At 39.3% G+C, this 108009-nt stretch overlaps 5 protein-coding genes across 10 annotated transcripts; 2 read left to right on the plus strand and 3 right to left on the minus strand.

The window, feature by feature from the left end:
* Positions 1-2553: 2553 nt before the first annotated feature.
* On the plus strand, positions 2554-8289 carry LOC129733062 (uncharacterized). Of its 2 annotated transcripts, XR_008729413.1 has the most exons (3): positions 2554-2780; positions 3385-3623; positions 7712-8289. XR_008729413.1 is itself a non-coding variant. In XM_055694618.1 (2 exons), exons 1-2 carry the CDS (start codon positions 4290-4292, stop codon positions 7765-7767), a joined length of 528 nt encoding a protein of 175 aa, XP_055550593.1. In that variant the 5' UTR covers positions 3733-4289; the 3' UTR covers positions 7768-8289. The 2 variants fall into 2 exon arrangements, 1 of the variants encoding a protein (XP_055550593.1); XM_055694618.1 differs by lacking the exons at positions 2554-2780; positions 3385-3623 and adding an exon at positions 3733-4761.
* Positions 8290-32945: 24656 nt separating this feature from the next.
* On the minus strand, positions 32946-35441 carry LOC129728886 (uncharacterized). Its single transcript, XM_055687358.1, has one exon. The coding sequence runs from the start codon at positions 35439-35441 to the stop codon at positions 32946-32948; it is 2496 nt and encodes an 831-aa protein (XP_055543333.1).
* Positions 35442-41464: 6023 nt separating this feature from the next.
* LOC129733061 (transmembrane emp24 domain-containing protein eca) lies at positions 41465-52419 on the minus strand. 2 transcript variants are annotated; one of them, XM_055694617.1, is made up of 4 exons: positions 52134-52419; positions 51945-52076; positions 51655-51890; positions 41465-41623 (listed from the first exon to the last, which is right to left on the minus strand). In XM_055694617.1, exons 1-4 carry the CDS (start codon positions 52264-52266, stop codon positions 41480-41482), a joined length of 645 nt encoding a protein of 214 aa, XP_055550592.1. In that variant the 5' UTR covers positions 52267-52419; the 3' UTR covers positions 41465-41479. The 2 variants fall into 2 exon arrangements, with proteins under 2 accessions (XP_055550592.1, XP_055550591.1); XM_055694616.1 differs by lacking the exon at positions 41465-41623 and adding an exon at positions 46149-46338.
* On the plus strand, positions 43362-45797 carry LOC129733057 (histone-lysine N-trimethyltransferase SMYD5). The gene is made up of 3 exons (XM_055694611.1): positions 43362-43488; positions 43539-43915; positions 43976-45797. Exons 1-3 carry the CDS (start codon positions 43453-43455, stop codon positions 44736-44738), a joined length of 1176 nt encoding a protein of 391 aa, XP_055550586.1. The 5' UTR covers positions 43362-43452; the 3' UTR covers positions 44739-45797.
* A 10727-nt stretch (positions 52420-63146) lies between the features above and the next one.
* LOC129733051 (uncharacterized) lies at positions 63147-104494 on the minus strand. Of its 4 annotated transcripts, XM_055694602.1 has the most exons (3): positions 101751-104494; positions 101627-101691; positions 101234-101574 (listed from the first exon to the last, which is right to left on the minus strand). In XM_055694602.1, exon 1 carries the CDS (start codon positions 104477-104479, stop codon positions 102062-102064), a length of 2418 nt encoding a protein of 805 aa, XP_055550577.1. In that variant the 5' UTR covers positions 104480-104494; the 3' UTR covers positions 101234-101574; positions 101627-101691; positions 101751-102061. The 4 variants fall into 4 exon arrangements, with proteins under 4 accessions (XP_055550576.1, XP_055550577.1, XP_055550574.1 ...); XM_055694601.1 differs by lacking the exon at positions 101234-101574 and adding an exon at positions 63147-63284 and having other exon boundaries at positions 101627-104494; XM_055694599.1 differs by having other exon boundaries at positions 101234-101691.
* Positions 104495-108009: the final 3515 nt, after the last annotated feature.

Genomic DNA, 108009 nt, shown 5'->3' on the forward strand with positions numbered 1-108009 from the left:
GATGGTCGAAGGTAGTTCATCGTCAGTGAATGCTGTTGCGTTCCCCAAGCGAACATCGTCGAAGTGGCATTCATCTTCGGATAGTAGCAAAAACCGAGATCTACCCAAGACAAATTCACAACGGTCCTGGGCTAGGAGCGGTCGGCCAAAAGCGAAATCAACCGTATGCAGTGCCAAAACTGCGTCAGGGGAACCGCTCAAACTTGTTGCGGAATTGGAGTGCAGTATCACCCTCAACGGCATCACGCGAGAGGGTAAGTGCTTCGTTGCATCTCCTAATGTTCATCTTGACATTCTAGGCATAGACTGGATGGATTTGTTCGGATTGTGGTATCATCCGATCGTGTCGTTCTGTAACCAGGTCGCTGCGCAATCAGATCAACGTGTGGCGACCCTTCAAGGTCAGTTTCCCGAAGTCTTTACAAATGAGTGTAACTGGCCCGCCTTTCTGCACCCCGATGCTAAGTGGGTGGCTTAAGCGCCACTCTCCTAAGAGAGACCACCCACCACGATGATTGCCCAGCGTGAGACCCTTAGGGGAGGGTTCCTTTTTATCCCTATACTAGGGAGGGGGAAACAGTTGGCCGACTCTAACACCTATCGCGGTACTCCGTCAGAAAAACCACGTCAGATGACCTTGCGCACACATTAAACCCCGTGCCTTCAAGCAACGGTTAAAATACTCGCTAGACAAACCGGGAGAGTTGTTATCATCACGGGCAAGGCCCTATACTTTAACCCGTCTGCCCACCGGTAAGAATCGAGAGAGATCGTGGCTGATTTCAGGGTCAGCCTCCCCAGTATAAAATCTACACAAAAATATACTACAGGACAACGTCACGCGGACCGCATGAAAACCTCTCCCAAGACACTAAGGGAAATAGCGCAAAAGATTACCAATGAGTCACAAGTGCGGTGGTACAAGTTACATGGGGTTTATTGATCACTTTTCAATCTTAGCATCAAACATTCGATTTCATCTTTCTTTTCGCTAGGCCTAGTCTATCGTTCCCTTTCCTTTCCCATTTAAACTTCTAACTTATCTTCCTACTGTGCGATCTAAAACATCTTTCATTTCCGATCCGAATCTATCGATCAATTCTCTAGGGTCGCGGCCCTCACCTCCGGTCACATGCGCATGGACTATCTATAGGTATGTACTCACTCAGTGCTGCCTACCACTCTCGGTGGATTTTACCTTCGTTGGTCGTTCAATTGTCTCATAGGGCCAACATGGGGTCCCCCACGTTGCTTATCGGCTCTGCACTGCTGCTGCTGGTGGATCAGTTAATCCCTTTCTCTCCCTCTCTCGATGCTGCTTCTAGCGCACTGCGCGCGCCTGCTGTTGGCGTTGGATGCTGTGCTGCACTCGGGCTGGATTAGCTTATCCTTCTCGTCTGGATGCTCTCTCGTTAGGGCGCACAATTGAGGTCGCGTCCCTCTTCCGGCCTTGTAGATCGCCGGGCGGATTCTTCAGTCCTGGCGGTGGCTCTATAGTGGTTGCTATTCCGAACTGGTAGTTAGTGGTGCGGTCTCGGCAAACCTTTCAAATAAAGAATAGGCCACACGTGGCACTGTGAAGCGACCGCTTCTTTTCGGTGAGAATTTGTGGCTTACCTCTAAATCGCACAGGTGCATAAACTATCGCACGCACTAGCTACCCTAGCTGAATGGGAACAGCTTATCTATCTAGGGAAAGGAAATTTAGCGATCTTGTTCGAGATTCACATGCGGTTATCACCTTACACTTATTCCTCGTACACGCGGAACTAATTAAAAGTTACTCCTACCTCCTCCACTAGCCAGACTAAAGTGAAGTATAGGAGCCTAAGAGTCCTCAGATAAACCGTCCTTCGGTAACTTCGTTACCGGAAACTGCTTCGCGAATATCTAATCGCGCTGAAAGCACGAAGGTCAAAATTAGGCGAAGATCATCTTCTTCCCGCGATCAGTTATCATCTATCCCAACTGTCCCAGCCCAAAAGATTCTCTCTCCCTGCATCCCGTCGCATCAGCAGCATCGGTGGAGAAAGGCAATTGGCGCACTTGAGCACCGGGGATCTCATTTTTTCAAATATTATGCCAATTACTATTCTGACTGTGGCCTTGCTTGCGGTGATTGAATCAAACGTTTTATTTGGAAAACCGTTTAAATATTTAAAGTGAAACTTTATTCGAAGCATGCAAATATTTAGTAACTAATATTTTCAAACAATAATTATTATAAATTCTCTGTACATCATTCCCTGCTAAAAGTACGAAAATTTGATTGGCGTTGCGACAAAGTTGCAACAGAACCCAATCAAATTTTCGTAGGCCAAAATAAACTATTTTTGAAAATAAACTTCAAGATTCGGGGTCATATATGTTCATCGCCAACTAAATAGTTGGCTTCATCTCTGTTGACAGTGCTATGTCTGTCGACAAAGCCTGCTACTGACTCTCATCGACATACGTCTCCAGTCTCCAGCAAATCTACATTCATTTTCCCAAAATAGTTATTAGTATGGCACACGCCCTTTTCGAAAGCTTCCATGGTAACGTTTGTACGTCGGAAGTTTATAGCACCGTCTAAACGTAACTTCGGTTACGTTAGACGTGAACGATATAAAGAATAAACTGTCAGCTAGTCTGACATTCGAACGTTGATTCTTGAACTGTGAAGACTGTTTCTTTTTGATAGTGCTAAAGTGATCCGAACGATACCTTCTAATTTGCTACTGGACTTGGGACGCTTTCTTCACTTAGGAGTTTCCTGGCATTTTACTGGCGATAGTTAGGTGAGTCCGCTTAGCGCCTGGGGTTTAGAAAAACCCCTATTTACACAGGCCAATTGGTCAGTCTGACGGACAGTTAGTTCGTCAAATCTCTCTTAATTATTGAGAGATTAGTTATAAAAACTGGCGACGATGTTAAAACTTTCGAAGGTAAAGTTGTTTGCTGACTTTCAGCAGAAATTTATTTCAATTTGCGTGCTAGGCTAAGTGTTTAAACAGAAGAAAAACTAAAATCAAATTAAGTGCAGTGAAAAATCTGACGGCCTTAATTGCCGTAGTGAGTGATTTTTTTATCTTCGTTAACGGCCTTAATTGCCGTTGGTAAAGCATTTCGTTCGTAGATAATCGCTATTGATAGCCATTGTAAAAATTTAACACGCGGTTAAATTTGCTGGGGCCATTTTGTTTTCTCTTTGTTCGTTTTTCGCTGTAAAACATCGAATAGGGTAAAAGCGGCATTTGTGTGCCACCTATTCAAGTTTCGTAACAAATGGAAATTTTTGTTTCGCATTAAATAAAAGAAATACTTTCATATTTAAATTGAGTTTCAGCGAAATGATTTTCTTTTGATTTTTTGCTAATTTTTTTTTAACCTTTGGTGATATAGGAGCATCCATTGTTGAGACCGGACAAAAGGGAACAAATTTCGGAACAAAAGGACAGTGGATAAAGGATTTAAAGGACACCGGAGATAACCACAAAGAATTCAAAGGATTTATTTTGCCATTACTGTGGCAATAGGAGGGCTAACAAAGGACAAAGTATTGAAAGGACTTATAGAGTCTAGGCGACAAAGGTCGACCTATAAAAGGAAATAAATTTCAATTAAAGCCCAGGACCGATTCGGTATGTCGATCTGTTTTCCAAATTTAAATTATATTTGTGATATATATTATATATATATATTTTTGTATATACATACTTATATTTAAAATATATTTCTTGGGGAACATCCTGGGACTAATTTCGGTTTTTCTCTCCTTTTCGTTTAATTTAAATAAAATATAGAACGGCATGGCTCAAATGAGCATGGCCTCTTTAATAGAACCCTACAGGAAGGGAACATCATTCTCTGACTGGGTTGATCGTCTGGAATATTGTTTTCTAGCTAACGATATAAACGAAGAGAGTAGAAAAGCTCATTTTATAACACTTAGTGGTCCTTTTGTGTACGCCGAATTAAAATTGTTGTTTCCACTTGGTAATTTAAATACCATTCTCTATGGGGATATGATTAAAAAGCTTAAATCGAGATTTGATAAAACGCCTTCCGGGTTGGTGCAACGTGTGAGATTTTCCCAAAGGGTACAGCACCCAGATGAAACTTTGGAAGATTATGTATTGGCTATTAAACTCCAAGCAGAGTTCTGTTCCTTTGGAACTTTCAAAGACCAGGCTATTAGGGACAGGATTATTTCCGGTATTGGCGACATTCATTTACAACAAAAATTATTAAACGAGGACGTATAATTAAGCGCGGAGGCAACTGAAAAGATTATTATCACTTGGGAGATGGCGAATTCTAATGCCAAATCGTTGGGTATCGGTAAAGATACCAGAATATCTTCGTTTGCTGATACTAACTTGAACAGTCCTACAGTGCAAAAGATTTTCAAAACTTATGAGGCAGCAAATGGGTCCAATCAATCCCCTAGTTACCCTAGAGGGCCAGTGAGGTCAAGGTTAGGTTACAAGCCATATTTTAGGGATGAGCAAAATAAAGACAGAAAATATAACAACATTAAACCAGCCGAATGGCGTAAGGGGCAGTTGGCTCAAAAACATAAGATGCAAAATATAATTTGTGACTTTTGCGGCGTTACGGATCACATCAAAAAGAAGTGTTTTAAGCTGAAAAATATTATGCGAGGCTCAGTAAAGTTCGTGGACGATTGGGAAAAGCCAGGCCCGAGTCAGAGTAAAAATATTGAGGAGATCTTCAGCCAGCTAAGGACAAATGATTCGGACAGCGATGACGACAAAGGTGATCTAACATGCATGCTAGTTTGTAATATTAATAAAGTTAACAGCCCCTGTTTAGTAAAAGTCTTTATAGAGGGAAAACCCATTCAAATGGAAATCGATTGTGGGTCATCGGTGACTGTCATGAGTAAAGACTCATACAGTTCATATTTTAAAATGCCTCTGAGGATTTCAGAAAAGAAATTAGCGGTCGTCAATGGGGGCAAATTGAAAATCGTGGGAGAGACAAATGTTTTAATTACATATGGTAATAAACAAGCTACTATAACCTTAGTTGTATTAGATAGTAAACACAATTTTATTACACTTCTGGGGCGTGATGGTTTGGATTTGTTTTTCAGTAATTAGAGAAATTTTTTCACAGGTTCGTTACAAATAAACAATATAAACGAGAGACAAAGTACTGAAGTGGTACAAGAAATTAAGCATAAATTTGCTACTGTTTTTATTAAAGATTTCTCTTCACCAATAAAAAATTTTGAAGCAGATTTGGTATTGAAAAATGACACACCTATATTTAAAAAGGCATACAATGTACCTTATCGGTTGAGGGAAAAAGTCTTAACTTATTTAGATAAACTGGAAGCAGAAAAGGTTATAAGTCCAATCAAAACCAGTGAGTGGGCGTCTCCTATCGTAATCGTTATGAAGAAAAATAACGATATTAGATTGGTAATAGACTGCAAAGTCTCTATTAATAAGAGTCTTATTCCAAACACTTATCCTTTACCTGTTGCTCAGGATTTATTTGCCGGATTGGCAGGATGCAGTGTTTTTTGTGCACTGGATCTTGAGGGAGCTTATACACAATTGTCTTTGTCTGAAAAATCTAGGAAATTTGTGGTAATAAATACAATCAAAGGATTGTATACATATAATAGATTACCACAGGGAGCTTCTTCAAGTGCATCCATTTTCCAACAGGTAATGGATCAAGTTTACATGGGATTGAAAATGTTTCCTGTTATTTAGACGATGTCCTTGTAGCAGGAAAAAATTTGCAGGATTGTTCAGAAAATTTGGAGATTGTTTTATCAAGACTATTAGAAGCAACTATAAAAGTAAACTGGGAGAAATGCAAATTTTTCGTTTCTGAGCTACCTTACTTGGGGCACATTTTAAGCAAAGACGGGTTACTACCTTGTCCTAATAAAATAAAGACAGTAAGAGAAGCGAAGGCGCCTACAAATGTAACAGAACTGAAATCATTTCTGGGACTTATAAATTATTACCACAAGTTTATACCTCATTTATCCTCAAAGCTATGTCATTTATATAATCTTCTTAGAAACGATACAGAATATTTTTGGAATACAAACTGTGAAAAAGCCTTTAAGGAAAGCAAAGCCTCCTTGCTAAATAGTCAAATATTAGAATTTTATGATCCAAAAAAGCAGATAGTAATTGTATCCGATGCGTCAGGCTATGGCCTTGGAGGGGTAATGGCGCATATTATAGATGGAGTAGAAAAACCCGTATGCTTCACATCTTTCTCTTTGAACACAGCACAGAAAAATTACCCTATCCTTCATTTAGAAGCATTGGCTCTAGTTTCTACAATTAAAAAGTTTCATAAATATCTTTATGGTCAAAAATTCCAAGTATACACAGATCATAAACCATTAGTGGGAATTTTTGGTAGTGAGGGAAAGAATGCAATTTTTGTTACCAGACTGCAGCGATACTTGTTGGAAATGTCCATTTATGATTTTGACATCAAGTACAGACCATCTTCCCAAATGGGAAACGCTGACTTTTGTTCACGTTTTCCCTTAGCGGAAGCGGTGCCTAAAAATTTAGATGAAGAATTGATCAGGAGTATAAATTTCAGTAGGGAGCTTCCTATTGACTCAGTGCAAATAGCCAAAATGACTAGAGACGATGAATTCCTAATGGAAATTATTAAATATATTAAAGATGGTTGGCCAAGGAAAATAGACAAACGCTTCGTCAACGTTTTTTCTAATCAGCAAGATTTAGAATTAATTGACGAGTGCTTATTGTATAAAAATAGGGTTGTTATACCACAACTCATGCAAAGTGGAATACTCAATTTATTACATGCCAACCATATTGGGATGGTAAAGATGAAACAGCTGGCTAGGCGCACTGTATTTTGGTATGGAATCAATTCAGATATAGAGAGACACGTTACAAACTGTGATATTTGCAGTAGTATGGCAATGAAGCCAAATCCAAACATAGAATCCAAATGGACCCCTACTATAAAACCTTTTAGTAGGATACATATTGATTTTTTTTATTTTGAGCAACGTACATATCTACTGATAGTAGATAGCTTTTCCAAATGGATTGAGGTTGAAGATATGAATAATGGTACAGAATCAAAAACAGTTTTAAGAAAATTAGTTGCTTTTTTCGCTAGATTTGGTTTACCAGATGTTCTGGTATCTGACGGAGGACCCCCTTTTAACTCTTATAATTTTGTTAATTTTTTGGAAAGGCAAGGGATCAAAGTGCTCAAAAGCCCGCCATACAACCCGTCAAGTAACGGGCAGGCGGAGAGGTTGGTAAGAACGGTGAAGGAAGTTTTGAAAAAGTTCTTAATGGAGCCTTCAACGGAAGAGTTAAATTGGGAGAACCAAATAAATTTATTTCTATTTACTTATAGAAACACTTGTTTGACAAACGACGGTGGCTTTCCGTCTGAAAAAATTTTCAATTACTCTCCAAAAACCTTGCTTGATTTAATTAATCCCAAAAAACATTATAAACGACAGTTGTCGTCACCTTCCCCTCCACAAGATGAGAAATTATCAAGCCCTACTAATGTAGGAAACAAACCAACTAATGTAGGTCTAAAACGTACTAACGAAATTGATGAACTGATGGAGGGTGATGTGGTGTGGTATAAAAACCACAACCCTCGTAATCATATGCGTTGGCTTAAAGCTAATTTCTTGAAACGATTTTCTAAAAATACCTTTCAGATATTGATTGGAAACGTGCCGGTTATGGCCCATCGAGGACAAATAAGAGTGGTTGACAGGAAACCAGAGGGACCGAAATTGATTCCGCTCTGGAATCCGTTCGAAGGGACGAAAAGCTCGAGACGACAAGATAGCATGGAAGGAGAAGAGGACTGTAGAGGTTTTCCGGAGAACAATTTGCCTAATCGAGGCAGAAAGAGAAAGCTTCCGATGGAATCATCGGAGATCGTACTTAGGCGTTCGAATAGAGTGAAAAGAGTAAAAAGAGATGAAAAATATGTTTATACTTAGTTTTAAACTTTTCGAATTTGGACTTCAAGCAAGTCAATAATAAACCTTGTAAATATCGAGTAATTATATTGTATAAACCATTTTGTTAATTAGGTTTTAAGAAAACAACTATTTAAAAGGGAAGTGCTATGGCATACGCCCTTTTCGAAAGCTTCCATGGTAACGTTTGTTACGTCGGAAGTTTATAGCACCGTCTAAACGTAACTTCGGTTACGTTAGACGTGAACGATATAAAGAATAAACTGTCAGCTAGTCTGACATTCGAACGTTGATTCTTGAACTGTGAAGACTGTTTCTTTTTGATAGTGCTAAAGTGATCCGAACGATACCTTCTAATTTGCTACTGGACTTGGGACGCTTTCTTCACTTAGGAGTTTCCTGGCATTTTACTGGCGATAGTTAGGTGAGTCCGCTCAGCGCCTGGGGTTTAGAAAAACCCCTATTTACACAGGCCAATTGGTCAGTCTGACGAACAGTTAGTTCGTCAAATCTCTCAAAATTATTGAGAGATTAGTTATAAAAATTAGTACCTAATGTCTATTCTCTCATCATTAATACCAAAGTAAACCAAAAAAACAAACCAAAGAAATCTGTGAATTCGATAAAGTTGCTAACTGAAAAACCGCGTTGCGTTTCCATTCATTCATCCCGCTCATTCAATCCTCATTCAAGCTTCTTTACAAAACCGCCGCTTCAACTTGAAGACGTCGACAATCTTCAAGCAAGCGCCTAAATTAACCTGGGATTTGTCTTCTACACCAGGGCGAACCGATAGCGAAGACAACATTCACGAAAATCGTTCATCTACATGAACCGTAAACCAGTGAGTCGGGTTGCTGCTCCTATTCTCGCTCGGAGCGAGGCCGCAGGAAAGAACCCTCTCTCACGAAAAACTACTGTTTCTAGTCAATGCTCACTGCCACAAAAGTATTGCGATTTATGTTTACAGCAACCCGGTGGCATCGGCCTAGTTTCCTGAAGCTGCCGTGAAAGACAGTGACGCTAGTCTCATCTATGTTTTTGAAGGTTTGTTCACACAGCAGTGTAAGCATGACGAACGAAGCATAATATATGTTGTACAGAGTTATGCGCTCGAATCAATTCAATCATTTAAAAAAAAGGTCAGCTTAGCTTTGTAAATGTGCAAAAGTAGCGTTGATGTTTTATCTCATTTACACATACGTTGAGATGTTACTCATCAAATCATCGTGCGATGTCAGCTGCCTGCAAGAAACACCGCCGTTCGAAATCGGCAAGAATAAACGTTGTGTACATTCTATAATAATGCAACGCGTTCATTTTTTGTTTCATCAAGCAAAGCACTCGACGTTATGTGCAATAAATACATCACCCGAAAACAACACATAAACACACTGCCGCTGAACACCGATACTGTATGCACGTATGAACACTGCTTTTTTTCGTGTTTCGATGAATCAGCTGTCAAATTGCATGTAAAATTGATCCAGTGATCCAGCTAATGCTGGCTTCACCTCTGTTGTACGTAAACGTCAGTGCTGCCACCGGGTTGGTTTACAGTGACCTAGAAACGAAAATGTCTCTTGAAGGAATTTTAAAACCTCGGGATCTAACCGAAACAAAATTCCTAAAGAAAATACTGCTGCAAAATTTAGAACCTTTCACGCATCTCTCGTACATGCTGACGCATCAGAATCCATCTACGGATGAACTTAATTGCGTTCGCCTCTCAATCACACATTTTCGCTCTTCAGTTTCGCCACATGAAATGTCAAAACAACGTAGATACTGTGCAGTTAGTGAAATTAGCTCGACACGCGCGACGGAGCGGAAATCTACAAAAACTACTCGGATTTATCGGAAAATCGGCCCAAATCAAGGAAAGTGGTAAATTAAGTATCGTTCCAAATCAGATGTAAAGTGTTTCTTATTTCAGCTTCGGGCGATCTCTGTAGGTGCGCCTTTAGTGGAGCCACGAATGCGGGCGCCGTTTTTAGGTTAACACCGGAGTAAAATTGGACGACATGCAGGAATTGGTAGATAGGTAGAGGAAAACAGCCGTAACAGGAGAAAAAAAGCTATTGGACAGGAATGATAATTTACAACTAAAGGCAATAAAGTGGCAAATGAACTGATTTTAATGAATTTACTACATGATAGGAAAATGAAAAAAAGAAAAACTACCAACCTATATGAAATCAACAGGAGAAACTACTAAGCTAAAAGAGATCAAAAGGAGAAATACTATACTACAAGAAATTAAATGAAAAAGCTACTAAACTAAGAAAAAGCAGAAGGAAAAACTACTATACTAAGGAAAATCGAGGGAAAAACTACTTAAATATAGAAGAGCAAAAAGGACACTATTAAAGCTAAATGTAGAGCAATGCTACCGCATCGTGGAAATCGACGAAAAGGCTTGGAAATCTTATTTGCCTATCGACTATTACTAGAATACGCTACAATGAATGACCGACTCATCACACAGGTAAACAAACAGCAATTAATTATCCATTGTTTCTTACAGCTATACGGTGTGAAACTATTTACAACTATTTACAACTTATTAATATCTACATCATGCAAATATTCCTTTAGAGGAAAGGAAGTATGCTGCTGTTTTTAATGTTTATTTTATTCACGCAATTATTCCCTCGGAAGGAGGAAAGTATGCTTCAACCGTCGTGGGATGTTGGTGAGAAATTTTAGTTTTAGGAAGTAACACTATAATACAAATACTAATACTAGTAGTAAGGGTTAGGGACGTAGGCCCTTGACACACTAATACCTACTATATACAAATTATTTACAAAGTCCGTTGCGAGCGGACAGACTATCGCAGTCGTCTCCGGTTTCATATGGTGATGTTGGTCAGTTTGATCTTTGTGTGGCAAAACGTTCGTAGTTCGTCCACTTAACCGTCACTTCAGTGAAGCTTATTCATAGCTGGCTGAACCGTGATAAAATTTACGCTCAAACTTGGTACCCTCAGTGCAGGCTAAACCGAAGTGTTGCTTGCACGAGTCCGTCAATAATGGCTTTTAGATGCTTATGACCCTTGCGGTGTTTTTTTCTTCATCGTAATCTGTGGTCACTCCTTTCGGAGGTTCATAGCTTAAAAAACCATAAATATTTCCACTCAATTGCTTAGAGAATGCATCTTTTTCAGCCTATTGGCAAAATAGACACCAAACCTTTTCCCTGACAAATCTTCCAATTCATAAGTGTTAGAACCCAAAACTTTCCGCACTATCGCTGGCTCGTACTTCGGTGCTAACTTCCTACAGAACCCTTTCTCCTTGTCTGAAAGATCGAAGGTTTGTTTCAGCACCCTCTCTTCCACCGTATAGGTAACACATTGCGCATTTGAACGAAGGTTATATGTTTTTGCGTGGCGTTGGTACGCAGACGTAACTTTCGCTTTTAATTCCTGGAAAAGTTTTTGCCTCCTCGCCACGGTCGCGCCTTCACCTTCCTCACCCGGTTCGTAATTGTCACGAATCTTGCTGTACTCGCTCCCATCCGAGATCTTGTTGCGGCCGAATACAACGAAGTAGGGATTGTATTTTGTCGAGTCGTGAACTGCGTTTCGTATTGCATCGGCAATTTCTTGTTCATTGTCTGCCCAATGGCTATGGTCCTTTTTTATGGTGGCTCGAATGGCGGTCGTTATCACTCGATTTATCCTTTCGGTGTTGTTGACCTGAGGGTGGTATGCAGGTGTCAACCAATGCGAGACATGGTATGTTTCCAGCAGATTTTTGAACGCTTTCGAGACGAATTGGGAACCGTTGTCCGATAGTATGATTTCCGGTACTCCAAATAGCCGGAAAATCATACTCTCAACGAAGTCGACGAGTGAGTTGGCCTTTGTTTCCCTGAACGGTTGTACCAAGACAAATTTGCTGAACACGTCGGTTGTTACCAAAAGGCAGGTGTTACGGTTGCGCCCGGAAGGTGGTAATGGGCCAACATAGTCCAAGGTGACAAACTGCCACGGATATTGGACTGGCTTTTGTGCCCCCATCGGTGGGGTAACGTTTTGATTTCCAGCCTTACTTGTCTGACATTTTAAACATTCGCGACAAAATTTCTTAACGTTTGCGTTCATTTTCGGCCATGTGTAATTGAGTTTAACCGCTGCTAATGTTTTCTCAAACCCGAAATGGGCTTTATCGTGTTCTAAGGCGATAATTATGTTTCGCTGATCTTGAGGCGGAATGTACTTCCAAGCGAATCTCGGGTCACTTTGCTTGCTGGTTTGTTTGACGTACTGGTACACTTTCTCGTCTATTATTCGAAACTCGCTGTACTTTCCTGGGTCGTTTCTAATTTTCTCCATTAATTCCTCATACGCCTGGTCTGGCTGTGTTACCGTTATTGTTTCAACATCGATCGAACGTGACAAACAGTCTGCCAACACGTTATTCTTCCCTTTTCTATATTCGAGGTCGAAATCGTACGCCTGAATTCTCAGTGCCCACCTGAGCAGCTTTGCGTTTCCCGTTTCGGTTCCTACATTGAATAGCCAAAGCAGACTTCTGGCATCCGTTATTACGCGAAATTTGGTCCCTTCCACATAATGCCTAAAATGGTGAATCGCTGACAGGACACCGAGACACTCTTTCTCGACGGTTGAATAACGACGTTGTGTTCTGTTGAGCTTCTTACTGAAGTAGCTAATTACTCGCTTTTCTCCTTCCTGGTCCTGCAACAGAGCTGCCCCGATTGCACGGTCTGAAGCATCTGATTCGATGATAAACATCTTGCTGAAGTCAGGATTTCTCAAAATCGGTGCCGATGTTAGGACCGATTTCAACTCGTTTAGTCCGTTTTCCGCTTCTTTCGTCCAGGTGAATTTTTTGTGTTGCTTTGACAGTAAGTCAGAGATGGGTGCTGTTATCCTACTATATTCTTTGATGAATCGCTGATAGAACCCAGCTAATCCCATCAACCTTCTCATGTCCTGTTGCGTTTTTGGCCGCGCGTAGTCCAGAATCGGCTGGATCCGAGAGCTGTCGATCGCCACCCCGTTTTCATTGAGCAGATAACCCAAGTAAATTACCTGTTTTCGGCAAAACCTTGACTTATCAAGGGAGATGGTCAGTCCTGCTTTCCGAAGTCTTTCCGACACTATTTTAAATAGCTCAAGGTGTTCATTAAAACTATTAGTTGCAATGACTATGTCGTCAAGATAAACAAAGACTCTTGGCTCTAGGTCCGACCCGATCGCTTTTGCCATCAATCGCGACATGGTAAACGGTGCATTCATTAGGCCGAAAGGGAGCACCTTAAATCGGAAAACCCCCTCCGCTGTACGAAATGCTGTGAAATTTCGACTTTCCACTTTCAATGGTATTTGAGAATAGGCGTCTTTGAGGTCAATAACTGAGAAATATTTGGCTCTCCCCAAACGCCGGAATATGTCCTGCATGTTCCGCATTGGGTACGTGTCCTTCACTGTAAGTTTGTTAATTTTCCTCGAATCCAAGCACACTCGTACCTTACCGTTTTTCTTGAGCATTGGCACCAAGGGGTTTGTCCATTCCGAAAAACACTCTTCGATGGCGTCCAGTTGCTTAAACCGTTCTACCTCTGCATTTATGGCTTCTTGAATGTACGGAGAGCATTTATACATTGGCGGGTTTCGAGGTACAGCTCCTTCCTTCAGGCTGATCTCGTGTTCTATCAAATGTGTTCTTCCTAACTTGCCTGCCGACGTCAATTCGAAAGCTTTAATCACCTCTGTCAGATCGTTCCGCTGTTCGGTCGTTAAGATGTGTTCCGTTTCTATTGCTGCGGGGTCCGGGATAGAATCTATTGGGCCTTCATATACTGGAATGTCCAGCGTCTCATCTTCCTCTTCCTCATTTACATCCGCAATACAATCTGCTGGCTCGATCGTGAAACATATTTGTTGGTTGGTTTTCGGGTTTACTGTTTCCAGGAGCTCCGGGCCTTGTCCTAAATCGATCATCGGTTTAATTTTAAAAGCCTCCCAGAAATCTGCTCCGAGAATGAGTTCTCTTGAAATCTCCGGAACGACAATGGTTGGTATTACTTTTGTAACATTTTTATATGTGAACGGTATATTTAGACAACCGATGCACTCGTAGTTCGTGCCATCCGCAGTGGACACACGCACCGAGGCTGGTTGAATTTTTAGCCTATACTTTTCTACGACGTCTAGGGAATTTAGGATACTGATCCCTGCGCCAGAGTCTAACAATGCTTCGAACTGCGAGTCGAAAATTTTTACCTTTATGTGTGGGCATTTGCTTACCCGCACATTAATGTGGTGAATTTGTAAAAGCGGATCGTAATCGGAATTCTGGTGGACTAGTTTGGGAACATTTTGGACAACTGGGATGTTCGCATTCCCGGACGTGCATCCTCTTACTCGTTTCCCTGCCTCTCCTGGCTTGCCATGTTTCTAGCCGAACCGGTACAGCGTTCACATGTTCGGATTGTCCTCCCCAAGCTTCCACAACTATAGCAGAATATCAGTCTGGGCTTGCTGCATTGCCGCCAGCCATGCCCATCTTCCTGACAGTTCCAGCATTTAGTCGGTCTAGCATTATTATCGTGTGTTTCGTGATTGCGCGGTCTTTCTCTTTGATGGCGTAAACCGGACCCTTGATTAGGTGCTGGGTACGTTCGATTCGGTCGGTTTGATACCGCGTTTATCGATGTTACCTGTTCGCTGCTATCGTCGCTGTCTTCCGCTTCCAGCTGGTTTACTTTTACTTGACGCCGAAAGTTTGTCTCAGTCGAAAACTGTTGTAGTTGTGGGTCGGCCGCATCAATTCGATAGTTGAGACTTGTGAGGTGCTGTAAGTCTTGTACCTCCACGATTGATATCTTGGACCTATAGTGCTGGCGCATATTGTCCCATATTACTTCAAATTTTCGACGTTGCGAAAGCGGTCGGGAAAGCATCCGATTAAGTTTTTCGATGGGTACAGGTTTACAACAAAACAGTTCTACTCCATCAATGAGTACGAACAATCCGTAACCTGTGCACAGCAATCGGGGCCGCCACAAAAGACAATCAGCAAGAATGTCGCAGTGGCATTTCAGTACCCAGTGCCCTTCAGGCATACAGAGAAAAAAAATAATAGACAGCGGCGTCCGATTTTGTGCTGGAGCGATTTCCAAACATTTATCTTCATCCCATAGCAATGTATGTTGTTGGCCAATGAGCAATTCTGTCTCGTTTGAATCATCTACGACCTCTATATCAACCATGGTATTCATCCGCCGGGATGTTCCAGGTTGCTGCGGTGCTGATCCGATAGCCGTCAGATTTTCCTCATCCAGTACAATACCATACTGCCGGTAGAGCGGAGTAGGCAAGAGGTATTTCAGCCAAGCTTTCACAGCTGCCTTCTTCACGTATCCACTCAGATAGTTCGATTTGTGAATCATGTGTTTCTTTAGATTCACGTTGAAGGCGCAATCATCATCTAGTTGCCGTGGGAGCTTGCTCACCATCTGAGCAACATCGACTGGCACATTAATAATCTGCCCAATTATCGTCAGGCTACCTGTTATACGAACCATTATTTTATACGAACCATTATTTATTTTCGGAATAACTTTAATGCATTAAACAAACCTGCTGTGTGACGCAACCGACGAAGTTGCATAAAGTTGATCCGTGGCGATATTAATCTCACAGTCAGTGGATCTAATGCCGGTAAGCTCGACGGGTATTTTGGGTAGGTAAAACCGTTTGATTTTGACAACGTTGGGATTACGCCTCGTTTTAGACTTTGTCGACATGTGTTGCAGGCTAAAAACCCTTCAACTGAGCCAAAACCGTTGGTGGCCACCAGCATATTCGTTCCGGCACTATTTGTGGGCTTTAAGTCGTTTAAGAACCAAAGCCTATCGCACACATCACAAGGGTGACCAAACTCGTTTCCGAGGAATCGTTTATCAAACTCTCGTGTGGCTCGCTCGAAACGGGGCTGTACTTGAGACGGTGGTTGCGAGGGAATTGCTACATAAAAATATTATCCACAGGTAAATTGAATTTTTAAGAAAATAATCTAACACTCACTCTGATGCAATGGCTCAGGAAACGAAGTGTCTACAGGCAAAAAGCTTATGGATTGCACGGGTACAACATTAGCGGTGGAAGTTTCTTGAGTAAAACATGGTGAACGAATGGTTTCGCGATAATTGTCAAACAAATTGTGTACTGGTGACGCAGCATTGACCGTTGGTAGATCATGAAACTGCGTGACCGGAATACAATTATCAACAAGCCCAACGCGGACATTTTGCACATGGCTTAGCCCATCATGATGTGAATGCACTGCAGGAAAATCTATAATACACAATTCACACGAATATACAATTTTGACACTTAAACATTATGCCAAATACTGTTAAGTTTGTTTCCACAAAAATCCGTTCAAAAATTTACAAAAAAAAAAATCAGAATTGTGAGTAGAAATGCTTTTGCTGCTAGAACCAAAATTTCGTGATTAAGGTAGTTAAAATTAAAACACGGTTGAAACTACTGCAACGTGCTCATAATATGTACACAATAGACACAGAAAGTTGAATGACGATTGATAATTTTGAAATCGAGTTTTCTTTTATTCTTTTAAGTTTGAACGAAACTTTCAAAGATAACTTTCCAACGCGCTTTCCTCAAAATTATAATTTTTGAGTTGTGGGTTATTATCAGTAAAGTTTATGAACAATGGATGGCATAATACACTTTATAGTAACTCTATAATTTAGTTAGGCCTCTGTCATAGTAGACGCGAAAAGCGGCGCGAACCGATTCGCCCGGCCGTACCCGATCAGTCAAAAATATCAGGATTATAACAAATCTTGATATATTGTAACGCACTTTTCGCATCAACTTGTGTTCTAAGCTTGGTCTCGTTAATAGTTAAAATATCAAAATTTCTATCAAAATCATTTACTGATTATAACAAATTATAGCAAGTTTTGTAGATTTTCGGCAGAAAAAGATCAGAATTAGTTAGAATGTACAATATTTTCTTGATTGAATAACAAGTTTTGTTTTAAATATGCTTTAGAAAAACACACTTTTGAACATTCAAGTGTATGGTAACAGAATTTGATATAATTTTGTACTTTTTACCATTCTGGCATATCAAAAATATTACAGGCTTTGTTATTTCTATCAAGTTCAGATATGTTTGTGTTATCCGTTTGTTATAATCGTTTGATCGGGTAGGCCAATGTACAGCCGTAAGTAGAGCTCTACATTACTGCCTTACTGTGAATAAGAGGTACAAAAACCGAGTATAATATAGATATTATCAAATTTATATGCTTGAAAACATGTTATAACAGCGACAAGTATATGCAGTTGTGAAAACTTGCTGACCTCATTATAAACTGAATTGAATTTCCTACCTCGAGTCGAAGGTCCTTCTCCAGCGTCCCAATCAGTTAAAAGCGTATTACCTCTAACCCCTAGCATGTCGTCTTGATCTCGTTCTTGCCCAGCAATCGTTCTTCGTACCTTCGGAGAAATCGTCTTCTGCCGATCCTTCGCACGCTTCCGAGAATTGCGCTTATAGATCATGTTCATGTGTCGAGACATTGCGAAGATTCTCAATATGTTCGTTTTAGCACTAGACGAAACTGCTAGCAAATTACTATAGCTGTAAACCTTTATAACAAAAATCCGTATCGTCCGTATGTCACTGGTGCGGTTTTGGAATCAAAATGATGGGGTGAAATGTTGGAACGGTACGTTTTATACCAAGGCTTCGTCAGATAAATTAAAAGAGGGATGGGCTACGCAAATTATGGAATGGAAGAGACAAATGTTTCTTGAAAGCTGCGCCGGCCGCTGTCATAATATTAACACCAACACAAACATGCATTTTTGCAAGGTTTTTTCCGCTAGCAGCATCATTTGGTCAAACAGAAAATTCAATTTGCCGCTTCTGTAACAAAATTTAGAGGCACCAAAAGGTGCCAGTTACCGATTATAGTTTCCTGGTTAGTCCGTCCAGAATTCCAGCCATTTAAGTGTTTTGCAGTAGCCATTTATTACTAAAGCCACCAGCATTACGGGTGAAACCGGCACGAGATGACCGGTACTATATTGTATTTCCTCCTTTCAGCTGCTATCACCTAGCGTCCGCATGTCACTGGTGCGGTTTTGGAATCAGAATGATGGGGCGCCGGCCGCTGTCGTAAAATTAACACCAACAAAAAGATGCATATTTGCAAGGTTTTTTCCGCTAGCAGCAGCATTTTGTAATAAAACAGAAAATTCAATTAGCCGCTTCTGTAACAAAATTTCGAGGCACCAAAAGGGGCCAGGTGCCGAATATATCCATGTTTTTGGTCAGTCCGTTTAGAATTCTTTCAAGATAGCGTCCGTATGTAGCCGGTACGGTTTAGTAATGAAACTGATGGGGTGAAATGTTCGAACGGTACGTTTTATACCAAGGCTTCGTCAGATAAATTAAAAGAGGGATGGGCTACGCAAATTATGAAATGGAAGAGACAAATGTTTCTTGAAAGCTGCGCCGGCCGCTGTCATAATATTAACACCAACACAAACATGCATTTTTGCAAGGTTTTTTCCGCTAGCAGCATCATTTGGTAAAACAGAAAATTCAATTTGCCGCTTCTGTAACAAAATTTAGAGGCACCAAAAGGTGCCAGTTACCGATTATAGTTTCCTGGTTAGTCCGTCCAGAATTCCAGCCATTTAAGTGTTTTGCAGTAGCCATTTATTACTAAAGCCACCAGCATTACGGGCGAAACCGGCACGAGATGACCGGTACTATATTGTATTTCCTCCTTTCAGCTGCTATCACCTAGCGTCCGCATGTCACTGGTGCGGTTTTGGAATCAGAATGATGGGGCGCCGGCCGCTGTCGTAAAATTAACACCAACAAAAAGATGCATATTTGCAAGGTTTTTTCCGCTAGCAGCAGCATTTTGTAATAAAACAGAAAATTCAATTAGCCGCTTCTGTAACAAAATTTCGAGGCACCAAAAGGGGCCAGGTGCCGAATATATCCATGTTTTTGGTCAGTCCGTTGAGAATTCTTTCAAGATAGCGTCCGTATGTAGCCGGTACGGTTTAGTAATGAAACTGATGGGGTGAAATGTTCGAACGGTACGTTTTATACCAAGGCTTCGTCAGATAAATTAAAAGAGGGATGGGCTACGCAAATTATGAAATGGAAGAGACAAATGTTTCTTGAAAGCTGCGCCGGCCGCTGTCACAATATTAACACCAACACAAACATGCATTTTTGCAAGGTTTTTTCCGCTAGCAGCATCATTTGGTAAAACAGAAAATTCAATTTGCCGCTTCTGTAACAAAATTTAGAGGCACCAAAAGGTGCCAGTTACCGATTATAGTTTCCTGGTTAGTCCGTCCAGAATTCCAGCCATTTAAGTGTTTTGCAGTAGCCATTTATTACTAAAGCCACCAGCATTACGGGCGAAACCGGCACGAGATGACCGGTACTATATTGTATTTCCTCCTTTCAGCTGCTATCACCTAGCGTCCGCATGTCACTGGTGCGGTTTTGGAATCAGAATGATGGGGCGCCGGCCGCTGTCGTAAAATTAACACCAACAAAAAGATGCATATTTGCAAGGTTTTTTCCGCTAGCAGCAGCATTTTGTAATAAAACAGAAAATTCAATTAGCCGCTTCTGTAACAAAATTTCGAGGCACCAAAAGGGGCCAGGTGCCGAATATATCCATGTTTTTGGTCAGTCCGTTTAGAATTCTTTCAAGATAGCGTCCGTATGTAGCCGGTACGGTTTAGTAATGAAACTGATGGGGTGAAATGTTCGAACGGTACGTTTTATACCAAGGCTTCGTCAGATAAATTAAAAGAGGGATGGGCTACGCAAATTATGAAATGGAAGAGACAAATGTTTCTTGAAAGCTGCGCCGGCCGCTGTCATAATATTAACACCAACACAAACATGCATTTTTGCAAGGTTTTTTCCGCTAGCAGCATCATTTGGTAAAACAGAAAATTCAATTTGCCGCTTCTGTAACAAAATTTAGAGGCACCAAAAGGTGCCAGTTACCGATTATAGTTTCCTGGTTAGTCCGTCCAGAATTCCAGCCATTTAAGTGTTTTGCAGTAGCCATTTACTACTAAAGCCACCAGCATTACGGGTGAAACCGGCACGAGATGACCGGTACTATATTGTATTTCCTCCTTTCAGCTGCTATCACCTAGCGTCCGCATGTCACTGGTGCGGTTTTGGAATCAGAATGATGGGGCGCCGGCCGCTGTCGTAAAATTAACACCAACAAAAAGATGCATATTTGCAAGGTTTTTTCCGCTAGCAGCAGCATTTTGTAATAAAACAGAAAATTCAATTAGCCGCTTCTGTAACAAAATTTCGAGGCACCAAAAGGGGCCAGGTGCCGAATATATCCATGTTTTTGGTCAGTCCGTTTAGAATTCTTTCAAGATAGCGTCCGTATGTAGCCGGTACGGTTTAGTAATGAAACTGATGGGGTGAAATGTTCGAACGGTACGTTTTATACCAAGGCTTCGTCAGATAAATTAAAAGAGGGATGGGCTACGCAAATTATGAAATGGAAGAGACAAATGTTTCTTGAAAGCTGCGCCGGCCGCTGTCACAATATTAACACCAACACAAACATGCATTTTTGCAAGGTTTTTTCCGCTAGCAGCATCATTTGGTAAAACAGAAAATTCAATTTGCCGCTTCTGTAACAAAATTTAGAGGCACCAAAAGGTGCCAGTTACCGATTATAGTTTCCTGGTTAGTCCGTCCAGAATTCCAGCCATTTAAGTGTTTTGCAGTAGCCATTTATTACTAAAGCCACCAGCATTACGGGCGAAACCGGCACGAGATGACCGGTACTATATTGTATTTCCTCCTTTCAGCTGCTATCACCTAGCGTCCGCATGTCACTGGTGCGGTTTTGGAATCAGAATGATGGGGCGCCGGCCGCTGTCGTAAAATTAACACCAACAAAAAGATGCATATTTGCAAGGTTTTTTCCGCTAGCAGCAGCATTTTGTAATAAAACAGAAAATTCAATTAGCCGCTTCTGTAACAAAATTTCGAGGCACCAAAAGGGGCCAGGTGCCGAATATATCCATGTTTTTGGTCAGTCCGTTTAGAATTCTTTCAAGATAGCGTCCGTATGTAGCCGGTACGGTTTAGTAATGAAACTGATGGGGTGAAATGTTCGAACGGTACGTTTTATACCAAGGCTTCGTCAGATAAATTAAAAGAGGGATGGGCTACGCAAATTATGAAATGGAAGAGACAAATGTTTCTTGAAAGCTGCGCCGGCCGCTGTCACAATATTAACACCAACACAAACATGCATTTTTGCAAGGTTTTTTCCGCTAGCAGCATCATTTGGTAAAACAGAAAATTCAATTTGCCGCTTCTGTAACAAAATTTAGAGGCACCAAAAGGTGCCAGTTACCGATTATAGTTTCCTGGTTAGTCCGTCCAGAATTCCAGCCATTTAAGTGTTTTGCAGTAGCCATTTACTACTAAAGCCACCAGCATTACGGGTGAAACCGGCACGAGATGACCGGTACTATATTGTATTTCCTCCTTTCAGCTGCTATCACCTAGCGTCCGCATGTCACTGGTGCGGTTTTGGAATCAGAATGATGGGGCGCCGGCCGCTGTCGTAAAATTAACGCCAACAAAAAGATGCATATTTGCAAGGTTTTTTCCGCTAGCAGCAGCATAAACATCGGAAACAGAAAGTGACAACAACAATAACAACAAAGTCAGATCGATTGTATCCGTTAGTGTCGACTGTGCTTGGGAAGAGAGGTAGTGATTGGCTGCGCGGTATGATTTAGACAATCGATATTAATTACCAATTTTTCAATAGTGTATCTCAAACAATAGTTTGTTTTTGTTACATAAATTTAACCGTAAAAGAATTTCTGATCGATTGATGCCAAAACCTCGAAAACCTGATTATAGATGACTGCAAAATAAGCGCTCAAAACCTGACCACTTTTCTCTGGTTTTCCCTGGTTGAATTACTAGATTTTTAAATTCAGGGGCCTAACTTCGATATAGACGTTAGTCAACGTCAAAAAAAAAAAAAAAGTTTTTCGATCTCCGTGACAAAAGCGATAAACGATTCTCCTCTCTGCTGTTTCCGCTTCTGTATTTTTGATCTTATTCCTTGGTCCTTATTTGGGTTTCCAAAACGGTACGTGATATTTGTTTCAAAGGCTTCCCACGTATTCAATTCATCAACGTCCGTGAAGAACCAATCGGAAGCCGCTCCTTCAAGCAGCATGTGGATATCTCTCAGTAGCGTATTTTTCGAAATTCCTTCGCGCTCTGCTAGCTTCTTGGCCTTGTACAAGAAATTTTACACTGTCATACATCTGGCTTCCCCTGTGAATCGTAGTTTCCATTTTTCGACTCTACCGAACGTATCTCGTTGTCCGGAACTGTGTGTTTGATGTCTTGATTGATGTAGTATTCTATCGAAGTTAAACCCTCCGGAACTGCTGCATTCGCCTTCGTCGGCCCATCGATCCGAATCGTTGCTCGATAGAAATCTTTGAGATCGCCTAGGTGGCCAGTTTAGACTTTCTTCTTCACTGGTATCCGTGTCTTGGGTTTTGTGCAAGGTTCAGGGGAGGCAAGGTGCGTCTGTTAACTTGCCCCATTCTGGTGGTACATGTTTCCGTTTCGCGTTCTCTGCACGAATATTGTTTTCAGTCATAGCCTTGGTTGCATCCAGTCTCCTACTCAGTTCCACTAACGTCCTCTGTATATTTTCCCATTCGCGCTTTGAAATCGTCACAACTGGCTCCGACGTTACCGATTGTTGCTTAGGGACTGCTCCTTTCGACTCGTTTCGCGACGATTGCGTCTTGTTGGGCTCTAAATTCGGTATGAGTGGTTCAACCGTGAAAGGTGTGGGTGGCGCACTGTGGGAAGTGATGGGTTTAGGAAAGCTGAATCCTTGTTCTTGGGTACCCCCTTCGGCTCCCTGAATAATGTTATTTATGTGTTCCTTGTACGGGGAGAGCGGTGGCCCAAACTGAAAGTCTACCATCACCTTTTCTATTCTACGCGTTAATTCACTTCTGACCCTTTTTTCGTCTTTACTTTTGAAGTAGAATACTTCTCTCAGGAAGTTCGGCTACATAGGGATGTGAAATGAAAATCTAAAATCGAAAAAAGTGAAAAATATGTCCAATTTCAAATGCTAATAAATCGGTTAGTATTCGATGGATTTCCTTCGTTCTTGAAGCAATAGATTGCAAAATCTTCTAAGATTCTTCCCAAAATAAGATAATTGTAATTTTATTATTCACACTATTGTACTATTGAAAATAGTCAAGCCTTGTCAAAACGAAAAATTCGACCTCTGATTCGATTTCCTTCGTTCTTGAAGCAATAGATTGCAAAATCTTCTAAGATTCTTCCCAAAATAAGATAATTGTAATTTTATTATTCACACTATTGTACTATTGAAAATAGTCAAGCCTTGTCAAAACGAAAAATTCGACCTCTGATTCGTCGTTATATGCTTGCTTCCCAAGCACGGTCGACAGGATCATATACCTTGCAATTGAAAACATGCTATTTTGCTTATATAAGAGCCTGTTTCAGCCGGAACCGCTCATAATAGTTCTAGACAGCGACAACAGCAGTCGTCCTTTCTTAGCAGCAGCACTAGCCCTGTGGTTGGTCACCACGTCTCAGGAGCAGCGTGGTTTATCTCAGCGTGTGTCACCAGACAGCCATTATTCCCCCTGTGTTGGGGCAGCATGATGATTGCCATCAGCAAATCCAATTTCGGAAATCAAAATGCCTTTTTTAAGGCAAATAAACAAGTCATTGAAAGTTAATAATTTTTGTCAACGCAAGCAAGCATTCTGTGTTGCATCCTAGCAATTCAAATTTGTCGCACCCGTCTTATTTACTGAATGTGAAATAGCTTCCACAGTGCATGTTGTCCGTGTATCTTAATTCCCCCAATGTTAGGGCAGCTTAAAGGTTGTAATTAGCAACCGATTTTGAACCGCAACATGCTTTTTTCAAGGCAAATAAAAAATAATTGAAGGTTAATAATTTTCTGGCATCAACACAAGCAGACATTCTGTGCGGGATGCAATCAAATTCTGTTGTATTTGTCTAATTTTTAATTTCACTTTATTTAGTAAATCCCCCACTGTAGGGGCAGCGCAAAGGCTGCGATCAGCATAACCGACATTGAATAATTAACTGCCCTGTTAGTACGCATTAACAAAAGCAGTTAGTTCGACTATGCAGAGCTAATATGAAGTCGATTCAATCAATCAGCATAAACACAATTTCATCGTCTCCCAGCTGCCAAGCTGCAACATGATGCAACACGCAACAGCGAGCAAACGAAATCGCTTGATGTTACAAACCGCAATAAGATACGGGTTAAAACCGTTGCGTGCGTGAGAGCACCATCGGTGTTTATTCGCTGGATACACTATCTACTGTCTACTGAACGCAATAATCTGCTTACATGCGACACGGGGACGGGAACATTCTCTTCAACCAAGCTGCACAACACGACACAAAACATGTTATTTTGTTGCTTCAATGAGAGTGCTATCGGTCCGGCTCGACAAGAATTCATTTTTGTGCATCCGTGCTACGAAACTGAGGAAAAACTTTAGAAACTGAAAAAAGAGGTGGAGCTTATCAAATGATCGCTCTGAGCCGGAATGAAGTCACACATATTTTTCAAGTTATATCATTCCACCACGTACGTAAAATAATTCATTCCTATTTTCATCCCTATATAAGAGCCTGTTTTAGTCGAAGTCGCTCATAATAGTTCTGAACAGCGACGACAGCAGTTCTCCCTTAGCAGCAGCGGGAGCGAGCAGTGGGTACCATCGATAGCAGATAGCGGCCACAACTGTGGCATGGCTGCGGATAAGCGTAGCAGTTTCAGCGGATCTCACCATCGATAGCAGCAGGGCCAGCAGAAGCAGGTACAGCGGGTACCAATGGCGGCCACAACTGTGGCATGGCTACGGATAGCGTTGCAGTTGCTCAGCAGTTGGGCCAGCGTAAAGCGGCCACAACTGTGGCATGGCTATGCATAGCGTAGCTGTTGCAGCGGGTATATCATCATCGATAGTAGCAGGGTCAGCTGATGCAACGACACTCCGTTCACTAAAATGTTGTTTCAGTGTGGTAGCGGGAAGCATCAGCAGCAGGCTTGCATACAGTGAATACATCAGCCAGCAACTTTCTGTAAGGCCTCTGCCATAGTAGACGCGAAAAGCGGCGCGAACCGATTCGCTCGGCCGTAGGTTAATGTACAGCTCTACTGATGGCTGTACATTAACCTACAGCCGAGCGAATCGGTTCGCGTCGCTTTTCGCGTCTATTATGGCAGAGGCCTAATGGGAAAGTTGTATCATTTTGTTCAGAAGAATATTATTGTCGGTAATATTACAGAGATGCGATTGCGTAAATCCGATTTTGAATTGAACAATTGTTCTTTTAAGAACAAATAAAACACTTATTTGAAGAGTTAATAGCTTTTGGTACCAATAGCAGTATAGTGACAGCCTCAGCGGTAGATGCAGATGCAGCCGCTACTTCCCTGAGGCCGATGTAAAGGTAAATGGGAGCAGCACGGCGAAACAGTTCGGGTTATGCTTAGACGCGCGTCATTTTTCGTTCTTGATATTCCCCACATGAAACGACGCGCTTTTGTATGATAGCGGTGGTATTAGCGGTAGATGCATTTGCCAACACTTCCTCCAGTAAAGCCGTGTCTAGTTTTCAATATGAAAACACCTTTCTCATTGTGTTGACCGTGCGCCTTAGTCCTCACTATCGAGGTAACACAGAGATGTAAGATAAACACTACATCCTATGATAAATTGAACAATTGTCCTTATAAGGACAACAAATGAATTAATGAAGATTTAATTTTGAATTAGAATACTTCTCTCAGGAAGTTCGGCTACATAGGGTGTGAAATGAAAATCTAAAACTGAAAAAATTGAGAAAAATTTCAAATGCTAATAAACCGGTTAGTTTTCGATGGATTTCCTTCGTTTTTGCAGCAATTGATTAGAAAATCTTCTAAGATTCCTACCAAATGCATGAAATTGCAATTTTATCATTAGAACTATTGTACTATTGAAAACTCTTAAGCCTTGTCAAAACACAAAATTCGACCTCTGATTGGTCGTTATACCGCGCTTTCCCAAGCACGGTCGGCAGAGTTATGGACCTTGTAAATTGGGAATGCATCATTTGGCCTATATAAGAGCTTCATCAGATAATAAACACACATTTCATCGGATATTAAATTGAACAACTGAAATTTGAAGAACACAAATGATTATTTGAAGAGTTAATATTTTCTCGTTTTGCGCTATAATCCAAAGTTAGTTATCTTCATCTACATGCATACTCTGATTATTATTACGTGTTTGCGTCGCTTAGTGTTTGGCTACGGTCATGCAGAACGCAAATAACGGCGCGATGCGATTCGGCAAGACGAAATCTGTTGAAATGTATAGCTCTACTTCGCCTTAAAAAGAGCTGTACATTTCACCACGGTAAGGCGAATCGCATCGCGCCGGCATCCGCGTTCTGCATAACCGTAGCCTTTGTTCCGTTCCCGTTTAATGATGTCGTATTAAATGTGCATATTACAATTCGGCAGCACCTCAACTTCTCATTTGCACAAAGTTCAAAAATATTCAATGAACTTCATTCAAAATATCAGACAAAAAGAAATTACAATACTGCTAAGGAACGGTCAACGTTTATTTACTAGAAAAAATGACTGACACGCAAGCAGCCGGGTTATCTTTCTCGTAAAAGTATTCTACTTCAACCTTGCGGTCGTGGCTTTGCATACAACCTTCTTGTGATTTTTTTTGCTATACACCTTTTTACGCGATACACACTTAATTCATCTCAGCAAACTTCCCAACAGCTGATCGAGCTCGGCGAACTTTTTAACAAATATCAGCAATATATTTCGACGAACATTCAGCAAATAAATCGATTTACCTAAGCGGGGGCCTAGTGTGGTTGGTAACGTCTCCGCCAACCACGCTCGACGCCTGGGTTCGAATCCCACCGCCGACATAGGTGTCGATGGTTGTGAGGTGGCGTGATCCACTCACAACCAACCCAACTGGTCTAGATTCAATCCTAGCCGACACCGGGAGATTTTCTGAGGCGAAAAATCTCTGGGATCACGCCTTCCATCGCATGAGGAAGTAAAGCCGTTGGCGCCGGTCCGTTAATAAACGGGTCGTGAGTTAGGGTCCTGGGTGTGGAGTCGCCTTCCTGGGCGTCGGTGATTGGCCACAACAGTGGCGGAACTAGACCGACGGAAAATAAGCGAGAATAAAAAAAAAAATCGATTTACCGTGAACCAGCAAGTATTGACATCTCGCCGGCCGAAGTTCATGAAAATTCTACCGAAAACTTGTTCGCTGAATTTATCAGCTGTTGAGTTCTCGGCAATAAAATCTAAGTGTGTACCAGTAATGTAACACTCTCGATTCATATTTGGCCTCTACTTTCTTCGCTAATGCTTTCTCTAAATTACTTATTCTCCCTTCAATATGCGATGCTTCGTCCATAATATTGAGAGCAGTACGATAGTTTCGACCTTCATTTTTATCTTCTCTAAACAGATTTCTTAGAAGTCTTTGTTTACTGGCCATATCTAGATTACATACATCTTCCGGATGATTACGAATCATCAGTTCGTAATCCACCTCTTCTTGATTCAGATCCTCGGCATGTGGGAAAAGCCGATTCATTTTGAATACCATAGACTTTACTTTTAGAGGCAAAATTGATATGACGAATACTCTCAAATACTAAACGCAACCGGCCAAGAATGTTTGAATTAGAAACCAAATAAATAACAAAAACGAAGTATATGCCAGATGATTTGAATCTTATTCTACCAGCATATCAAAAAACTGAAAATTATGTTCATATGTATCAAGTATATTTAGGATTATATATATATATATATATATATATATATATATATATATATATATATATATATATATATATATATATATATATATATATATATATATATATATATATATGTATATATATATATATATAAATAACAAATCGAAATAAATAAATAAATAACACATTGATCAACATAAATATATAACAATTTAGATATAAATAAATAAATAACAAATAACTGATCATGCAATAACGTTTATAACGTTTAGAATATTTATTTACAAAAAGAAAAACTAACAATGAAGAGGAAAAAATTCCAAAAATTCCCCTGGGAAACAAACGAAGTATATGGCTAATCTAACATATATTTAGTTTAAATTTTGAAAAGGAAAAAAAAATATACATAACATTAAATTGTGCTCATGCACAAAGCAAACAAACAAAAATCCGAAAAAGCCTTGTTTTGTTGGGCGCCAAATGTAACTGGCCCGCCTTTCTGCACCCCGATGCTAAGTGGGTGGCTTAAGCGCCACTCTCCTAAGAGAGACCACCAACCACGATGATTGCCCAGCGTGAGACCCTTAGGGGAGGGTTCCTTTTTATCCCTATACTAGGGGAGGGAAACAGTTGGCCGACTCTAACACCTATCGCGGTACTCCGTCAGAAAAACCACGTCAGATGACCTTGCGCATACAATAAACCCCGTGCCTTCAAGCAACGGTTAAAATACTCGCTAGACAAACCGGGAGAGTTGTTATCATCACGGGCAAGGCCCTATACTTTAACCCGTCTGCCCACCGGTAAGAATCGGGAGAGATCGTGGCTGATTTCAGGGTCAGCCTCCCCAGTATAAAATCTACACAAAAATATACTACAGGACAACGTCACGCGGACCGCATGGAAACCTCTTCCAAGACACTAAGGGAAATAGCGCAAAAGATTACCAATGAGTCACAAGTCCGGTGGTACAAGTTACATGGGGTTTATTGATCACTTTTCAATCTTAGCGTCAAACATTCGATTACATCTTTCTCTTCACTAGGCCTAGTCTATCGTTCCCTTTCCTTTCCCACTTAAACTTCTAACTTATCTTCCTACTGTGCGATCTAAAACATCTTTCATTTCCGATCCGAATCTATCGATCAATTCTCTAGGGTCGCGGCCCTCACCTCCGGTCACATGCGCATGGACTATCTATAGGTATGTACTCACTCAGTGCTGCCTACCACTCTCGGTGGATTTTACCTTCCGCTTCGTTGGTCGTTCAATTGTCTCATAGGGCCAACATGGGGTCCCCCACGATGCTTATCGGCTCTGCACTGCTGCTGCTGGTGGATCAGTTAATCCCTTTCTCTCCCTCTCTCGATGCTGCTTCTAGCGCGCTGCGCGCGCCTGCTGTTGGCGTTGGATGCTGTGCTGCACTCGGGCTGGATTAGCTTATCCTTCTCGTCTGGATGCTCTCTCGTTAGGGCGCACAATTAAGGTCGCGTTCCTCTTCCGGCCTTGTAGATCGCCAGGCGGATTCTTCAGTCCTGGCGGTGGCTCTATAGTGGTTGCTATTCCGAACTGGTAGTTAGTGGTGCGGTCTCGGCAAACCTTTCAAATAAAGAATAGGCCACACGTGGCACTGTGAAGCGAACGCTTCTTTTCGGTGAGAATTTGTGGCTTACCTCTGAATCGCACAGGTGCATAAACTATCGCACGCACTAGCTACCCTAGCTGAATGGGAACAGCTTATCTATCAAGGGAAAGGAAATTTAGTGATCTTGTTCGAGATTCACATGCGGTTATCACCGTACACTTTTTCCTCGTACACGCGGAACTAATTAAAAGTAACTCCTACCTCCTCCACTAGCCAGACTAAAGTGAAGTATAGGAGCTTAAGAGTCCTCAGATAAACCGTCCTTCGGTAACTTCGTTACCGGAACCTGCTTCGCGAATATCTAATCACGCTGAAAGCACGAAGGTCAAAATTAGGCAAAGACCATCTTCTTCCCGCGATCAGTTATCATCTATCCCAACTGTCCCAGCCCAAAAGATAGAGAGGAAAAGATTCTCTCTCCCACTGCAAAGGTCGATAGACTTTCTCGGCTGGGTCAATCATCCCGTCGCAACAGCAGCATCGGTGGAGAAAGGCAATTAGCGCACTTGAGCACCGGGGATCTCATTTTTCAAATATTATGCCAATTTCTATTCTGACTGTGGCCTTGCTTGCGGTGATTGAATCAAACGTTTTATTTGGTAAATCGTTTTTAAATATTTAAAGTGAAACTTTATTCGAAGCATGCAAATATTTAGTAACTAATATTTTCAAACAATAATTATTATAAATTCTCTGTACATGTACTCGCTACATGAGATGGGACTATGCAACAAAACTCCCGTCAAGCTGGTTCTCAAGAGTAGTCCCAAGCCGGTATTCAGAAAAGCGGCCGGTAGCTTACGCTATGGAGCGTCTTGTGGAAGACGAGCTGTTTCGCCTGCAAACCCTTGGCATCCTGAGGAAGGTGGATTTCAGCGACTGGGCGGCACCGATCGTCGCAGTACGGAAGCCAAATGGAGCAGTCCGTATATGTGCCGACTTCTCGACAGCCAACAGGTCTCAACAGCGTCCTTGAGCCGAACCAGTATCCATTACCACTGCCCGAGGATATTTTCGCGAAGATGGCCAACTGCCGGATTTTTAGTCACATTGACTTATCCGACGCGTACCTACAGGTAGAGGTGGATCCAGTCAGCCAACCGCTGCTCACCATAAACACACATAAAGGCCTCTTCCAATTCACGCGCCTGTCACCCGGCATCAAGTCAGCCCCGGGCGCGTTCCAACAATTGACATTTTGGTTGGTGGTCGCAATGAAGAAGAGCATCGACGCAATCTGCAGCTAACCCTCGCACGGCTCAAAGAGTACGGGTTCACTGTGCGGATTGAAAAATGTAGTTTTGGCATGCAGCAGGTCAAATATCTAGGACAAATCCTGGATGGTAAAGGAATTAGGCCAGACCCCGACAAGATCGCTCCGATCGTCAGTATGCCGCCACCACATGATGTTTCTACGCTTCACTCCTACTTGGGGGCCGTGAATTATTACGGCAAATACGTCAACGAAATGCGTACGCTACGACATCCGATGGACCAGTTGCTGAAAGCTGGGGCAAAATTTGAATGGACACCAGCTTGCCAAGCTTCATTTAATCGATTTCGAGAAATACTCCAGTCGCCGTTATTGCTTACCCACTACAACCCAAAGCTGGGTATCATCGTGTTTGCGGAAGCGTCTGCATTTGGGCTGGGAGCTCGAATCGCACATCAACTTCCTGACGGGACGGTCAAAGCCATTTGTCACTTGTCTCGGAGTCTGACATCAGCCGAAGCCAACTACAGTCAGATCGAAAAGGAAGGTTTGTCGCTAGTGTTCGCCGTTACCCGCTTTCATCGGATGTTGTTCGGTCGGAAGTTCATCCTCGAAACCGACCACAAACCGCTGCTTGCTATTTTTGGGTCCAAAAAGGGGATTCCCACATATACGGCAAATCGTTTGCAAAGATGGGCATTGACACTGCTCCCCTACGAGTTCGATATTCGATACATTTCAACGGAAAGTTTTGGTCATGCAGATATTTTATCCCGATTGATTAACCGACACGTCCGTCCAGAGGAAGATATTGTAATTGCCAACCTTGAAATGGAGGCTTCGATCAGAAGCGTAATCAACGAAAGTCTCGAAGTATTTCCGCTATCATTCAAAATGGTTCAAGCGGAAACCAGAGCCGATGACACACTACAACAAGTCATTCGGTTTTTCAAGGCACATTGGCCTTCAAGGAAAAAGGATCTGTGCAATTCGCAAGTAGAACAATTTTACCTGCGTACATTGTTTTATTTTGCCGTTTTCGTGCGAATAATTAAATAGCGTTTCAAATATTGATTATAGCCATGTTTGTTCGGAGAAGTTTCAAGATATTCAAAAATACATCTTTAGATGAAGGAAGATGAGTGATCAATCCACCTAGAAGTGAGATAGAAAATTTACTCTTTTATCAGATTGAGATAGACGAATGGTGTTGTCCTTTCTACTCTCGGTAAAAGGACTGTATCGAATGTGTCTCGGTTTCAAGGATGTGTTCATCAGACGAAATCAAAAACGCGTGTTTCCAACTCGAACAAAAACTTCACTATGAATCTTGAACATATGATAATGTGTGTAAGGGCAAAAAAGTATTATCCGTAGGTTGTCTCGATGCTGGAGCGTGTTGTCAGTATGAACATCTTCCCGGGCGTTGAAATTGGAAATTTCAAAACATCAGCTACATAGAATCCTCGTCGTTTTCGGTGTCAAGCGGCAACAGACAAACCTTTTTAACAGCTCTTTTAGTGAAACCAGTACGCAAACTCACTACGCGTGTGAGCCCATCCTTGCCGGGAAGCAATTCGGTTATTCGGGCTAGAGCCCATCTTAATGGTGGTACGTTCTCGTCGACAATAACTACCATCGCTCCAATTTTGAACTTGGTTACTTTGAAATCTCGCTGGCGTTTTTGTAGTTCGTGTAAATAGTCGCTCATCCAAATCTTCCAAAACTTCTGTTTCATATCTTGTATGAATTGCAAACGAGATAACTTGCTTTGAGGAATCTTGGCATAGGACGGCTCCGGTATAGCTTGAAATTCCCGGCCAATTATAAAATGGGCTGGAGTGATCGCTGTCAAATCGTTCGGGTCATCTGAAGCAGGAGTGATAGGACGGGAGTTCAATATTGCCTCTATTTGAGTAAGAATGGTAGACAGCCCTTCGAACGTTAATCGATGTTCAGCGAGAATTAACTTCAAATGCGATTTTACCGATTTAACTCCCGCCTCCCAAATACCACCAAAATGCGGGCTGCGTGGTGGAATGAATGGCCATTCAATTTCTCTCGGTGCACAGTATTCGTTTACAACGCGTTTATGTTCCTCGGTGCGAAAAAGTTCGGCTAAACGAGTCATCTGGTTGTTTGCACCTTCGAAATTGGTCGCATTATCTGAATACAACCTCCCATATGTACAAGTCCGCGACGACTAATAAATCGTTGGAGTGCAGCCATAAAGGAATCCGTAGTTAGGTCCGAAACCGCCTCAAGGTGTATGGCTCGCGTCGCCATGCACACAAATACGCAAACGTATCCCTTGGTGGTCGACGTGTTTCTTGGAAGTACGCTTGCTCGAAGGTTGAAAGGTCCTGCAAAGTCCAATCCAGTATGTGAAAAAACTGGAGAAGGCTGGACACGGTAGTCTGGAAGCTCTCCCATAAGTTGTGTCCCTTTCTTCGGTCTCATTCGGAAGCATTGTATGCATAGATGAACCACCTTGCGGATGACGTTCTTCGCCTTCAATGGCCAATACTGCTGTCGGACGACTCCGAGCAGGTTTCGTTGACCGAGGTGCATATTGCTACGATGTAAGTGTCGTATCAACACCAAAGTAAATGGGTGTTTTTCGGGTAGTAATGCTGGATGTCGATGCTCGTATGGAACAGCCGCGTTCTTCAATCGTCCTCCGACGCGTAATATTCCATCATTAGCGTCGATGAATGGATTTAAATTTTGGAACGTTGATTTGCATTCTCTTTCATCTTTCAACAGTTGTATCTCATTTGGGAAGGCTTCTCCTTGAACCAATCGGACAATAAGAATTCCAGCTCGATTTATCTCCGACACAGTGGGTAATCCCTTTGTCAAGTGCTTCCGGCCACTTTCAATGTAATCAAAAAACCGAACCACATATGCCATTGATTGCTGGATAATGGTAAACCGGCTGATTCTGTCAAATATTGACAGTCTAGGCTGTCCTGGTGTAGTCACAAGAGTTGTGTTTCGTAATTCTGGTAATTCATCTTGTGAAATCGGTCCAAGTTGTTCGAAATATGGTTGCACGATATGAAATCTAGATGGCCCATGCAACCAGAAATCGCTGTTCACAAGATCCAATGGTGACATGCCGCGTGAAATCATATCTGCGGGATTCTCTGCAGAAGGTATGTATTGCCAACAAAAATTATCCGTCAATTTCTGGATCTGCCCGACTCGATTTCCAACAAACACAGTTAATGATTCCGGAGTTTTTTGCAGCCAACATAGCACAATCTGCGAGTCCGACCACAACATGACCGAACTGAAAACGGTATCCACAGCTGCCAACACCTTTACAGTGAGTTGCGATAGTAACAGAGCTGCTAATAATTCTGCCTTGGGAGTGATAATTTCCTTCCGATTGTTCCTTTTTCTCGGAAGGATCCGTGATTTGCTACACACTAATTTCATGACTACTGTCCCATCTCTCTGTATCGTTCGAGTGTACAAACTGGCACCATATGCCAAGTCTGATGCATCCGCGAAGCCGTAGAGTTCGTAATTCGATGCATCGTCGGCATGAATCCACCTCGCAATTTTCATTTTGTTCAAGTGTTGTAGTTGGTCACGGTAACCTATCCATAACCTTCCAAGTTCAGGTGGAACTGGTTGATCCAACTCCAAGTTTAGAGCCCAAAGCTCTCGCATAATCAATTTTGCTGCAGTGAGTATGGGTCCCACAAATCCCAATGGGTCGAATATTTTGGCAATTTGGCTGAGAATCATTCGCTTGGTGGGTACAGTGTCTGATTTGGGATAGACCGGGACAATGAATGTAAAAATATCTTCTTTTGGGTTCCAGGAAATTCCCAAAGTCTTCATTATCGCATTGACTGTGGGATCAGTTATGTCCACACAGCCTTCTCGTTGCCTTTCAGGAATGGTAGCCAGTAGACTGTCCGAGTTTGGACAGAATTTATGCACTTCGGAGCCTCCTCGTTCTAGTAATGCAATGATTTGATCTTTGAGTTCCGTGGCCTCGGTTAACGTATTAGCACCTGTGAGTACGTCATCAATATAGAATGATTTCCTGACCGCCTTGGCTGCGAGTGGAAATGTTTGCTCCTCGTCTTCGGCAAGCTGACAGAGCGCCATCGTTGCCAAAAACGGTGATGATGTTATGCCATATGTGACTGTTTGTAATTCATACTCGCGAAGTGGCATACTTCGATTTTCTCGCCAGAATATTTTCTGATATCTAACGTCGTCTTTGTGCATTTTCACTTGCCGATAGAATTTGGGGACATCGGCAGTGAACGCGAATTTGTGCGAAGAGAAGTTGAGCAAAATCGATATGAGATCATTCTGTATCGTTGGACCTGTCATCTGGGTCTGATTGATGCTAATTCCCGTATCGGTTGCTGCTGAACCGTCGTACACAACGCGGAGTTGAGTGGTTGTGCTGGTTGGTTTCAAAACGTAGTGATGGGGCAGAAAGTATTCAAGTTTGGGATTTTCGGGCGGTGCTGATTTAGCCAATGACATATGACCCAGCTTTTCGTATTCCATTAGGAATGAAGTATACTGAGCCTTCACTGCCGGAGTTTTTTCTAAACGCTTCTCTAGAGCAAGAAATCGCTTCTCTGCCATAATTCTGGATTCGCCCAACTGTTCTTTCAGTTCATTAAATGGCAGACGGACTACGTACCTGCCGCTCTCGGTACGACGATACGTTTCACGAAAATTTTCTATGCAAAATGCATCCGAAGGAGCATTCATCTGATTAGAATCACAAACCGATTCGAGTCGCCAGAAATTTCGTACTATATCATTGAGATTTTCTTCAGTCGTAACAAAAAACGAGGATATCCTTTTTGAAAACTTGTTGGATCAGGCCGCTCAACACCCAGCCGAACTGGGTATTCTGAAGAATTGCATGAGTATTGGGAATTTTAATGCGATCTGACTTTAGCATTTCAAAGAATACTTCGGCTCCCAGAAGCATATCAATTCGATCAGGGATGCTGTAGTGCGGGTCGGCTAGTTCAATACCCTCCGGTAGTGCGAGATTGGTACAATCCACCTTTTCAAAGGTAGTTGCCCTGTGATCCTGGGCACAATGAAAAACTCCAAACACGTCGTGAAATCACTCACTCGGGATTTGATTTTTGTATGGACCTTAAATCTGACCTTCATATGGATATCATTCAAACCAGTAATTGAAACGTTAGCGGGTTCCTTATTCAAACAGAGTAACGTTGCGAATTGTTCCGATATGAAATTTGAATGGGAACCAGAATCCAAAAGTACTCGACAAGGATATACGTCGCCCTTGCCGTAAACAAGGATACATGAATGCTTTGATGAGCAATCTGTCGTACGATGCCCCTTTTGCAAACAGTTGAAACATGCCCCGTTCCGTCGAAGTGTATCGTAACGTTCGGAAAGGTTCGCCTTTTTAAATGATTCACATTTCCACAGCGCATGATTAGCAGCGCAATGTGGACAGGTTTCAGCCGAAGTGACTAAAGAACTCACACGAACCTTAGGTTCTACGAATTTTCCTAACTGAATTCTTGTTGCAGGCTTGAGCGTTGTTTTAGTGAGCGGATGAATCTTTTCAAGTACTCGACATCTTTCGCGTAAGAAGTCTAATGTCGAATCAAAGCTCGGCAATGAATCCGAGCCTTGTTTGAGTACCCATGCCTTACGGGTTTCGTTGTCTAACTTAATCGCTATACGGTTGACCAGCATTCTTTCTCCTAGTCCGGTAACTGGTAAACCTAAATTTTTCAGTGCGTCCACATTTTTTGTACATGCATCTACCAGCCTGCGCATATCGGTTGCATTCTCGTTGACGAGTTTTGGTAAATCGAACAACGAATCAATATGCTTATCTATAATAAGCCGACGATCTTCAAAAAACTGAGCCAGTATAGCCCAAGCCGCGTCGTAATCATTGTTATTAATGATTTCCTGATCGATGATTCCCGCAGCCTTTCCCGTCAATGAATTCCGAAGATGAAAGAGCTTTATAGCAGGCGATTCTGAGCGCGCCATTATCGTCGTAAACATCGACTTAAACGCGTACCAGTTTTCATACGAGCCATCGAACGACGGCAGTGGTACCTTCAATGGTGGCAGCTGGGACACGTTCACATTTGATGGGGCAGGTGATTCAATCGACGGCTCTTCCGTTTTTAAGGAAGTCTCTGACAATTTAGTAAGGACAATATACAACTCACCGTAAAGCGTCTCGAATTCGATACAAGATGATTCTAACCAAGTGAATTCTTCATCGCCGACATCGAGGCCATGAGCCCGTTGTTGATAAACGTTGTAATCGGCATTCACACCCTCGACAATCTTCAACTGCAGTTGTAAAAACTGCTTGCACTGCAGACTTTGGTTAGGATCATCGTTGTCAGTTTCCATCGCAGACTTTACTCGCTCCAACTTTCTGCTCAGAGCACTCAGCTGGTTTTGTATCACTCTAAATTCAGCAGCCATCTTTTTCTTCGCGTCTTTATCCTTTCTATTTTTCTTCTGTTCACTAATTGTAACTTGTGCAACACTCGGATTGCCTTCATTCACTGGTGTGACACCTTCGACAGAATCGTCGACCGTGTTTTTATTTTTCCCACTTCTCGTTGAGATTGGCGTACGTGCTATGCTCATCGTATCAAATTAATATTGTAGCTCAATTCAAAACAAATTCATTCTACGCCAAAGAAAACTAACACATCGGCATTTTGCGAAAAACACTATGCCTTCTTCAATCTTCACAATGGGTAGCCATTTTGTATTCAACGCAGTAGAACATGAGCAAACACGCTATGCATTTCATCACCGCTCAAATCTCAAATATTTTCGTCATATATTCAATCACGGAAAGTTAAAATCACGGTATTACTTCATTTATTAGCGAATATGCAACTAGTGCATTCAACGATTGGAAACACTTGACTCAAACGGCAGCCGTAACGCTCACTTATATATCGGCTAGTAAAGTCTGCACTGCACATCAATTGTATTTCTCATTCACTTTTTCGCAATATTTAACTGTTTTCGGAACAGTTGATCGAAAACCGAAACAGATCCGGCTCGAAGGACCAAAAATGTCCTTTCTACTCTCGGTAAAAGGACTGTATCGAATGTGTCTCGGTTTCAAGGATGTGTTCATCAGACGAAATCAAAAACGCGTGTTTCCAACTCGAACAAAAACTTTACTATGAATCTTGAACATATGATAATGTGTTAATCAGTTTCATACGATAAAATAACTGATAATCAGTTTCATACGATAAAATAACTATCTTCAGACTTTCAATTTAAGGTACAAACTTTGGTATGTAAGAGTATGTAAGCAGCCTTTTCGATTGATTTATAGAATATAGATCTATAGATCATTGCACGATGACGTCACAGAACATGAAGAAGAAAGAGATTGGACAGTTACCTCGGGTTTGTTTACATAGTAAAATTTCCGGCTCGAATTAACATGCGGAAGTGTCTTGTTAAAAATTGCGTTTTCAAGAATAAACCAAAAGATCACAGTAATGAGTTCGCAAGGGCGGAGAGTTTTTCCATCTTTTTCGTACTTGTATCATTCATTTTCACTCCTCACATAAAAAGGGATTGAAACACCTTGTAAACAAACCCGTGGGAAGTGTCAGAAAAGTGAGGTTATTTTCGTATGCAATGATCTATAAAATTAAATAACACCGAGACGAAAAAAAAAGAAATATTTTCGCTACAGCACTACTCTGCAATTCGCTGGTGAGCCCAGTGACGCGAAGATTTCCAGCGATGTCATTTTGTATGATTATTTCTCGCACAGTATACAGTTTTAATGTTCTTTGAATCAATTGACATAGTTTTGCGACTAGAATACATTCAAAACTATTAGAAAATATTACAGTGGCACATTTCGGGACATTTTATGTCGAATCAATTGTTGTTGTTGTTGAATTCGCTGGAAAATCCTTGTCAGACGAGTGACTCGTCGCTTCCGATTTTTCTCTGCATGCACAATATCGTTGATCAAAGTTTGTGTGCAAGTTATAACGTTTGTAACTTGCACTCAAATAAATGTTGAAAAATAACACTTTATTATTATTATTATTTATTTCGCTTGCCTTTCGACGACACTCTCGCTGTCACCTAACTTGTTTATTGCTAAATTAAGCATTTATGCTGTCAGAAAACCAATGAAATGAACAAAACGGTTTGAGCTTTTTTTTCTTCCCCTTCCAATATTCAAGATTTTTGAAGGGGGGTGACATAAAATGAAAATAAAATTTGTAACGGCATTTTACTGTGCGAGAAATAATCATACAAAATGACATCGCTAGAAATCTTCGCGTCGCTGGACTCACCAGCGAATTCCAGAGTAGTACTGCAGCGACAATAATAAACACGAACTGCGCGATCGAGCGTCAGTTTTATTCCTCCTATCAATCGAATCGGTCTTGTTCCTGAAAAGAAAAGAAAAGGAGGAAATTATTAGTAGTTACTGCAAAGTGGCAAAGTCTAGGCGTTCTTCAAATACTAGGTCGTTTTGGGATTTCGCTGGATTATCCCGTGGATCTTCCCCTAGTTCCCTTGTACGGGTTGCGCTAGAAAAATAAATTTAACGCTGCCATCCCTGCTTAAACCATTCTGACAACGAGATACGCCCACCTTTTTTCGCCTTGTTTTTAGTTTTTCGTCAGTTGCGCCCCTTTAGATGCGCCTTTACTTTGAAAACAATGTTGATCCCCCCTTTACTGTCGCCTTACCATTGGTTTCGAAAAGACTCACACAATTCATAGCAAGAATCCTTTCTTTTGTATAAATCGATAAAACCATTTAAATCAAGTTTTTAGTAAAGGGCGACAAAACCGAGGGAATGCCTTTTCCTATCCCTCGCTGTACATTTGACAGAGTAAAACATCGAAGGTACGAAAACGTCAAACCTGATACGAAAACGTCAAACCTGATACAAAAACGTCAATATCGATCGAATTGTTTTCATTATTTTGCTGTTTCGGTTGGGGCTTAGCTCTTGCGCTTCTCAAGTAGACACCGTGGACCTGGTTATTATCCAAAAAGGTGATAAAACTCTTTATAAAAAACTCTTTATAACTTATATATGAGCTTTCCGTTCGAAAATAAAGGAGCGACGAGATTTTTGTATCTCTAGCAAGCACAAGCAAGAAAACAGGAAAGAGCAAAAACATCAGATTTGACGTTTCTATGTTGTGCTCGATGTTATAACCCATAGCACATTCCCTCGGACAAAACAGTTTACCCAGAACAAACGATACTTTGGAACTAGGCCCTTTACACTGTTTTGAAACAACGGGCTAACTTGCGAAATGTTTCGTAAAGGGCGGATCACCATTGTATTCAAAATAAAGGCGCATTTAAAGAGGCGCAACTGAAGCAAAAATAAAAACAAGGCGAAAAAAAAGGTGGGCGCATCTCGTTGTCAGAATGCTTTAAGGCGAAATAGAGGTGGGCGAATCTCGTTGTCAGAATGATTTAAGGCTCATTTGAAAAGGGTTAGAAGAATAGCGCAGATTTTAGCAATAAATGCACAAATATAATGTAGTTCATTGAGCAGACAGTATATGAAGTAGAGAGAACGAAAATTAAGCGAACTGGAAATATGATACAGATTTGGAAAAATATACCGCATCCCGACGGGATAATGTAGTATTGGGTTGTTTAGCTATTCACGGATTTCCGATTTTTATATATCATCTGAAAGAGTGTAATTTTCTGAGCAAAACGTGATTTTTCAAACTTTATATAATTATTCTTCAATTTTTAAATGAAGAATAAAAATTCGCTCTAAATCGCTACAATGACAGTTGGTATATGGGCGAACCACATACATAAGACATACGTAACACTCAGGAAGAAATCTTCCAAAAAAGTTGGTACAAAATGAACTACTCGAAAGTACCAACCTCTGTAAAAACCTCTGTTTGAGTAGTTTATGGAGGTTGTGTACCTGCGCAGCCCTGCATTCGTCTCGTTCCCACTCGAAAAATGCAGCATTGATTTTGTAAACAACTTTTTGACAGTTTCGTAAGGGATTTTGTTTAGGGGTCGAGTAGAGCCGCTATGAATAAAATTCATTCCGTTCATTTTCGGCGAGCAGTTCATACTGGTGATGGTACCGGGTGATGTGGGGCAAAGAGTACCAAAAAAAAATCGCCAGTGTTACGTATGTCTAAGTATGTGGGTGAACTGTCATTGTAGCGATTTCGAGCAGTTTTAAATCGTGATTTAAAAAACGAAGAACAACGATAAAATTTTTTCTCAAATCACGTTTTACTTAGAAAATGCAGGGGTGGCATTGCGCATTTCGTTTCGAGTGATTTTTGTTCGTTTTGACCACATTTGACATTACCGATTTCGATTCGAGCTCGAAACGAGTAGATGGCGTATTATTGCAGTTGATCTTCAATTAGTACAATTAGTTGCCAAAACCAAGTAAGTTGTGTAAGACAATACCGAAAGATCTGTGATTTTAGTTATTTGTTCACTTTTAATTATTTAAGTAAACTAGAAATATGATGTAACATTGTTTTGATAAAAAAATATTTTTATTCAAATATTATTAAAAATTTTACCTATTGAAAATAAAAAAAAATCAAAAATCGACGCTCGCCGCACCAAATTTGTCAGGGTGAAAATCAATTAACCTTCATGTCAGTTGCGCTCATAGTTTCAAAGCCGAAGATCTTCCGGGTGTGTCCATTAACAAGGCGGTGTAAACTATTTACGTAGCATGCAACAGATGCTCGGAAGTAGAGGCAAATCATGTGATGGTTTGATGCCTAAAATATTTACAAATTTTGTTATTATATACTTACGAAAAATTTGTACTATGCGATCATCTTTTAGCTGAAGTTGTTGGAGAAAGCCCTCCATTTTTTCGTTTAGAAAAAATCGAACGAATAGAAAAAATTTGACAGCTTTATAGTTGGTCCAGTAGTTTTTTACCAATATTCGGTAAAAGTTTAATTTACCGAACAGTTCAGTAGAAAATATAGCAGGATTCAGTAAAATCATTTGCTTAATACAGAAAATATGTAAAGTTATATCAATTTTACTAACTACTCTGTATTTTCTCAAACTTACCGATCGAAATTGTAATAATAATTACCGAACATTTATTATCTGATTAAGTGTGAACAAAATAAACATTGAAAGCAAAGGGTGTATTCCAATACAATAACGTAAACACGGCGTATAGTAAATGGCGATACTGCCCAACAAACAATTTTGTTGATATACAGCTTGTTAAGCTACTATCACACGGATTTCGGTTAATCTATGGCCTAATAAGCAGTTGAACAACAAAATTGTTTGTTGGGTGTCGAGCAAATGAAAATAAGGCGCATAGTAAAGGGCGATACTGCCGAGCAAATCAAAATAAGGCGCATAGTAAAGGGCGATACTATCGAGCAGATCTAAATAAGGCGCAAAGTAAAGGGCGATACTTTCGAGCAGATCGAAAAGTTGCATAGTAAAGGGCGAAACTATAAATTCTCGAATATACAATGTGAAGCGACTGAAATTCAAGATTTAGGTTTACCATGTACAAAGCTAGAACAATTTTGCTTTTATTAGAGTATTTGGATGACAAATATCTTGTTCCACCGTTATTTAGGATTTGAATTGGTGATTGAAAACTTTGTTTGTCTTTTTTGAGTTTTGTAGTCATTGTAAGATTTCCCCTAAGTAACATATATTTTACTGGGTGTGCGAATCTGGTGAAGCTCACCACTGACATGATAAGAAGTACCATGATATTTTTCCGTGTCGATATGCTTTAGTTCACCCAACGGCCTACAGATGGCAAGTTCATAGTGTTGCCTTGAGATTATATGCAGCGAATTCTAACTTGGATATAGAGCTTTCTACGACAGATCTCACCAATACAGGCTTAGTCGTGTATCCTTATAAAATTGATCTGATTTCAACCAAAAAACCAGCTGATATTAAATTTCGAAAAAGACTTCACTTATGAATCCTAATTCATTAGTGTTACCTGTTTTAACATACTTTGTTTTAGTGGAAAAATAGGAAATAAAACTAAAAATCGGCTTACAACTTGAATAAAAGTTCGGGACAGAAAAAAAATTTTTGTTACCACCTGCGGTTGATTATTTGCAACTAAAAATAAAACTTGTATTAGTGAAATCGACAGTATTACTAGCGCAGGTCTATTGTTACTGCAGCATTACTCTGCAATTCGCTGGTGAGTCCAGCGATGCGAAGATTTCCAGCGGTGTCATTTTGTATGATTATTTCTCCCACAGTACACAATGCAGTTTTAATGTTCTTTGATTAAATTGACATAGTCTTGCGACTAGAAAACAATCAAAACTATTTGAAAATATTACAGTGGCATATTTCGGTACATTTTATGTTGAATTTAAGACTACATTATATTAATATACTACGAAATTCGCTGGAAAATCCTTGTCAGACGAGCGACTCGTCGCTTCCGATTTTTCTCTGCATGCACAATATCTATGTTTCTTTAGTCTATGCAATTACTCAATTCTAAAGAAAAATGACTAAGTGTGTACGATAGACATCTTTTTGAAACACATGGAGAGAGATTTCCGCATAAACACAAGACGTCCAAAATCACAACATGCCGGCATTTGAAATTCGAATCACTGAAAAAAAGGTATGACGAAAAATAGCTTAATAATATAAGTTAACTAATCCCTGTCACAGGGTAAAAGTCTTTTCGCTTCAAGCCAAATAAAGGCAGGCTCCGTTATATTTGAAGAGGCTCCTCTGATATCATCCCAATTTTCTTGGAATGCAGTTTATGGTTATTTAGCATGCGAATTTTGTTTGCGACCACTTGAAACAGCAGAATCTAATGTTCGACGCTTAACCAACGATTACACGATCAGTCTACCGCATCTTGAATGTTGCCAGATTCAAGAAGAACTGAGCAAACATGTAAAATGTCCGAATTGTTTCGAGATGTATTGTAGTGAAGAATGCTTACAAAGTGCATTGGATAATTATCATAAAGTTTTATGCTTGGGTGCCAATCGGAATGACACCAATCACCCTAATAATGCGCTGGTAGAGTTTTGGAAGTATTTATCAATTTACAATAGTATACACTATAAGGTGATGATAATCTTTTCTTTTTGCAGGAAAACGCACTATCCACCAGAAACATCAAGTATAATGCTAGTGATTAAAATCATCGGAATGTTTAAACAGACTAATGATGCGCAAAGGTTACGATCACAATTCAGCCAATTTCTCAGCCAAACAGAAAATCAGGACTTAATGATTTTTCATAAGATGCTGGGTGAAAACTTTTCGCAACAGATTGAGCAACTATACGAACTGATTTGTGATGCATTCGACCCTTCCTCTGACGAGCGCCTTCAATGGTTGACCTTATCCGGTTTCAAATCGTTATTGGCACTAATAGGAACCAACGGTCAAGGGATTGGAACAAGCTCATTTGCTGACTGGGTGCGAAATGTATCAGATTTAGCATTGACAGAAGAACAGCGTGAATCTTTGGATGAGCTAATAGATCGTCTTTATAGTAAACTGGACGAGGTAGCAGGAAGCTTTTTGAATAATGAGGGATCCGCCTTGTACAGTACACAGAGTAAAATTAATCATAGTTGCGTACCAAACGCTGAATGCCGTTTTCCTTATTCCAATCATCATTTACAACTAACGGCCATCTGTAATATAGAGCCAGGTCAGGAAATCTGTATATCTTATTTAGATGAATGCGCTCTCGAAAGATCACGACACTCGCGACAAAAAATACTTAGCGAAAATTATCTATTTCACTGTCAGTGCGAAAAATGTGAAAATCAAATTAACGATAGCGACGAAACATCCGAAGATGAAGATGATATTGAAGAAGAACGAATGGATGACTCGGATTAAGGCCAATTTACATGAATATAAACTATGATAACTTGTTAAAAATATTTCACAGTTTCATTTCGAATGATACAAATTGGCAACACCACGATTTGTTAGCTTGCTCGAAAAATATCTCTAGCCCTGCAGTTGTCCTGTAGACTAATAGCGAATTTCTTTATGTATTCTACTGTGTGCGGGCAAAACTGCCGAGGAATAATGAAACGTCATCGCCATTTAAGAAGCAAGTAAGAAAGAGATGCCAGATAACTGTACGAACTTAGCACGTGCGGTGGTGGGTTGACGCTGACAAATTTTACAGTGCGCTTCGGGCAGCACGGCAGGTCAAAACTGGGTCAAAATCGACCGAATAAAGACGGGTTTTGACAGCAGTTAGTGCGCTTCCAGGTCAAAACGAGGTGAGCTGGTGGAATAAAGAAATTCGCCATAAAACAGTTGGCTGCGAAGTCTGTGTATAAATAAACAGAAGGTCGATTTCCGAATCGGGATGTAGCACCAAGAATATGGATAAAGTTGAGGATTTACACAACAAAAGACTGTTCGTCTCTGTCCAAGGTTGTGCTATGTTAGAAAAAAATAAGAACTTTTCTATGTTTTCGAATTTTTCCCTGCCAGTAAGGTAGGTAGGATTCAGTTCTGCTTACTGTCGCGAATTCATGTGTACACATACTTTAAAATTACGTTTGACGCTCAGTAAGAGCACCCCAGTTCTAGATCGGGTTTCATCTATCAAAAGTCTAACTGCCAAAACATTTACTTACGGAAATTAACAAAAAAAAAAAACTCATTTCTTATCGGCCTTACCAACAACCTCGACCGCAAACAAGAATAAAATCATCTATCTAACATTATGTTCATCTATAAATAACTCATTGTGTTTCATATACCTACATTGACAACATCGTAGACTACACAAAACATAACTAATGCAGCATGCGAAACACTATGAAGTAAACGTTACTCAATTTGTGACCTATTTCTAAAAAAATGACAAAAGATTCGTTGAAATGTGGCAGAACCAATTAATTAAACTTAATATAAATATATAAGAATTATTCCCTATTTTTCGAGTCACTAACTCCATCCTGCATCAGAAAGAAAGAATGCGTGTTAATACGAATATCACCAAGATAGCAATTGGCTCATTCATCAAACAAGTGTTAAGCCTATATTTGAAACACAACGTTAGTCAATGAGCTAGCGGATAGCATCGATCCGCTACGAGTCTGACAGAAACGTAGCTAAAAGTGGATACGGAATCCAACTTCATCTGATAAGATTGCTCCGAAAGAACTGGCAAATGCTCTTCGCATTTTCAAAAGGTCTAAGGACACGGTCGAACGCTCGAATTGATTTGCACGAAAAAGGGAATGCAAATCTACGGTGCATTTATTAAATTCGGATACGAAAAACTATGCTTTTAGGAAGGAGACTTTATTAACTCAAATGACTATTAAACTAATTTTTTCGCCTCAAAAAAGCTTTTTAGATGCTTCATTTGCCACAACCCCATAATGACCAGAACAAGAGTTTGTGCCAATGACCACCATAAAACGCGCTGGTTCGTGCTGTCACTTGTCTGCCTGAAGCGTTCTTCACGATACTAAAATAAAAAAAAAAAACAATTAGAGTAGTGGTAAAGAAACAACAATAGAAAAATATTTTTTGAAGGATGAAACAAAGATTCAAACTGGCTGATGATGCGAAATCAAACATAGAAATGCCTAGCTGTATGTTTGGGCAAGGTTTCTGATTTGCAAATTGAAATGTCATTCTCTATATAAGGCACATCGCCTCATTTGTTAGACAGCCAATTTCCACATCGGAAACAAAAAAAAAACATGAAAGAAACGGAATAAACAATTTGGGTATTGGAAATAGGCAATTTTCCCATTAAATTTTACTGCAAAATAAAATCGAATCGAAACTAACAAATGTTCCAATAAACTTCAAACGCTAATAACAGCATAACCACATGATAGATAACAATAACCAATATGTTGTTGAATAGATAACATGTTGGACAATTTCGTCATACGCTAGTTACGCTAGCAATCGATGATTGCTAGGATTTTTAGCCGAAACTTGTTGATGATTCTGTTTAACATATCCTGCAATGTTTTTCTATTAGCGAGCCTATGTAAGGCACATGTAAACAAAACGAGTGTTGTTGAATATATTAAAAAAATTAAGGGAAGGCTGAGAGCAAATGATTTTCGTATTTCTTATGGGTCCCATAACAACTGTGTAACTTTTCAGATTGGTGAAACGCCCGATTTTTAAAGTTTCCATACGATTTTATATGGAAAATCCACTTTTTCAATACTTATTCTCTAGAGATGTCCAGTTGGCTGTTCAAAATATATCAATACATGATATTTGTAGGAAATTTTCCTGGGAAAAACTCTTCTGAAGACCGTAAGGCGCTGCGATGCTTGTAGAAACAGCTATTCAACCCAAACTGATTGAATAGACATTCAATGAATATCTGACAAACAGCTCACCATTGAAATTTTCCAGCAACACTGCTACAGCATGCTGCTCTGCTATTGCAAACTTGCTTAAGAATGAGAAATAATTTCGCGTGGAATTAATTTTAGAAGTGTGATTATTGCTCATAGTATCTTCGGGGAAGCCTCCAAGATAAATTTAAGCGATATCATTTCTTATCACATGGTTGAATTTGCATTAGCAGCATGCTGCAGCAGTATTGCTAGTAAAACTCAATGGTGAGCCGTTTGTCAGATTTTCATTCAGTCTGGGGTGAATATCTTTTTTCACAAGCCAAGTAGCGCCTTGCGGTCTTCAGAAGAGTTTTTCCCAGGAAAATTTCCTATAAATATCATGTATTAATATATTTTTAGGAGCCAACTGGACATCTCTATTCCTCTAAGTTTTGAAAAAGTGGTTTTTCCCATATAAAATCGTATGGAAGCTTTAAAAATCGGGCGTTTCACCGATCGATCTGAAAAATTACACAGTTGTTGTAGGACCCATGAGAAACACGAAAAGTGCATGTGAGCAAAAAAAAAACACCATCGTCTTTTTCCCATATAACCGTGTCCCAGTCTACTGTGGCATACGATGGTGTTCAAATTAATTAACACGTCAACGTAATTCGAAATTCAAAAAAAAAGTAGGAGGTTGTATCCAAGACACGACCGCATAAATAACGTAGAACTACGTACACTATTAACAAATGCATTTAGTGTTTCATTACCCTAGTAACACAACTGTTTTGATCAAAGTTTTATAGCGCTTTTTTGGCAGTATTGAGCGTTATAAAACTTTGATATAACCAATATTTTTTCTTGGGTAATGAGTTATAATGTCTACTAATGAAGAATTGTGAATTTCGTGAACCGGATTCAGCAGTTAGCAGACCGTGCAGTGTTAAAAACCATACACAGCACACACACAAATCATACCATATCATAGACACACACACATCATACCATATACACCACATACACACATCATACCATATCATACACACATACACACATGATACCATATCATACACACACAGCAAGCAAGCGACCAATCAGAGGACGTTATTTTTATTTCAACAAGGCTTCACAATTTTCAATAGTGCAATAGTTCGTAGATTCAAACAACATTTTTCTGCATTTGGGCAGATGGGTGTATAATTTTCCAACCGATTGCTGCAAGAATGAAGTAAATCGGTTGAAAACCAACCGACCTATAAGCATTTGAAAAGGGACAAATTTCGTCCCAGTTTTTCAGTTTGCATCCCTGTGTGGTATGCTAAAGTAAAACGTAGTTCTACGTCAAAAAAACGGCAGATATATTCTACATTAGCAGGAATACCCAATTCAAAACAGTGTTAGGCTCCACTTAAGGCATTAAGAAGGGCTTTGTACGCAAGGGATTGTACGCTATGCTCTTCAGCAGTCCACATAAGAACTGATGATGGCTATGAGTAGTAAGCGAAATACAGTGTGGAAAATTCGTTTAAACGCAGCATCATATTTTATTCTTCCGATAATTTGACGAACAATAGTAAAACTAAGACATTAGAATATGTTAGCTAACACAAATCATAGTTAATTGCAGTACTGATTTTAATTTCAAATTAACATTCGGCGCTGTTAGAGACAAAAACAGGTTTCAAGGGGGGGAAATTCGTTTAAACGCACACCATTAAGAATCATCAACAGGCTCACCTGCAATATCGAAAACCTTGATGATCTGTCAGCTTAGTATTGTAGTAGTGTTAGTACGCGGAGCTCAAGTTGATACTGGCTTTTTTGTTGATCTGAGGTTACGAAATGGCGAATAAACCTTACTTGAGTGAGTCAGAGCAAAAAGTTGCTATGAAACTTAAAAAAACTGGCATGAGTAACCGTGAAATTGCGAGGAGAGTAAATAGATCCGAAACAGTGATTCGAAATTTGCTCCAAAAAGGTGATAAATACGGTGTTAAGAAAAAAACTAAGGGGAATACCAAAATAAGTAATCGTGATAGAAACCGCATTTTGGAGCTGGCTGGCACTGGAAAGTTCAACTCGTCGGATATTAAGAAGGAACTTGGACTCCCGATTACCAATAAACGAATTGCACAGATACTGCGTGGATCTGGACATTTTAGGTATACAAAAAAGGTCAAGAATCCGAATCTAACGCAACGTCATATTCAGATGAGACTGGATTTTGCCAAAAGGTATATGACATGGCGAAATGAATGGGATACTGTGATATTTTCAGATGGAAAGAAATTCAATCTAGATGGCCCTGACTGTTGCGAGTACTATTGGCATGATTTAAGAAAGGAAACCGAGGTTAAACTGAGCCGAAACTTTGGAGGCGGAACACTCATGGTTTGGGGTGGTTTTTTCGCTTCACGGAAAGACTCCGATTTGTACCATTTCTACCAGGATGAACTCGGAAATGTATGTGGAACTGCTGGATGACGTTCTGATTCCATTTATCGAGGATTATATGCCAACAAACTGCATTTTTCAGCAAGATAATGCGGCAATTCATGTCAGCAAAAGAAGTATGGAATGGTTTGCGGAGCGGGAAATCAGGGTTTTGGACTGGCCAGCACGTAGCCCGGACTTAAACCCGATAGAGAACCTCTGGGGAATCCTCGCTCGACGTGTATACCGAGGTGGAAAGCAGTACGGAACAGTTAAGGAATTAGAAACCGCTGTGAGAGACGCCTGGGAGTCAATTTCTGTTGAAACGCTTAAAAATTTCGTAAATTCGATGCCGAACCGAATTTTCGAAACTATTCGTATGAACGGAAAGCAAACTAAATATTGAGTATTGGTTAATGTTTTAATGTAAATAAATTCTTTGTTATCATTGAAAAATAATGCGTGCGTTTAAACGAATTTCCCTGAATACAACTTATTTTTTTCTCTTACCCAGTCATATTAGAACTTATGATTAAAATCAATAGTGCAAGAAACTATGCTTTGGATAAGCCAACATATGCAACAGTGATAAATTTTAATAATGTACACTAACTCACCAGAACGGTAAAATATAAGACTGCGTTTAAACGAATTTTCCTCACTGTACGTATCTGCCGACGGTTTCTGCGGTATTCGATTTTTCGTAGTAGAATTAAATGGAAAGTTTTTTTTATTGCTTTCAGTCACAGTCTGTTCTCCACCGATTAAATGGAAATGTTGCCTATTCTCAATATCTTATTCCATTTTACAAGACGATCAATAAAAAAATTATTAACAATTTGGGGCTATTTCTTCTTCAGAAATCGTTTCGAAACCGAACCATCCGTTGGTGATGCGGTTCGTCATGAAGGAATGCGCTGAAGCTTCATACGATGGGATAATGAAAGGAATCACTTTTTTTCATATTTAATAGCACTGTTAACTACCGCGCATAGCATTTCAGTCCCATCTGCATTTTCAGCAAGCCGAGAAAAACGCGTTTTTATATGATTTTATAACATTGCTTCCTACGAGATGGGACAATATGTTTGCATGTTTCCAGCAGTTTTACCGAACAAAGTTGTTGAGCTCATTCATTTTACGAAACTATGCATTGTTAGCTACCATTTACGCGTAATAACTCAATTTTACTGAAAATGCAAATGGGACTGACCAGCTATGCGCGGCAGTGTATGCGTTAGTGCTCTGTTGTTACGCAGAAAAAAAATGTTGTGCGAGTCATTTTTTAATGCGTGCGAATATTTAACTGTTTCGAAGTAAAGTGAAAGCAAGCATGGGGAGGTAAGTATTATATAATTGTATTCGTGTATATTTCTTGTACGCAATTCTCTAACATTAATTCGATCCTGTAACGGTATCACTTTTATAAAGCAGAATAAGGGCTTTTGCTAAATAAGGTGTGATTCAAAAATGGGGAACGAATTTGAGTGCAGTGAGGCGCAAATCGGAAAGAAGATTAAAAAAATCAAATTAGAGGAAACTAGTATGATTGGGCTTGTTTTTGCCCATAAAATTCGATGTACGCACATTCACCTCTATTTTTCACTTCGATCAGCCCAGCTGTTCTAAATTTTGAATGAACTGAATGGCTCAACAAACCATGATTAGATTTCAAAACAGTGATTCTGATCCGTTTGCTGTCAATTCTATTTCAATTCAGTAATTTGATGGTAATTACAGTTATGCTTTCACATGTTAAAATGTCACAATGCCAAAATCATTGACAGCTATAAAATTTTGAAAGTCGAGTCGTGACATAAAATAAAACAGTTCTACAGTGGTGAACATGAGAAACTGAAATTCATTTTCATGCTTTATGGAAAAACTTCACTTCCATAAAGCATGGAAATATAAAAACCAATTTTCGAAAAGCTAAAAATTTCTCGAGCCCGAATTTAACATCTTGTTAGCGTAAACAACCCAATCTCCAATTTTTCTTGTTGAGAAAGTTAAAAATAAAATATTGGTCTACAAACCCGTTGGTAATTCTGCTCCTTAGTTATTTGATCGACCTGGTCCAGTAATTGTCGAATACGTAATTGCAGTTCGGTAAGCTTTTCTTTTTGGGCCACATTTGCATAATCAATCGCGTGTTCACCAACTTGAATGTCTAGATGTACTCGGAGTTGAGATCCGCTAAACCAAGCAGTACTGTTCGAATACATGCAGATTACATGTTCTCCAGGAGTATGCGATGTAAAAGATATGCGTCCTACGAACAGAAATTTGTCTCGTTACTTTACTCAAGTTTCAAAAAGAAGATTACCTTCAGAACTGTACACTCGTGATAAAATAGTTTTATCGTCTGGATCTTTAACTTCGACGTGCATTCCGATTCCTGGTGAGGATGGCATAAACCCTCCGCTTCTAGGGTCATACAATTCCACTTTATAGTTAACTGAAAACGACAATTACATTTTTTTTCATATTCAGATGATTGAGGTAAAGTATATACCTATTACGGTTGTTTCATCTGGGATTTCTTCGATGAAACATTTGCGCTCGGTTTCTCCAATATGAAAATAAAGTGCGCTGGCGAATTGAGTCACAAACAGAACAATAAAAATACTCTTAACTAACAACTGCATGATTTTATATTTTTTTTTTGCCGTAATATTCGATGACAGCAAGCGTATATTTTCAAAAAATAATTCTTATAATGAAATATGCAAAATAACTAACGTTGCACGATCATCAGCTAGACACGTCAATCGACCAGCGCCGAGTAGGGTTGTTGATATTTTATCGATATTTGATATTATCGATATTTGCCCTTCACGATATCGATATTTTTTACCGATATTGGCGCATCTGATATTATCGATATTTCGATATTGCGACTCGATATTACTGTCCGATATTCTCGGTTGCCATCAGGGGAGTGCTGCCGTCGAAATTTTGCCTACCAATCATAAATTCATCATGGCATCAAAATTAAATTTAAAATGCTTACACGCAATATAAGATATTCATTGAAAGTGCACATTATACTGAAAACAAACGTTAAGGCTTGGTTTCTCCATTGATAAATATATTAATTCGAAAATAGGTCAATAGCAATTAAAAGACGTTTACTCTATTGCAGCTATTTTAGGGCAAATCAACTAAAAAGTATAGGTACCAGAATTGTTGGTACTATAGAATCAATAAGTGATAGATGGAAAATGTAAGCAATTCGACAGAAATATGGTTGCCATATCTCCATTTTTATTGACAGCATGCTTAGAGCGAATTTCCAGAAATTTGGGTGTGGAACTTCTCGGGGCAATAACCACCACATTGAACCGATCAAATGCGATGCCTTGGTGTTGCATTGGGATGGCAGAATCGATGAATTTCAGTAAAGAATCGGTGTTACATGAGCGATAACATGAATGTTCAAGTAGGATGCTTCAGTAACTGGCTGGTGATTAGTCAATGGATCAGTGACGATTAGGAGACGCGGCTCACGAAACGTCGGTTTAATCTGATTGGAAAATGCACCTTGCGTAAAGCGATCAGCAATCGGCCCGCTGTCGTAAAGCGTGGTACGCAGTTGAAAAGAAAAGAGGTTCACGAAATTTTGCCCTTTTTACCAAACGGAATTTTATCAGCTGAGAATGCTTCACAGTAACGATATCTGACGTGAGTGAGCGCATGATTTTTCCTTTTTTCTAGATCACTCGAACACATTTGTTTACCGCGATCTGGTGTGAGAGCAGGGATGCCAGGTATTTTTTTTTTCAAAAGTCTGGTCCGCGAAAAAATGTCTTCCTACCCGAAGCCCGAAGGCTGAAAAAACTCCGGCAAATCGAAAACTGTCGAGCAAAATAATACAGGTCACCAATAATGCCCTAATGCAAAATTCGGGTCGTTCACATATTTTTCAATGTCTTCACATGTTTTCTCCAATTTCTTCACGTTGTCGTCACAAAAATGGATGTCTTCATCGTACACTCAAAATATTTTTCACGTTATTGTTACGTGAAAGTTCCTATACTTGTTCATTTCCTGTCATTTTGTATGATTTATGTGACAAACATAACATCTACCATGAACAGTTCAAAGGTGAAAGAGTTACCTGAACGAAAACAGCTGCAGCGGATAATAACAATCCCCGGAAATGTCGTAATATTTATCAGTTTTTTTGTTGTTTTATTCATTCACGAATATGCATACCTGAGTGATATCTGATAGCAATCACGTTTTACGAAATGTACAATTTTCATTTATTTCTCTAATTTTTATGAGCTAGGAAACGGGTTTTAGAAATTATCAAAATATGTTGCGTAATAAATCAGGTATGCAAATTTGTCGTTTACCAGTAGATGAGTTCTACGTGAAACTCACATGAAATGCATGCATCTACTGAAAGTTTCAAAGGATAATTCATCTCACCAGGTCATGATGAACTCAAATTTGGACGCGGACTGAATTTCAATATTTATTTCCCAAATTTCTAGTAGAGTCTAACGGAAACCGATAATTATTTGCTTTGATTTCATGAACTCAAATGACAATCACGTAGAAGACGATAGTGGCAAATATTCACGTAACTTTTCCGGTAACTATAACGTGAAAAATATTTTGAATGTAGGCTAATGTCTTCCAATCTGGCATCGCTGGATGTGAGACGACCAACCAACTGCCTGACACTTTCAGTACCTGAATAATGTCAGTGCTAATTATTCCGTGCAAGAAAAAGTGACATTTTGCTTCACAGCAGTGTTCGGACGAGATGAAATAGCAAACACTTCGCCGGAATATTCAATTCTTAGGCATGAAACATGCTGAACGCCAACGCGACCGATCGGGTGAGATTCTTGCCGTAGGATAATGAACAACTCTACTCACGGCTGTTTATTAACCTTCGGCAAGAATCTCGCCCGATCGCTAACGTTGGCGTTCAGCTTGTTTCAAGCCTAACAGAAAGCCAACCCGGTGGCATCACTGACGTTTACGTTCAACATGAGTGAAGCCAGAATTAGCTGGATCACTGGATCAGTTTTACCTACATGTAATTTGACAGCTGATTCATCGAAACACGAAAAAAAGCAGTGTTCATACGTGCATACAGTATCGGTGTTCAGTGGCAGTGTGCTTTTGTATTGTTTTCGGGTGATGTGTGGCAGTGTGCTTTTGTATTGTTTTCGGGTGATGTGTTTATATTGCACGAAACGTTGAGTGCTTTGCTTGATGAAGCAAAAAAAAATGCGTTGCATTATTTAAGAATGTACTAAACGTTTATTCTTGCCGATTGCGAACGGCGGTGTTTCTTGCAGGCAGCTGACATCGCGCGATGATTTAAGGAATAACATTTCAACGTACGTGTAAATGAGATAGCATATCAGCGCCACTTTTAAACATTTACAAAGCTAAGCTAAGTTTTTTTTAAATAATTAAATTGGTTCAAGCGCATAACTCTGTGTAACATATGTTATGCTTCGCTCGTTGCGCTCACACTGCTGTGAGAACAAACCTTTAAAAACATAAATGAGATTAGCGCCACTGTCTTTCACGGCAGCTTCAGGAAAAAGGCCGATGCCACCGGGTTGCTGAAAGCCAAACAAAACATATACACTAAAGTCGCTTTTTACGCGTGTGTTACGTGCCGCGTAAAAAAAAACCGCGTAAATTCTGGAATCCGCGTAAATCCCGGAATCCGCGTAAAAAACGCGTAAATTCCGGAATCCGCGTAAAAAAAGCCGCGTAAAAAGCAACCTTAGTGCATAAAGGAAAATATCGATGAAATATCGATACCGGCGCGCGATATCGATTTCAATATCGATGCCGTTTTTAATATCGATAAAGCAGATATCGATATTCTATTTTTAATATCGACAACCCTAGCGCCGAGTAGGGCTTAGAGTAGAGATCCTCAGAGGGAGAGATAAGCGATGACAAAAACCGCTGATTTGGCAACTAGGCTTCCATATCAGAGGTGCCAGATCTCTTCTCAAAGCGCAATGTTGACTAACTTTTTAAATCGGCTCGTATAACTGATAGTGTTAGTGGAAGTCCTGGCGAATAATAAAGTGCATCACAAAAACCGTGAAGGTGTTAAATTTTATGTTTATGTTCAATTTTATATACTTTCATCATTATTCTGTAGACCAAACAAAGGGTTTGAGAACCACCAGTTAAAAATCACTGTGATGACGCAACTTTGGAGCATTCTCAAAACATGTTTTAGCAATAGAACATGAAAAACGTGTAAAAATAAATATATTCTTCATTGAACCTTATTGCAATACCTTTCAATGTGTCACCTTTCTTGTTCGTTTGGCTCGAATTTTGACATGTTCGTTTGGCTCTAGGACAGCACGTGACAAGTGGCTTCTAGTTATTCTTCTTTTCGTTCAAAATTGCCCTCATGAAACATTGTGATTTTTCGGCACGACGCTTGCCAGTGTTTCCAAAAATGTTTAATTAGCAAAATATAAATATCAAGGATTTTCCAAGTTCTGGATTTCAATTTTAATTATTTCATTTGATAATGCTTGTTCAATTGATTAGAAGATATATGTTAAATTTATTTGAACCAGCCATAATTTCAACTCATTTTGGGTTCCTCTTGCTTTTCATGAAAAGAATCTGCTATTGTTTATCATATCACGAGCAACATGTCAAAAGGTCGTAAGTAACATTCACTGCATTTCGAGAAAATAAGCATTGAAAATTGGGATGATGGAATCAAATCTTATTTGAAAACTTTTCATTCTTTTTATGAATATACTTTAAAAAATGAACACGAATGAGTTGCAGAATGGGTGCGCTTCGACAGAATTGAGTATTTATTAGTTTTTAGCTGTAAATTGAAGGAAAATGTTACTTACGACCTTTTATTTCTAGTCAGGCACATTCGACATAGATTATACGTCCTTTTGATAGCTAGGTGAACAGATACGACGTTTAAAAAATTTCCTAGATCGGAGGGAACCGTGCAGCACCGTAAACCAGCGAAGTGGAAAGCACACTTGTATAATTCAGCTGCTAAATAACATAATTTATTGTAAACTACCTCTCGAAATTTGTTTAGTATTCTTGGACACATTCAAATAATCAAAGAAAAGTAAAATATTAGGAATCAATATACGGTTTTTTATTCAGTATAATCTATAGAATCCAGATCATTATCGAATTCATCTTTTACTTCATTTTGCTTAAACTTTCGCCCCCGCTTTGGAACAGCTAACGATTGGAGGAATGCTTTATAATATTCTTTTTGACTTATGTATGGCAAAAGACTTCTCAAATCCTCGAGTTTAGCAGTAGGTAGCGGAATGGGGCTTGTTTCTATTGGGGGCAAATTGATTTTTACTATGCTATTGATGTCATGATCTGAGGGAATTAGTCGAACAGTTTTAAATTCCTCTGCAACATCATACTTTATGGCAACGACTCCTGGACACTCTGTACTGTAACTTTTTTTTTCTCATATCAGGCCTGTACTGTAACTGAACACCATAATTTCTTTGAAACGAAGCTTCTCTCCAGTTGTGGTCATTTTTGGCAATGTATAACGAGTTTCCAATGATTTAAGTGCTTTGAATTCCGATTGATTTAACTCTCTAACTGTAAACGGAACTGATCGACGATCAGCCGCAATAAAAATCGCCCAGTCATGTGGCGTTTCGATGTCAATAACAGTTTTTTTCTTAGCACGTTCAATTGCAGAGTGCACTGTATAAACTTCCATGTGGGAATGTCCAGTTTTCATCAGCTTGTGATTTATGATAATTTTCCTGCCTTTCAGTGCTAACATTTCGATATGGTAGCAAAACATAAATACGATGTTTTTATTTAAATTTTGGACACCACAGCGATCGCTGTAATAATTGATTGTTTTCACACAATCAGGTACTGCCTCCAAATCTAGTAATAAACAAGATCCAACTTCTTGAGAGCCACGACGTGCTTTGGTTTCATCCCAAAGAAAGCACGTTGCAGAGTTCACTCCACAATGTGTCTCAAACATCGTTAGGTTGAGTGTGTACAATTGTCTGGCATAAAATGCTTGGCCACACGTCAAACTAGGTGTCGGCAGCTGCTTTCGCAGATCGAATGATACTGTTTTCACGTCATCTCCTATCTTAGATAACGCAATATCTCTTTTTTTCTCATCATATACACGCTTTGCGGCAGTCTGATGTTGCTCGTATATTTTTCTTGCGTTACTTTTTTTCTGTTCGTTACTTGCTGTTTTTATAAGCATCGTTAGACGATCACATTCTCCACAGGTGTCGACTTTAGGAGTCCTAAACCCTAAATTCATCGTTTTGAATATCAAGCGATATGTGTTATAAGAAACAGTATTTAGGCAAAAATCCGCACACTTTCCCACATACATCTCGTACATGATTTGAACGTTTAGGTCATTAGAAAGATATAGCCGATTGGAGCGCTCACGAGAATAATGACTTGAATAAGCTGGAAAAGAGCGAATGTGGATTTTGATAAAGTTAACATGGTCCTCATCAATCGGAATTCTGTTTCGGTTGTTCACTCGTTGGTCATCGCTTGCAATCATTTGACAGGAAGTTTTACGTGCCAGTCCACGTATTTTTCGATCGCCAAAATCAAACGTTGCAACGAACATAGATTTGCAAACTTGGACGGTTCCATTAACTGCTGGCAACGAATAAGTACGGCTGTATCTGCGCCGAGAGTTGATGACCTGTGAATAAGATTGAGCCTTAGTAGTCTCAAAACATTAAATACAAAATATTCAACTATTCATACCTTGGGTCTCTTTGTTTCAGTAACCGTTATGTGGTTCGCCAAAAATTGGTTCTGTCCAGAGAGTTTTAATCGAAGTAAATGTTTTAAAAGAAGGTTACGGGTTTCGACATTATATTTTTCGCTGCATTTCAGTCGACATCTACAAGCCGGTCGTATGCGTCTTTCTGGTACAACAGTATCATCTTTGCGGGTGTATTCCATTCCCTTTTCCTTTCTGTCCCTGTTCGTCACTTTAGGATTGCCAGTGCGGGTCTTAAGTACAGTCGCTTCCTTGTCTAGATCATCCAAGCAATGAGCACTAATATTTGCTTCTTCATCATCACTAATCTTATATGGCTCAAAATATTCAAAAATAGAAAAATCGTTTAATAATATAGTATCACCATCTTCAACGCTATCATCATCAATCATTCCTTCATCAGAATGTATATTGTCAGCCTTTTCCATTGTTACAGGAGCTGTTTGTTTCATACAAAAATCTATGGGTTCATTGCAACCACATTTATCGTCCTTGGGCTCGAGTTCTAAATTGTTTCCATCCACTAGGAGGCTTGCAGAAAAATCCAATGTACTGGCAAATGACAAATCTATAGTTTCTTTGCGGATGGGAGTCGATGTTACAACCTTCTTTTTTTTAATCGGCTCTTCATGGCCAGATAGATAATTGCAATTTTCACAACAGTTCATCGGACGATCGCAGTTTGTGCTATTTAAAATTGGTTGTGGAGGTGCTCGATCTAAAAAATTACCAATGATTAGAATAAGTAGACAAGCTGAAAAATGAATACTACCTGCCAACGAACGTTTTTTATTACTTAAAGAAGACAGCGCGAAACAAATATCTTTACCGTTAGCGGTATTTACAGTATACGTTTGAGTTTCACTGATACGCAGCTGGGAACAATTGGATAAACGTAAAGGTAGGCTGGGTGACGAAAGGTTTTCCGAATAACTCGAAAGTGATCTAGTCGACTCAAAGTCTGTTGCCACTTCCTCGTAACAAGCTACAGTAGGTACCTTCTCCAAAACGGGAGATTGTGTGCTTGAACCAGAAAGATTCAGAAGCGCATCAGCAGCAGCTAGAAAATAATCATAACTTACCACTAAAATATTAGTCATTCATACAGTTAATCCTTACCCAGCAATGCTTCAAATCGGGCAAATTCCATTTTTCTAGCCTATTTGTTTCACGCACTAACTTATTTCAACTGCAAAAAACTTCGTTTTCCGTAAAACACCAAATGACGTAAGAGAAAATATGGTTGCTATGATCGACAAATGCACATTCGACCTACGAAAATCAAAAGGTCGCAAGAAACAAAAGTGTTTGTTTACGAAATAAATACTAATTCGTCGTTTTGAAAATTTGCCAAATAGGTGCTTTAAGTAAAATTAAACGCTGTGACAGCATTTTTAGTGCATAGTAAAGGAAAAATAACGTTGTTTGGTATACTTATCGCGATTTGTTTACATTTGTTACTTACGACCTTTAGACATGTTGCTCGTGATATGTAGTTTCAAAAACAAGAATAACATTTCGAATGTTGTTTTTTATAGACATTACACAGTATAGTGTATGAAAAAGTTCCAAAAAATTGTTCAACCAAAAGCTGTTCATTCACTTGGTAAGCAAAAACAGTGTGAACAAAAAATACCGATAGTTTTCGCAGCACGGCCAACCGTACCGACTAATAATAAAATTTAACAGTGCGCTATGTGAAATCGACCATCAGGGCTTTCGCTTTGACAGAACTTTGGGTGATTTTTGGTTTCTCTTGTCACGTCCTGTCCTAGGTTTGGCTCACCACACTCTCTTCGCATATCTCTTTCTCTGAGTATTGCTAGTTTAGAGATACTCAGAGAGAGAGAGAGAGAGATAAGCGATAAAAAAAACGCTAATTTGGCAACTAGGTTTAACATGTCAGAGTTGCCAGATCTCTTCTCAAAGCGCAATATAGACTAACTTTTTCATTTGATTCGTATAATGCCTTGTTCAGACTACGCCGGATATCACCTGATATCGCCAGATGATATCGGATATCACCTCGAGCGTTCTCATTAGAGTGAGCTGATATGATTTGACATTTGCTCTGGTAATTGAAAAGAGAAGAAAACAAAAACAGGTCAAAGCTAAATCAAGACAACAAAAGCAATGGGATTAGGTAGAGTGCCTATAATATAACCTAAGACAAGACGCGACAGCTGGCTTCTTATTTTTCTTTTCGTAACGGCCGTCATCCCCGTCGAAATTTTTTTGAACGTTCCATACCGTTGATGCCAGAATGATTATTTTTAACAACTTCTGCAGGTCAATGAGAATAAAACAAATTAAAATTGCTATATATAGGCGAATAATACTCAATTCTTATTTATTATTTTATGTTCAATAAAGCATACTTCTATTATCAAATTTTTTCTTCCTTAGTTTCTTGGTACCCAAATTTTTTCTTTCTAAGTTTCTTGGACTTCAACCGAAATAGTAATAAACGATTAATCAATGCATTTTTAAAGTTTTAACAGTGAAATACATGACTCGGTAATATCATGTACCTTGCATACTTTTGCATCATTATTTATGAACAATTATAATAGCTAAATTATGACTCTCCAGCATCACTGCTTTACAGTGAAAAGTAACCTCGTTGTATTTTCTACGTGACGATTGCGTTATCGAATTCAGCCAATTAGCAGCCGGTTCAAATTGGTTGAATGTAACGGTGACCAGCTGTCACGTCTTGTCTTAGAATATAACTAGAGTGGCGCCATGTCACCAAAGTAACGCTGGTAACACTGACAACACTCAACATCCTTTCTCTTTTCCCTACACGAGTTTAATGGGTTGTTTGCTCAATTGGAATGACACTGACAGATATTTGACTGACAGCTATAGCCCAGAGTGAGCGTGTAGCTTGTCACGTCTAGCAATACTCAGAGGGAGAGATATGCGAAGAGAGTGTTGTGAGCCAAACGAACATGTCAAAATTCGAGCCAAACGAACAACAAAGGTGACACATTGAAAGGTATTGCAATAAGGGTCGATAAGGAATATATTTAATTTTACACGTTTTTTATGTTTTATTTGTCAAACATGAATTCTGCTAAACATGAGTCTACAGAATAATAATGAAAGTATATAAAATAAACAAAAACATAAAATTTAACACCTTCACGGTTTTTGTGATGCACTTCATTATTCCCCAGGACTTCCACCGTCACCGAGCCGAATAAAAAAGTTAGTGAACATTGCGCTCTGAGAAGAGATCTGGCACCCCTGATATGTGAAACCTAGTTGCCAAATCAGCTGTTTTTCCAATGAGTATAAAAGAGAGGTGAGGAGGAAACTTACTAACACTTGCACGCGCCCCTCTGCTCACCCCCCTCTGCCCAGAGTTGATGCCAAATAGTGACGTAGCTATTTGGATTTACCATTGAGTTCGTCTAGTTGTTTACATTTGAAGCATTTACTAATACTTGGAAAATGCACTCTCCTTCTCACCTCTCTTTTATGCTCATTGCTGTTTTTCATCGCTTATAGACCATTTTACGAACTGACAGGTTTCACGGATCCTGCTGATATTGATGCTGCTTTCACATGCGTTATGTCAACGGTTCCGAGCTTTCTGTCAAAATTTCATTCATGAATTGAGTTCAGAAACGTCTCGTAAATAGACCTTCCTATCTGCGCTAGTATTAGTGGTCGATTTCACTAATACAAGTTTAATTTTGGTTGCAAATAATCAACACGGTAGTAACAAAAAAATTCCTCCTGCCCCGAGCTTTTATTCAAGTTGTTAGCCGACTTTTAGTTTTATTTCATCTGGTTTTCCACTAAAACAAAGTTTGTTAAAACAGGTAACACTAATGAACTAGGATTCATAAGTGCAATATTTTTCGAAATTGAATATCAGCTGATTTTTTGGTTGAAAACAAATCGATTTTATTAGGATACAGACTAAGCCTGTATTAGTGAGATCTGGCGTAGAAAGCTCTATGGTCTAGAGTGCCTATATATAACTAGAGTGGCGCCGTGTCATCCAAAGTAACGCTGGTAACACTGAACATCCTTTCTCTTTTCCCCACACGTGTTTAATAGGTTGTTTGCTCAATTGGAATGACACTGACAGATAATTTTTATTCCAATTTTGACAGTGTCGCCACTCTATATAGTTACAGGCACTCTACTATGGTCTATCTCTCCTTCTGAGGATCTCTACACTGAAAGAAATCGATACGTCATTATAAAGTGTTTTGCACTTGAATTCGCCCTACTGGCCAAAACATATAGAATTCATATGCGAAACGCTTTAGAATAATTTATCGTGCAACAGCTCATTTCCGAAAGGAAAACACTTTCAATTCTCGTGTTATGACATATAAACATAAAGTGTTTGAGTTTTGAATCTCAAAAGAATGTTTACCGAGCTTCGAATGATTTTTATTCGATATCAAAATGAAAACAGTTTTACATGGAAATGATTGCATATAATGCAACTTTTGTTTTATTTATAAAATTAGAATTTTGCTATAAAAATTCATCACAAAATATAAACTATCCTTTTCTATTAAAGAAGCCTGTAAAGCAAACAAAGAATTAAATTAATTTAATTTAAATAATTAATGTTTTAGTAAACAAATACTTGCCTCTAGCGTAAAGATGTTTTCATCAGAATCTCTGTGATCTTGTGCTAGAAGAAGGAAATAAAATTAAAATTCGATTCTTTTACGTGACATAAATCACTTACCTTGCAAAAATTTACAGATGTAGTCCGGAAAATCGTCGAACTTCTAAGTCGTATGACACTCGCTGACTTTACATATGTCGCCATTTTTCTACTTTTCAGCACAAACGGCACTTCATTTGGCATATAAAAACAAAACAAATCATCTGAAAGTGTTTCGCACATGATTATTACTGTTATGAAACAGTGGAGCAGATTCAAGTGCAATTCACTTGAAAGGGATGTTGGAATCATACGTAAATGAAGTGCGGCTCATGGATGTAAGTTGATGTGTGCGACAACTTGAAACGAAAGTGAAAAATGATTGAATTCGATGAAAAAAAATCACAGGAGGGTTGTGTGCAAAGCCACGACCGCAAGGTTGAAGTAGAATACTTTAACAAGAATGATAACCCGGCTGCTTGCGTGTGAGTCATTTTTCCTAGCAAATGAATGTTGACAGCTCATTGGCAGTATTGAAAATTCTGTGCAAATGAAGTTGAAGTACTACTCAATTTCAGTTTGCACATAAAAATACGACTTCACTGAACAGGAAAAGAACAAACTCTTTGTGGCGCAAACAAGTTTCAACAGTCAGAGTATATGTACATGTAAATTCAAATTAAGATAATTAACTTTTGGTAAAGGTTATATACCTTTTTGGTCGAGAAAAATGAGGGAAGTTTGAATCTATTTTTAAGTGCATAGCACCATTTTCATTGCGTCAAAGGGGTATTTTTCTGAAAGTACAGTTTATCAACAACAAAAAATACGTTTGATTTTATGATATACCAATTATTACTGAAGGAATGGTCTTTTCCCCGAAACGCTATTTTTTGCAGAGGCTTGCGGTGATCCTGATAGAGACTCAGCGGGTCAACCGAAATCAAAGAACTCATATTATTTCATTAGTTTAGAAGTGTGCCGGGTCCTTGAAGGATCGCTTTTATGAGTATTTAAGCGAGTATAAAAGCGATCGTTCAAGGACCGGCGAATTTAATAACGAAAATTAAAAAAAAAAAAGATAAGGGAAATCTGTTCAGTAGTTTTCCCGCAATCAGGATCACGGCAAAGTCATTTTTCGGAAAACACTATTCCGAGATAATCGCGTGTAAAGTTTCAAGTTTAGCTTATGCGGCCGTGGCGAGGCGCGCTGCAAATCGCTCTAACTTTTTCCCATTGCTCAGATCTTTATGAAAATTTGTGAAAATGTTCTCAAGATGTTGTATTTGAAGATAATACAATAAATTTTTTCGGTTTTTTTTTGAAAACTAAAAAGGTGTATAACCCCTTAAAGATCAGAACGAGAAAATGTTAAATCTTCAATTAATTTGTTTGGTTGTCCTAAAAAGGACAGTTTGTTGTTGAATTTAAAATCGGACATGTCGCTGATTGCATCTCTGTGTTACGCCGATAGCGGGAGTTATGGTGAACTTGCGTATGACGAAGGCATCGTATTACCTGTTTTATTGAATGGGAGAAAGAGGCATTTTGTATAATTTTGTAAACATTTAACTCAAACAATATTACCAAATCGTAGTCAGGCACTCTGAAAACAAAGTTAATGGCTGTTTCCACACTGAAAATCAGATAGCCAGCCGAAGTTTTGATTGCAAAAATCCAGAATGCCGAACAGCCGAGAAGAGAGCTGTTTATTCACCTACGGCAAGCTTCTCGCCCCATCGCTAGCGTTCGCGTGCACCATGACAGAGACCTAATTGTCTTTGTGAATGCGTTCTAACAGGGCAGTTTGTTATTCAAAGTCAGTTATGCTGATCACAGCTTTTACGCTGCCCCTACAGTGGGGGGTTTACTTAATAAAGTAAAAATTAGACAACTACAACAGAATTTGATTGCATCCCGCACAGAATGTCTGCTTGTGTTGATACCAGAAAATTATTAACCTTCAATTACTAGTTTATTTGCCTTGAAAAAGGCATTTTGCGGTTCAAAATCGGTTGCTGATCGCAGCCTTTGAGCTGCCCTAACAGTGGGGGAACTAAGATACACGGACAACATGCACTGTGGAAGCTATTTCACATTCAGTAAATTAGACGGGTGCGACAGATTTAAATTGCTAGGATACAACACAGAATGCTTGCTTGCGTTGTCAAAAATTATTAACTTTCAATGACTTGTTTATTTGCCTTGAAAAAGGCATTTTGATGTTCAAAATTGGATTTTCTGATGACAATCATCATGCTGCCCCAACACGGGGGAATAATGGCAGTCTGGCGACACACGCTGTGAAGAACCGCGCTGCTCCTGAGACGTGGTGACCAACCACATGGCTAGTACTGTTGCTAAGGAAGGACGACTGCTGTTGTCGCTGTCTAGACTATTATGAGCGGCTTTTGCTGAAACAGGCTCTTGTATAGGCCAAAAAGTATGTTTTTAATTGCAAGGTATATGATTCTGTCGACCGTGCTTGGGAAGCAATCATATAACGACCAATCAGAAGTCGAATTTTTCGTTTTGACAAGGCTTGACTATTTTCAATAGTACAATAGTGTGAATAATAAAATTACAATTATCTTATTTTGGGAAGAATCTTAGAAGATTTTTCAATCTATTGCTGCAAGAACGAAGTAAATCCATCGAATACTAACCGATTTATTAGCATTTGAAATTGGACATATTTTCACTTTTTTCGGTTTAAGATTTTTATTTCATATCCCTATGTAGCCGAACTTCATGAGAGAAGTATTCTACTTCAAAATTCTACAAATAACAATGCAGACTCATTTTCATATCCAATTGATGAAACACTTGGATGGAGTCCAGTCCTACACTCAAAAATAAAATGTTCTGCACTATTTCGCCCTACTGGTCAAAACATATAGAATTCATATGCGAAATACTTCAGAATTATTTATCGTGCAACACCTCATTTTCAAAGGGAAAACACTTTCAATTCTCGTGTTATGACATATAGACATAAAGTGTTTGGATTTTGAATCTCAAATGAATGTTTACCGAGTTTCGAATGATTTTTATTCAATTTTAAAATAAAAACAGTTCTACATGAAAATGAAATGATATAATGTAACCTTTGTTTTATTTATAAAATATAAAACTTAACTTTTACTATAATAATTCATCACCAAAAATAAACTTTACTTCTCTGTTGAAGAAGCCTGTAAAGCAAACAAAGAATTCAATTAATATAATCTAATTAATTGATGTTTTAGTAAACAAATACTAAATACTAAATACTCTAGCGTAAAGATACTTTCATCAGAATCTCTGTGATCTTGTGCTGGAAGAACGAAATAAAATTAAAATTCGATTCTTTTACGTGACATAAATCAATTACCTTGCAAAAACTTACAGATGTACACACTTAATTCATATCTGCAAACTTCCCAACAGCTGATCGATCTCGGCGAACTTTTTAACAAATATCAGCAATATATTTCGACGAACATTCAGCAAATATATCGATTTACCGTGAACCAGCAAGTTATGACATCTCGTCTGCCGAAGTTCATGAAAATTCTACCGAAAACTTGTAAAACAGTTCGCTGAATTTATCAGCTGTTGAGTTCTCGGCAATAAAATCTAAGTGTGTAGTCCGGAAAATCGTCGAACTTCTAAGCCGTATGACAGTCGCTGACTTTACATCTGTCGCCATTTTTCTACTTTTTAGCACAAACGACACTTCATTTGACATATAAAAACAAAACAAATCAACTGAAAGTGTTTCGCACATGATAATCACTGTTATGAAACAGTGGGGCAGATTCAAGTGCAATTCACTTGAAAGGGATGTTGAAATCATACGTAAATGAAGTGCGGCTCATGAATATAAGTTGATGTGTGCGACAACTTGAAACGAAAGTGAAAAATGATTGAATTCGATAAAAAAAATTCTTCTAATAACAATACGGAGTCATTTTCATATTCAATTGATGAAACACTTGGATGGAGCAAGCGCAGTTTTTTCAGTGTAGCTTGCTGTCAATGATGAAAGCAGAGATGCCAGATGTTTTTGAAAATTGACTGCAACTGCAACTGAAAAACCGGAAAAATCTGCTTGAAATCTGGAAAAAAAATTATCTGTGATTCGAAAAAAAAAAATTGTTTGCGCAGACAAAAGTTTGCAAAAATCTGCACACATTTTGTAAATGTCTACGGAAATATAAGGAGAATCTGACAAAAATCTGCAGAAACTGTGGAAAAACTGCAAACATCCGCAAATCGAAAAAATCTGCAATCGGACTCTAAAATCTGCGTTTTGTAGACAAATCTGCACATCTGGTATTCCTATGGATTCTGAAAATATCGATACATATAATCATCATAATGAAAGTGTCGATGAAATTCAACATTGATAATATTATCAACAACCCTGAAAGAAGATACAGCAAGTGCAATAACGAAAACATCAATACAAACTTATTATTCAAATAATTACTGATTAGACGGACTATTGATTTTTAATGGCGTAAATATGGAAACATGGCATTGCAAAATGTGTTAGCTATCAGCTCGATAATAACGCTGGGAGTAGCGAGCTTGGCAACTGTGATATTATTCCTCCAACGAGATGCGAACTACACCGAATACGAGTATTTACAACATGATAATCCTGGAAGCTTCAAACCTAACTATAACCGGGTTGTTTGGGAAGGGCCAATCGAAGAAGACAGGTGCGGGATTTAATTGCTTTGAAAATATAGTTTAAAATTGTTCTATTACAGGAATTTTTGCGCCATTTGCAGAGCATGTATTAAATATAATAATAAGAGAAAAACTTTGGATTGTCAACACTGTTTCCACGAGAAATGCATCAATCAGTGGCTTGTTCTAAAACAAACTTGTCCAATTTGTCGAATGGTGTTATCTTCTTCTTAGTATTGCATTGTTTTTTTTTTTTTGGTGCGAACTGTTTATATTAATTATATATTGATCTTTACTACTTAACTAAATAAAAAAAATCCTGAATTGAAATGCAACAATTTAACTGCATAGTAGTAGCAATAAGGCAGGAAACATATTGTTAGCGTTGACAATGTTTGTTAGGGATAGTGAAACTATCAGTAACTAGTAACTACTGATAGCTATCAGAAGGGAAAATGACATTAACTATCGGCAAAGTTACTGCCTCAATAATTTTTTTGTACATATTTCAGGGTGGCCACTCTACCGGGAAAAGCGGGAAAAAGACGGGAATTTCAAATCACCGGGAAAAAAAGTCGGGAAAATTGGGAAATTAGGCTTCACACCGGGAAATTTATCCTTCAGCATGTCTTCAGCTTCATTTGTTCTATGATTTCTAAGAAAGTATCAGCAGCAAGTGTTAGCAAGTGAAATCATTGGAAAATTATATCACTTACTTCTGCTAACCGCGTCTATAGACGAGTTGTAGCAAATTAATTTCTAGACTTGGAACAAATATTTATTGGAACAAAAAATTTTAATTTGAATGATGTAAAATTGATGTCATGTGAAAACTTGAAAGATGGAGCAAACATTTTTTTTTTATTTTTTGGCAGATCAAAGACGATTTCGTTCAAATGAGTGTTTTAAAAAAGGAGCTCATATCTATCGAATAACTGAAGACCCCTACCCATGGGTGGAGAACTTGACGGTGATCTGTCAAGCGTATTTCCTAACACAATTTTTGATTAGACAACTCATAATATAAATAATATTTTTTTTTTATGTCCAGCTGAATAATATAAATAATAATATAGTAATAACATAATAGTAACAACTCAATATTCAATAATCACCATAATAGCATTCGTTTGTATTTTGTTCCTTATGTTTGATTACGCTTGACTTATCACACCGCTGGTTTTAGTTTCGCATGACCTAAAAAACTAAATACTGGCGGGGTCGGTAGGGCTTAAGCGAGGAGGTTTATACTAACCCTAACATTACTAACAAAACCTCGTGACTGACGTCCATCTATTGCACTCATAGATATAAAGTAGCATTACTAACCCTTCTAATTTCTCTTACAACTACTACTACTACTCATATTATCATTTTTCCATATATATACATGTGTGTATGCATATATGCATGTGTCTGTACACGTGTTTTTTTTTTCACTAAATATCAGCTATTTCAACTGCGCGAATTTCTTTATTCCCATGTGTCAATCCCAGTTACAATCTGACTGCTGTCGGAACGTTTCTTTTTTCGCTTTGACTCGACCCATTATCGCGCATTTGGCACCTCAAAAATAGTTAGTCGCGCATCGTAACTTTTGTTAATTTCGGTATACCAATGCCCCATGCATTGAAAGTCGACAGCTGTCTGGCGTTTCTTTCTTGCTTGCGTCATGTGTTGCGGGGTCGTTTCTTTATCCCAGGGGCGGGTGTGCACTGACCCAGTGGAATAAAGAAATTCGTTATCAGTTGTACGCTTTTCCTTCTTTTCTGCTAGAATAACTCTCATGCGTCTATGGGTGGTTAAAGGGTTTAAAATATGTTGACAGTGTAAATGTGGATGTGTGTTGACTGTACTGTTTGGTTTTGTTGTTAATCCACTCCCTTCTCTTTTGAAGTAGAATACTTCTCTCAGGAAGTTCGGCTACATAGGGATGTGAAATGAAAATCTAAAACCGAAAAAAGTGAAAAATATGTCCAATTTCAAATGCTAATAAATCGGTTAGTATTCGATGGATTTCCTTCGTTCTTACAGCAATAGATTGAAAAATCTTCTAAGATTCTTCCCAAAATAAGATAATTGTAATTTTATTATTCACACTATTGTACTATTGAAAATAGTCAAGCCTTGTCAAAACGAAAAATTCGACCTCTGATTGGTCGTTATATGCTTGCTTCCCAAGCACGGTCGACAGGATCATATACCTTGCATTTGAAAACATGCTATTTGCCCTATATAAGAGCCTGTTTCAGCCGGAGCCGCTCATAATAGTTCTAGACAGCGACAACAGCAGTCGTCCTTCCTTAGCAGCAACACTAGCCCTGTGGTTGGTCGCCACGTCTCAGGAGCAGGCGGTTTTTCTCAGCGTGTGTCGCCAGACAGCCATTATTCCCCCCGTGTTGGGGCAGCATGAAGATTGCCATCAGGAAATCCAATTTTGGAAATCAAAATGCCTTTTTGAAGGCAAATAAACAAGTCATTGAAAGTTAATATTTTTTGTCAACGCAAGCAAGCATTCTGTGTTGCATCCTAACAATTTAAATTTGTCGCACTCGTCTAATTTACTGAATGTGAAATAGCTTCCACAGTGCATGTTGTCCGTGTATCTTAGTTCCCCCAATGTTAGGACAGCTCAAAGGTTGTAATTAGCAACCGATTTTGAACCGCAACATGCTTTTTTCAAGGCAAATAAAAAAATAATTGAAGGTTAATAATTTTCTGGCATCAACACAAGCAGACATTCTGTGCGGGATGCAATCAAATTCTGTTGTAGTTGTCTAATTTTTACTTTTAATTTGTTTAGTAAACCCCCCACTGTAGGGGCAGCGCAAAGGCTGCGATCAGCATAACCGACATTGAATAATAAACTGCCCTGTTAGTACGCATTCACAAAAGCAGTTAGTTCGACTATGCAGAGCTAATATGAAGTCGATTCAATCAATCAGCATAAACAGAATTTCGTCGTCTCCCAGCTGCCAAGTTGCAAAATGATGCAACACGCAACAGCGAGCAAACGAAATCGCTTGATGTTACAAACCGCAATAAAATACGGGTTAAAACCGTTGCGTGTGTGAGAGCACCATCGGTGTTTATTCGCTGGATACACTATCTACTGTCTACTGAACGCAATAATCTGCTTACATGCGACATGGGAACGGGAACATTTTCTTCAACCAAGCTGCACAACACGACACAAAACATGTTATTTTGTTGCTTCAATGAGAGCGCTATCTGTCCGGCTCAACAGAATGTTCACAAGAAATCATTTTTGTGCATCCGTGCTACGAAACTGAGGAAAAACTTTAGAAACTGAAAAAAGAGGTGGAGCTTATCAAATGATCGCTCTGAACCAGAATGAAGTCACACATATTTTTCAAGTTATATCATTCCACCATGTACGAAAAATAATTCATTCCTATTTTCATCCCTATATAAGAGCCTGTTTTAGTCGAAGCCGCTCATAGTAGTTCTGAACAGCGACGACAGCAGTCCTCCCTTAGCAGCAGCGGGAGCGAGCAGTGGGTACCATCGATAGCGGATAGCGGCCACAACTGTGGCATGGCTGCGAATAAGCGTAGCAGTTTCAGCGGATCTCACCATCGATAGCAGCAGGGCCAGCAGATGCAGGTACAGCGGATATCAATGGTGGCCACAACTGTGGCATGGCTATGCATAGCGTAGCTGTTGCAGCGGGTATATCAGCATCGATAGTAGCAGGGTCAGCTGATGCAACGACACTCCCTTCACTAAAATGCTGTTTCAGTGTGGTAGCGGGAAGCATCAGCAGCAGGCTTGCATAAAATGAATACATCAGCCAGCAACTTTCTCTAAGGCCTCTGCCATAGTAGACGCGAAAAGCGGCGCGAACCGATTCGCTCGGCCGTAGGTTGATGTACAGCTCTACTGATGGCTGTACATTAACCTACAGCTGAGCGAATCGGTTCGCGTCACTTTTCGCATCTATTATGGCAGAGGCCTAATGGGAAAGTTGTATCAGTTTGTTCAGAAGAATATTATTGTCGGTAATATTACAGAGATGCGATTGCGTAAATCCGATTTTGAATTGAACAATTCTAGATAAACATTTCAAAAGGGGTTATGCTTAGACGCGTGTCATTTTTCGTTGTTGATATTCCCCACATGAAACGACGCGCTTTCATATGATAGCGGTGGTATTAGCGGTAGATGCATTTGCCAACACTTCCTCCAGTAAAGCCGTGTCTAGTTTTCAATGTGAAAACACCTTTCTCATTGTGTTGACCGTGCGCCTTAGTCCTCACTATCAATGATAAATTGAACAATTGTCCTTATAAGGACACAAATGAATTAATGGAGATTTAATTTTGAATTAGAATACTTCTCTCAGGAAGTTCGGCTACATAGGGATGTAAAATGAAAATCTAAAACTGAAAAAAGTGAGAAAATTTTCAAATGCTAATAAATCGGTTGGTTTTCGATGGATTTTCTTCGTTTTTGCAGCAATCGATTAGAAAATCTTCTAAGATTCCTACCAAATGCATGAAATTGCAATTTTATCATTCGAACTATTGTACTTTTGAAAACTCTAAAGCCTTGTCAAAACACCAAATTCGACCTCTGATTAGTCGTTATACCGCGCTTTCCCAAGCACGGTCGGCTATATAAGAGCTTCATCAGATAATAAACAAACATTTCATCGGATATTAAATTGAACAACTGAAATTTGAAGAACACAAATGATTATTTGAAGAGTTAATATTTTCTCGTTTTGCGCTATACTCCAAAGTAAATTATCTTCATCTACATGCATACTCTGACTATTATTACGTTTTTGCGTCGCTTAGTGTTTGGCTACGGTCATGCAGAACGCAAATAACGGCGCGATGCGATTCGGCAAGACGAAATCTGTTGAAATGTATAGCTCTACTTCGCCTTAAAAAGAGCTGTACATTTCACCACGGTAAGGCGAATCGCATCGCGCTGGCATTCGCGTTCTGCATAACCGTAGCCTTTGTTCCGTTCCCGTTTAATGATGTCGTATTAAATGTGCATATTACAATTCGGCAGCACTTCAACTTCTCATTTGCACAAAATTTAAAAATATCCAATGAACTTCATTCAAAATATCAGACAAAAAGAAATTACAATACTGCCAATGAACGGTCAACGTTTATTTACTAGAAAAAATGACTGACACGCAAGCAGCCAGGTTATCTTTCTTGTAAAAGTATTCTACTTCCACCTTGCGGTCGTGGCTTTGCATACAACCTTCTTGTGATTTTTTTTCTCGTTCTGCGGCTGCGGGATGAAAATTCACGCAGTAGAACAACGTAAAGAACCAGGTACGTGACATAGGGCAGGAACGCGAACGGTCTTGCATGGGACATATCAAGAGGAGCGATCGAGGACAGATGACGGCATGAATAAAGGTAACAGACGTGAGGAGGAACGACCAAGAACACGAGAAAGACTGCCGACATGAGCACCGACGGTTGGATGGCTTGGAAAGGTATAGCCAACACTACTGTGGTATGTAAGGTAAAATCGGTAATATGAACCGGTGATAACAGGTACGTCCTCCATTCAAATCATATATTTACCGTTGGAACCTCCAGTCCAGAGTAAATTTGTTCAGCTGTGACTTTGGTCTTGTCAGGTTGGCTCCTGGAGGTTTTGACCTTACATTCATTATATAACTTGGGCCTAGTGCAACAGTAACCAATAAAACAATCCGAAACCAAACTTGGAATCTATCAGATAGCCGTAAGGCTGCAGTGTCGAAGTAAGCAACATGGCTACGTTCGTCTGTAATGCTGTTAGATTCCGCTCAAAAGTCCCAGCCTTAGATTCCAGCGTATTAACGGTACAGCTGGGCATATAAAAAAAAATCTATCGAATAACTGAAGACAGTAATGAGTTCGTTTAGAAATAAAGTAAAACTTCTTTTTACGCAGTTTTTGGTGTGGTTTTTCACGCGTCTCTTTTAACGCGAATTTTGGAATTTTCGCAGTTAATCATGCGAAATTTCAGGAAAAGTCGCGATTTACTCAAAATATTTTGAATTTTTATTATTTTTTTCCGAATCGTTTATTTAGGGGGTCGGTTTTATTTATTTCACGGAAAAAAATCCGAGATCTCAAAGTTTCATGCGTTTCTACGACATTTGCCATAAAAAAAATCGACGATTTCATGTGCATTTTTCATTGATCACTTTGAGGGTTTTGTTCCCGAAGTCCGTAGGAAATCAATTTTTGCATGAGGACTTTTTTGAGAAAACACAACATTCCCCTAACGCAAAACGATGTCTATTGGTTAAATTTTTCCTTTACATTCAATTGGCATCATAATATAGAAGCATTGAAATAGCAAAAGCAAGCAAGAAAGCGCGAGAAGCGAAGGTTGTCAAAGATTTGGAGATTAAAATCGCGAAAATTGTGCATTTTGGTGTATTGTGTGGTCTCTTTGTATTGTCGACAAACAGATAAAAGCGATGACACAGGAATATTTTTCATTGTGTTATAACACTATTTTTGCATGGACATGAATAAACATGTGTAAATTGATGTTTTTCTCATATTTATTTTTAATAAAACACCGGGAAAATTTATAAAATATCACCAGGAAAAGCGGGAAATCGAAAATTGGTTTTAAGTGGCCACCCTGATATTTGTATAAGAAACGAAACCTCTTTCTCTACCTTCATATATATCGTCAGTTGGAACCAATACTGGCACAACTCAAAATTCATTGTTACGAGAAAAACGCGTTTGAAAATTTGCGTCAAAATTTTTTTTTATTTTTTTAAAAATTCCAACTTTAAAATTTCCCATATTTATTGAACTCGTTTGGGTCTATCATGTGCATGTAATAAGCAAGTTACAAGAATTGTAACCTCATTTTTCTGTCTTTTTAGGGATATTTTAGATTTGTGCAATAAAGGCACATCTACTTATATTTCTGGAAATATTGTGAATTTTGAAACGGGTCTTTGTGAGATGATACTTTATAGTATGTGGCGTCGTTTGTCATCAACAACTCAAAACTGCAAAATTTTGAGTTGTGCCAGTTTTGAATTCAACTGACGATTTGGTGTTCTTTACTTGTTTGTACAGTTCAGAGATACCAGATGTTTTTGAAAAATGTCTGTAATTGCTCGAAAAATCGGCTTGAAATCTGAGAAAAATCTATCCGTGATTGGGAAAAATTTTGCTCACGCAGGCAAAAGCCTGCAAGAATCGGCACACATTTTGAGAGAGTATGCGTAAATAAAAAGAGACTCTGACAAAAATCTGCAGAAACTATTGAAAATCTGCAAATATCTGCAAATCAATGAAAATCTGCACACGTTCTCCAAAAATCTGCGTTTTGCAAACAAATCTGCCCATCTGGTTTCCCTGGTACAGTCTTACACTTTTTCACACTCGTTAACGTTATTTTTTTTTACATGTTACAATTTATCAACCATTTCATGTTGCAATTCGTGTTGTCAAAGTTCCTGAAAAATATTTAAGTCAGGAAAGGAAGTTAGGCTATCGAACGTCTTCGACAGGCTTTCTTGAGCAGTCTAGTTCGAAAACCTGCCAGAGAAAATCACCGCCGAAGACATTTATTTTATTTTATTTTAGATATTGCAGGTAATTTCAATTTTTATCATTTTCTAAAGTATATCTTGTAAATGTGAACGGTGCAAAAAAACTGAATTTTGGTACGGACTTAACTCTTCTTTCACCTTTAACTTAAGGTGAAACGGGATTGTGGCCTTTTCCTATACAATTTTGAGGTTAGAGTTCTTTTTTCTTCTGTATTTTGATCGTAAAAAATTCGGCTTCCACTAAATAAACAGCACTCAAATTGCTTTGCTACTTCAGGCATGCAACAGTTGTGAAAACAATTGATCAAAGTTTCATGTACGAAGTCTTCATAGATCAAGAAAAAATTAGATTGCAAAATTCGAGTTGATCGCGACCACGTCCCGTTTCACCTTAAAGTATTGAGCAAATATGCCATTTCTGTAAAGTGACCAGACGTTCGCGTTTCGCGGGACAGTCCCGCTTTTCAACAAAATGTCCCGCGTAGAAATGCGCCCCGCGAAATGTCCTGCGTTCATCTAAAATGTCCTGCGTGCCCTTGAAATGTCCGGTGGTTTTAATTAAATTGTGGGGCTTATTACGGATTACTGGTATAGCGAGGGTGCCTTTTCATGATGATCGTACAGTACCACCCGCAAACGTGCAACGGTTTTTATGCAGATATATTTTGAATGAATTTCATTGTTGCCCAAGTTGAAAACTGAATATCTTGACTAACGGCAATCATTTTTTTACATTGTACCTAATGCCGTAGGCAGTGCTGTGTATAGAGCGTCTGATATGCATTACTTGCAATGTTAGGTATAAAAAACGGTACGAGAAAAAATACTGTCGTTGGTCGAGAAATTTAGTTTCCAAGTACAAAGAAAATATTGAAGTAAATCAACTAACAGGTTAAAATAGTTTCAACAGTCGCGAGGTGTACGATCCAAGAAAATTTGTTAGGCAATGTTTGAATGGTTGAAAGGTTTTTAGTTTAATTTGTTCTATTGACGTTGATTGTGAATTGTTACTGAATTTCCGCTTTAAAAATACCTTGAATGCGGTCCTGTCTTAACTTGATTTTGATAGATTCAACTATTCAAGATCACCTTTATGCCTGGTCATTGAAGCAAAAATAATAATTTTTTGGTGCATGTTCAAACTATTGGAGTGAACTGTTCGAACGATGCACTGTAAAATCAACGTAGGATCAAAGATAACTAGAACAAGATACCTAACTTCCATATTTTTCATACATTTTGAATACGACCGATTTCCGACGGTTAGTGCTGCTATCTGATGACTTAAATTCTCATAAAACTGTCACTATGAGCAAAACCGATTTATCGTGCATAGTCCGTCATCGATCGTTGAGCTGTTCAAGGTTGTATATGAAAAAGGTGTAGCAGTTTGGTCAGCTCGACGCTTAAGATAACATGCAGATTAATGATATTGTCATAATATGCACTTAATGCTATTGCCATATTTTCGCACATTCAAAGTACGAAAGAAAAGTGTGAATTTCAGGTCCCATTCTACCAAAATTTGAAGTTGGATATGTCGCAAGCCAGGTTTCAGCACCATTATGCATATAGTCAGGTTCACCGGGGCACCCGATTTTTGCTTTATTAACCTCGGCATGAGTGGAAAACTTGGCTGTAAAGAGTATCATAACGGTTATCAGGAATTTCTGATGGTACGCTCAATTTTAAATGATGCGCCGATTATTCATGATTCTTCCGGAAAGTTTCATGTTTGAGAACTAAACATTCGTACATATTATTATCATTTTTCGGATGGCAGCACCGTTCAGTCGTCCACATGGATACTGAAAAAATTGTTTCACCTTTCAGCAGTAATGTCTTGGCCTTGTCGTCAGTTGATTTTGACGTTAAGTATACATCATATTGACAGTGTATAAATTAGTTCGACTTTTGCTCACGCGCAGCGACAATCATGTCCGATGAATTCTGCAAGAGTCAGGTATCTTGTTCTAGTCATCTTTGGTAGGATGGAACAGCAAAAAATGAATGCGAAAGCTTGGGCACCGATTTGCTGCAGAGTTTTGTTTGAAGTTGCATATCTGTTCTGTGCTATTACGGTTGTCACTTCACCGTGAAGTGTCTCCCGTAATAAGCCCCAGTATGCGAAAAACAAAGTATTGGTGCTGATGCACTTTCTCCTCTCTCCTGTTTACGATATATTTCTATTCATTAGTGTACACCACAACACGTTGTTCTCAATGTGCACAACTTGGTATATGAAGTTTTTCGTCTCTGTTACACAGAGCGATCAGATCTTGTTATATTCTTATTCATTTGACTCATGAATATGATTTTTTGTCAAAAAAAAGAAAGAACATGACAGTGTATGCTGTCATACTCTCGCTCAAACTCAACCGCTGCCGAGTATAGTCACTGTATGTTTTACTAGTCTGGCGGAGTGGATTCGGGAACCAATTTTAACTGTTATAACGGGAACCAGTCGTATTTATAGGCACTGTATGTTTTACTAGTCTGGCGAGGTCTGGCGGAGTAAATTCGGGCGGGAACCAATTTTAACTGTTACAACGGGAACCAGTTGTATTGAATTTCCATTGACTGGTTCCCGTTTTAACAGTTTAAATTGAGAAGTTCTCAGAGCTGATGTAGTCTAGTCATGTGTTTGGTTTTTCCCAGAAACCTATAGAGTTCTCCAAGCAAGGTCTCACGAATATTAGCACCATTGCACTCTAAGATAGTGTGCGTAGAATTCATTTCTGTTTATTTATTTTTTGTTCGAGATACTAACAGCTAACAAAACATTCTTACAGCTAACAAAGAAATTTATCTCACTAACACTAATGCATCACACCAATACAGGATCAAATGGAGAACTCTATGCACCATATCATCATTTCATTATGGGTTGAGAGGATTCGAGTTTAGTCGCGGTCTGTATACTTCATGAAGTGCACATGTGATGAATAAACGACGATTGCATCATATTCGTTTCGTTTCCATCACTGAGCACCAGATTTCACATATATTTACTGGGACAACGTGCCTCTTCAATAAGTATCAATCTACTCATTGATACCATTTGCCCTCTTGCTTCATTTTTGAATCAATATTATTGTATTCCAAAATTTGAAAACTACACTTCGCGTTGTTCAAATCGCTAAATATTAGTTAGCGGATTAGCGATTTAATTAATTCTTCAGCTAGCTTTAACTGCTAGTGTCGTCAAAATGTTGGTCTTTCCAACGCTAATCTTTAATTTGCTAAATTTGCGAAGAAGCGACAGAAAAACTATTTACAAAAACTGTAAGTCGTCTATGCGTACATAAGTTGCTTCAAGCGATAAAAATGCTTTACTGCGAAAGTTATTTTTAGAACGTACGTTTCATTCAAAGAACATTAAACTGTCTTAATTGTTTATTTTCGGGATGATTTTTTGAACTGCTCCAAATATTTTGGAGAAATTGTTCCGTCAACTTTTGGAACAATTCACGTGTGATTTTTACCGTTTCAAGGTAACTACCCAACTCTTTTCCCGCCTTCTCCTCCTCCTCTTCCTCCTCCTCCGCAAGGTTACATCAAGGTTACAGAGTCCGCTTTGATAAGCGAGTGGTCGTGGGTTCGAATCTTAGAAGAATCAGGCCATTTTGGTTGTCAAAGGACTTTAACATGGGTTTATTCTCCGGCTCTCCACTACATACCCTTCCTTCAAGCTGAATTTTGTAGTATCCTGCTGACTTTCATCGTAACAAAAATAAGTCCCTCTTAAAATAAAACTGTTCTGAGTAACGTATAATAGTTCTCTTCAGGGAATTGTAATTATGGCGCGGTCTTGGCTGAAGGAACGAGGTTTCGATAAGACTGCTTCCTCTTGACAAGAATATCAGTCCTACTTATAATAAAACTGACCAGAGGTGAAGCATTCGGTGCCTGTTCAGGGAATTGTGATTGTGACGCACTAAAATTCGCTCAAAAAATCGCGTCTTGGTTTGAAAAATTTTCCCTTTTGAATATTTGTTAGTTCTCTGATTTCCCTGATCGAAAAATGAATTCCCTGACATTCTATGATTTTTCAGGTTTTTTCCAGGTTTACGACAACCTGTAACAGCATTTTCAGTATATCATCTTCTCGCACGAAACACGGTCATATAAAAGATGGCATGACATGGTTGAGATAAAACCAAACAAATAGATTTTACCAGACCATAAAAAAATCTTCTATTTATTCTCTGTTGCGTAGCAGTTAAAAAAATGTTAGAGGACTTAAATACCAAAAGATAGCGAAGTCAGAAATAATTAAAATTTAAACTTCACAAAGCTCTATATCTTCATTTTGAGATAGATTGATTGCGTAATTTTAAATTTTGTTGCTGTTAGAGGAAATTTTTCAGTCCATAATTTTAACAAAATATAACACAAGACAGTTCTGATCAAAATGAGTTTTTTTTGCGAAGAGTTATCTCTTAAGATCCAAAACTGACACTGACTGGGTTCAATCCCCGTAACAGAAAAGCTCCTTTACAATCTTTTTTTCCTTTTTTCTAAATTTATTTGGGATCCAGTTTTTTCCAGTTTTTTCTCCAGCCTTATTCCAGTTAAATCGAAAATTTTATTGGCAACTCTGATGGGGATGGTTTATGATTGTAAAATCATGGTCTTTCAGAAAGAAATTCAATATTTCCGAAACAAGCGAACTTACGCTAAAACTTATGCAAGGACGTTCGTAAAATTTTGCGCATGTCCTCGCACACCTCATCTTCCCGAAAAACGGAGCACATGTTGTTTCACATTTTACGTGTTACATGGTGTTATATCATATGCAACATGTTATAAATCACATGTGATATATAGCACTACATTGCATCTGCTACCTATTACATGTCACACGTCACACGTGATCAGGGGCGTACGAAAACTGATTTGAGCTGCAGGAGAAATTTGCGAAGAAGCGACAGAAAAACTATTTACAAAAACTATAAGTCGTCTATGCGTACATAAGTTGCTTCAAGCGATAAAAATGCTTTACTGCGAAAGTTATTTTTAGAACGTACGTTTCATTCAAAGAACATTAAACTGTCTTAATTGTTTATTTTCGGGATGATTTTTTGAACTGCTCCAAATGTTTTGGAGAAATTGTTCCGTCAACTTTTGGAACAATTCACGTGTGATTTTTACCGTTTCAAGGTAACTACCCAACCCTTATCCCGCCTTCTCCTCCTCCTCTTCCTCCTCCTCCGCAAGGTTACATCAAGGTTACAGAGTCCGCTTTGATAAGCGAGTGGTCGTGGGTTTGAATCTTAGAAGAATCAGGCCATTTTGGTTGTCAAAGGACTTTAACATGGGTTTATTCTCCGGCTCTCCACTACATACCCTTCCTTCAAGCTGAATTTTGTAGTATCCTGCTGACTTTCATCGTAACAAAAATAAGTCCCTCTTATAATAAAACTGTTCTGAGTAACGTATAATAGTTCTCTTCAGGGAATTGTAATTATGGCGCGGTCTTGGCTGGAGGAACGAGGTTTCGATAAGACTGCTTCCTCTTGACAAAAATATCAGTCCTACTTATAATAAAACTGACCAGAGGTGAAGCATTGAGTGCCTGTTCAGGGAATTGTGATTGTGACGCGGTGTTGGTAGGAGGAACGAGGTTTCGATAAGACTCATTCCTCTTGACAAAATAAGTCCTTCTTATAATAAAACTAATCTCAAGAATATTTATTCTCTACAGGGAATAGTAATTGGCGATATTGGCACGAGGAACGAGGTTTCGATAAGACTCCTTTCTCTTGACATAATAAGTCCCTCTTAGAATAAACCTGGCCAGAGAGGAACATTAGGTGTAGCCTCAGTTCAGGAAATTTGTATTTTGGCGATATTGGTAGGATAGTAAGAGGCTCGGTATAGTAAAGCAGTAAGCTTTAAAAGAAAGGGTAAACTCTCTCATACCTAAGCACGGATATAAAATAAAAAAGCGTATTCACTCCAATAGTGATACTGCCAATAATATGAAGTGTGGAGCAGTGTTGCTGATATTCGCCTCATACCATTCATAAGCACTCATCTTGGCCAAGCTAGTTCGGAAAAAACTCTCTTTGTATCTGCTCTTGAGCGAACCGAACAATGCCTTCGTTTTGAATCACCGCATGCTGTTTATAAGCAGGGAGTGTTCGTGTTCTCTGCAATTCCGTTTTGCTCGTTGTCGTTCATTCTTCCCGAAGCGAAGCCATCGTCTGCGAGGAGTGGAATCGACGAGCGTTCATGGTGAAGCTAGTTAAAAATTCGTAGTGAATGCAACTGGCCGTAGCAATGAGCCCGCCGAGTGGAAGAGGAGATCTGAAGCCAAAATTGTTGGATGCGGGGGAAGAAGTAAAAGAAATCAATGGAAGCAAACACCGTTGCTTGATTGATTCAGACTTTGAAAGATCGTTCGTTTATATGGAGATCAGGGTTGCCAATGTTCCAGTTTAAACTGGATTCCTCCAGTTTTTTTCAAGTGATCCAGTCAAATAGTTTATTCCCAAAATCTTCCAGTTTTTTCAGATATTTGCCAGTTTTATCCAGTTTTTTATACACTCAAGCTCCGATTGGTTTTCGGAAATATTCTTAAAACGGAAATTCTGTAGATTGATAAATTACTATGACAATTCTTAACACAGGGTGGCGAAAAAAATAACCAAAATAAAAATATTACCAATCGAAGAACAGCGTGCTAGAAAGTAATATTTTATTTGTCCAAAGTTTTCACATTTTTAAGCTTCGCTATACTGCCGCGCATAGCATGTCAGTCCCATTTGCATTTTCAGCAAGCCGAGAAAAACTCGTTTTCATATGATTTCATACCATTGCATCTTATGAGATGGGACAATATGTTTGGATGTTTCCCGAAGTTTTTCAGAACAAAGTTGTTGAGTCCATCTATTTTTACGAGACTATGCATAGTTAGCTACCATTTCCGCCGATTAACTCAATTTTAGTGAAAATGCAAATGCGCGGCAGTATAGTTTAGAAAGCTAATCAATTAAACTTTATTAAATATATCCTAATAATTTATAAAAGTGTAAATTATGTTTTTTTAAGTCTGTTTAATTTTTTCAACTATACTGTGGTTGAAAAGACAAAATATGTAATGTTTGTTTGAAAAACTGAGCGCAAATAAACAAGCAAGACAGAAATCTCATAATGACAAATTACGACAGTCTAAAATTTTGGTAATTTTCTAGAACGCCGACAAGCTCATACCAACATGTATTAGCTGTAATCAATTTTGAACATCACTAAAACTTATGTTCTGTTGACAATTATCGTTTTTCTCAAGTGCTATTGTGTAAAACTTATAATAAAAATTTTATTTTTTTGCTGTTGGTTTTTGATTTTTATTTCGAAATCTTACCTTTACCATCCCTTCTGGAATATATGTTACCATTTGCGTCATTTCTGGCATTTTTGGGACATGCTCGAATTAAGTAAAAATAATCAATGTTCATTTTATTATTTTGCTTCTTAAGATTTTACCCCTTTTTGCCTTAGAAATAATTTCTGGTTACGCCACTGCATCATACAAGTGAAATAAAAAAAGAAAATATTTATTTTATGTTCTTTAATCGCAAATTCAAATATTCTTACTGTGATTCGATTATCCGGAATGAATTTTTTTTGACATTCCGAATAATCAAGTCAAGTTTCAAAAAAAAAAAAAATCAAAAGTACTTATTCAGTGGTTCGAAAACAACGTGTCACTTTAAGTTTGACAAAAACAACATTTTAAGAAGTCAAGTAAAATTTCACTGAAAAACTCATTTTGTATTGTTTTAATTCAATCAAACTGTTCTAACATGCATGTTAGACTTGATTATTTATTTTTATTAAAATAACGCTTGCTCGAAAAAATTTACAATTCAATTCTCAGACTTTGTGCGGACCGGAACGGAGCTTCGGATATTAAACAGACCGGAACGAGCTTGTTCCGATTCTCGACCGAACTGGGCCAAAATTCGGACGCAACTTTCCGTAACAAATTTTGCACTTATTGAACAATTGATAGCGTTTTTTATTGACTCGATAAGCTATCCTGAAAAAATAACCAACTTAATTTGTCGAACATTCAAACTATTATTGTGGTTTGAATTTTGGTTTTTAATATTTTCGCTCCCACATTTGGCGCCCTCCAATGATTGACGAGCAGGCGACCGCCTGCTTCGCCTTTCCCTTAATCCGCCCCTGCACGTGATGGTATAACATCGATAAATGTACGTAGACCACTCTGTTCCGCAACGGCTCATACCTATATTCGCTACATTGCGCAAGCAATATAGCCTTTCATTTACACGGCTTTGTTCCAGCCAGCCACTAGCGCATCGTACTCGAGTTTATCGCTTCATAGGGAGCATTCGCAGGGAGTGGGAATTAGCACTCTTCGTGAAGTCTTCGGCTTGCAGGCGAGCATTTGAAACGACCACGCTTCACGTAGTAGCGAACAAACGGGTGAGTTGTAATTATTCGGTTTGCCGAAAGAAGCACTTGGCGAAGAATGAGAGAATGTAAGTAGAACAGAGAATAAAAACATTCTAGCCCTCACTCATAGCAGGCATACTCTCGCATACGAGAGGAGAACCTCTCCCTTACGGTGCTTATGAGGCTGCTGCGAACAGAATATAGAGCGAATGAAGCTTCAACGTGATAATCAGCAACATTGCCAGGGATGGTATCCTATGCGATTTTTCGGGACTCGTAAGTAATCCACGTAGAAAACTGTATTCTACGTTTTCTACAGTAGAAAACTTTTTGCAAGTGAAAAACTCTCAAACACTCGAAAGTTCGCAGTATGAGTCATTAAATGCCATTCGCTGCGTTAATTAGATGTGTTTAAGTAACGGGAGAATTAATATAACAAAAAAAACACGAAGAAGCAAGAAAGTGTTTTTCCGGACTAATTTGTGATTATGGCGAAACAAGCAATGATAAAGAAACTCAAAAAAGCAAACAAAGTTTTCACTCAATAATTTCAATCGTAATTCACGGTTCAACAACATATTTGCACATCCCTGTCACGAACAGAGTTGCCAATAAAATTTTCGATTTAACTGGAATAAGGCTAGAGAAAAACTGGAAAAAACTGGATCCCAAATAAATTTAGAAAAAAGGAAAAAAAGATTGTGAAGGAGCTTTTCTGTTACGGGGATTGAACCCAGTCAGTGTCAGTTTTGGATCTTAAGAGATAACTCTTCGCAAAAAAAAAACTCATTTTGATCAGAACTGTCTTGTGTTATAGTTTGTTAAAATTATGGACTGAAAAATTTCCTCTAACAGCAACAAAATTTAAAATTACGCAATCAATCTATCTCAAAATTAAGATATAGAGCTTTGTGAAGTTTAAATTTTAATTATTACTGACTTCGCTATCTTTTGGTATTCAAGTCCTCTAACATTTTTTTAACTGCTACGCAACAGAAAATAAATAGATTTTTTTATGGTCTGGTAAAATCTATTTGTTTGGTTTTATCTCAACCATGTCATGCCATCTTTTATATGACCGTGTTTCGTGCGAGAAGATGATATACTGAAAATGCTGTTACAGGTTGTCGTAAACCTGGAAAAACCTGAAAAATCATAGAATGTCAGGGAATTCATTTTTCGATCAGGGAAATCAGAGAACTAAAAAATATTCAGGGAAAATTTTTCAAACCAAGACGCGATTTTTTTGAGCGGATTTTAGTGCAAAAACTGATTTTTTTCAGCGCAAAAGATAGATGTCCCTATCTACTGTTGGGTTTCATATCCGATTACACTTTATTCACTGTGATTTCGGATTTGCGTTGATCTACGTTGTACTTTTTTGTGCCGAATGCTGAAAAATGTCAGGGAAACTGATGTTAAATTTCAGGGAAAATCAGGGAATTTTATTTTGAAAATTTTTTCGCCACCCTGTGTTAAGAATTGTCATAATAATTTATCAATCTACAGAATTTCCGTTTTAAGAATATTTCCGAAAACCAATCGGAGCTTGAGTGTATAAAAAACTGGATAAAACTGGCAAATATCTGAAAAAACTGGAAGATTTTGGGAATAAACTATTTGACTGGATCACTTGAAAAAAACTGAAGGAATCCAGTTTAAACTGGAACATTGGCAACCCTGGTCACGAACGTCATTTCCATGCATTTCGCTTGAAGCCGTTTTTCTCTGGCTCAATTATACGTCGAAAGGCTGTCAGTGCTTGCGAAACAGCCGATTAAGCACCGTTCATGCGAGATCAACTGTTGCTGCAAGCGGTGTGAAATGCAGAAAGCGAAAAACGATTGTTTTGTTTTAAACGTTTCATGGATTTTGTGCAGGACATAATGGTCACGTTCAAACATGTTTCAACACGTTCCGGATAGCCCTACATTCAATATAGTTAGAAGCACGCCAAAAATCCGTACAGTAACACATGCGGCACAATGAACAAAGCTTATGACCATACATGGCTGGGAGGGAGAAACGAATACTACACTCAAAACAGAGAACACGCACATGCGTCGTTTTCTGATAGCGTGTAACTATCTTCTTGCTGTAACGCATGCATGACTCAAACGAAGGAATACTGAATGAGCAAATATTACAGACTAATTTTTCGAGTCTGTGTTTCCTTCAATTTGCCATTGTATAAAAGTTTTTTCAATGATGAAGTGTGTTCGAAATTGTAACCAAAGCCTCAAATCACGAGAAGCGCAAGTTCGATAATCGAAGTACGCTAGCATGATTATTACTTAAAGCTTATGAAATTTATTATTTTACGTAAAAACAAACCAAAATTTTTTGTAAAACGACAATGAATACACAAACTGTTTGCGATGAATATTTTCTCGAGCAACGCAATACCTTTCAGTTATAACAATACTCATCGCAAAAAAATGCTTATTTTTCCCTAGGACAGGACGTGACAAGTGGCTTCTAGTTATTCTTCTTTTCGTCCAAAATTGCCCTCATGAAACATTGTGATTTTTCGGCACGACGCTTGCCAGTGTTGCCAAAAATGTTTAATTAGCAAAATATAAATATCAAGGGTTTTCCAAGTCCTGGATTTTAATTTTCATTAACTCATTTGATAATGCTAGTTCAATTGATTTGAAGATATATGTTAAATTTATTTGAACCAGCCATAATTTCAACTCATTTTAGGTTCCTCTTGCTTTTCATGAAATGAATCTACTATTGTTTATCATACGTAGTTTTAAAAACATGAATAACAATTCGAATGTTGATTTTTATAGACATTACACAGTATAGTATGAAAAAGTTTCAAAAAATTGTTGAACCAAAAGCTGTTCATTCACTTGTTAAGCAAAAACAGTGTGAACAAAAAATACCGATAGATTTCGCAGCACGGCCAACCGTACCGACTAATAATAAAATTTAACAGTGAGCTAAGTAAAATCGACCAATCAGAGAGGGCTTTCGCTTTGACAGAACTTTGGGTGATTTTTGGTTTCTCTTGTCACGTCCTGTCCTAGATTTTTCCTTGGTTCAAATTGACAGTCAATGACAGCTCATTCTGGCTCATTATGACACTCACACAGCTTCGTATCCGTTTCTCCCTCCCAGAGAGACGCCTCCTACACCAGTAGCGAACCTATACATTAGAGAAATGACAAGACACTCACCGTTAAGGCAACTGTCAACATCAAAACGGGTAACGGCAATGCAAATTTATACAGCTCGCCCGTTTTGATGTTGACAGTTGCCTTAACGGTGAGTGTCTTGTCATTTCTCTAATGTATAGGTTTGCTATACACCAGAGAGACGCCGAGACACTCACCGTTAAGGCAACTGTCAACATCAAAACGGGCGATCTGTATAATTTTGCATTGCCGTTATTCGTTTTGATGTTGACAGTTGCCTTAACGGTAAGTGTCTTGTCATTTCTTTAATATACAGGTTCCCTAGTTCATGGTTCCCTAAGTAACTCCGTAAATACGCATAATTGAGAAACAAGGCGTTTCAAAAACTAAGTGATTGTTACTCATTTTTGGGTACAGTATTACTCAGTTTTGAGTAAAGTAATTACTCATTTTTTAGGTTCTGAATTGCTACTTAATTTAATTCACAAATTTATACAAAGTTTCGAAGATAAAATTAAACATACCTTGTACATACTGACTAGAAAGCCCTAGAATATTTTGCAAACGGAAGGTATTTCTAATCCGAAAACTTATGAAACACATCAAAAACAAATTCAATCGATGGAAATTAAAAGCAACGATTTTAAATGTCAAATTCTTTTTCAATTCACACAAAATAATTATCACAATCAAACATAAATAATATTTTTAAACTTAAATTTCGTTTATTCTTTAAATCTCTTTGCAGGTTTTCGTAGAATACTCGTTTTTGGTTAGGTATTCTACCAGAGATATTCTACGTAGAAAACTCGTCGAGAACTACATGAGGTTTTCTACATATGACATCCCTGATTGTATCAAATAAATAATGTTACAAATTTCCATTTAGCATTTGTAAGTGATAACAGTTGCGTGGAACTGTTGGAGCCGGCTTTACCATTGCTGAAAGTCGATCAACACCACTATCCTTTTGTGATAATATTCGATATTACGGAAGAGAAGACAACTTCTAATGTTGACTCACTTGATTTCGTTTTTTGCCGCTGTGATTTTGAATCACTGAACAGATGTTTTGCTAATGTTGACTGAGAGGAAATTCTGGTTGGTTGCAGTTTAGATCAATTACCATATTACCATATAAGCGTTTTGCGAGTGTTGGGGAATAAACAAAATAAAGATTTTTCATGACAATTCACAATTCGTTTTTGTGGCTTTTCTCAAGAAGAAAATGAACAGGTTTTGGTTTTTGGCTTCAAGGAAACCGACGAGCAAAAGCGGGAATTCTGGAAGACCATAACCGTAGGTTCAACTACTTGGCTTGCAATCATTCGTCACCAGGATCACAAATATGTTGGCTATTCATTAATCGTCTTAATTGTAGTGGGACTAGAGGAGACCTCAAGAGGCCAGAAAAATGTTCCTCGATGACACTGAACTGAAAACGTTCAAAATGCAGGCTTGTTTCAGTATCCTCAAAACCAAACCCAGGTTTGAAGAACTGCAAGATTTTGAAAGATTGATGAGACCAGGGCTCCACATTTTCGAAACATAACAATGAAACTGATATACTTGCGCTGTCGTTTTGATTCGAACAGTTTAATTTTCACTTGATTCCTTTCGGCTACTGTCAACGAATTACTTCTTTCTCTCTTTCCCGTCTGTTGTTCATCGGATCGGTTCAAATGAAACTAATGACTATTTCAATCGACGTCTCAATTGAAATTAGCACCGCATCGCGTCGTTTGATGGTAGTTTTCTGATACCGCAAGCCGTAGTTGGAACGGTAATGGCATCCAAGCATATAAAAATTCACTCACTAGCAATATTCCATGCAAATGTGTTCTTTGATTCATCAGGTATCGTTCAACTATTTCCACTCGCGTACAAATTTTCCATAGAAACGCTGCTGATTGTTTTTCGCTTCTAAGAGTTCCGAATCACATAGAAGGAGACTGAATGATTCAAACACGATAGTATTTATTGTATCCAAGTTCACTTGCATTCAATAGTATCGCGAGAATCTTTGAGATATTATCGCTAGTGATACAAAATAATGAATCCAAATGAACGTTAGATTGCGTTCAATTGTTTGCTTACCGGAGCAAGCAGATATCATCAATGCTAACTGAAATTGTAGCATGGTGCATTAGCATGTGATATTTGAAATCACCAATAATCATCGTGGTATATTACAAAGAAAGCCAACGTGGAGTAGCCGAATTTCGCTTACGAGCAACCAACATTTGAAAGAATCGTTGCGATCGCTTGAGTGCAATCGTTTACGATTCTTTCGTGAAACACTCTCTATATGTTGCTCGCTCCACCTGAAGCAGGCAATACTGAAACAAAATCATCAAAGAAAGCTACCATATATTTCTTTGCTCTAAGTTGTCTCTTGCATGCGTGAGAATGTGTAACTTTTAATAGCTATGGTTTGCTAGGATTGAAAGCTTATGAATAGCACGTTCAGAAATGATACCCGAATGATTGTTATGCGATACGACTTTTTCCATCCTTGATGGCATCCAATAAATACGTTACGCAAGTTCCGATCAATATTTCCTTTATATATATGCGTGAACTACTGTATGGAAGTCTTCTGTCTCCGCCAGCGCTTCTTGTCATTTTCAATTGATAATCGTCATGTGAGAGTGAAGGTGATAATCTTCGCTTTCAATTGAAAAGTGTTTGTATCAATTTCAAGCCCTTCAGTTGTCAGAATCACAGCAAGAGCTTTCGACTGGGTGTCATGTGACTCACGAAGTGCTCGAAAATGACGTAAAAGCATTTCAATTGAGAGCGACGGCTCAAAGCGTCACTATAACCTGATAATTGTCAATTGAAAATGACTTTGTCAGGCTCTGGATGAGACGAAAACGAGAGATGAACATTTGCGCGATCAAATATTTTTCACTATCCTCCGATGCCCTGCTTGTAGCAGAAATTTTTCGATCATACCAATCCATCCTGAAAAATGTCACTGACGCTTGGGTCAAACCATCAAATATATAAAGTCTTGAGGATATAAAGAGTCTTGCCGCAAAGTAATCGTTTAATGTGGGTAAACATTATCGAATTTCCGTTCGTTAAATTTTGAGTGCTTTTCATTATAACAAGTCTCATAAACTGATAACATGATATGATATGATATTGAATTGTTGACAGTGTGACAGATGTCAGCGGTTTGAAACAACAAGATATACAACACCGGTGCGGAGAACGAAAAGTTGGTCTAGAGATTTTTGAGCTGGGAAACAATCTCATTTCACTTGTCCTATTCTCAATTTCACTTCACTGTCAATCTCACTGCACGGAGGTGATTTTTGTCACCTCACTTGAGGTGGAAGCGCGTATAGGTCTAAAAAAGGGAAGTGAGCGTGAGAGTGAAATATATTTCACCGTGAAGTGGCTCCCGTAATAAGCACCAATAACCCAGATTTCACGGCAGATTTCACTTTGCGACGTTTTTCTCACTTACATGAGTCCCGTAATAGGACTTTGGTGCTTATTACGGGAGTCACTTCACGGTGAAATATATTTCACTTTCACGCTCACTTCACTTTTTAAGACCTATTCCTGATTCTACCTCAAGTGAGGTGACAAAAATCACCTCCGTGAAGTGAGATTGACAGTGAAGTGAACATGAGAATAGGAAAAAATAGGACAAGTGAAATGAGCGAGTTTCCCAGCTCAAATATTTCCAAGTTCTGGAGAGTCGTTTGAGCTGAAATTTTGTATGAGGATATGTTTCGAGGAGAGGAAACTTTTGAGCCCTACCGCTAAACGAAATTCGAAGGTTAATTTTTCCCTCACGTTCCATTAGCCGCAGCTCAAAAAATTGTAAGTATCAGAGAGTCGATTTTTTTCAAGAAAAAAAAAGATATTCGTCTTGTTACTGGTTTATAAATCCCATGTATGTTATCAGTAGATTACAAATCAATCGATTTTTAAACTTTCCTATCTTCGAGAAATCATTTCACCTTTCAAAACGGTCGTGAAATAATTCCTCGCGAAACGCCACTTTTTCCGTTTTCACTTCACTCATATGACACTCATAATGGTGCTTATTACGGGAGTCACTTCACGGTGAAATATATTTCACTTTCACGCTCACTTCACTGTTTTAGACCTATTCCCGATTCCACCTCAAGTGAGGTGACAAAAATCTCCTCCGTGAAGTGAGATTGACAGTGATGTGAAATAGAGAATAGGACAAGTGAAATGAGCGAGTTTCCCAGCTCAAAAATTTCAAGTCCCGGAAAGTCGATTGAGCTGAAATTTTGTATGAGGACATTTTTCGACAAGAGGAAACTTTTGAGTTCTACCACTAAACGAAATTCAAAGATAAATTTTTCCCTTGCCTTCTACCGGCCGCAGCTCAAAAATTTGAAAGTCCCAGAAAGTCGATTTTTTTCAAGGAAAAAAAAAAGATTAGCCTTGTTACTGGAAAGTAAATCCCATATATATTATCACTAGATAACAAATCAATCGATTTTAAACTTCCCTATCTTCGTGAATTCATTTCACCGCTCAAAATGGTCGTGAAATGATTCCACGCGAAACGTCGCTTTTTCCGTTTCCACTTCACTCATAATGGTACTTATTACGGGAGTCACTTCACGGTGAAATATATTTCACTCTCACGCTCACTCACTTTTTTAGACCTATTCCCGATTCCACCTCAAGTGAGGTGACAAAAATCACCTCCGCGGAGTGAGATTGAGGTGCTTATTACGGGAGTCACTTCACGGTGAATTCAGAGTGAAGTGAACAAAATCCTATTTTTTTTATGCCGAATGTTTTAGAAATGCAGAACACGTCAAGATGTGGTGTTATCTGAAAAAACGGAAAAAACGACTTTCTGGGACTTAGAGATTTTTGGGCTGGGAAACAAATTTCATTTCACTTGTCCTATTCTCAATTTCACTTCACTTTAAGACTTATGGCAGCTTCGTGGAATCATTTCACCGTTCAAAATGGTCGTGAAATAATTCCACGCGAATCGTCGCTTTTTCCGTTCTCACTTCACTGATATGACACTCATAATAACCCAGATTCCGCGGCAGATGTCACTTTGCGACGTTTTTCTCACTTACGTGAGTCCCGTAACAGGTTTTTGTTCACTTCACTCTGATTTCACCGTGAATTGACTCCCGTAATAAGCACCACAGACATAGGTGCTTATTACGGGAGTCACTTCACGGTGAAATCAGAGTGAAGTGAATGAAGTCCTATTACGGGACTCACGTAAGTGAGAAAAACGTAGCAAGGTGACATCTGCCGTGAAATCTGGGTTATTATGAGTGTCATATGAGTGAAGTGGAAACGGAAAAAGCGACGTTTCGCGTGGAATTATTTCACGACCATTTTGAACGGTGAAATGATTTCACGAAGGTAGGGAAGCTTAAAAATCGATTGATTTGTAATCTAGTGATAATGGTGCTTATTACGGGAGTCACTTCATGGTGAAATATATTTCACTCTCACGCTCACTTCACTTTTTTGACGTAGGACTACGTCTTTGTTTTCTATACTAGATTACACTTTGTGAAAATGAAAATGATACTGGCAAATGTTGCGTCAGATTTCAAACGGTTATAGCAAGCGAACGACTTAATGCATCTTAGTCATTTATATGTCGGTGGATAGATAAAATGTGTAACAATTTTTTGATATTACACACCAAATTTTCATTGCTGGAAACCAGCAAAATTTTGCTGATTTTTGGTGTGCTGTGTTTCCAGCAATCTGTTCAGCAAAATGAAATTTGCTGATTATTCAGTAATGCTCAATTGCATAAAAATGACAGATCGTTTGCTGCATGTTCAGTAAAACAAAATACAAATTGCTGATTGTCAGCTATGACAATTTGCTGTACATTCAGCAAAGCATAAATCAATTTACTGGTTAACCAGTTAGTTCAAGGGAACCATGTTTCCCTCAGGCACCAGCTTCCATCCGCCCATCGGATCATAGCCAAATTACCGTTGAACTAGAGATGTATGATTATCATTTCAACCTTTAAGTTCATCTAGCCCAACAGTGACTTAGCTATGATCCCATATCCGCTATCAGGAGCTTAGAGATGATCCCGTACCAGCTGCACAGCGATGTGGCGCGTTTTACTAATGTCAGCTTGACGTAAAATATTTTGACATATCAATTCTTTCGCTGGATTCCAGCAAACATTCATTTACTGTTTTCTGTTCAGCAAATAGATTTGCTGTATTTTTGCGAATCACTGAATCGATTACTGGTTTTCAGTAAATTTATCAATGAAATACTGGTTTACAGCAAAAATAAAATTACTGAACGAAATTCAGTAAACTGTAGAACTGAATTACAGTGAACTTTTGAAAAAAATGCTGTGATTCAGTAAACAAGTGATTTGCTGATACACTTTCAGCAATGTACTTTGCTGAACCATAAAGAGAATTTTTGGTGTGTATGTTCAACATTGTTGCTTTACTGCTTAATGGTGGAAAAAGGTGAAATGTTCCAAGGTCAAGCTTTCCCATACATTTCCCTCGTTATTGGCTTGCTTCCCAAGCACAGATAACAATAACATGGACGAAATAAATTCCACTGCCTACATATTTTGACTCAACATAATGTTTTGGTTTGTTTGTCTTTGTCTAAGCTGCGTGGCCACGCCTTAATGGTAAAAATCTATGCTGAACTCGATACAAAAGACTGCGTGAGGAAAATTCAGCTTCAGTTTAGTTTGTTCCACAATAGCGAGTGCGGTGCAGTTGTTAAAGCTTCGCGACATTGAGAAACGAGAGCTGCATACGAGTCAACTTCCAGGCACCGCGGATCATGTTACCTTTATTTGCACACGGCAGCAACAGTTACCATCGTACGCTGCAGAATATTTTGCTGGCACAGCTGTTGGAGGGCACAGCGGAGAGCAAATTTTATACGCGGCCAACAAAATAATCGATGCTACCGGTGGTGGTGTGATCATCAGCATTCTGTAGCATACATTTCGAGCTGAAGATTATGAAATCGGTTCTTTTCAGAACTATTAAATGATGAAGATTAGAGTTATGAGAATTTTCACAAATACTACTAGTGTGAAATGTTCATCTATTTCTAAATAATCATTTTTACAATAACGACCAGGACGCACCAAAGATAAACGGTAGTGTTGCCTATGAATAGTTTATCACAACAAGACATAACCCTCATTTTAAGAATTTTCACTGCTAAATTGAGTGATTTTCCGGTTTAATTGTATGTTTGTGCCCACTCGAACACCGTTATCAGTCAAACATAAGAAACGAAAATTAGTTAATCTAAGAACCAGAGTGATTTTCGCATCGGGAAAGCGAAAACTTTCTTTTGATGCTTATGAAAATCACTCAGTAGTATCGAAGGTGTTTTGGTTTGTTCCTCTTTCTCGAAGCTACGTAGCCACGCCTTAATTGCAAAAATCTGCTCTGAACTGGATACAAGAGACTGCGTGTAGAAAATTCAGCTTCAGTTTAGTTTGTTACACATAAGCGAGAGCAGTGCAGCTGTTAAAGGTACGCGACATTGAGAAACGAGAGCTGCATACGAGTCAACTTCCAGGTACTGGAAAAAAAATAAACGGTAGTGTTACCTATGAACAGTTTAGCTCAGCATATAATAATATTTAGTTTAGCATATGTAATATATTTAGTCCTACGTCACCATTTCATACAACCCCTAGGGCTGTATACCTTGTAGTATTAGTCCTATTCCCGATTCCACCTCAAGTGAGGTGACAAAAAACACCTCCGTGGAGTGAGATTGACAATGAAGTGAAATTGAGAATAGGATAAGTGAAATGAGATTGTGGTACTTATTACGGGAGTCACTTCACGGTGGAACATATTTCACTCTCACGCTCACTTCACTTTTTTAGACCTATTCCCGATTCCACCTCAAGTGAGGTGACAAAAAACACCTCCGTAGAGTGAGATTGACAGTGAAGTGAAATTGAGAATAGGACAAGTGAAATGAGATTATTTCCCAGCTCAAAAATTTCTAAGTCCCAGAAAGTCGTTTTTTCCCGTTTTTTTTAGATAACACCAGATCTTGACGTGTTCTGCATTTCTAAGACATTCGGCATAAAAAAAAATGTTTTTTTCGGTATCGCAAATTTCCTGAAATAGTTTGCATTTTTTTCATCGGGCAAAAAAAATGAAAATTTGACCGCTTTAAGGCACGGATCAAATTCTGATTCGCTTCGTTACTAAAGAATAAATCCAATATTTACCATTAGATCACAAATCAATCAACTTTAAGGTGCTTATTACGGGAGTCACTTCACGGTGAAATAGATTTCACTCTCACGCTCACTTCACATTTTTAGACCTATTCCCGATTCCACCTCAAGTGAGGTGACAAAAATCACCTCCGTGGAGTGAGATTGACAGTGAAGTGAAATTGAGAATAGGACAAGTGAAATGAGATTGTTTCCCAGCTCAAAAATGTCTAAGTCCCAGAAAGTCGTTTTTTTCGTTTTTCTAGATAACACCAGATCTTGACGTGCTCTGCATTTCTAAGACATTCGGCATAAAAAAATGTTTTTTTCGGTATCGAAACTTTCCTGAACTAGTTTGCATTTTTTTCATCGGGCAAACAAATGAAAATTTTACCGCTTTAAGGCACGGATCAAATTCGCTTCGTTACTGAAGAATAAATCCAATATTTACCATTAGATCACAAATCAATCATGGCAGCTTTGGCAGCTTCGTGGAATCATTTCACCGTTCAAAATGGTCGTGAAATAATTCCACGCGAAACGTCGCTTTTTCCGTTCTCACTTCACTGATATGACACTCATAATAACCCAGATTCCACGGCAGATGTCACTTCGCGACGTCTTTCTCACTTACGTGTGTCCCGTAATAGGATTTTGTTCACTTCACTCTGATTTCACCGTGAAGTGACTCCCGTAATAAGCACCACAGACATAGGTGCTTATTACGGGAGTCACTTCACGGTGAAATCAGAATGAAGTGAATGAAGTCCTATTACGGGACTCACGTAAGTGAGAAAAACGTCGCAAGGTGACATCTGCCGTGAAATCTGGGTTATTATGAGTGTCATATGAGTGAAGTGGGAACGGAAAAAGCGACGTTTCACGTGGAATTATTTCACGACCATTTTGAACGGTGAAATGAATTCACGAAGATAGGGAAGTTTAAAAATCGATTGATTTGTAATCTAGTGATAATGGTGCTTATTACGGGAGTCACTTCATGGTGAAATATATTTCACTCTCACGCTCACTTCACTTTTTTAGTCCTATTCCCGATTCCGCCTCAAGTGAGGTGACAAAAATCACCTCCGTGGAGTGAGATTGACAATGAAGTGAAATTGAGAATAGGACAAGTGAAATGAGATTGTTTCCCAGCTCAAAAATGTCTAAGTCCCAGAAAGTCGTTTTTTCCCGGTTTTTTAGATAACACCAGATCTTGACGTGTTCTGCATTTCTAAGACATTCGGCATCAACAAAAATGTTTTTTTCGGTATCGAAAATTTTCTGAGCTAGTTGCATTTTTTTCATCGGGCAAAAAAATTAAAAATTGACCGCTTTAAGGCACGGATCAAACTCTGATTCGCTTCGTTACTGAAGAAGAAATCCAATATTTAACATTAGATCACAAATCAATCAACTTTAAGGTGCTTATTACGGGAGTCACTTCAGGGTGAAATATATTTCACTCTCACGCTCACTTCACTTTTTTAGACCTATTCCCGATTCCACCTCAAGTGAGGTGACAAAAATCACCTCCGTGGAGTGAGATTGACAATGAAGTGAAATTGAGAATAGGACAAGTGAAATGAGATTATTTCCCAGCTCAAAAATTTCTAAGTCCCAGAAAGTCGTTTATTTCCTGTTTTTTTAGATAACACCAGATCTTGACGTGTTCTGCATTTCTAAGACATTCGGCATCAACAAAAATGTTTTTTTCGGTATCGAAAATTTTCTGAACTAGTAGCATTTTTTTCATCGGGCAAAAAAATGAAAAATTGACCGCTTTAAGGCACGGATCAAACTCTGATTCGCTTCGTTACTGAAGAATAAATCCAATATTTACCATTAGATCACAAATCAATCAACTTTAAGACTTATGGCAGCTTCGTGGAATCATTTCACCGTTCAAAGTGGTCGTGAAATAATTCCACGCGAAACGTCGCTTTTTCCGTTCTCACTTCACTGGTGCTTATTACGGGAGTCACTTCACGGTGAAATATATTTCACTCTCACGCTCACTTCACTTTTTTAGACTTATTCCAGATTCCACCTCAAGTGAGGTGACAAAAATCCCCTCCGTGGAGTGAGATTGATAGTGAAGTGAAATTGAGAATAGGACAAGTGAAATGAGATTGTTTCCCAGCTCAAAAATGTCCAAATCCCAGAAAGTCGTTTTTTCCCGTTTTTTTAGATAACACCAGATCTTGACGTGTTCTGCATTTCTAAGACATACGGCATAAAAAAAAATATTTTTTTCGGTATCGAAAATTTCCTGAACTAGTTTGCATTTTTTTCATCGGGCAAAAAAATGAAAAAATGACCGCTTTAAGGCACGGATCAAACTCTGATTCGCTTCGTTACTGAAGAATAAATCCAATATTTACCATCAGATCACAAATCAATCAACTTTAAGAGTTATGGCAGCTTCGTGGAATCATTTCACCGTTCAAAATGGTCGTGAAATAATTCCACGCGAAACGCAGGGTGGCCACTCATTTTACATTTTCGAGTTCCCGCATTTTTCCCGACTTTTTCCTGCATGATTGCAAGAAATTCCCGATTGTCAAAAACGGTAACTAGGTTATGTTCTATCGACGGTTGAACATCAATTTTTGAACCTTAAATTGGAAATAGTAGTGAATATCACTTCTACTGAATTTGCTCGGGACATTTTACACTAACAGTTGATTAGTTACATAAAATGCAACTTTTGCCTTTCGATGGTAGACAGGTTAAATATAAATTTTGCGATTTTCTCCAATTTGCAAATTTTCCATTAAGCAGTCAATAAACGTGTTAGCTATTTTGTGCATTCATTATGTTTGTCTATCTGTCTTCTTAAAATATGATTCAGGCACCGTTTTCGTTCAACGCATAACAACCTATTAGGGCAACAACAAACAAAACAGCACTTTGCGTACAAAATATTTTTCCGTTGTTCAAATCATCGGAAAAAGTCATGGGAAGTTAAGGGTAAACATAAAACTACTTAACCTAAGAGTAAAAAATATTTTAAAATTGATTATTTGGGGAATGAAACTTGTGATATGGATTTGCGTTTTTTTTCCTCAAATTAAAGATAATGTTATTTTACGTTCAGGAAAAATATTGCGTAGTTCGTTTATCACGCGTTACATATATTCAAAACTTTTCAGAAGTGAATTCACAACTTTTTCGGCATTTTGATTTGTTGGTCCATCAACGTTGCACCTCTCTGGTCATCTGCCAACATCTTCAACTTATTTGCATCCAGTGCTCAAAATGGTCAAGCTGATAGAAAAAATGATATTGGGGACTAACATTTCAAAATAAGTGATTTCGAAACTTAAAAAAATAACCTGGAAATCAGAAAAAAGATCTTAAATTATTATTTTTCAAATTAAAAGTCTTTCACTGCACGAACATATCTTGCAGAAACCGTTGAAAAGAAAACAAATTTATTTTTAATTTCTTTCAAACTTTTCAAGAAAAAAAACCTAAATTAATCCACCTAGCGGTCAGACTCAGCCTTTCTCATTCAAACTTATTATTTGTAAAAATAGATTCACATGAATGCTTAAATCCAAAAAGGTATATTCACTCTTTGGGTTCTAAAATATTGATGTTGTAATTAAAGTATAGAATATGAAATTTGACGTAATGTTAGTGCTTCAGAAATAGCGAAATATAAGAAATGACTCTTAATTTTGAACAATTTAATCACGAGCGATATCGGGAACGTTCAAATAGTACGATACCACATTTAAATCATGTTGAGGCCATATATATTAATCAAAGCAGCTATAGTGTTTAATAGTCTTTGAATTTCTTTTCTTTACAAAACTTTTGAACAGTATATCAAATTTTTATGAAGTTTGTTATTTGTAAGTTTGAGAGATGACTCGTTTGTATGACACTAGTTATGTTCAAATAAGTCGTGTAATACTTGAGATAATAGACTTTCGTTGTTTTACAAATTAAAACATAACGGTTGCTTAAGTTTGATTACAATCAAATGAAAAGGGAACGTATGGGGGAGCCAAACTTTGAAACCACGTGTTCAATCATAATTCATCAGTATATCCCTCACTAGCCCGTTCATCTGATATCAATATTGCTCAGATCGGTTGTGTAGTTTCTAAGATAATGAAGTTTCGTGATTTTCACATTTCAATACATTACAGACGAAGTTACAGTCCGATTACAGCAAAATTCAATAGGGTGTTATGTGGCAGCTAGACCTTTCATTTGACACTAATTTTGTAGAAATCGGTTCAACCATCTCTGAGAAAAGTGAGTGAGTTTATGTAGTCTTCGGAATATGTTCCATTTCATAGCTGGATTTCACATTTTTAAACATAACAGGAAAAGTAATAATCCGTTCGCAAAAAAAATCATTAGGGTCTTATGGGGCAACAAGACTTTCCATATGACACTGATGAGATTAAACAGTCTCCAGAACACGCTTCTTTCCATAACTTCTGAACCATATGTTCAATCTTCATAAAATTCAAAAGTTGAGGGTTTTTAGGTAGCCCGTTCATTTGAAACCAATTTTGTTCAAATCAGTTGTGTAGTTTCTGAGATATTGATGTTTCGTAATTTTTACATTTTGATACATAACCTCTAAACTAGAAATCAGATTACAATAAAATTCAATAGGGTCTTAAAGGGCAACTAGACCTTTCATTTGCAATTGATTTCATTGAAATCGATTCAGCCATCTCTGAGAAAATCGAGTGAGATTGGGAGAGCGTTACACCAGACACATGCAGAAAATGCTCAGCTCGTCGAACTGAGTCGAGTGGTATACGCAAGCTTAGGAGAATGACTGGAGAGCGACTGACGACTTTTCCCTCTCTTCACTCTAACAGCCTCATGCATGCACTATTCATGAGCAGTGATGGAAACGAAACGAATATGATGCAATCGTAGTTTATTCATCATATGTGCACTTCACGATGTGTACAGGCCGGGACTAAACTCGAATCCTCTCAACCTATAATGAAATGATGATAGGGTGCATAAGTTTCTGGGAGAAAACAAACACATGACTAGACTACATCAGCTCTGAGAAGCGATTCGATCGTTGCGTTTGTCTCTCCATAGGCCGGTAGTTACGGGAATAAAGGATAGCAACAGGAGAAAATCATGTCGCCTGAACAGCAGCAGAGGTGTGGTGCGGTGAGAGGAATGTGTGGAGGAAGGAACTACTTCGGCAGCGGTTGAGTTGAAGCGAGAGTAGGAGAGCATACACTGTCATTTTCTTCCTTTTTCTGACAAAAAATCATATTCATGAGTCAAAAGAATAAGGATATAACAAGTTCTGATCGCTCTCTGGAACAGAGACGAATAACTTCATATACCGAGTTGTGCACATTGAACACCACGTATTGTGATGTACACTAATGAATAGAAATATATCGTAAAGAGGAAAGCAAAAAGAGTGCACCAGCACCGATACTTTGTTTTTCGCATACTGACGACGATGTCAACGCATCCTAGGCTTGTTTTATATGTATTCATTAATCGCTAGAGGTGATTTTTTTCCTTCGCTGTTCATAAGAGCTCAAGGCAAAGAAACGGTGTTGTGTTGCGTACGACAGCTCATTCTTGCGCATGTATTTTGTTCGTTCGGACATGACAGCCTAGTTTGCTCATTTTGAGGATGTCCTGTTCCTGTTGACAGCCTGCTGATCAGCTGCGGCTGTCGTCGACATTTTTTCGTTTCTCCTTTTTCACAGGCCGGTGGCATATTGAATACAAAGCAAACCGTTTCTATTGTTGATATTATTCCCCACGTAAGAAAAAACGTGCTTCGCACCATCTCTCTTTCATTCTTTCATCGGCCTTACTGTCGTGATCATAATCACCTGACATCTCGCTCGGATTCGTGTTGAAGGATGTCGGAAGATTATAGGCTGTCATTTACGACCAGAGTTGCCAATAAAATTTTCGATTTAACTGGAATAAGGCAGGAGAAAAAACTGGAAAAAACTGGATCCCAAATAAATTTAGAAACGGGGATTGAACCCAGTCAGTGTCAGTTTTGGATCTTAAGAGATAACTCTTCGCAAAAAAAAAACTCATTTTGATCAGAACTGTCTTGTGTTATATTTTGTTAAAATTATGGACTGAAAAATTTCCTCTAACAGCAACAAAATTTAAAATTACGCAATCAATCTATCTCAAAATGAAGATATAGAGCTTTGTGAAGTTTAAATTTTAATTATTTCTGACTTCGCTATCTTTTGGTATTTAAGTCCTCTAACATTTTTTTAACTGCTACGCAACAGAAAATAAATAGAAGCTTTTTTATGGTCTGGTAAAATCTATTTGTTTGGTTTTATCTCAACCATGTCATGCCATCTTTTATATGGCCGTGTTTCGTGCAAGAAGATTGTGAAGAGGAAAAGGGGCTATCTTTTGAGCGTGCGAAAAAGTCCAATAAACGTTTTATCGACGAGCACTAAAAGCTATAATTTTCCGTTACCTTTTTGTTTTCTAATTAATATTTCCTTTACTTACATTTAGTTTTTCCTTATTCTTCTACCACCTTTTCACCGTATTATTTCCTTCCAACTGTAAGATAACTGTAAGTGCACTCAATTTATAATTGCTGCATAATCTAACCTCTATTCTATTTTATTACTTGCAAATAAGTATCAGTGGCTTGATCAACTTTTCCTTTGGACCCGATGACAACGAATGAAGCCTCTTTAAAGAATTAATCATTTAGACCGTCAACTCCGCTTCTAACAATTTACTTAAATATTTCACACTTTTTAATTCGTGTCGCGTGTAATCAATCGAGTTTCACTTTCGACTTTACTTCTTCTTCTCTCTACGTCTTATTCCTCTTACTATCTCTCTCTCTTTATCTATACTTCCGTTAGCCCTGTCAACGAACCGTCATTGGACTGTCAGCTGGCCTCGGGGTCTTACGATCGTTTCATTACCCCGTTACAGTTCCCCGACCCGTAAAGCTGGTTCCTCTTCCGCTTTACTCTCTCCGGAGTCCGTTTCTAAGTCCAAGCGCGCCAGCTTTGACACTGGTCGATGTACGAGTCCGTTGCCCGTCTGTACTACTGCCGAGCTAACCCTTCCGTCCCTTCCAGGTTTAGTCTCGACAACTCTTCCACGAATCCATCCGTTTCTCACTTTCTCCTCTACCACGACTACTATATCGCCAACTCCGATCGGTGGCACTTCCTCAAACCACTTCGTACGCCGTGCGATTGTTGGGAGGTATTCGCGGACCCAACGACGCCAGAAAGCGTCCAGCATTACCTGACACAAATTCCACTCCGCTCTGCCCGCTAGTTTGGGATCTGAAAGATTCTTTGGGGTTTGAACCACACCGCTGGAGTTTAGTAAAAGGAAATGGTTTGGTGTTAAAGCCTCTTGCTGCTCTGTCTCGAGTGGAATATACGTCAGTGGACGCGAGTTCACCACACTCTCAGCTTCCGCCACCAACGTCGCCAATGTCTCCTCACTAGGAACCCTCGAAGCCGCTAGAGCCGTCTTAACCGACCTAACCAGCCTCTGCAATGCGCCACCCATGTGTGGCGCTCCCGGTGGATTAAACACCCATCTTGTGCCCACGTTCGTGAACGTCTCCGCAAGTTGAGAATTAATCTCGTTCATCTCCTTTAGTAGCTCATTGCTTGATCCTACGAAGTTCGTACCTCTGTCGCTTCGTACCTCTACCGGTGCACCTCGGCGTCCTATGAAACGTCGGATGGCCATTTTACAGGACTCAGTCGTTAAAGTGTGTACCACCTCGAGGTGTACGGCACGGGTTGTCATGCACGTAAATAGCGCTATCCATCGCTTGTTGATGCTGCGATTGACACGCACCGCAATGGGCCCGAAGAAATCCACCCCCACGTATGAAAACGGGCGGGTAAACGCCTGTAGCCTTGCTGCCGGGAGTGGTGCCATTCGAGGAACCATTGGCACCGCCTTCTTAATTTTACACTTCATACATCCCTTTCCGACCTCGCGGACTAGCGATCTCAGCTTCGATATATGAAAACGTTGCCTTAGCTCATTAACAACGGTCTCTACATTCGCGTGCAAATACTCTTGATGATACCAACTCACCAGTAAGCGAGTCACTATATGTTCCTTCGGTAGAATAACGGGGTATCGAGTGTCATAGGCTACATACCTAGCCGCAGCGATTCGACTGTCCGAGCGGAGCACGCCAAATTCATCAACATAAGGTGACAGGGTACGAATTCTGCTGGTTCTCTCTAATTTTGTCCGCAGTCGCGTTGGCACTTTCTGGTCACCACTTAGAACTGTCATTTCATCGGGATATTGTTCCCATTGAACCCAACTAAATATAAGCTGTTCTGCTGTCACCAGCTCATCCTGCGTTAGCAGCCCACGCTGCACTTTTTGCTTTGCGGCTTTTTGTTTTAGGTTTCGGCTGAATCTGTACCCATAAGCCACCGACTTCAATAAGTGCATCCACGAGGAAAATCTTTTCCAGTCGACTGCCTGTGCTGCTGTTGTTACGTGATAGAACATGCACGCTCTTAGCTCCTCTGTGGTGGGTTCCGCAGCTGGCTCTGACCATGACGGCCACTGTTTCTCCGTTTGGTGCAGGAAACTAGGGCCTTGGAACCACCGATTGTTCGATGATAGACATGGACCTTTCCCCCACTTGGTAGCATCGTCCGCTACGTTTTCCTTAGTCGGAATCCACCGCCATTGTGTGGCCTCCGATTTCAAGAGTATTTCTCCTACACGGCAAGCGACAAACTGCCGATATTTCCGATGGTCGGAGTGGATCCACGCCATCACCGTCTTCGAGTCGCTCCAGAAAATCACCTCGTCGAATCGTAGCGTGTGTTCCTTGACTATCGTTTTAGCCAGTCTCACACCAATCACCGCAGCCATCAGCTCCAACCTCGGAATCGACTGTACTTTCAGGGGTGCAACTTTTGCTTTGCCTCCCACTAGCGCCATTTCGATTTCATTCGGTACAACAGCCCGAATGTACGCTACACAAGCGTAAGCGTCTTCGCTCGCGTCTACGAAAATATGCAACTGTGTGGTCTCGATTTCCTGCGTTGTCCGGTTTCCGAAATAGCATCTCGGAATTTTTATCTGGTCCAGAAACTGAAACTTCTCCGTCCATCGTACCCATCTTTCGCACAACGCTTCGGGAATCAGCTCGTCCCAATCCGTTTTTGCTCTCCACAATTCTTGAATGAATATTTTACCGTGGATAAGAAAGAAGCATAGAACGCCTATCGGATCAAACGGGCTCATCACCACCCGTAATGCCTGCCGCTTTGTGGGTCGCTGCACGTCCGTTGCATATGCCGTGGAAAATGTAAAAACATCTGGCTCTGTTCTCCAATACATCCCAAGTACTCGTTCGGTCGTGTTACTATTGTCCAATTGCAGACTCTTCTCGTATCCAGCATCGGATTCCCCGACCCGTTTCAAAACACGATCGCAGTTCGATAACCAGTTCCGCAAATGGAACCCACCCAGAGAATGTACATGTTTAACTTCGAGGGCCAACTTCTCGCTTCATCGCGACCCGTTGAGAATCTGCTTCCATGCGTTTCACACTCGCTGTCCACTGAAGACACAAGGGCTGCGGTTCACCCTTTATACCCAGTTGTCGTACGATTTCCTCGTCTACTAGTGTCCTGGATGAACCGTCATCGAGAAAGGCGTACACCTTCACAGATCGATTATTGGCATGCAGCGTCACAGGCACGATTCGGAATAGCGTCATCTTTTCGGTAAAATGGTAATTTGTAACGGCTCTGGATCCGCCCGGCTGGCTAGCAGCGTGAACTTCCGGAACAACTTTAGGTGAAGTCCTTTTGTCTTCTCCTTTGGCTTCCCGTTTACTGTGTAAAAGTGGATGATGGCGCAATTGACACCCATCGACTTCACAACGTCGCCGAACCTTACAAGTGCGTTTGCCATGCGCTCCCAGGCATGTGCGACACAAATCAAAATGTTGAATTGTTCTCCAACGTTCATCCGGATCTTTTTCTGCGAATTTGGGACACTCCTTTACCCGATGCTTCGGGTCTTTACAAATGAGACACGCTGGCTCGAAAGAACGTACTATTTCCTCCTTCACCGGGGTATGTAATTCACCTCCCTTCTCCGGAACGCGTATTTCTGCTTCCGTCGAATGTGTTCCGCAAAAGTTTTTGTCTCTATTGTACCTTTCCGCCTTTGCCATACGAGCTGGTTGCTGCTGCGCCACCGGATCGTAGTTCATCGTCACGTCCGTCGCTGCACGCACCAAGGTACTCATATATTGCGCAAAAGATTCGATATTCGCAGTCGTTACTCGCTGTTTATAAAGCGACCAATCCAGTTTCATACTCGCTGGTAGCTTTTCCAACAACTCGAACAACATCATCGGATTGTTCAGATGCGTTTCATGTCCCCCTGCGACTAAATGATCACAGAGATTTTGTACCGCCATTCCGAACTTGATCACTGTATCCAACTTATCCTGCTTCGGCGCTGGAAGTCCGCGTACTTTTTGCAACAGCATGTGTATCAACAATTCCGGCCTCCCGTACAACGTTTCCAAAGAAGCGAGAACATGAGGTACACTAGCAGGTAATAGTAATCTACTCCTCACCGATTCAAGTGCGTGTCCCTTCAAAGCTCTTTGTAGCCTGGCTAGATTCTCCACGACCGAATACCCGCATGCCTGAGTAGTATTTTCGTATGCGCTGATAAACAACGGCCAATCTTCCGGAATGCCGGAAAAAACAGGCAAATCCTTTGCCATCACATGTCTGGCAGCAAGCTGTCTCGGTGTAGGACCGTACTCCAACGATTCGTTTGTGTGAAGCCCTAGTGGTGGCTGGCTGTTCCTTATCTGCCTTGGAACTGTCCCACCTGGATGCGCATTTGATGATTGTTTCCTGTTTAACGATACTCTCTGATTTTCCGGTAACGCCGGATTCGGCACAGAATTCAAATGATGCAATGGTTGTGTTGAATTCACTGAATTCAATGGATGTAACAAATTCACTGGATTTATTGACTGAATCTGATTACGTGTATGTACGGATTGACGCGAATGCATTGGGTCATGCGGAATGATATTATGCAGTACATTATCCATTGTGGGTAAACTGCTTGCTTGATTCGCGGTCGCGAAAGGTGTTGCATTATCGAACGGTGGGAGAACCGGAGGAATCAACGGTGGAACCAACGGGGTGACAGCACTCTGCTGCTTATTATTTGCAAAAGGTATCGACTTATTTGGTATTTGTGCACCTAAAGACGGACGCGTCGGACCAACTAATTTATCACCCGGTATTGGGTTAAAAACAGTATAATCTATCTGCTACTTGTTCCCTGTTTGCACTAGTGTGCTCGAAGTTCTATCGAGAAAACCTCCTAAAGACGGCCCTGAGCCTGCCTCATCTAATGAAATACCTGCTATCACCCTTCTCAAAACATTTTGCCAATTGCTGGGTAGTTGCGTTTCGCCATCCTGCCCAGCGGGGGTTTCGCCAGATATAGCCATCGTATTCACGACGTTCTGCTCAGCATCGCCGCTTTCAACCAAAGCCTTCTGTTCCCGTTGTCGATTCTGTCACTGATTTACCTTGCTGAATGAACTCTGTTGCGATTCACCGCCGTCAGCATCTTCATCGTCGTCCAGCTCAATTACTTCCCGCAGCCGAAAAGTTTCCTTCAGTATTTCGTTCTCCATTTGTAATTTGAGATGCTCGTGCTGCTGCTCTTGCTCCCGACGTACCAGCTCCAGCTTTCTTAATGCTAGAGCCTTATGGGCCTCGAGTTTTTCTAAGTGCAGACGAGCCCTTCTCGTTTTCAAACTAGAAGTACCGGAGCATCCGGACACACTTCCCGCATTACTGTTGCGTTCACTAGCAACTGCAGACGAGGGTGAAGCATTCACTGGCCGTGTTGCCAACGGTCTCTGGCAGTTGGGACAAATGAACGTGCGATCCGGCTCTGCGATGCTGTCGTTGACTCCTACACAATCGAAATGCCACCACGATTCACAATAGCAGCAACTGACCATCCTTTCAGTATCCCTCTCGGAACATGCCTGACAGTGGGATTTCTTAGCAACACGAGAACTCATCGTAGATCCGGTTCAAAGGACCATATAAATCTTTTAGATTGTTGAAGATGAAAAGGGGCTATCTTTTGAGCGTGCGAAAAAGTCCAATAAACGTTTTATCGACGAGCGCTAAAAGCTATAATTTTCCGTTACCTTTCTGTTTTCTAATTAATATTTCCTTTACTTACATTTAGTTTTTGCTTATTCTTCTACCACCTTTTCACCGTATTATTTCCTTCCAACTGTAAGATAACTGTAAGTGCACTCAATTTATAATTGCTGCATAATCTAACCTCTATTCTATTTTATTACTTGCAAATAAGTATCAGTGGCTTGATCAACTTTTCCTTTGGACCCGATGACAACGAATGAAGCCTCTTCAAAGAATTAATCATTTAGACCGTCAACTCCGCTTCTAACAATACTTAAATATTTCACACTTTTTAATTCGTGTCGCGTGTAATCAATCGTTTTTCACTTTCGACTTTACTTCTTCTTCTCTCTACGTCTTATTCCTCTTACTCTCTCTCTCTCTCTCTCTTTATCTATACTTCCGTTAGCCCTGTCAACGAACCGTCATTGGACTGTCAGCTGACCGCGGGGTCTTACGATCGTTTCATTACCCCGTTACAAAGATGATATACTGAAAATGCTGTTACAGGTTGTCGTAAATCTGGAAAAACCTGAAAAATCATAGAATGTCAGGGAATTCATTTTTCGATCAGGGAAATCAGAGAACTAACAAATGTTCAGGGAAAATTTTTCAAACCAAAACGCGATTTTTTTGAGCGGATTTTAGTGCAAAAACTGA

Source organism: Wyeomyia smithii, chromosome 3, assembly GCF_029784165.1.
Source record: "Wyeomyia smithii strain HCP4-BCI-WySm-NY-G18 chromosome 3, ASM2978416v1, whole genome shotgun sequence".
Lineage (NCBI taxonomy): Eukaryota > Metazoa > Arthropoda > Insecta > Diptera > Culicidae > Wyeomyia > Wyeomyia smithii.

Coding starts and splice junctions, on each gene's coding strand:
- LOC129733062 (XM_055694618.1), top strand. CDS start 4,290: ATGGCGAATTCTAATGCCAAATCGTTGGGTATCGGTAAAGATACCAGA. Junction 4,762..7,711: donor GGACAGCGATGACGACAAAG/GTGATCTAACAT, acceptor AATACCTTTCAG/ATATTGATTGGAAACGTGCC.
- LOC129728886 (XM_055687358.1), bottom strand. CDS start 35,441: ATGGCAGAGAAGCGATTTCTTGCTCTAGAGAAGCGTTTAGAAAAAACT.
- LOC129733057 (XM_055694611.1), top strand. CDS start 43,453: ATGCCGGCATTTGAAATTCGAATCACTGAAAAAAAG. Junction 43,489..43,538: donor TTCGAATCACTGAAAAAAAG/GTATGACGAAAA, acceptor TCCCTGTCACAG/GGTAAAAGTCTTTTCGCTTC. Junction 43,916..43,975: donor GCGCTGGTAGAGTTTTGGAA/GTATTTATCAAT, acceptor TTCTTTTTGCAG/GAAAACGCACTATCCACCAG.
- LOC129733061 (XM_055694616.1), bottom strand. CDS start 52,266: ATGCAGTTGTTAGTTAAGAGTATTTTTATTGTTCTGTTTGTGACTCAA. Junction 52,077..52,133: donor AGATGAAACAACCGTAATAG/GTATATACTTTA, acceptor TGTCGTTTTCAG/TTAACTATAAAGTGGAATTG. Junction 51,891..51,944: donor ACGAGTGTACAGTTCTGAAG/GTAATCTTCTTT, acceptor TTCTGTTCGTAG/GACGCATATCTTTTACATCG.
- LOC129733051 (XM_055694601.1), bottom strand. CDS start 104,479: ATGTATTGGAGAACAGAGCCAGATGTTTTTACATTTTCCACGGCATAT.